Here is a 144,179-nt window from a genome sequence, read left to right as displayed (position 1 = left end):
AGTCAGTGGCGAAGGAGAAAATGGACTGCGCAGGTCAGCGCGAGAGTCTCGAAGGCCTCACCGATTGGACGACTTCGTCACGTGGCTTTCTTGATGGATGGGTCCAACTATGAGGGGAGGGGTGTTGTATCCTGAATGGCTACCTTGTAACGCTGTAAATAGTTTGTTCCTCTTTTCCAGCGCTGTCTGAGCCCAAGCAGGAAGTCGCTCCTGATTGGCTCAGACGCGGCCGGCTCTCGCTTTGGCGGGAACCGCAAAAGTATAAAAGAAGCGGCTTCTCCCTGCAGAGCCAGTCGGTACTCGCTGAATCGTCACTTTACCTTGCTGAGCTGTCACTTATTCTCTGAGCTGAATAAAAGTACCGATTGCTCAAACCCTGTCTCTGGGTCTACTTCAGAACCTATGACACGCGTGTCAGCACTGACACGCGTAGCCATTTTTGGTGACACGCGGCCGCCGGAGAAACGGGGAGCTTTAGGGAGATGCAAATCTCCCCGCTTTCCAATTTCCCACCGACTGCAAGCAGGTACAGCAAGCGCAATTATTATTATTATTTTTCCTCCCCCCTTAATTTTGTTTTGCACCGATTTAAAAAAAATTGCGCCGGTTGCAATTTTAATTTCACTCCCAGGGCTATTTACCCGGGGGTCCTACTTTGCTTACATTAAACTGCTCATCCCGTAAACAAATATCGCTCCACCAGGAAATCTACTCCAACCTCCCCTCCCCTCCTTCGCTTCTTTCCCTCCACGGGCAGCGTGTGGTGTCCCCTCCCCTTGGGTTGATCGCATCGGGGAGGGCGGAATAACTTAATTGCCGTTTCCTCTTATAGCTGTTACAGGAGACGGTGCTAAGGTAAACCCTTACCAGTTTAAACATAAAGTATGAGGGGTTATTAATTTGTAATAAAAAAAATCATGCCAGGCTCGCAAAAAAGAGAGTCCAAAAAAAGAACTGCGTGGACGTCGTGCCGTTTGCTTCCTCCTTTGGTGGCTCGTAACTAGATTTTTACAACCCCCCGCCCCCTTTGATAAGCTTTTTCTTGAATCTGACCAGTTTGGGGGGTCGCCCCCCCTGCCCAGGAAAGAGTTGCAGCAGGAAAGCAGCGCATTTGAAAATCAGCAAAGCCGGCTGCCCGCCGGAGACGTGGAGAGAAAGAAGGGAAAGAGAGGGAGAGAAAGAGGAGAGGAAGGAGAGAGGGAGGGAAGGGAGGGAGAAAAAAGTGAATGAGAGGAAGGAAGGAAGAGATAAATATAAAGGGAGAGAGGGAGAAAGAGGGAGAGGGAGGGGAAGAGGGGAAGGAAGGAAAAGAGAGAGAAAGAAAAAAGTGGAAGGAAGAGAGAAGGAAAGAAAGGAAGGGAGGGAGAGAGAAAGAGAGAGAGAGAAGATAGGAAGGAAGAGAGAGAATGAGAGAGAGCAAGAAAGAAAGAGTGAGAGAGGAGAGAGGAAGGAAGAGAGTGAGAGTGTTTTTTTCTCAAGGTGACACACCACCCGAGTTACGCTCGGTTTTTTGGCGAATTTTGACACACCAAGCTCAAAAGGTTGCCCATCACTGCACTAGACCAAACTCGCTCTCTAATGAAGTTAGACACCCTTAAAAATTTGGTAAATAAATAAATGCCTAAAACCTGTTATGGTTAGCTCGCAGCCAGGCTCTCTGGCCACGGACTTTGAGCGTGATGAGCTGGGGCCCTCTGGGTACAGCCGACCTGTGTGGCTGCTGGAGGAGTCAGAGAGCGAGCCAGAGGAAGAGGGAGAGTCTGTGGGTGAGGAGCCTACAGAGGCTATAGACCCCCCAACTGGGGATGTGCGGCCTCCAACAGGGGCTTTGTAAGGGTCGGAGGACAAGGAAATGAGGGACCCAATCTTGAATGCTTGGGAGAGAAGGATGAGGGACCAGCAGGAGCAGTTGAGAAAGATCAGAAAGAGGAAGTGAGCACAGCTGTACATAATCAGCACTCCCCGAGAGTATTTAAAGGGAGAAGTTTAGAGGGTGCTCTTTGCAAGAAGTCAAGGTTTATGCCTCCGGAGGAGAAAAGGCCTATAAAGAGTGTTTTGCCTGACAAACCTGGATTCACTGTTGGACATTTATAGGGTTAATCTTGTGAGTAGACTTTTGGCTGGGAAATAAGTGGGTGTGTTGTTATCTTATCAATTTGGCCTCATGCCTGGATTTTGCCAAAGGAAGAGACATTGCTTTAATTTGGCTTTTGTGAAGAAACAACGTCTAGTAAAAAGGACTCTTGTTTTATTTTGAAACCTGCATGTGTTTGAGCTTTCATTTGGGGCTAATTACCAGCCAGCTGCTGTGCAAGACAGAACAAAACCTAGTAGTTTTAACCAATAAAGCTGATTGATAAGAGTTTGAAAGGAAAAAAAGGGGGGGAAAGAGGTGCTACATGACATCCAGATTTTAAAAGGAAATTCCATGGGGGAGAAGTCTTCACTATCTTGCTTCTGATCTTGGAGAATAGAAGTATGAGATGATCCTCAACTTACAATTATTTGTTTAGTGACCTATAAAAAGTGACTGATGACCAATGTTCCCTCTAATATTTTTTCGGTGTGGGCGGAAAGGTATAGTGTCTGAGCGGCAGTCCCCTTGGGACTGGGCGGCATAGAAAGAAAGAAAGAAAGAAAGAAAGAAAGAAAGAAAGAAAGAAAGAAACAGGAAAAGGGTGCACGGAGGGGCATTTTGGTGTGCGCTGGCGCAGGCGTGTGCAGCCTACAGGGAACGGTGCTTATGACCATTCTTCACACATATGACCATTTGAAGAATCCTCGTGGTCATGTGATCAAAATTCAGATTTAATTTAATTTAATTTATTGGACTTGTATGCCGCCCCTCTCCAGAGACTCGGGGCGATGCTTGGCAATTGGTTTACCCTGATGAGGGTTGGAGTCTCTCGGGGTCATGCAATGCCCCTTGGTGGCTTCTGACAAGCAAACGTAATACAGGAAGGCCAAAGTAATTCTACAATCCAGTTACTAACGTAAGAACTGCAGTGATTCAACCTAACAACTGCGGCAAGAAAAGGCATGAAATGGGGCAAAACTCACTTAGCACTATCTCACATAGCAACAAAATTTTGGGCTCAACTGTACTGTGTTAATATCTTGCTTCGGATATTAATATATTATATTAATATATTGTTTATTATTATTATAATTTATAATAATAAATTATATTAATATAATATAGTATAGTATAGTATAGTATAGTATAGTATAGTATAGTATAGTATAGTATAGTATAGTATAGTACAGTACAGTACAGTACAATACAATACAATATACAGTGATCCCTCGTTTTTCGCTGGGATGCGTTCCAAGACCACCCGTGAAAAATGAATTTCCGTGAAGTAGAGGAAAGATAGTTTTTTATGTATTTAACGAGAATTTGGACTTTTAAAATCCACTCTTTGCATTAAACAGTCATTCTATAATGTTTCTCAGCTGGAACTACATGTGATATACTACCAGTTTCTTTAATAGAGTACGGTAGTACTGTAGAAGAATTTTATGAATTTTTAATGGATTTAAAATTTTCAATGGATTTAATGGATTTAAGCCCTTTTTGAAAACCCGTGAAGTAGCAAATCCATGAAAGATGAACCATGAAGTAGCGAGGAATTAATATAATGTAATGTAATGTAATGTAATGTAATGTAATGTCATGTAATGTAATGTAATGTAATGTAATAATATATCAATTAAAAATAATAGTAATATATCCAGACATTATATATCAGATATATAATAATTCAGAAGAAATTATTAGATCAAAGAGCTCGGAAGCAAGCAGTGGCAAAGCACATCTGCAAAAACCTTGTCCAAAAAGGTGCAAGGACTCATCCAGCCAATGTCCAAGGATGACCCAAAATTGAATATCTCTTCTATAACCTTCATCATGTATTTTACTATGTGTATATATATATATACACCCACTAAAACCGTCGTTGTATATTGGACAAAATAAATAAATAAAAAATAAATAAATATGATAAATTCAAAGGCGTATTACTTCTGAGCAATGGCGTCAGTTTTATGGAGCTATCAAACTCAATTCTCCATCCTTCTGCATTTTTAGCCCAATAATTTGGTTTGGAATGATGCCTCTGTACCCCAATTCTTTCTGGGGGATCTAAAGTTGAGACAGGACTAAAGAGTTCAGCCGTTCAGCTTCTGTCTGAGCAAAGGGAGCTTTCAGAGGTTGAGGTCAGTCTCCAGGTCACAAAGTGAGCTCAGGCAGATGTGTCCCACAGCTGGATGGCTGTGTTGACTTTGCACATCTCAAGAATTCGTCTGCAAGGCACGAAGGCCAACACACAGGACACACCAAGCTGGGCCATTGACATTTTCATCCAATACCCGTTGGGGGGGAAGAAAAATAGAGTTGGCTTTTCTCACCATCTTCTTGACCCAGATAAACAACATTGTGGTGGTTGAACATGATGTCACGGTGCAGAAACACTGCAGGGGGAAACACCGATTAATTTATGATCTTCAGTTCATTCACCTTCTGCTAATCTGGGGAATGGAGCCACTCAACAAACTGAGGTTAGGAAAAACAACCACGGAGTAGCACAACATCTGAACTCACTCAGGGGAAGAGTTCATTTCTGTCCCTTAAATGGGATTGGAAAGGTGACCTGCCATCGTCCTGGGAAGGGCTTTCTGGCAAGTGAGGACCCCCACCACCCCCGTTTCAGAAAATAACCCCTCCTGCAGGCAGGTCTCAACTGTGACCACAATCGGGTCCCAAATTTCTGTTGTTAACTGAGATGTTTGTTAACTGAGTCTGGCCCCATTTTACAATCTTTCTCCCCACAGTCGTTAAGTGAATCTGGTTTCCCCATTGGCTCTGATTGTCGGTTACAAAAGCTGATCACATGACTGCGAGGCACGACAACCGTCACAAATATGAGTCGGTTCTCAAGGGCCAGAATTTTGATTCTGCTGCTGTGGCCTTGAGGTGGAGCTCTTGCCTCGCAACCAGGAGGTTGTGAGTTCGATCCTAGGTAGAGGCAGATAAAGGGTCTCCTGCTTGGGCAGAGGGGTTGGACTAGATGACCTGCAAGGTCCCAAGTCTGTTAATCTGAATCACGTGATCCTGGGGGTGCTTCCAAGGTCGTAAGTGTAAAAAACGGTCATGTCACTTTTTCCCCCAGTGCTGTTGTAGCTTTCAACGGTCACTAAGCGAAGTGTTGTTAAGTTGAGGACAACCTGTGGATAACAAGCAGCAGAGAAGCCCCACTCTGTGTGAATGTGACTCCACACAATAGATTCCATCCTCAAAGACAGGCAGGGCATTGCAGGTGGAGAAAAGAAAGGGCTGTTGAGACCCTCCGGGGGATTTGAGACCAAGAAGAATAAGATGCTACAAAGAAGAGGAGTCAACCTATTCTCCACAGCACCCAAAGGCAAGACAAGGAGCAATTGGTGGAAACTAAACAAGGAGAGAAGCAACCTAGAACTAAGGAGGAATTTCCTGACAGTGAGAATAATTAACCAGTGGAACAGTTTGCCTCCAGAAGTTGTGAATGCCCCAACACTGGGAGTTTTAAAGAAAATGTATTTATTGTATTTATATGCCGCCCCTCTCCAAGGACTCGGGGTGGCTTACAACATATAATAAGAACAATAAAATGCAATGACTAAATCCAATTAATTAAAACTAGATAATTAACCTAAAATCCCCAATATATTCAAATCAGTCATACTCATTCAGACCTCACTCAGAACTCAACCATAGATAACATTCATCGACCAGGGGACCAAGACCTAATCGCCCCAAGCCTGGCAACATAAGTGAGTCTTGAGACTCTTGCAGAAGGCGAGGTGGGTGGAGGCAGTACAAATCTCTGGGGGGGGGAACTGATTCCAGAGGGCTGGTGCCCCCACAGAGAAGGCTCTTCCCCTAGGCCCTGCCAAGTGACATTGTCTAGTTGACGGAGAAGGCCGACTCTGTGGGACCTGACCGGTCGCTGGGATTCATGCAGCAGAAGGCGGTCCTGCAAGTAAACTGGCCCAATGCCATGTAGGGCTTTATAAGTCATTACCAACACTTTGAATTGTGTCTGGAAACCAATCGGCAGCCGATGCAGTCCGCGGAGTGTTGGAGAAACATGGGCAAATGTTGGATAACCATTTGTCTGAAGTAATTTCCTGCCTGAGCAGGGGATTGAACTAGAAGACTTCCAAAGTCCTTTTCAACTCTGTTGTTGCTGTTGTTGTTGTTGTTGTTATTATTATTATTATTATTATTATTATTATTATTATTATTATTATGTCAATACAACACAGCAAACAAGATCACTATGCTGGATTTCATATTTCATCAGCAGTCGGGCACTTCCCAAGCACCTAGGACTGCGTGATGTAGCAGCGAATTATGTCTGCCGATCCCAGTAAAGCAGCATTTTGCAATTGACAGATGGAGATTTTGTCAATTCCGATGGTTTTCAAATGTCCGCTGAGATCCTTTGGCACTGTGCCCAGTGGGCCAAGGACCACTGGGACCAATAATAATAATAATAATAATAATAATAATAATAATAACAACAACAACAACAACAACAACACTCAAAAAGGAGACAGAAGGTCTAATACTGGCGGCACAAGAACAGGTCTTTAGAACAAATGCTGTCAAAGCCAGAATTGAAAAATCAACAGACGATCCAAAGTGCACACTCTGTAAAGAAACAGATGAAACAATCAATCACATACTCAGCTGCTGCAAAAATATTGCACAGATTGACTACAAGCATAGACATGATGCTATGGCACAGATGATCCACTGGAACTTGTGCTGGAACTACAATTTACCAGTGTCAAAGAACTGGTGGGATCATAAGCCCAAAAAAGTGGTCAAAAATGAGCAAGCAAAACTACTGTGGGACTTCCGACTTCAGACTGACCGAATTCTGAAGCATAGCACACCAGACATTGTGATCGTGGAGAAAAAGAAAGTATGGATCATCGACATCGCAATCCCAGGAGACAGCAGGATTGAGAAGAAGTAGCTAGAGAAATTAGTGAAATACGAAGATCTAAAAATCGAGCTGCAACGACTCTGGCATAAGCTCGTGAAAGTGGTCCCAGTGGTACTTGGCATGCTGGGCGCAGTGCCAAAGGATCTCAGCGGACATTTGAAAACCATTGGAATTAACAAAATCTCCATCTGTCAATTGCAAAAGGCCGCTTTACTGGGATCGGTAAACATAATTCGCCACTACATCACGCAGTCCTAGGTGCTTGGGAAGCGCCCGACTGGTGATGAAATACAAAATCCAGCATAGTGATCTCGTTGGCTATGTTGTACTGACATAATAATAATATATAATATTATATAATATATTATTATTATTATTATATATTATATATATTATTATAATATATTATAATATATTATTATTATTATTATTATTATTATTGTTATTATTATTGTTGTTGTTGTTGTTATTATTATATTCCTCCTTTCTGAGCCCCTTTAGGCTTAAAGCCTCGAGCCACCAAGGAATCCTCTCCATCCTCCTCCATGATGCCCGTCCTTTGTTTTCTAAGCAAAGGCGCAGAACGTGCTCTCTATGCCTCCAAAAGATCAGCTTGTGTTGAAACAGAAATAGCTCTCAGGGACGGGCGGGAGGGGGCCAGAGATGGGCAAAGCACATGTTCCAGGCAAGCGTGGGAACGGCCGGAGGAGCAAAAGCCCCACTCTCTCCCTGAGCAGGAAATGCTTAAACTTTGGACTTCACTCTTCCAGAAGAGCACAATTATTTTATGGGAAGCCGCCATAATAATTTTGTACACATTTTCTTCTGTTGGCATTTGTTTGGAGTTTCTCCTGGCTGCTTTCCCCAATTGGCACTCCTGTGACCCAGCAGCATCTTCTTGCCTTAAAGCTTTCATTCTGGGCTTTGCTGGTCCAGACTAAGGAACCCAAAGGATGCTTCTAGAATTCTTCTTTCCTTCCTCCCCCTCCCCCTCCCCCCATCCAGCATTTCCCAGCATGGTACAGACATGGGTTGTGCATGTCCCCATTTGCACCCAACTTTATACAAAATGTCCCAGCAACTTTTTTTTAAAATTTATTTATTCATTTGTCCAATACACAATACATATGGAAGAGAATAGACATGAAGTAATATATATATAAAGATAATATGTAAAAATAGAGGAGAAGATATATGAAAGGAAGAAAATATATATGATATATGAGATAAAGGAAAGACAATTGGACAGGGGACGAAAGGCACACTAGTGCACTTATGGATGCCCCTTACTGACCTCTTAGGAACCTGGAGAGGTCAATTGTGGAGAGTCTAAGGGAGAAATGTTGGCGGTTAGGGGTTGACACTATTGAGTCCGGTAATGAGTTCCACGCTTCGACAACTCGATTGTTAAAGTCATATATTTTACAGTCAAGTTTGGAGCGGTTAATATTAAGTTTGAATTTGTTGCGTGCTCTTGTGTTGTTGCGGTTGAAGCTGAAGTAGTCATTGACCGGTAGGACGTTGCAGCATAGGATCTTGTGGGCAATACTCAAATCGTGTTTTAGGCGCCGTAGTTCTAGGCTTTCTAGACCCATTGCCCAACCTCTGAGTGAAAGATGGGCTTCAGTCATTTTAGGTTTTTTTTTTAATTGAAAACAGTTTATTATTAAAAAGAAACACAAACATGTACAGTATTGTAACAGTATCATTACAAATATACATATACAACCACATCAAGAGGAAAAGGAAAAACGAAGAAAATGAAAACACAAACAGTTAAAAACAAGAGAGAAATTCTAATTCTCCCTTCACTATCTTATTTCTTACTATATTTTATGCATATTTCTTACTATATTTTATGCAGTTATACATTTCGTATCATATATATATTTACAGTCTCACATGGTATAATGTGATTTTATAATCTTAATAGAATAATGATTCTATTAATCAGAGTAGATGCTTGGAACCAACTTCCAGCAGATGTGGTTGGTCAATCCACAGTCACTGAATGTAAACATGCCTGGGATAAACAGAGATCCATCCTAAGATCAAATACAAGAAATAGTATAAGGGCAAACTAGATGGACCAGGAGGTCTTTTTCTGCCGTCAATCTTCTATGTTTCTAATGATGGAAAGCTTCAATAGATAATGAAAGAGAGGGCAGACAGAAAAGATCAGAATTAAGGTTGACCTAATACATAAAGGTGAAGTATACCAAATATAATATAAATGACTTAAAAGTAAGAACTTCTATTCAGTTGTTTTTAACTGTACTGGTTTTAAAGCAGTGTGTTCATCCTGAAGCCGATATGATTCCAGGCACAGAGATGGGGTCAGAGGCAGCCCCCTCCCCGTTGGCCATTCCAAGCTTATCTGCGCACCTTGCAGACCACTTAGGAGTGGGATGAGCTCCTCAGTAGACAGTCCAAAGGTAAAGTTTTTGGGGTTTAGGGAAGAAATCACAGAGTCAGGTAATGTACTCCAGGCATTGATCACTCTGCTGCTGAAGTCGTATTTTTGCAATGGAGTTTAGAGCACTGTCCCTTGAGTTTGTATCTATTGTGTGCTTGTTTATTGTGGCGGTTGAAGCTGAAGTTGTCGTTGATGGGTAGGACATTGGAGCAGATAGTTTTATGCGCTACACCTAGGTCAACCCTAAGGTGGCATACAGTGATACCTTATCATACAAACTTAATTGGTTCCGGGATGAGGTTCTTAAGGTGAAAAGTTTGTAAGACGAAACAATGCTTCCCATAGGAATCAATGGAAAAGCGATTAATGCGTGCAAGCCCAAAATTCACCCCTTTTGCCAGCTGAAGCGCCCATTTTTGCACTGTTGGGATTCCCCTGAGGCTTCCCTCCATGGGAAACCCCACCTCTGGACCTCTGTGCTTTTGCGATGCTACAATTTCACTGAGGCTCCCCTTGCTGGGAAACCCCACCTCCAAAATTCCATTGCCAGCAAAGCGCCCGTTTTTGCGCTGCTGGGATTCTCCTGCAGCATCACAAAAACATGGAAGTCCGGAGGTGGGGTTTCCCATGGAGGGGAGCCTCACGGAAATCCCAGCAGTGCAAAAACGGGCGCTTCGCTGGCAATGGAAGTCCGGAGGCGGGGCATCCCAGCGGCTGCGGTGGGTTTGTAAGGTGAAAATAGTTTGTAAGAAGAGGCAAAAAAATCTTAAACCCCGGGATTGTATCTCGAAAAGTTTGTATGACGAGGCGTTTGTAAGACGAGGTATCACTGTAGTTCTAAATTGTCTAAGCCCAAAATTTCAAGTCTGGGGCCATAACGTATTCTGTTGCGAACAGAGGAGTGGAGGATTCTTCTCATGAAATGTCTCTGAATACAGAATTAACCGCAAAATAATTCCACGGCTAAAAGATGGGTCAAGATCCGAGGGCTCTGTGCTAGAGATGTCAATTATTGCTTACAACTTGCTTTTTAAAGAATGCAATACTTCTAACTGTGCAGAAGGAAGTGATTTGAGTGACAGGGTCAGAACAACGGAGTTGGGAGGGATCTTGGAGGTCTTCTAGTCCAACCCACTGCTCAAACAAGGGACTCTATACCATTTCAGAAAAGTAGCTGCACAGGTCGGTATTTCCATCTCAAGGTTTTACATGAAGTTACACATTCTCTCCCTCTCTCCCTCCCTCCTCTTCTCTCTCTCTCCCTCTCTTTCTCTCTCCCTCCCTCTCTCTCTCCCTTCTCTCTCCCTCTCTCTCCCCCTCTTCTCTCTCTCTCCCCCTCTCTTTCTCTCTCTCTCCCTCTCTCTCCCCCCTCTCTCCCTCTCTCTCTCCCTCCTCTTCTCTCTCTCTCCCTCTCTCCCTCTCTCCCTCCCTCTCTCTCTCCCTTCTCTCTCCCTCTCTCTCCCCCCTCTTCTCTCTCTCTCCCTCTCTTTCTCTCTCCCTCCCTCTCTCTCTCCCTCTCTGTGTCTCTCTCTCTCCCCCTCTTTCTCTCTCTCCCTCTCTTTCTCCCTCCCTCTCTCCCTTCTCTCTCCCTCTCTCTCCCCTCTTCTCTCTCTCTCCCCCTCTCTTTCTCTCTCTCTCCCTCTCTCTCCCCCCTTTCTCCCTCTCTCTCTCCCTCCTCTTCTCTCTCTCTCCCTCTCTCCCTCCCTCTCTCCCTTCTCTCTCCCTCTCTCTCCCCCTCTTCTCTCTCTCTCCCTCTCTTTCTCTCTCCCTCCCTCTCTCTCTCCCTCTCTCTTTCTCTCTCTCCCTCTCTCTCCCCTCTCTCTCCCTCTCTCTCCCCCTCCCTCTCTCTCTCCCCCTCCCTCTCTCTCCCTCTCTCTGTTCTCTCTCTCTCTTCCCTCTCTCTCTCCCTTTCTCTCTCTCTCTCTTCCTCTCTCTCTCTTTCTCTCTCAAAATTGGAAAGCAACCAGAATGGCAGAATTATTGCAACACCCCAGAAGGACAAATGGAGTGATTTATTTATGGAAACTTAAGTTTTCCCTTCCTATCTAGTAATGTGTGATCTGTGGCTCAAAGGCCGCTTAGTTCCCACTCCAGCTTTTGGAAGGAGGAAGGAGATTGTTCTATGCACAAAGATGGAAAGATTCGACACTCCCTACAATGGAGGAGCAGTTGACGAAGATGGTGGGATACGCTGAGACGCCAAATAGATTTGATCTGAAGGGGAAAAGGGAATATCTGTGTTTATGGCTGACTGGAAAGCCCCTGTAGGTTGTTTTTTTGTGTGTGCATGAAATAGAAAAGAAAATAAACGAATGATTTATTGCTTTGATGATGAGACAAAATAGACTCTAGAAATAAGAAAGCTGTGGTGTAAACATCAAGAAATTAACAGCATCCAACTGTCCCAGGGAACTGGATCTTGGGGTTTTTCAAGCAATGTGACCTCAGCACAAAGGCTGGACGAGGCTTGTTGCCAGAGGGGGGCTGCTAAGGATGGAATGGGGACATGTGCTCGCTCCCGTGGCTCTGAGGGCTAGCGGAGTCTGGTTCTGCTCCTGCACCTGGGCAGGGAGCGAAATCACAGACGGACACCCGCACAGAGCATTTTTGAGGACGTACAAGTGGCTGGGTGGAGCCTCCCACCGCTAGCAGTTCACCTGTTGTTTAAGATTATCTCAGGGGCCGCCTTCTGCCACACGAATCCCAGCGACCAGTTACGTCCCACAGAGTGGGCCTTCTCCGGGTCCCGTCAACTAAACAGTTGGTGGGGCCCAGGGGAAAGAGCCTTCTCTGTGGCGGCCACGACCCTCTGAAACCAACTCCCCCCAGAGATTAGAATAGCCCCCACCCTCCTTGCCTTTCGTAAGCTCCTCAAAACCCACCTCTGCCGTCAGGCATGGGGGAATTAAGATAATCTTTCCCCCTAGGCTTCTACAATTTATGCATGGTATATTTGAATGTATGATTGGTTTTATAACAAGGGTTTTTAGCTGTTGTAGTATTGGATTTTTACATTCTGTTTTTTGTCACTGTTGTTAGCCGCCCCGAGTCCACTGAGAGGGGCGGCATACAAATCCAATAAATAAATAAATAAATAAGTGTTCCCTTTATTTTTTTGAGCAGTGTACATTTAGACCTAAATATTTGGGAAGAGGGCAGCTTTTCACTGCAATTTGTGATACCGGTGGGGAAAAAATAAAGTTAAACAGTGCGTTTTGTCCCTCCATTTATACTTCTTTGCATTTATCCGTGTCATCGTTGGCCTGTATCCAGAAAACCCTCTTCACAGATGTGCCTTCAAACCAGTTGAGATTTTTCTATATGTCTGTCTGAACCTGCAACTGGCAGACCACCTCGAAGAAAAGACACTGCAGAACAGGGCAAAGCTGGCTGGGGAATTCTGGGAGGGGTGTGTGTGTCCACAAGTCTTCAGGTTGCCAAGGATGGAGATCCCTGCTGTAGAAGATGGCCAGCTGGAGCCAGAAGAAACGGTCATAGACCTCATCAGTCATGGGTCCCTGTAGGCCCACAAGATTTGTATGCCTCCCCTCTCCGAAGACTTCATGGTGTTGTTAGTGCCATGTTATGGACATGTTATAGCGGGGGCATCATGGGGAGTTGTGCACATCCATGGGGGTAAGGGGGTGTGGGGGGAGCGCATTGCATTGAATGTTCACCCTTTTGGCACCCAAGCTGAAAAAAAGGTTTACCATCACTGGTATAGAGTCTCCTGCTTGAGCAGTGGGTTGGACAAGAAGACCTCCAGGGTCCCTTCCAGCTCTATAGATTTTGGTTGATCTCAAATAGCCGTTCAGTCCAGACAACGTGGTGCAGTCCTGGCTGAGGGCTGTAGAGAAGTTGGGGAGGTCATAGAATTTGTCACGGAGACACAAGGCTGAAGCATTTCCATGTCAACAAACAAATCCCTAAACAGTCCCTCTCGTTGCTAGGAAAGCAAGATGGACAAGTCCATTAAGTTCAAGCCTTGGAATCGGAGTCAGCTCTGCTTTGCCTCTCAGATACACAAGGAGAAACGAGCGAGTCACCAAGAGCAGCCTCTCTCACCCTTGGCAATGTTAACATGCGTAGACTTCAATTCCCCAGCTGGTTTGCGAATTGGGGGAGTTGAAGTCCACACATCATGAAGTTGCCAAGATTGAGAAAAGCTGTTGATGAGCAAAAATGCCCCCAGGGAAGAGGGGGGGGGTCACCTCACATGCCCCAGTTTCTGATCCACCTTGGAAAAAGTGCTAGGAGTGTCCATGGTTAATTCCCCCCACCCTCCTTTAGTCTTTCCCAAAGCTGCTTTTTCCAAAGGCAACTGGGTTTTTTTCCTTGAAAACATTTTACTTCTCATCCAAGAAACTTCTTTAGTTCTGAAGAATAAAGTCCAGTTGCCTTTTGAAAAGCACCATTGGGAGAACCACAGTATTGGGCAGCCAAAATTTTTACTGCCACACTGTGGGTGTGGCTTGTTTTGTGGGCGTGGCTTAATGTTCATGTGACTGGGTAGGAGTGGCTTGCCGGCCATGTGATCAGGCGGGAGTGGCTTGAACGATCATCATAGTTCAAGTGAACTGTTAAGTCCTTGACTTCCAACCTTACCAGTGTCGCTCGCTGGGGTGACAATTTGCTTTGTGTTTCCCGCGCTCTCCTTCCTCGGTCGCCTCCCCCACATCAGGCTGGGTAGCTAGGCCAACGGGTGCTGCCAGAAGCATAAATGCTGCCAGTGCCACTTGCACCCATACCTTCTGCTTGCACCTCAGGTGGGAGGTGGCCGCATGAGGCCGGAGGGGAGCTGGGCAGGAGAGAGGGAAGCTCGTCCAAGGCCAGGAAGGAGGAAAGAGGGAAAAAGCAAGGAGCGCAGACGCAGCAGCAGCAGGGGGGAAAAGGAGAGCCCAGTCGAGACCAGTAATCCTGGAAGTGACAGCCACCAATCAGCTGGAGCTGTGCATGCATCTTCATTTCTGCCGGTGGAACCGCGTTCCACCCCGTCCTGCCTTCTGCCCACCCCTGGATAACCTGGGTGGTTTCATTTCTTGGAAATGAAAACTACGGATCTGTCAACATCAAAAGAGGAATTTTCCAAGGAGACTCATTATCACCATTGCTTTTCATCATTGCCGTGACCCCATGGTTGACAATCTTACAAAAAACATACCTTGGCTATCAAACATCCAAGAAATCTAATAACATTCCACATCTGCAATACATAAATGACCTGAAGCTGTATGGAAAAACTGAAACTAAGATCCACTCTCTGACCAACACTGTCCGAATCTTTAGCACTGATATCAGCATGGAGTTTGGTTTGGACCAGGGGTAGGCAAAGTTGGCTCTTCTGTGACATGTGGACTTCAACTCCCAGCATTCCTGAGCTAGCATGATTGGCTCAGGGATTCTGGGAGTTGAAGTCCACAAAAGGACAAGACTGTGCTGGGATAAATGGAGAGAGGAGGTATTTTGGCAGTAATTGCAATGAGGGGCTCCTACGGGTATGGTCAGGTATGCAGAACTGGTAGAAAAAAAATTGATTTTTTTCTTTTCTTCCCTTCTGGGCTTTGGGTATGTTTTTCCTATCACAGTAAATGAGGTTGAATGTGCATAGTTTAAGAAGAGCTGCGTGTGTGTGTGTGTGTGTATGTACATACACATACAATTCATATAGCCGATAATGTATATTTTTATGTGCTTGTGTATAATGTGTATGTACACATATGGCATATATACACAGAATTAAAGAGTATGTTTTGGATGTTCAGTAATAGCCAATAGAGAGGGAAATTGAATCTCTTTGAGGGGAGGGGAGGCCAGGCACCCTAACCCAAACCCTTGATGTGAGTGATGTCAAGTTTAAGCCAGCCACCTTTAAGCCAGTCACATGACCTTTAAGCCACCACCCCTGATCACATGATTGTCAAGCCACTCCCACCTGGTCACATGGCTGGCAAGCCACACCTGCAAAATAAGCCATGCCCACAGTGTGGTAGTAAAATTTTTTGCAGCCCTTCACTGAGTAATTGGGATAGTAAATTGTTTAAAAGCTTATAGGCTAGCTCTGGAACCATAACCCTGGTCCGAGACCCACTTGCTGTTCCTTTTTCTTTCTTAGAAACATAGAAACATGGAAGATTGACAGCAGAAAAAGACCTCCTGGTCCATCTAGTCTGCCCTTATACTATTTCCTGTATTTTATCTTCGGATGGATATATGTTTATCCCAGGCATGTTTAAATTCAGTTACTGTGGATTTACCAACCACGTCTGCTGGAAATTACTACTCTTTCAGTAAAATATTTTCTCATGTTCTTTCTTCTTTTTTTACAGATGAACAGAGTTGGAAGGGATCTAGTCCAACCCACCCCCACCACCCGACGCAAGGAGACCCTACTACACCATTTCTGGCAAGTGGCAGTCCAATCTTCTTCTTGAAAGTCTCAAACGTTGACACTCCCCTATGCCATCCACACATAGAACTTGTGAGTCTTGCCTGTTGTGGTTAGCTCTGCCCCAGCTCCTGCCCCAATGACTGTGGATGTGGGGGAGACATTCACATGCTGCAGGCCTGTTTTGCCCCCGGTGGAATCTGCTGATGAAGGCTCCTCTGACCAAGAAGACATGAGTGACAGAGAGGAGGAGAGTGTGGCAGACAGCTCAGAAGGAGATCAATTATCTCTCTCCTCCTTGGATTCAGAACAAGAGTTAATGATACAGCCACACATGCGGAGAGTGGTGCATAGGCAACAACAACTGAGAGATTATTATCAAAGAAAATGAGGCCACCTGTGGTTGGGTGGGGCTGTGGTAATTAGTGAGACTGCTATAAATAGCAGCCTGTGGGTTTGGCCATTGTGGAGGATTATCTGATCCTTGTGTTTCGTGACTGCTTTACTGACTTTGACTTTTTGTGTGCTGATTTTTCCCTGCTTTGAAACTAAACCAGAGCAAAGTGTGTTTCACTTTGTGAAAGAAGAAGGACTGTGAATTGCCTCATAGCTGCAAGCTAAATATCACAGAACTGATAAGGGACTTGTACAAATTACCAGTGCTCTTTGCTATACCAAAAGAGGGCTTAGTTTAAGTGAATTTTCATTATAAAGAACATTGTTTTGAATTTTCAAACGTGTGTGTGTCTGAAATTTGTACCTGTGAATTTTTGGGAGGAGTCTACCAGAGAGCCCGACAGAACATTGCCTAAGTTTGCTTTGAACCTTTTTCTCCTGAGCTACGTCCGCACAACACATGAAGGCAGAAAGTAGCTGATACCGTTTTAGTCTGACCCTTTGAAATCTTTCCATAATGTTCAGAATACTGCGTAAAGTTAGAACCATGAGTTAATTGGGTAAAAAATGGCAAAATTAAATCTATGTATGTTGTGCAAAAACTTTTTGGGGGGCTGCTCCCCAAACGTTTGAACGGAAGTTGGGTCAAGAAACATCTACAAGAAAACCACCAAGCTCAGAGAACCTGAAGAGCCCCAAAGCCCTGGTCAAGAGCTGCTTGATGGGAAACTGGAGGAAATAAGTCATGGCCAGATGTTCTAGGCAGGAGGGAGGAGAAAAGTCCTCAGTGCAGAAGATGGACTGGGTTGAACATCTGGCAGAAAAGGAAGAAGGAGGAGGAGGAGGAGAAGGAGGAAGAAGAAGAAGAGGAGGAGGAGGAGGAAGAAGAAGAGGAGGAGGAGGAAGAAGAAGAAGAGGAGGAGGAGCTTCCTTTGGCTGGACTTCATGGAGAAACTTATCAACAGTTTTTCTTTGTATTTGAAGAAATGGCCCTTTTTGATGCAGTTTTGTGATTCTGTGCAATCCTCTCCTTTGTTTTGTCGATTCCTGAAACTTGCCAAATCTTGGTGTCTCCTTAAAATCCGAATCTCTAAAAAATGATCCCACCTCATTCCACGGGCCCTTCAACCCGGCTGTTTCCCATCCTGTCCATGGAACTTAACGCCTGTGTTTCTCTTATCTCCGTAACCCAAACATTGGCTCTGCAGCTAAAGGGGCAGCTTTGCAAAGATTCTGAACATTTAAAAAACAAACTAACTCGCAGGAAGGGTTGATTTTAAATCCACGTCTTCAATCTTAGCCAAGGAGCTTCCAAGAGGAGCCTCCAGACATCCAACAATGTCCTGTAGATACACTGCAGGCAACCGTTTGCACAGTGAAGTCATTTCTTGCTACAGTGGAGTGAAGTTTCCAAGGCTTTTATGGTTTCATGAGGATCCTTAACAAAACAGTAAAAAGCCAAGCGAGCACCTCTCCGCTAAGCCGGGCGACCCTTAAGATCAGGAGGTTGATATAAGCAGAGCTTAATTGCCGATGAGTCATTCATGCGCTTGCATAAACTCTCAGCAATTCCCTTCCAACTCTTAACCCCTCTAGCAGGCCTAGCCAGGAAGGAGCTTCGGGGTCTCAATGCTCCCAGCAAAACGGGCTGCATCCTTCCTAAAATACAGGCCTGATGGGCAGCCAAGGTCACGGAAAGAGTTGGGAATGGCGGCGGGCCACCATTCCCGGTGCTACTGAAATGGGCTAGGAGTGTGGGAGTGGGGGAGTGCATACAAACCTGGTGCAGAATTTGGCTACCGTGCATGCAAATTTAATGGAGAAGCCATTTAACAACGGTGGTATTAACTAAACTACAGCAGTGATTCACTTAACAACTGTGGCAGGAAAGGTCACAAAATGGGGCAAAACTCACTTAACACATGTTTTTACTTGGGGAACAGAAATTTTGGGGTCAATTGTGGTTGTAAGTTGAGGATACTCGTAGATGTCTAGATTACCTGCTGAAATCCTTGATAGGACTCGGAAAAGTCTAACAAAGGTTGCAAACCTCTCAAGGCGGCACCGAATCCTTGCCAGCATCCTCACTGTCCGACTCGGGTGCCAGTTGCACAGACAACTGGCAGAACATCAACCTCTTCACTGTCGGAATCAGCTACCAGATGCACGGGCTGCTGGTGGGCCATCACACATTCCAAGCTCAGCCTTCCAGTGAAAAGGCTTCCCCCAAAAGCCCAGGCAAGACCCACCCACTATTTTTATTGTTTACCAAGGTTGTTGATGGAAGTGGAACTCCAAGGCATTCTTATTATCGATGGCATTGCTAAAGGCTGGTGAAACGAGGACTCAGATTGTTGGGGGCAAGAGGCTGACTCTGTAAACCAGGGGTCCTCAGCCTATGGAATTCTGGGACTTGAAGTCCACAAATCTTAAAGCAGCCAAGGTTGGAGACCCCTGGTTTACAGAGTCAGCCTCTTGTCCCCAACAATCTGAGTCCTCAATTCACTGACCTTGAAAAGGATTCTGGGACTTCGGAACACAATTGAGACTGGAAAATGGTAACGGTTGTTAAGTGAGACATCACATGACCACACCCAGTTTTATGACTTTTTTCACCATAATTGTTAAACGGATCACCCCGGTCGTTAAGTGAGACATTGTGTAGAACTGAGATTGGCAACCTTCCCTGGTGGCGTCCCCAGTGACTTTGCTTATGGGACGCCATGTAGGAATGTTGCAATAGGAGTCACATGACCCAGATGTTGCAACCGTCATAAATTTTCCCTCGTGGCTGTGGGGACGGTCGTTTGTGCGAGACTGATCTTAAGCCTCTTTTTTCAATGCTGACATAACTTCCAACGGTCACTAAACGAGCAGTCATAAACTGAGGACTATCTTGAGGACTTTCACATGCTCAAACCCGATTCACTCCCCAGTGAATTTCATTCATTCCATGCATGAATCACAAAACAGCATTTGTAACATTTATGAGGTCAACTGTAATGATAAACAAGTCATTCATTTCAAGTGTTTGGACGAGCATAGATAAACTATGGATTAGTCTTCTGAAATAATCCATCATGGAATAAGGCAAAGGAAAGGATCGAGTTGTTTTCTCTTCCACTCTTAAAGAGTTGTGCTGGTTGGTGGCATGGTAGAAACATAGAAACACAGAAGATTGACGGCAGAAAAAGACCTCCTGCTCCACCCAGTCTGCCCTTATACTATTTGCTGTATTTTATCTTAGGATGGATCTATGTTTATCCCAGGCATGTTTCAATTCAGTTCCTGTGGATTTTCCAACCACGTTTGCTGGAAGTTTGTTCCAAGCATCTACTCCTCTTTCAGTCAAATAATATTTTCTCATGTTGCTTCTGATCTTTCCCCCAACTAACCTCAGATTGTGCCCTCATGATGGTGGAACAGGATGGGAGGGAGGGAGTTTTTATTTTAAAAGGCTGTGCTGGTTGTTGGTATAGTGCAGTGCTTCTCAAATAGTGGGGCGGGCCTCGCTGGAGGGTTGCAGAGCGATGCCCTGGGGGGCGTGTGACCCTGAGGAACATGCTTTTTTTTGCCACAGGGAGTAGAGGTTTTTTGCCCCCAACAATAGCACAAAGCAGGAGATATGAAGTGCATATAACAAACCCTTAAGAGACACAATGGAAAAATATTTAACAGGGATGCAAAGAAAGGAGGAGAGAGACGGAGATCATGAGACAAACGTAAGTCTCCCAAAAGCTAAGATGAGGAAATATGATGAAGGAAGCGTGCGTGGCACTTGGCTTCGCTGTGACTATGGTGGGAGACGAGGAAAGACCGGTATGCTTACTGTGAAGCCAAATAAATTAAGGTGTTGCTTAAACACATTACACCCCAATCACGCTGATAAGTCGCTTGGGGTTCTTCAGTGAAAATGTGCCAAATATTGCAAACCATCATCCTGGCAGAGAATTGGGGGAGACATAACATAAAACAATTGAGAAGCCTGGTCTAGTGGGACAGGAAGGCTGAAGGCTCCTCTACAGCAGGAGCTGAGGGTCCTATGGAAAGACCACCACCCATCTCTCTTCTTGTCTTGCCAGCTTCACAGCCGTGTTTAAGACATGTATATGTGCGGTTATTTTTTTTTCCTTTAAAGGCTATACATAAACATACATTTGGCACCTAAACATTAGAGACTACAGTTGCCTGACAGATGGGGAAAGTACCGAGATGGTGACTGAAGCTAAATGAGGGTGGGCAGGTAGAGGAATTCACCTGTTTGTCTCATGCAGGTGAAGAGGCTGGAATTAATCCTGAGAATGAAGACAAACCCCCACCCCATTTCCTCTTGCTTTGGAGCGTAGGTGTCTCCAAACTTGGCAACTTTAAGTCTTGTGGACTTTGATTCCCAGAATTCTCCAGCCAGCATATTGCCAGGTTTGGCCACTCCTGGTCGAGCGAAAGGACTTAAATGTCTCAATTTCCCAGCCACCCTGGTCTCAATTTTGAAAAGGGCTTCTTTACCACCAACGCAGCTGGCAGGCTGACCATCACCAGGCCCACATGGCTATTCTTGGCCTGCTGTGGCCCACCCCGAACCGTCAGAGCATGGTGGCAGTTTTGCCTTTGGACGACAAGGCCTGCTTCAGCCTCCTTTTCAGCTCCTGCATGTTGGGCGATTTGGGCCGGATGAGGTGGAGGCCCCTCCGTTTCTCCCCATTGCAATTCCCGATGATCCGGCTCAGCTCCTGGCACAGCTGCTGGAAGGCCCCATGGACCCCTTCGCAGTTCTCTCGCGCGGAGACCTCCGAGTACGGGCAGCCCAGCTCGTTGGCCAGTTGGTGGCCTTCTTTGGTGGACACCTGCCTGGCTCGGAGCAGGTCCCCCTTGTTAGCCATCAGCAGCAGAGGGATGTTGGCGTTGGGGTGGATCTTCCGGACGTGCTGGTGCAGCGGGCGGATGACGCGGTAGCTCTCGTAGTCCGTGATGGAGTAGACAAAGACGAAGCCGTCGGCCCAATAAATGGAGCGGTTGATCTGCTCCTGGCAACAGATGGTGTCATTCTCGTCCTGCCATAAAAAACCGGGAGGACAAGGATGAAGCATGTAACATAGTTACAGCAGCTAGTATTGCTTATGCTCAGAACTGGAAATTAAATAAGGTACCAACTGAAAGGGAAGTTTTGAGACAAATTATGGACTTTGCAGAGATGAATAATTTGATGTTGAAATTTAAAGATAAGCAAGATTCTGATTATTATAAGATTTGGTGGAAGTTTTATGATTGGATAAAGTGTTAAGAGATATTTTAATTAGCTAATACTGAAAAATTGAAACAAGAGAATTAATTTAAATATTGTTAACCAGATGGCAAAGATAAGAAATGGTGGTAGCACTAAATAATACTTTAACACAATTATTAACTAATGTTATTGGTTTAAATACTGTATATAGAACTTTATATTATGGTGTAAATGATGATGTATATTATGGAGTAAATGAGGTTTTCATTTTAATATACACTGCTCAAAAAAATAAAAGGAACACTTAAACAACACAATACAACTCCAAGTAAATCAAATCTCTGTGAAATCAAACTGTCCACTTTGGAAGCAACACTGATTGACAATCAATTTCACCTGCTGTTCTGCACATTCAACTTTGTACAGAACAAAGTATTCAATGAGAATATTTCATTCATTCAGATCTAGGATGTGTACTTTGAGTATTCCCTTTATTTTTTTGAGCAGTATATATATACATAAAATCCCTATTATTATGTTAGAATGTTTTATTAAGATTTAGATAGAAGAGATTTTGTTAATGCTCATATTGATGTAATGTAAGTTTTCTTATAGTAAGGTGAAGTAAAATATTTTTAGTTAGAGGTTTAATACTTGATGTATGAATTTTACAGGGTTTTTTGTCTAGAAGAGTAATGAGAGATAAGAGCCTCCATTGAAAGTTTAACATGGAAAAGTTTTATACTGTATATGTTTGAGTATAAGTATTGTTTTAGCGTTTGTAATTATGTTTTGTTTTATTTTATGGTGGAGAAAAATAAAAAAAATTATAACCCCCCCCCCCCCCAAAAAAAAACCCAGGTGCAAAAAAGGGCAACAAGAATGATAAAGGAAATGGAGCACCTCCCTTATGAAAACAGGTTGCAATGCTTTGGTCTCTTCAGCCTTGAAAGACAGCGTTTAAAGGGTGACTTGATCAAAGTGTATAAAATCATGCATGGGATAGAAAAGGTGGATAGAGAAAAAATATTTTCTCTATCAAACAATATTGGACAAGGGGGCCCTCCCTAAAGCTCATCAGTAAGAAAGTGAGAACAAATAAAGGGAAATATTTCTTCACCCAGAAGGTCCTTGGTTGATGGAATTCACTTCCAGAAGAGGTCGTGACAGCTGTCAGCCTGGATAGCTTCAAGGCAGGATTAGACAGATTCAGGGATGTCAAGTGTATCATAGGTGGTTATTGAAACGGATGTCCATGTGCCGCCTCTATGTTGGTTGAGGCAGGCAGGGTTCCCTTGAGTACCATTTGTTGGGGGTCAGGGGAAAGGGTGGGTCTTGCCTTCTCTTCCTGCTCAAGATCCCCATGGGCAATTGGTGAGCCACTGTGTGACGCAGAATGCTGGACTCGATGGGCTTTGGCCTGATTCAGCAGGGCTCTTCTTAGGTTCTTAAAGAGCTAAGTGCCAATTGACAAAAGGTCCAAACCAGATCCATAGATTGAGCTTGGCCAGAAATTGTTAAATAAATCAGTTGCTAAATCACTACAGTGCGCATGTGCAGGGGGTGCACGGCATTATGGGTGTAGACACACGAGCACACACTATTGTGCATGCATGCGCCCTTTTAGCACCCAAACCAAAATAGGTTTCCCATCACCAGGCTAGAGATACTTAGTTCCCTTAATTTAGTCTCCAGCCTTTCCATCATCTATGTTGTTCTCCAGGCAGTCCTCAATTTATGACCACAATTGAGCCTCATATTTCTGTTGCTAAGTGAGGCATTTGTTCATTTCCCTTCTTGGACAATGTAGGCAGTGGTGGGCTCCAGCCAGAACGTTAAATTGGGCTTGCCACCACGATTTTGCTTCTGCATCTGTGGAAGTAGCAAAATCGTGCATGGAGCCACAGGTATGCCCATGTTTCGGCATGCGTTGGAGCAAAAAAACCCTGCCGAAACACAGGTGCACCTGCGGCTCTGTGTGTGATTTTGCTACCTCCAATTAAGCCCAATTTAGCATTCTGGCTAGCAGCCCACCCCTGAATGTAGGCATTTCTTCCTTGTGTTTTGTTTTGCTCTTTTTCTTTTATTATTTAAAAACAATGTTTTAAAAAGGCTGGGATGGAACTGCTGCTAAGCAGGCACTGGTTTCTCTATTTATTCCTGGCAAACCAGAGCTGAAACAGGGTTTGCCTGGGACATGCAACTACCTGCTTGTGCAAAACACTTGCCTGGAAATTATAGTTTTGAACAGAGCCCGACAGGTGAGGCTACGTTTCCCTACCGAGGTCTCCTTTTACGAAAGGACAAGACGCCCATTTTCTTAATCCATAAATCCTGGCTCTAAATCTTTATTATCAAGAAAGATGCACAGGGTAAAGGCTTACGGGCCCATCCCACCACCATCTGCCTCTCGCCCTTCCCTGGATTCAGCAATTATGCCAACATCCCTGCAAATTCACCTGGAAATTAACCTTAGGACTGAGCCAATTATGATGTTGGAATTCTAGGGTGGGCTACAAATTTAGAATGAAACAAAGCTTTCATTGCATCTGTTACAGTCCCATGGCCACTTGTGGGAGTAAATGGGAGATAGGAACAATGAGAAGAACTAGTAGTAATAGTAGTGCAGACTTGGTGAATAGTTCGACAGTGGTGAGGTTGTTAAGCGAACCTGGTTTCTGCACTGACTTGGCTGGTCAGATCACAAAAGGGGATCACGTGACCCTGGGACCCTGCAACTGTAATAAATAAGAGGCAGCTGACCAGCAACTGAATTTGGATCCCATGACCATGGGGAAGCTGTAATGGTTGTAAGTAAGAAAAACAATCATGCATCTCTTTTTTCAGTGCCGTTGCCATCGTGGTCACTAAATGAACTATTGTAAGTCAAGGACTACCTGTATTTTGGCCACATTTTATTTATTTATTTGTTTGTTTGTTTGTTTGTTTGATTTCGATTCGAATCGATTAGATTAGATTAGATTAGATTTGTATGCCACCCCTCTTCAAAGTCTCGGAGCGGCTCACAACAATAAAACAGTACAAATCCAATTGATTAAAACAATTTAAAAACCCTTAATATAAAAAGCAATCATACATCTCATATAAACCATACATAAAACAGAAATGGCCCAGGGGAATCAATTTCCCCATGCCTGACAATAGAGGTGGGTTTTAAGGAGTTTACGAGAGGCAAGGAGAGTGGGGGCAATCCAAATCTCCGGGAGAGGAGTTGATTCCAGAGGGTTGGGGCCGCTACAGAGAAGGCTCTTCCCCTGGGTCCCGCCAGACGACATTGTTTTGTGGACACACTTTTGATTGCATCGGTTAAGAGATCAAATGCTATTTGGAATCACGGTCCGAGTCTGCGGAGGGGGGCGGCATACAAATCTAATAAATTATTATTATTAAATTATTCTTCCTACCTCCAGGGAAACAAATGGGGTGTCCTGGACTTGTAAGGAAATCTGTTCTCCATCAATGGTGAATTTCCTGGAGTACAAGGCGCCTAGAGAGGAAGAAAGAAAAATGGGAAGAGAATTAATACATCGTAGATGGCAGGGATTTCTTTGACTTTGCTCCAATGTTGCCCCAGACAGGAAAAGTCCCCTCCCTTTTCTTGCTTCTAAAGCAAGAATGTTGAGAACCAGGAAACACATACATGAAGTTTAATGCATTATTATTATATCAACAATACAACACAGCAAACGAGATCACGATGCTGGGCTTCGTATTTCATCACTAGTCAGGCGCTTCCCACCCAGGACTACGTGATGTAGCAGTTGAATTATGTGTGCCGATCCCAGCAAAGCGGCCTTTTGCAGTTGACAGATGGAGATTTTGTCTATTCCGGTGGTTTTCAAATGTCCGCTGAGACCTTTTGTGACTGCGCCCAGTGTGCGAAAGACACTGGGACCACTTTCACTGGCTTATGCCAGAGTCATTGCAGCTCGATTTTCAGGTCTTCACATTTTGCAGATTTCAATAATTAATAATTAATAATAATAATAACAACAACAACAACAAACAACAAAACAATAATAATAATATATTTAATTATAATAATTATCATTATCATCATTATCATTATTATTACAGGAAGGGAAAAGGAGGCTCCTTGACTTGCAGCCAAAATTGAGCCAAAAATGTATGTTGCTAAGCAAGAGTTTTGCTTCATTTTATGACCTTTCTTGCCATATTTGTTACGTGGATGACTGCTTCCCCATTGACTTTGCTTGTCAGAAAGTTACAGGGGAGGATCACGTGACCTGGGGGTCACTGCAGCCGTCATAAATGTGAATCACTTGCCGAATGTCCGAATTTTGATCACGTGACCACAGAGATGCTGCAATGGTCATAAGTGAGAAAATGGTCATGAGTCACTTTTTTCTGCTCCTTTGTAACTTTGGTTACTAAATGAATGGTTGTAAGTAATGGTTATACTACCAGTGATAGTAATTTTCCCTTCCCTTTCTTCTTCCTTCCTTCCTTTCCCTTCTTCCCTCTTCCTCTTCTCTTCCTCTTCCACTTCTTCTTCCCTCCTCTTCTTCTTCTCTTTCCTTCCTTTCCCTTCCTTTTCCCTTTTTCTTTCTTCCTCTTCCTTTCCCTTCATGTCCTCTTCCTTCCTCTTCTTATTCTCCTTCCCTATATTCCTCTTCCCTTTCCTTCCTTTCCCTTCCTCTTCTTCTTCCCTTCCCATACCTTTTCTCTCTCTTCCTCTTCCTTTTCCTTCCCTTCTTTTCTTCTTCCTTCCTCTTCCTTCTTCTTCCCTTTCCTTCCTTTCCCTTCCTCTTCTTCTTCCCTTCCCATACCTTTTCTCTCTCTTCCTCTTCCGTTTCCTTCCCTTCTTTTCTTCTTCCTTCCTCTTCCCTTCCCTTTCTGTCCCTTCCTCTTCCCTTCTTTTCTTCTTCCTTCCTCTTCCTTCTTCTTCCCTTCCCTTCCTTTCCCTTCCCTTCCCTTTTCTCTCTCTTCCTCTTCCATTTCCTTCCCTTCTTTTCTTCTTCCTTCCTCTTCCCTTCCCTTTCTGTCCCTTCCTCTTCTCTTCTTTTCTTCTTCCTTCCTCTTCCTTCTTCTTCCCTTCCCTTCCTTTCCCTTCCCTTCCCTTTTCTCTCTCTTCCTCTTTGTCTTCCCTTCCCTTCCTCTCCTCCTTCCCTTCCCTCTTCCTCCCCTCCCCATAGTCTCCTCCTATCCCCCACCTGAACCTACTTCCAGGGAATTTCAATCCATAATTCAGGTTCTGCCTTGGGGGGGGATGAAGATCACATCCTGAGAACCTTTTAAACTTCTTTCTTATTTTATTTTTCCTTTTCACAGGACACCACTGATTATTTTTATTTTAACTTGAACTTCTTCCTGCCTGATGGGCAGCCCAAGAGAGCCAACGATCGTTTTTCCTAGCAAAAAGAGCCGAGACTCTGAGGGCCGCTTGGCTCGGTTATCATCAGGGAACATTTGAGGGATGACCCTGCAAAGGTTTCCACTGGCTGCCTTCTCTCTCTGTTGCTAACAATAAAACACACAAAAGAAGAGAGGGGAGGGATGGTTGAATGATTACATTTCAAAAAGCAAAACTGGGTAAAAGGTTTTTTAGAGATTGTTAGAGGCTGTTATGAAACATTAAAGGCTGCATAGCTGGAGGTAGAACAAGCAGGAAGAGGGAGATGGTGATCCCGCTGTATCGAGCGCTGGTGAGATCCCATTTGGAATAATACTATGTCCACTTCTGGAGACCTCACCTACAAAAAGATATGGATCAAATTGAACGGATCCAAAGACGGGCTACAAAAATAGTGAAAGGTCTTCAGCATCAAACTGATCAGGAAAGACTTCATGAACTCAATCTGTATAGTCCGGAGGACAGAAGGGAAAGCAGGGACATGATCGAAACATTTAAATAGGTTAAAGGCTTAAATAAAATTCAGGAGGGAAGTGCTTTTAATAGGAAAGTGAACACAAGAACAAGGGGGCAAAATCTGAGGTTAGCTGGGGGAAAGATCAGAAGCAACGTGAGAAAATATTATTTTACTGAAAGAGTAGTAGATGCTTGGAACAAACGTCCAGCAGACGTGGTTGGTAAATCCACAGGAACTGGATTTAAACATGCCTGAGATAAATTAGATCCATCCTAAAATAAAATACAGGAAATAGTATAAGGGCAGACTAGATGGACCAGGAGGTCTTTTTCTGCTGTCAACCTTCTATGTTTCTAAGCCAGGGTGTAGATTTTTATGCAATGACATTAAAAGTCCATTTCCAGTCTGATTCAGTGATCTGTCTGCAGGAATATGACAGTCTGGGCCTATATCTGACCCATTTGGTCTTTGCGCTCAGCTCCTTCCTCTAAACCAGTCCATCTTGGAGACTTTCAGATGTCTGGACTTCAACTCCCAGAGTTCCTCATCCATCATGGCTGGCTAGGGAATTCTGGGCATTGAAATCCTCACATCTGAAATCCTGGCTGAGGAATTCTGGGAGTTGAAGTCCACACATCTGAAAGTCACCATGGTTGAGAAACACTGATCTAAAATTGAAGTCATTAAAAACTAATTTTAAAAAACTTTGCAAAACTGGCTTGTAGCTTGTTCGAAAACTCTCTGCTCAGCTGGGTGGCCAGGAATGGGAACAAAAGCACCAAAATGTTTACAGGGAGCCAAATTCTCCGGAGCCGACTTTCCATTGTGTCACAAGGCCATGCCAAAAATACTCCTGATAAACTGCATTGCACAAGAGCCTCTGTGTGTAGAACGCACCACCGCCAGTCAAAAGTGCCGCTCGGCTAACTAAACATTGAAAGATCACATTCAGTGGTTCTGCGATCACATCTGCCAGCTCCTTTGGAAAACCCTGGGAAGTCTTCCATCCGGTCTGGGAGATTTGAAGTTTTTTAGAATGGATGTACAAGGGTCGCCCAGAAAGCAATGCACCACGTTTTGTTTCTCAGCTTACAGTAATAGTACCAATGTGAAACTTTAGATATACATTATTTGAATCGTCAGGAGTCCGTGTGTAAATTTTGCGTTTCTTCAGACAGATAGCGTAGTTGCAGCAGTGTTTCGAATTGGCGTCTGTAAGTGATGGATGTTACAAGCAGCATGTTGTCACTTAATTTCTCACTGTGGAGAAAGAAACTGTTGGGAACATTCACAAATTTTGTGTACATTTTATGGAGAATCTGCAGTGGACAGAAGTATGGTTAGTCGCTGGGCACAGAGGGTGAGGCCATTAGAGGTGATTCGCACAGGGCAGAAATGGCTTTGTGACCAGAAAAAGGGGAGGTACTGACAGGGCATACACACCCCTGTGTCTCGCTGGAGGAAGGCCATAGAATGGGACGGAGATTACATGGAATAATAGGGAGTGTAGAAGAAACATCATTCTTTCTTGTGTGTAAGTTTCATTGTGTTCAATAAATAATTGTTGAAGAAAAAAAATTGGTGCATTACTTTCTGGGCGACCCTCGTAGGAAGTCCCCAACTTACAATTATTCATTTGGTGACTGTTCCAAGTTACAACAGCACTGAAAAAAGTGACGTACAACCAGTAGCAGGCGGCTACCGGTATGGACAGGATGCTGCACCGGAAGCAAAAACTGAGCTGTGCACGCAACTTCACATTCCCAGTGTGCTGGTGCATGCGCCCAAGCAAGATTTTGCTTCCGTGCTGGTGCATGAAGCAAAATCTTGCAAGAGGATGCGCATGAGATTTTGGCATGAATTACTTACAGGACCACCTTCTGCCACATAAATCCCTGCAGCCACTTAGGTCCCACAGCGTCGGACTTCTCCAGGTCCTGTCAACCAGACAATATTGTTTGGAGGGGCCAAGGGGAAGAGTCTTCTCTGTGGGGGGCCCGGCCCTCTGGAATCAGCTCTCCCCCGAGATTTGTACTGTACCCTCCTCGCCTTCCACAAGAGTCTTAAGACTCATTTATGCCCCCAGACTTGGGGCGATTAGACCTTGCCCCTCTGACTAATAAACGCGATGCATGGTGTCATTGTACTGTATGATTGTGTATTGCATAGGGCTTTTAGTCGTACTTTTTTAATATGTTAGATTTGTTCTATATGCTTGTTTTATATTTATTCTATGAGCCGCCCCGAATTTTTGGAGAATGGCAGCATACAAATCTAATAAATTGAGTTGAGTTGAATTGAATTGAAAATCTTGTCCGCTCACAAGACGTTGCTTCATGTGCATGCACAGAAGCAAAATCTCCCTCGGATGCATGCGCATGCCGGAGACACAAACCAGTGCATAGCAGGGGGAGCAGCAACCCCCCTCCCATTTGCAACCGTTGCAGCAATTTTCCGACATGTGCACTCAATGGGGGAGTCAGATTCCATTAACGACTGTTTTCCTAAATTAACAACTGCATTGCTTTGCTTAACAACTGTGGCAAGAAGGGTTGTAAAAGGGGGCAAAACTCACTTAACCACTGCCTTGCTGAGCAACAGACATTTTGGGCTTCCTTGTGGCCATAAATCTGAAGACTACCTGAAGGTGCCCCATCCACTCTGCCCTGGCTGTGGAATCCCGAGGGTTGATGTCCATGAGTCTGAAAGTTACCAGCGTTGAGAATCCCTGTTTCTTTCTTTCTTTCTTTCTTTCTTTCTTTCTTTCTTTCTTTCTTTCTTTCATTCATTCATTCATTTTATCAAAACAATATACAGTATTCCTATCTAAAAATCCAAATAATATATCTAAAATGTCTTTAGTTCACAAGAAGTCAGTTGGGGGAAAGATCAGAAGCCACATGAGAAAATATGATTTGACTGAAAGAGTCATAGATGCTTGAAACAAACTTCCAGCAGACATGGTTGGTAAATCCACAGTTACTGAATTTAAACATGCCTGGGATAAACATAGATCCATCCTAAGATAAAATACAGAAAATGGTATAAGGGCAGACTAGATGGACCAGGAGGTATTTTTCTGCCATCAATCTTCTATGTTTCTATGTTTCTATCAATCAATCAATTCAATTTTATTTGATTAGTCAACTGACCATATCAAAGTAGAAATAGTGACCGCATCGATCATCAAAAACGACGACTTATCATAAACACTATACAGTAGTGTGAACTGATTAAAATACAATAAAATTAGATAAAGAGAGTTTAAATGAAATGAGTTAAAATGCGGTGTAATATGCTAAAATTAAGTAGTAAAACATGAAAACATAACTCATGGAAAGGTTTGCATTAAAACAAATGTAAAATACTGATATAAGGTATTCTTAAGTGAGTTCATCTCCTTTGCATACCACCCCAATATGTTCTATAAAACGTGCTCTCAACTGTTTCTATCAGATGCCAATTTGTAGGAGAATTTATTATGTTGCATCCATCCAGTCCGTCTTTCTGCTAATGTAAACCCCCGTCAGCCCCAGGAGACGGATAAGAAGCAGAGCAGGATGCTTGAGTGGGGGCGGGGGTTGGACTAGATGACCTACAACAGGGGTCTCCAACCTTGGCAACTTTAAGGCTGGTGGACTTCAACTCCCAGAATTCCTCAGCCAGCAAAGCTATAGTGTCTGCTGGCTGAGGAATTCTGGGAGTTGAAGTCCACCAGCCTTAAAGTTGCCAAGGTTGGAGAGCCCTGACCTACAAGGTCCCTTCCAACTCTAATAAACAAACTAAACTTAACTAAAGCTGGTGTTCTTAGGGGGGGGTCGTGTTTCCCTTCTTCTAAAGCAGAGGGCTTCCAAGGCAGGGCGGGGGGATCTCCTGGAGACCCACAAGAACCTGATTGTTCCAAAGGGCCTTGGACACATTTGAGTTGCTGAGTGCCAGGAATGTGATTCTCCTTGTAATTTTGTAACTCTGAGTATATACAGTATTGTTGCTCTTTCATTATCTATTATTGTAGACTCTTGTTCCCTTTTTCCCTGCTAAACGGCTTAGGGCTAAAGTTAAGGTTCCCAGTTGTTGGTTTGACAGTTACCACTGCAAATTGATATCATCACAAGAAGGATGTCAAACAAGGACAGATAAAATCTTTTTTTGGACATGAAATTTCAACACAAGTGGCAGGCAAAAAGGGATCCTATCATAGCACAATTAGATCTCAACCCCCTGGTCGACAAATGTTATGTATGGTTGTTATCTGAGTGGGTATGATTTATTTTTAACATAATTGGGAATTTTAGATCAGTTTACCTAGTTTTAATTAATTGGATTTAGCATTGTATTTTATTGTTTCCTTTATATGTTGCAAGTCCTCAGAGAGGGGAAGTCATATAAATCCAATAAATAAATGAATAAATATTATTGCAATGGGCTGCAGCTCTCGCTTTTGTAAATTGCCGAGACTTCCTTTGTCTGAAGCAATTAATAAATTCATTTCAAACAATAAGCAGTTTCTCCAATTTGAAGATCGATCCATTTCATTGCTTCCTTCTTTCCATGGAGTTGATTTGTCAAATTTGCATTTTAGTAGCGATTTTTGCTACTGGCAAAGGTTACACTGGGGTGGTTTTTTCCCCCTACATAATGATCATGAACAAATGCAGACGATTGGGAAGAAGTGTTTTTGCAGCTCACACAAACAAGCAGTGTGTCTTTCACACTTACTTTAAGGTGGTAGTTCTCAACCCTGGAAACTTTAAGACATATGTGAACTTCAATGCCACACACTGGCTGAGGAATTCTGGGAGTTGAAGTCACTGTATCCATTGAAGTTGGTAAGATTGAGAACCATTGCCTTGGACTCGCAGGGGTAGCAAAGTTTGCTCTTCTTTTTTTAAAATTATTTTTTATTGATTTTAAAATATAAAACACACACACAACATACAACAAGTACTCAGTGATTTGTGCCCACCACCAGACAACATTCACACGCCTCCACCAAAATGGGGGCATATATTATATATACCATTTTAACTCAAGAACAATACATATCTATTTACATATTATAAAGTGATTCCAATTTATTACTTGTAGCTTGGTTTCGAATTCTACTAACCATATATCCTCTTACCTTAGAAACATAGAAACACAGAAGACTGGTGGCAGAAAAAGACCTCATGGTCCATCTAGTCTGCCCTTATACTATATTCTGAATTTTATCTTAGGATGGATATATGTTTATCCTAGGCATGTTTACATTCAGTTACTGTGGATTTACCAACCACCTCTGCTGGAAGTTTGTTCCAAGAATTTACTACTCTTTCAGTAAAATAATATTTTCTCATGTTGCTTTTGATCTTTCCCTCAACTAACTTCAGATTGTGCCCCCTTGTTCTTATGTTCACTTTCCTATTACAAACATTTCCCTCCTGAACCTTATTTAATCCTTTAACATATTTAAATGTTTCAATCATGTCCCCCCTTTCCCTTCTGTCCTCCAGACTATACAGATTGAGTTCATTAAGTCTTTCCTGATACATTTTGTGCTTAAGACCTTCCACCATTCTTGTAGCCCATCTTTGGACCCGTTCAATTTTGTCAATATCTTGTCCTAGTCCCATCATCCTTCCAACCCAAGACTATTACCACCTGAGCGCTTTCTAGCGCTGCTTGTTTTATTTCTCTAAATTCTCCCATCGCATTGCTTTTAACTAATACTGCCATTTCCTTTGTAATTGTCCATCATATATTGAACATCCTATTAATATCCTCTTGCACTTTTCCCCAAAAGTTCTGCACTACCGGGCATTCTAAAAGCATATGCATGAACACTCCTTTATCTTGACACACATGCCAACAAGTAATTTTAACATTCTGCTGGAAATGTGCAAGTTGAACGGGTGTGTGATACCACTTATGTAACAAAGTGGGCTCTTCTATGACTTGTGGACTTCAACTCCCAGAATCCCTGAGCCAACCATGCTAGCTCAGGAATGCTGGGAGATGAAGTCCACATGTCATAGAAGAGCCAACTTTGCCTACTCCTGCCTTAGAGTAACCGTGAAAGCAGAGTCACCTTTTTTGAGGTTTACACTGAGGCCTGTACCAGGAGAAGGCCTCTTCCAGCTACTGCAGTCTGCAGAGAGACCTATTGTCTGTGTGAACTGCAAATTGCTTGGTTTCGTCCCAGCCATCTCTGAGTGGTGCATGCCTAAAGTATTTTCCAACTGTGAATAGTTTTACTGTTACTCGGGCCCTCACCACCTCCGTCTTGATTATTGCAATGTGCTCTACGTGGGGCTACCCTTGAAGAGTATGTATGATTGGTTTTAAATTTGGGTTTTTAAAATTAACTTAAATATTAGATTTGTTTTACATTGTATTGTTATTGCTGTGAGCCGCCCCGAGTTTGCGGAGAGGGGCGGCATACAAATCTGATAAATAAATAAATAAATAAATAAATAAAAAATAAATAAATAAATAAATAAATAAATAAATAAATAAATAAATAAGAGTATTCGGAGACTCCAAATGGTCCAGAATGCAGCCACGCAAGCTGTCATGGGGGTACCTCGGTATGCCTATATAACACCTTTGCTCCGCAAGCTGCACTCTGATCACAATTCAAGGTGTTGGTTATCACCTATAAAGCCCTGCGTGGCTTAGGGACAGACTATTTATGTCTCTTGCCACATACCTCCCAGAAGCCTATTAGATCGCACAGAATCAGCCTTCTCCAGGTCCCATCGGCTAAGCAATGTAGGTTGGCGGGACTGCGGGGAAGGGCCTTCTCTGTTGCCGCCCCGGCTCTATGGAACCAGCACCCCCCGCAATGTCCGCACTGCTCCCACCCTACTGGCTTTTCGAAAAGCTGTTAAGACCTGGCTTTGTTGACAGGCCTGGGGGCTATGAAGTTTAACATCAGACCTGCCCGAATTATGTTTGTCTGGTATGTATGTTTGTTAGTTTGGTTTTTTTGGGGGGGGGGCATCAGCCAGACAATGTCCCTTGGTGGGGCCTAGGGGAAGAGCCTTCTCTGTGGGGGCCCTGGTCCTCTGGAATCAGCTCCCCCCGGAGATTCACACCGCCCCCACACTCCTTGCCTTCTATAAAAGTTTAAAGACCTATCTTTGCTGCCAGGCTTAGGGCCATTAGATTCTTGCCCCCTGGCCAACGACTGTAGTATGCCTTGCTGTGTAAATGGGAATGAATGATTTTAAATGTTATTAGAGTTTTTAAAAAGTTTTTTAGCTATATTAATTACACTTTTTAGATATGTATACTGTTTATAGTTTTGATATGTTGTGAGCTACCCCAAGTCCTTGGAGAGGGGCGGCATACAAATTCAATAAATTAATATAATTAATATAATATAATATAATATAATATAATATAATAATAATTTATTAGATTTGTATGCCGCCAAGGACTCGGAGCGGCTCACCGCAAGAATACACCATGTACAAATCTAATGTTAAAAACAATTTAAAACCCTTATTATAAAAAGGAAACAATCACACAACCTAACAGACCATACATAAACCATAATAGCTAGGGGTATATCAGTTTCCCCATGCCTGGCGACAAAGGTGGTTCTTCAGCAGCTTTCGAAAGGCAAGGATAGGGGGCGGTCCTAATCCCTGGGGGAAGTTGATTCCAGAGGGCTGGGGTCGCCACAGAGGAGGTTCTTCCCCTAGGTCCCGCCAGACGGCATTGTTTAGTTGATGGGACACAGAGAAGGTCAACTCTGTGGGACTTAATCGGTCGCTGGGATTCGTGCGGCAGAAGACGGTCCCAAAGATATTCTGATATAATATAATATAAAATTTCTGATCCTCATTTTTACCTTGAATCTGCAAGCATTCCCAAGCAATTCCTTTACTCTTAGGAGAGCTTGACCTTCCATTGTAAGAGGACCAAGCTGTTGCTTGCTGCACAGGAACACACACGGGCTGGATTTGGGGGCAATTCGGGGGATAGAAGCCCCCTCCCGTAAAACCCAACCCCCCTCCTTTCTGCATAGCACTAGAAGCAAACAGAAGCCTCCCTTTGAAGCTGCTCTTTGGGAAAGCCCTCTGCGGCCCCTTTCTTTGGCCAGAGAGAAAAGCAGAAGAGAAAAACAGGGCCTCTGTTTGTTCAGGGGCTGCATGGCCGGATCCTTTGATCCTTTCTTGCTTTTTAATTAAAACTGTGTCGGGAAAAGTCATCTCCCAGCTGCCTCACAATGGAGGCGATGCTGGCTTAAAAAAACCAGGACTGTAAATCACAGAGCTTTGATTTATGACCGTCCTTGCTAGATGTATTTGAAAGTGGGATGATTTGAAAACAAGACATTTATTTGTTTGTTTGTTTTGTCAAGTACGTATTGGTGGTATACAATGATGTAATATTATATTATATTGTTTTATTATATGTTGCAAGCTGCCTCGAGTCCTCGGAGAGGGGCGGCATAAAAGTCCAATAAATAAATAAATAAATAAAATAATAATATTTATATACACGATACCAGTAGGAGAGAAACATGAGGACAGGAGACAGAAGGCACGCTGGTGCACTTATGCACGCCCCTTACTGACCTCTTAGGAATCGGGAGAGGTCAACAGTGGACAGTCTAAGGTTAACGTTTTGGGAGTTAGGTGATAAAACTACACAGTAAGTAGTGAGTTCCATGCATCGACTACTCAGTTACTAAAGTCTTATTTCCTACAGTTGAGTTTTGAATGGTTTACTTTAAGTTTGTATCTGTTGTGTGTTCGTATGTTGTTGTGCTTGAGGCTGAAATAGTCATTGTCAGGAGGGACATTGTAGCAGATGATTTTATGGGCTATGCTTAGGTCGTATTTAAGGTGACGTAGTTCTAAGCTTTCTAAGCTTAGGATTGTAAGTCTAGTTGCGTAGGGTATTGTGTTGCGAGTGGAGGAATGGAGGGGTCTTCTAGTAAAGTATCTCTGGACATTTTCTAGAGTATCCGAAATGCGTTGTGGGTTCCAGACAGATGAGCTATATTCAAGGATTGGTCTGGTGAAAGTTTTGTATGCTCTGGTTAGTAGTGTGATTTTTTTTTATTTTTTTTAATTTATAAAAATTTTATTATTTTAAAAAACAAAACATACATACAAAAAACCGCCCACAAAACATATAACACAGAAGGAGGAGCTCTAATTGCTCCGCTCTTGGTTGAAGTCTTTAGTAAAAAGCTTTTGTTGATTAGATCTAATCAAAGGAAAAGTAAGATACAGTATTTCATATCACTGTTATATACACTTTCAAAATAAAATACTTTGTAATCTTTCAGTTCATTGAGTATTTCTTATATTCAGCCATGTGTAGACCCTATCCAAAGTTTTATAATATTCTGACTCTTATTTATTTATTTATTTATTTATTCATTTATTTATTTATTCATTTATTCATTCATTCATTCAATTTTTATGCTGCCCTTCTCCTTAGACTCAGGACGGCTTACAACATGTTAGCAATAGCATTTTTTCACAGAGCTAGGCTATTGCCCCCACAATCCGGGTCCTCATTTTACCCACCTCAGAAGGATGGAAGGCTGTGTCAACCTTGAGCCGGTGATGAGATTTGAACCGCTGATCTTTAGATCTACAGTCAGCTTCAGTGGCCTGCAGTACAGCACTCCACCTGCTGCGCCACCCTGGCTCTTTCTTCTTGATCTTTCAACCGCCTTGTCATCATGTCCAGCTCTGCGCACTCAATAATTTTCCTAATAATCTCATCTTCTTTTGGAGCTTCTATCTCTTTCCATCTTTGGGCGAAAACTATTCTTGTAGCAACTAAAATATGCGTTGTCAAATATTTTATAGCTTTCTTGTATTTTGGGGGTGACATACCTAGTAGGAAAAATTCTGGGGTCTTTTTGATTTCCTGATTTGTAATCTCTTTTAACCACTTTTCGATAATGTTCCAATATGATTTGGTTTTTGGGCGAAGTCCACCATTGATGATAGTAGGAGCCAATTTCCTATTACAATCCTATGATTAGTTAGTAGTGTGATATTACTGGAGCAGAAGCTATGTAGGATTAAGTTAACTATTCTTGAAGCCTTTTGGGCGATGTTATTGCAGTGGGCTTTGGCACTTAGGTAATTTGATAGGAGTATTCCAAGGACTTTTACGGAGTGATGGTTGTTTGCAAGGTCTTAAGGATTTCTGAATCCTTAAAACAGAACCCACCCATCCTCCTCCAGACTGGCTCGGTTCTGCTTCCTGATGCTGGAAGCTGCCCACCTGCCCTTCCAGACTCTGGAGCCAGATAGACCCAACCCACGTTTGCTTCCATCAAAACCCACAAAGCAGCCGCCAAACGTACCTGTATTGGCTTCGTAGTCCCCAATGAACCTCTTGGTGAGGAACCGCACAATGAGGGCTGCAAGACAAGAGAAAAGACGGGGATGTGTTAATGGATCCAGAAATTGCCATGTTGGGTAAAGAGAGGCAATTAAAGGGACCTCGTCTGTCTCGCTCCCTATGCCATGAATTGCATTAAACTGCAGTTTAATGTTTCCAAATGTAAAATAATGCACTTGGGGAAAAGGAATCCTCAATCTGAGCATTGTATTGGCAGTTCTGTGTTAGCAAAAACTTCAGAAGAGAAGGATTTAGGGGTAGTGATTTCTGACAGTCTCAAAATGGGTGAACAGTGCGGTCAGGCAGTATGGAAAACGAGTAGAATGCTTGGCTGCATAGCTAGAGGTATCACAAGCAGGAAGAGGGAGATTGTGATCCCGCTGTATAGAGCACTGGTGAGACCACATTTGGAATACTGTGTTCAGTTTTGGAGACCTCACCTACAAAAAGATATAGACCAAATTGGACGGGTCCAAAGACTGGCTACAAAAATGGTGGAAGGTATTAAGCATCAAACTGATCAGGAAAGACTTAATGAACTCAATCTGTATAGTCCGGAGGACAGAAGGGAAAGGGGGGAAATGATCGAAACATTTAAATATGTTAAAGGGTTAAATAAGGTCCAGGAGGGAAGTGTTTTTAATAGGAAAGTGAACACAAGAACAAGGGGACCCAATCTGAAGTTAGTTGGGGGAAAGATCAAAAGCAACATGAGAAAATATTATTTTACTGAAAGAATAGTTGATGTTTGGAACAAACTTCCAGCAGACGTGGTAGGTAAATCCACAGTCACTGAATTTAAACATGCCTGGGAAAAACATAGATCCATCCTAAGATAAAATACAGGAAATAGTAGAAGGGCAGACGAGATGAACCAGGAGGTCTTTTTCTGCCGTCAATCTTCTATGTTTCTCCATTTCTATGAATTTCATTATTAACGTGAGAGATGGAAATTCCTCTTGCTGGCTGATTCACTAGATTCACTAGATTCAGTACATTCAGTAACCAGCCGTTTCAGCATTTGTCAAATGGTGGGGTGATTTACTGCAGGGGTCTCCAACCTTGGGCAACTTTAAGACTTATGGACTTCAACTCCCAGAATTCCTCAGCCAGCAAAGTTTAAGTCCACAAGTCTTAAAGTTGCCCAGGGTTGGAGACCCCTGAAGTAGATCGCCCCAGCATTTGACAAGTGCAGAGGTTAAGATGCTTGTTCTTAAACCAGTGTGTGTGTGTGTGTGTGTGTTTGCTTAGCTCTTCTTTCTCCTTCCTCCCCTCCCCTTTCTCCCTTCCCCACTGTTCTGATCTCCGGCTAAGGCCACTGATAATTGGAATAAAGGATTGCTAAATGCATATACAGTATTTGTAAAACACCACATCATCTTTATTTTTATTTCTAATCATCTCCCCACGCAGAGCTCTCTTATCTTAAACTTTGGTAGGCAAGACAACATCAAAATCATTAAAGCATTCCACAAGTCATTCTAAGATTTATGGCTAGTCAGAGTTAGCCCAGAGTAATAAAAACTGCAATTAAAAGCACACAAGGCAAAGCTTACTTTTGGAGCCGCTTTAAGAAACCTCCATATTTCTTAATAGCAGATTGACAACTCAACCCTTCTCTTCCGCTGACACACAGACGTGACGAATTACTGTAATTACTTAATTAATTAACCCATTCCTCTCCTTAATATTTCTTCCCTGACATGTGTTCTCTTCACCTCTGCAAGCGTCTGAAATAAGGATTTACCCATCTAGCATCTGTTTCTCCTTCACTTGAATCTGAACCCATAGAAACATTCTGTGGTTGGTCTCCTCCTCCTCGTGCCAGTAAATCAGGTATTCATAACCACTTTCCGAATCAGAATCTGAAAAATCCTCAAACTGAACACCCACCCCCTCCTTCCCCGTCTTTTATTATTTATTATTATTATTAATTAGATTTATATGCCGCCCTTCTCCAAAGACTTGGGGCGGCTCACAACAATAAAAACAGTACAAATCGAAACAGAATATTATGAGATATGGAACAAAGTGTATATATGGATAAACAAGAAGAAATATTAAAATAATAAATAAATAAATAAGAGAACTGTATTAGCAGTGATATGATTTAAGAGTTATGTTAGAATTAGCATTGATATGATTTAAGAGTTATGTTAGAATTAGTTTATGTATGAAGATTTATTACATAAGGTTAAACAAATTTCTTCTTTTCATTTAAAGCAATAAGTTGAACTTAAGTATTTTTTGAATGTATTCTTTTTTCTGTATTGAAATTTTACTTCTAGAATAAGCGGGGAAGATTCAACCCCATTTTTATGTTAAATGTATGTTTGTCAGTTTTGTCTATTTTAAGAAAATTAATAAAAATATATTGGAAAAAAAACCCCAGTACAAATCCAATAGTTAAAAGAATTTAAAACTCTGAATATAAAAACAATCATACATCTCATACAAACCATGCATAAAACGGAACGGTCCAGGGGAATCAATTTCCCCATGCCTGACGACTGAGATGTGTTTTAAGGAGTTTGCGAAAGGCAAGGAGGGTGGGGGCAATCCTAATTTCTGTGGGGGAGTTGATTCCAGAGGGTTGGGGCTGCCACAGAGAAGGCTCTTCCCCTGGGTCCCACCAGACGACATTGTTTTGTCGATGGGACCTGGAGAAGGCCAACACTGTGGGACCTAACTGGTCGCTGGGATTCATGCAGCAGAAGGCGGTCTCCATCTCCTTCCCCTCCTCTCCCTTCTTTCTCCATCTCCTTCTCCCCCTCTTTCCCCTTCTCTCTCTTCTCCTTCTTCCCCTTCTTCCATCTCTTTCCCCTTTTCATCAAACTGAAGGTCTCCCCAACGTTTCACCTCTGCCTGAAGTTTCTTTCTCTTGAACCCCTGGCCAAAGGCTCTTGTCAGGGAGGAAGCCTTTCCGAGTTCAGCTGCGAGGTCTCTCTTCCCCATCTCCGGCAGCCCAAGCAAACCCACAGTTCCACATGATGGACGGTCCCAGTGGGAGGTGTGTGTTTTGTGTGTGTGTGTGTAGAGACTGGGTGCTACTGGAAGTTAGGCCAGGAGAACTTTTTGCTATAAATTTCCCATTGTGTTTTCACACATTGAAAAAGTTCCTGTTGTGTCGATTTCTCTGCCCCCCCCCCCCGGCTTTCTCGCATTCTTTCACCAGGGGAGGCTGGGAAAAGGTGACCCTTCACCACGGTGTCACCCTTGTCACAACTCATTGTACTTCCTTGACAACATGGAATTCCTCCCAGCAGAGGTGGGGGGAATTTTTCTTCTTCTTCCTGCCCAGCTTTGAGGAAACGGACCACAGGACCGCACGTGAGAACCAGGTGTTTTTTCTCCAGCCCCAGGCAGGCCAGGGAGAAGCGACCGGCCCTGCCTGAGCTCCGCTTTCCTGCCACTTGGACGTGGGTGGCTGGACGAGGAATCATCCCATGGAGGAGGCTGAGCCTGCATGGGAAGATCCGAGCATGCATGCAAAGCCTCAGAAACAGTTTGTTCCCTGGACTTCCCCTGTGTGAAAGATGATGACGTTCCCTGGGAAGAAGGGAGGAAGGAAGGGAGGAAGGAAGGGGGCAGTTAACCCTTGGACTCCCCACTCATTTTCCCATGGAGTGGAGATCCAGCTTGTCTGCATAAACATGCCTCAACTTTGGCCTCTTTAAGATGACAACAACAGAGTTGGAGGTCTTCTAATCCAGTCCCCTGCTTATGCAGGAGACCCTATACTACTTCAGACAAATGGTTATCCAATATCTGCTTAAAAAATTCCAGTGCTGGAGCATTCACAACTTCTGGAGGCAAGCTGTTCCACTGATTAATTATTCTAACTGTCAGGAAATTTCTCCTTAGTTCTAAGTTGCTTCTCTCCTTGTTTAGTTTCCACCCATTGCTTCTTGTTCTACCCTCAGGTGCTTTGGAGAATAGCTTGACTCCTTCTTCTTTGCAACCTCTGAGATATTGGAAGACTGCCATCATGTCTCCCCTGGTCCTTCTTTTCATTAAACTAGACATAAACCCAGTTAAGCACATATATACACAAACACCGGTTTAAGAACAAGCATCTTAACCGCTGCATTTGTCAAATGATGGGATGATCTACTGCAGGGGTCTCCAACCTTGGGCAACTTTAAAACTTGTGGGTTTCAACTTTGCTGGCTGAGGAATTCTGGGAGTTGAAGTCCATAAGTCTTAAAGTTGCCCAAGGTTAGAGACCCCCGCAGTAGATCATCCCATCATTTGACAAACGCTGAAACAGCTGGGTACTGAATCTACTGAATCTAGTGAATCAGCCAGCAAGAGGAATTTCTATATACAGTACCTGGCATATAGAGTCTCTTGCTTGAGCAGGGGGGTGGACTAGAAGACCTCCAAGGTTCCAACCCTTTTCTTCTTAGGACAGGGGAAGACAAAGTTGGCTCTTCTATGACTTGTGGACTTCAACTCCCAGAATTCCTGAGCCGTGCTAGGTCAGGTATTCTGGGAGTTGAAGTCCACATGTCATAGAAGAGCCAACTTTGCCTACCCCTGTTCTAGGAGAAGGCTCATTCAGGTCTCAACACCCTCTGACCAGTGAAGGGCTGCATTTTTTTTTTACTACCATACTGTGGGCATGGCTTAGGGCCATGTGACCAGGTGGGAGTGGCTTGATCATGTGACCAAGAGGAGTGGCTTAAAGGTCACATGACTGGCTTAAAGGTGTTATGCCTGGCCAACGGGCCACCCTACCAAGGCAATTAAACAAACAAACAAACACACACACACACACACACACAAATCTTGAAAAAAGGCAAAAGGTTTCTTTATGTACAAATGGCTGCAAGCGACTGCAAGAGAAATGCTGGTTTATCAGTCCAAGGGTCAGAGTTAATTACTCAAGGCAGCAACAGAAGTCTTTCTGGTTTACGTCAGCCAATTACTCAGTCAGTATCTTCAAAGGTGTCCAAAGGAACAATGAAACCGCAAGCATCAATGTTTCTCTCAAAAATCTGAACGACAAATTCCCACACCGCCTGCTGCATGCCCTTCCCTTTTTAACTCTGTAGCAGCATCTTTGATTCCTGACAGCTGTGACTTAGAATCTCTTTCTGCGTCTGTGCAGCTGCTCCTGGCGTCCCAGCATTCTCCTGACCCGGACATTTAGCATGGGATCATTCATTGCCCCTTCCTTGTCAGACTCAAATGAGACTCTGACTGGAGATCTTACAGTCTCTGCTGGCCTCTGTGCCTCTCCAGCCCTTTCCACACCCCCTTCTCCTTCACTGTCTGGCTCCTCAATAAGCCAGGCAGGTCTTCTTTGATCTGACGGACCCGGCTTCTCTGAAGCAAAATCAGTGGCCGGAGGAGCTGGCCTTGAGCCAATCACAACAAAGGTGGCCAACTTTACATCACTCGTGTCAAGGGTTTAGGCTTAGGGTGCCTGGTCTCTCTTCGCCTCAAAAAGATACGATTTCCCTCTCTGTTTACTATTACTGAACATCCAAAATATACTCTTTAATTCTACGTATATACGCCATGTGTGTACATACATATTACACACAGGCTCACAAAAACATACATTATCTACTATACTGCTCAAAAAAACAAAGGGAACACTGAAAGAACCCATCCTAGATCTGAATGAATGAAATATTCTCATTGAATACTTTAGTTCTGTACAAAGTTGAATGTGCACAACAGCAGGTGAAATGGATGGTCAATCAGTGTTGCTTCCTAAGTGGACAGTTTGATCTCACAGACGTTTGATTGACTTGGAGTTATATTGTGTTGTTTAAGTGTTCCCTTTATTTATTTTTTTAAGCAGTGTATATAAACTGTATGTGTATGTACACACACACACACACCCGCACACCCAGCTCTTCTAAAATTATATACATTCAACCTCATTTACCCAGAGCCCAGAAGGGGAAAAAAAGAAAAAAAAGCAATGTTTTTTTTCTACCAGTTCCAGATTACACCCATAGGAGCCCCTCACTGCCTCTAACCACCCACCCACCCTGCTCGCAGCTTCAGATGGCCTGAGGTCAATGGGGCATTCTTTCATCCGTGGCTGATTTCCACCACCCGGAGTGATTTCTCATTTGAACCAATCCAACACAATGCAAGCGGTGGCGGGCGGGTGGGGGGGGTTGCTTTTAAAATGCCCAGCCTTGGCTTGTTTGCCCTGACTTTTCCTGGCCCAGATCTGGCTCCTTTCCCTGGGAAGGGGGGGGGAGGAAATCTCCTGCGTCCCTCAAAAAGAAGCCGAGCTCCAGACTAGTACCTTCTATCAAACATTAATCCAGCCCTGGCTGAAAGCACAGCAGGGCAGAAGGAGGGGGCGATGGTGGAGGAGGAGGAGGAGCGGGGGTGGGGGGGAGGGAGGGAGCCTGCGGAGGTGGGCTGCTAAGATGGGACTGGGACATGGGCTCAGCCCCCCCCCCTCCGTGGCTCTGAGGGTTAGGGTTAGGGTCAGCCCTCCCTCTTCCTCCAAGAAGAAGTTTTGAAGCTCGCAGTAGCCCTCAATTTGCCACAGTTCATTTACCGAACGTTCAGAGATACAACATCACTGCAAAAAAAGGGACCATTTTCCATGCTGACAACCATTGCAGCCTCCCCCAGGTGCTTGGCAACTGCTTCGTATTTATGACGGTTGCAGCATCCCAGCATCATGTGTTCACTTTTGGAAGCCTTCTGATGAGCAAAGTCAATGGAAAGGTCGGACTCCATGAACGAAGGGATGGTTACTAATTTAATAAATGCAATGATTCACTTAACAACTGTGGCAAAAAAAGGTGTAAAATGGGGCAAAAATCACTTGACACATGTTTCGCTTAGCAACATAAATTTTGGGTTCAATTTTGGACAACTGAGGACCACCTGTACATCTGCTGCAGGCGTAAGGACAACCTGAGTCACTAAGGACGGTCAGCGGTTTAACAGAGACATACGTTTGTTTCAGAGGGGGGCTGCTAAGGTGGGATGGGGTGGTGTGCTCGCCCCCATGGCTCAGAGGGCCAGCAGAGTCCAGCGCAATTCTGCCTCTGCACCTGGGCAGGTGGGGAAACCGCGCGCGGACACGCAGTCAACGATCCACATCAGAGAAGGGAGAAATGAATCGAAAAGTCCTCATTTCAGGTTCACTCTGTCCAGTATTTGGGAGACACACCTTGCTGGGTGTCTGCTGAGATTAAGAATGAACAATAAAATGCATGTTTGAATTGGAGGAAAGCTTAAGCATCATTAAGGCTCAGGTGGGCAGAAGGCAAACAGTCAAAAACACAGGACAAAAATAGAACTCTAACTGTTAAAACATTCTTTTGGAGTATTTTAAAGGTTAATGGCCATTGAATGGCCCAACTGGGCCCCGGTAACCTTTGCAAAATATGCCCATTTACATACATGCGTGCATATTATATGTGGGAATTGGACACCACACAGAATTGTCTGACCAGGACTGAGATTAGGTGACAACAAATCTGATCTGTCAAAGGAATAGAATAGAATAAAATAGAATAGAATTTTTTTGGCCAAGTGTGATTGGCCAAACTACATAAAAGAGAAAGATACATTTGTCAAGAATCATGTGGTACAACACAATGATTGTCATAGAGGTCAAATAAGCAATGAAGAAACAATCAATATTAATACAAATCTTAGGATATAAGCAACAAGTTGCAGCCATACAGTCCTAAGTGGGAGGAAAAGGATGATAGGAATGATGAGAAAAAAACTAGTAGAAATAGAAGTGCAGATTTAGTAAAAAGCCTGACAGTGTTGATGCCTGTGTGGGTGCACTCAATGTGTGGCGTGGGCCTTTTTCTCAATTTCTGACACAGCTGGATGGAAGACCACCTGGTAGGCTCTGGAGATTGCCAGCATCCAAACAGGCTTGAAGAGGAATGGACCGAGAAGACCAAAAACTTTTGGGGTGTTTTCTTTGTGAGGGTCCTAAAATGTAAGCCAACAATCCATGATTGACAGGACTGAGGACTCGACCGCCAAAGCCTCTCCAAATACTGGACGCGTTGAACCTGAAATCAGGACTTTTCAATTCATTTCTCCCTTCTTTGGTGTGGATCTTTTAACTGCGTGTCCACACTGTTTTCCCCACCTGCCCAGGTACAGAAGCAGAATTGCGCTGGACTCCACCGGTACCCAGAGCCCCGGGGGGGGGGCGAGCATCCCTCCCCGCCCCTCCTGAGCAGCCCCTCTCTGGAGGGAGGAAGGGGAGGGAAGCGCGGCTCTTCCTGGGGAGGGCAGAGGGGAGGGAAGGGTTGGGTTTTCAGGGCACTCACCGGTCTTTCCCACGCCGCGGCCCCCGAGGACCACCAGCTTGATGACTTTGGCGGGCGCGCACTCCGGCAGCGGGCCCTCCGGGATGGGCAGCAGGAGGAAGCCGGCGGAGGGTTGGGACATGGTCGCCCGGGCGGGCATGCCAGGGGGGGAGTCCCGCCGGGGGCGCTCCTGCAGAAGAGAGCAGCTTCGGGCATGGTCAGCCGAGCGGCATGGCCGGAGGAGCCCCTTCCCCGCCGCGCCTCCGCTGCAGCCTGCCCGGGAAAGTTCGCCCCGCTGCAAACTCCGAGGCGAAGCGGACGCCTCGGCCAATCAGAGAGGCCGGGCCGGCATTCCAGCGGGAGGGGGGGCGGCAGACGGACCGGGCCTCCCGCTCGCCCCTCCCCGCCTGCCCCCACCCGGCTCGGCTCTGCGGACGGCGCCCTGGAGAGGATGCGGGGTGTGTGGGTGTGTGGCAGCAGCCCTGGAGCTGGAGAGGGGGAGAAGGAGGGGGAGACAGGGCTTGCTCGGGGAGGGGGCCTCTGCAGATGAAAATCCCCCCAGTACCAGCGTGCCTTCGCTCCCCTCTCTTGATATTTCTTTTTCTAGCATCATGTACGTAAGTGCGGTATTAGTATATCTTTGTATACAACCAATACATACTTGACAAAATAAATATAAATACATTAATTAATTAATTAATTAATTAATTAAAGAAAGAAGAAAGAAGAAAGAAAGAAAGAAAAAAGAAGAGAAGAAAGAAAATGAAAGAAAGAAGAAAGGAATAAAGAATGAAAGAAAGAAAGAAAGAAAGAAAGAAAGAAAGAAAGAAAGAAAAAGAAATTCACCCAAACCGAGAGGGGCTGAGAAGTCCAGGTCCCCCTTGCACAAACCCATCCCTCTTTCCCTGTGAGCTAAACGGGGTGGGGGTTCTGGAGTAGAAGGCACCCCCCCACACACACACTTAATTCCTTGTCCCTCCACAGCAGTGTTCCTCAGCAACTGTAAGATGCGTGGACTTCAAGTCCCAGAATTAAGAAGAGCAACAAAGATGATGAGGGGACTGGAGGCTAAAACATATGAAGAACGGTTGCAGGAACTGGGCATGGCTAGCTTGATGAAAAGAAGGGCCAGGAGAGACAGGATAGCAGCCTTCCGATATCTCAGGGGTTGCCACAAAGAAGGAGTCAACTTATTCTCCAAAGCATCTGAGGGCAGGAGAAGAAGCAATGGGTGGAAACAAAACAAGGAGAGAAGCAACTTAGAAGTAAGGAGAAATTTCCTGACAGTTAGAATCCATGGAACAGCTTGCCTCCAGAAGCTGTGAATGCCCCAACACTGGAAGTTTTTAAGCAGAGGTTTTGGATAACCATCTGTCTGAAGTAGTGTCGTTGTTGTTGTTATTATTATTTCCCCAGCCAGCATGGATGACTAGGGAATTCTGGGAATTGCAGTCCAGATGTCTCAATCAAGATGAGAGCTGTCTCAGAAGGGGGTATCTGGACTTCAACTCCCAGAATTCCCCAGCCAGCAAATGCTGGCTGGGGAATTCTGGGAGTTGAAGTCCAGATATCTTCAAGTTGCCAAGGTTGGGAAACACTGCTATATGGGTTACTTTGGTATCAGAACTTAAGCACCTAACGATTAACATATATGCCAGCTATTCGGCTAGACCCTATTCTCTACAGCCTATCTAGGTTTTATTCTATTTCGTTTTCCGATTTTATTGCAAACTACGCTTTATAAATTACCTTGTTCCTATCTGTTTGTGTTTCTTTTTCTGGGTTACATTATTTCTCATTACTATGAATTGGTGTTTCAGTAGAAATCAATGGGTTTAGCAACAGTTTGTCTGTTTGCTTATTATATTTATTTATTAAAGGTGTGTGTTGCCCGTGGGATGATTGGAGGCGGCTCTGGGGGGCTCACATCTCAAATCTCATGGACCGTGGAGAACAGAATAGAAATGAGGCTTTGAAAGAAAAATGATTTGGTGGCTGGAATTGTTTCAGTCCCATTACTTTCACCTCGCTAAACGTTGTTAATGAGAATGTTCTGAAAATCATGGTTGGAAAGGAAGCACTTTCCATTGAAGGTGGCTGCTAAAAAGCCCAGCCACGTGGCATAAAGTGTGTATTGTGAGGAGACAACACAAAGTTACTGTGAGTTAAGTACTTGTGTTTGACATCGCAATGCAAAGCTAGAGTTTGCCTTGTGGTAGGACATTTGTCTCTTCCTATCATCTGCCTGTTCTATTTCTGTGCTCAACTGTCAAGGAATTCTTCAAATAAACACCATAACAAAAGTGGCACAGAGCTTTGCATGGAGCAGGCTACAATTTCATGTCTGTTGACCGGTTTAATCCATTTCTATGGTTGCCTTCTTGTACTTGACCTCAGTTTAAAAAATGATTCCAGACACTGGCTCTGCACAATTAATCTCAGGTTAAAAACAGATACAAAAGAAATAACAGAAGCAAACACAGTCATTGTCTAACTAGTTACTAAGTAGTTCATTTAGTAACCATCCTTGTACAACAAATTCATCGACCCCCTTTATCCAAGGTAACGCCAAGGTTTCAAAACCTTAAAAGAAGGCTAACAAGGTTTTTAATTAATTTCCTAATTAAAATTTAAAGAGTAAAGTTTCAAATATTGTTTGGAATAATGAGTCTGGAGCATACGCAGCGAGACAGTCAGTTTGCTCCAGTGGTTAAAGAGCAGGTGAGAGACTAGGAGTCTGTAGATTCTAGTGAAGCTGGTTAGGGTGTTTTGGGCCAATCACCAGGTGGCAGTGAGTTCTGGTTCTATCTTAGGCATGAAAGGCAGATGCGTTACTTTCAGCCAGTCATCCACTCTCAGCACAACCCACCTCACAGGGCTAATGTTGTGTGAAAAATAGAAGCCATATTATTAGTTATGTTTGTTACCTTGAGTCATTTATAAAGTAGGATAAATAAACACAGGTAATCCTTGACTACTGTAATGCTCTCTACATGGGGCTACCTTTGAAGACTGTTCGGAAACTTCAGATCGTGCAGAATGCAGCTGCGAGAGCAATCATGGGCTTTCCTAAATATGCCCATGTTACACCAACACTCTCAGTCTGCATTGGTTGCCGATCAGTTTCCGGTCACAATTCAAAGTGTTGGTTATGACCTATAAAGCCTGACATGGCATCGGACCAGAATATCTCCGGGACCTCCTTCTGCCGCACGAATCCCAGCGACCGGTTAGGTCCCACAGAGTCGGCCTTCTACGGGTCCCGTCGACTAAACAATGTCATCTGGCGGGACCCAGGGAAAGAGCCTTCTCTGTGGCGGCCCCGATCCTCTGGAACCAGCTCCCCCCAGAGATTAGGATTGCCCCCACCCTCCTTGCCTTTCGTAAACTTCTTAAAACCCACCTCTGCCGTCAGGCATGGGGGAACTGAGACATCTTCCCCAGGCCTATATAGTTTATGTATGGTATGTTGTATGCATGTTTTTTAAATTATGGGTTTTTAACTTTGTAATATTAGATTTGTATTGTATATTGTTTTCTATTGCTGCTGTGAGCCGCCCCGAGTCTGCGGAGAGGGGCGGCATACAAATTTAATAAATAACAATAATAAAAATAATAATTATAATAGTTCATTTAGTAACCATCCAAAGCTACAATGGCACTGAAAAAAGTGGCTTATGACCATTTTTCACACTCACAACTATTGCATCATCCATGGGGTCGCATGATCAAAATCCAGATGTTTGGCAAATGACTCATGTTTATAACAGGTCCCAGGGTCACCAGATGCCTCTTTGCGATTTTCTGGCTGACACACAAACTCAATGGGGGAAGCCAGAGTCACTTAACAACAGGGTCACTAACTGCAGTGATTCACTTAGCAACTGTGGGGAGAAAAGTCATAAATTGAGACAAAACTTTAGCAATGGAATTTTTGGGCTCAATTTTGGGGTTCAAGGACTGCCTGCATATCTAATACATAAATCTACCTCTGAGAACACTGTAGGAGAGGTGCTACTTTATGATGGTAAATAAATAAATAGATAGATAAAATTTATACACACACACACAAACATAAAGAATGGTTGCAGGAACTGGGCATGGCTACTTTGATGAAAAGAAAGACCAGGGGAGACAGGATAGCAGCCTTCCAATATCTCAGGGGTTGCCACAAAGAAGAGGGAGTCAACCTATTCTCCAGAGCATGCAAAGGCAAGACAAGAAGCAATGGGTGGAAACTAATCAAGGAGAGAAACAACTTAGAACTAAGGAGAAATTTCCTGACAGTCAGAACGGTTGATCAGTGGAACTGCCTGCCTCCAGAAGTTGTGAATGCCCCAACAATGGGAGTTTATTAAGCAGATGTTGGATAACCATCTGTCTGAAGTAGTGTAGGGTTTCCTGCCTAAGAAGGGGATTGGACTAGAAGACCTCCAGGGTCCTTTCCAACTCTGTTGTTATTATTATTATTACATATGGGATGTGATGGCTTAGTGGCTAAGATGCTGAGCTTGTTGATCAGAAAGGTCGGCAGTTCAGTGGTTCGAATCCCTAGCACCGCGTAACGGAATGAGTTCGCCTTACTTGTCCCGGCGTCTGCCAACCTAGCAGTTCAAAACTACATAAATAATGCAAGTAGGAAAAATAGGGACCATCTTTGGTGGTAAGGGAACAAAGCTCTGTTCGCCTTCGGCATTGAGTCATGCTGGCCACATGACCACGGAGATATCTTTGGACAGAGCTGGGTCTTTGGCTTTGAAACGGAGATGGACATTGCCGCCTAGAGTCAGGAACGACTAGCACACATGTATGGGGGAACCTTTACCATATGTGTGTGTGTATGTGTGGGTGTGTGTATAGATGGATGGATGGATAGATAGGAAGGTAGGTAGGTAGGTAGGTAGGTAGGTAGGTAGATAGATAGATAGATAGATAGATAGATAGATAGATAGATAGATAGATAGATAGATAGATATCTGATACAGATATAGATCAGAAAATGCTCTATCTGGGGGCTCCTTTTCCAACAAGCACAGCCGAGAGCTTCATAGAAAAGATGGACTTTGGGAAAACTTTGAAATGGAAACTCTTGTGCAGGTGTCTGGAGAGGAATGTCCAAGCGTCAAGGATAACAAAGAAACAAAAATCAGCTTCAAAGTGAACAGGTGGCCCAAGTAGATTAGATATGACACACACCAATCTTTCCCCTTCCCAAGAGATTGTTGACACAATCTGAAGAGTTTGAAGAAGGTCAGGGAGATAAGAGTTGCTAGGTACACATTTCCTTCCTTGTTCCTTCCGAGGCAAGAGAGAGTTCAGGGTCCCTTATCTTGTTTGCTGACATGTTGCAAGACCATCTGGAGGAGACTTTCTGGATTTATCTCACCTTTCCCTTTGACAGCCAGGGGCTAATCTCTCACAGATATTCCCAGAGAGGAAAGGGACTGCCAACCATCCAGAGGTGGGCTGCTAAGGTGGAACGGTGACATGTGCTCGCCTCAGTGGCTCTGAGTGCTAGTGGAATCCAGCGCAACTCTGCTACTGCACCAGGGCAGGGAGCGAAATCGCGTGCGGATACGCAGGGGCTGCCAACCTGCCTTCCATTGAGGACCTGTACACTGCACAAGTCAAAAAGAGGGCGGTGAAAATATTGACTGACCCCTCGCATCCTGGACATAAACTGTTTTAATTCCTACCCTCAAAACGCCGCTAGAGCCCTTCACACCCAGACAAGTAGACACAAGTTTTTCCTCGAACGCCATCACTCTGCTAAATAAATAATCCCTCAACACTGTCAAACTTTTTTACTAAGTCTTCACTACTATTACTACTAGATTTTTCTCATCATTCCTATCACTCATTTCATCCAACTTAGGACTATATGACTGTAACTTGTTGCTTGTATTCTTAAGATTTTTTATTAATATTGTTTCCTGATTGCTTATTTGACCTCTATAACAATCATTAAGTGTTGTATAAGTGTTGTATCTCATGATTTTTGACAAATGTATCTTTTCTTTTACGTACACTGAGAGCATCTGCACCAAAGACAAATTCCTTGTGTGTCCAATCACACTGGGACATTAAATAATTCTATTCTATTCTATATCTGAAACTTGCCAAGGTTGAAAACATCACATTGTCCACTGCAGGATGCTGAGGATGCATCGGGTTTGCTGGGACCTACAGAATGCAGGTAACCCCCATTTTATAGCCTTTCGTTTGGCAATTTCGCTTTTCAACAGTACCACCATTTTTTCACACTTGAGTCTCCCCATGTTACGTGATCCAATGACCTTCCAGAGTCGGGGGGCGGGGAGATCAGAATCAATTTTTAACAACTCAAGTTACAAACTTACCAACAGCCAGTGATTCATTGAACAATTGTGATAAGAAAAGTCGTAAAAGGCGGCATAATTTACTTCACAATGGGCTCCGCAGGGAAAGGCAAGGTTGGCTCTTCTATGACATATGGACTTCAACTCCCAGAATTCCTGAGCCAATCATGTTAGCTCAGGAATTCTGGGTGTTGAAGTCCATATGTCACAGAACTTTGCCTAGCCCAGGACTAACGGAAAATTGGGGCTTTGCTGTGGTCGTAAGTTGAGGACTATCTGCAATCGTGTGACAGAGCGACTCCAAAAGAAACGGCTGGACGGGAAAGGTGCAGCCACCCCCACACCCGCCCCAATTCCCCCGCTCGGACCTTTTGCAACCCCACTACCACCAGGCCCCGCCCCGCTTTCCCGCCCTCGTGGCGTTGGAAAGAGGCACTGCCGGCGCGGCGGCGGAACTGAGGATGGGCGGAACCACCCTTCAGAGGCTGCGCGGACTGGTCGGAGCCCAGTGCTGGGGACGCGCCCCGTCTCCTCCTTCTCCTCCTTCTTCACCCGGAGCGCTTTCCCGGTGGCGCCACCTGCGGCGGCCGGGGCTCCGGCGGCGGCGCTCCCTCGGGCGGCGGGCGGCCAACATGGCGGCGGCGACGGCGGGTTGCAGGTGGCGGCGCGGATGGCAACACTGATGACCGTCCGGAGACTCGCCTCCATCTGTACCATGGTGAGGGGGGGGGGACGCCCCGCAACATTTCCTCCTCCCGCCCCCCAGCTCCGCGGGGCTTCCCTCTTGGGGGAGGGGAGGGGCGGAAGTGAGAAGAAGGGAAGCGCGGGGGGCGGGGCCCGGCAGGAAGCCTCTCCGCGGGGCGGTGCCGGGGACAGCCAGCTCTCTGAGCACGTGCAGAGTGCTTTCTCCCGCGGGAGAAGGGGCGGGGGCGGGGCCATGCGTAGGACCCCCTCCCCAAAGAAGGGCTGACTTTGGCGGGTGGGGCTTTTTCCCCCTCTGGGCCCCTCGCCTATTTTTATTTATGGATGAAATGCATATGTGCCCCCCCCTCCGTGCCTGGGATTCCAAAGACAAATAATAATAATAATTTATTAGATTTGTATGCCCCCCCCCCCTCTCCGTAGATTCGGAGCAGCCATCATCCACAATATTTCGTTTGTTTGTTTGTCAAACAATTATAGGGTTGTAATTAGTACAAATAAAACATTAGATAAGTAATGATAAAACGTAATGAGAGAAGACAATAGGACAGGGCCGGTAGGCACAATGGTGTGCTTATGCACGCCCCTTACAGACTTCTTAGAAAGAGGGAGAGGTCTATTATTTATTATTATTATTATTATTATTATTATTATTATTATTATTATTATTATTAATTAGATTTGTATGCCACTCCTCTCCGAAGACTCGGGGCAGCTCACAGAATAGACAGAAACATAGGCATGTAGCACAAATCTAATAATTTAAAATACAACTAAAAACCCTAATGTAATACGCAATCATACAGGCCAATCACACCATACATTACATTTATTGGTCAGAGGGGCAAAGTGGGGAGCCCTTATTGTAGACAGTCTAAAGTTAAAGGTTTTGGGGTTAGAAGCATAAACCACAGAGTCAGGTAGAGCATTCCAGGTGTTGATTACTCTATTGCTGAAGTCGTATTTTTTGCAGTCCAAAAGCGGATGGAGCGGATGACATTTAGTTTAAATCTATTTCGTGCTTGTGTGTTGTTGCGGCTGAAGGTGAAGTAGTCACTAACGATGGACATCTTGGTATGCTCCGTCCATGCAGGAGAAGCAGCTCAGGAAAAGGCCCGGCCTCGTTCCGAACTCCCAGATTTTCAGGCAGGATTTCTCTTTCCTGCTTCTTTTTTTTTCAGATAAAGGACTCAAAAACATCCTTCCATTTTGGAGCCACCCCGGGCCAGGCCTCTTGTCCTGCTAACTGTAGTAGACAGGGTATCTGTCCATCCATCGCTTTTTATGATAATACACACTGCTCAAAAAATAAAGGGAACACTCAAGTAACACATTCTAGATCTGAATGAATGAAATATTCTCATTGGATATTCCACTTGTACAACTACGGTATTCCATTTTCACAACAGCATGTGAAATCGACTGTCAATCAGTGTTGCTTCCTAAGTGAGCAGTTTGATTTCACAGAGGTTTGACTTACTTGGAGTTATATTCTGTTGTTTAAGTGTTCCCTTTATTTTTTTGAGCAGTGTATATTTTGGATAGATGTTCTTTGCTTAGCTTATTTATTTAGTTCTTTATATTTATGAATTTGTAAATATAAATTTATAAATTTATATTTATAATGGTCGTTATATGAGTCTGACAGCTGCACCTCTGTAATTGTCTGGTTTGGCTCTGCAACCCAACAAGTACAACACAGACTTCAGAGGATAATTAGAATTGCAGAAAAAACATTTGCTGCCAACCTGCCTTCCATTGAGGACCTGCATACTGCACGAGTCAAAAAGAGGGCGGGGAAAATATTTACTGACCCCTCACATCCTGGACATAAACTGCTTCAACTCCTACCCTCAAAATGATGCTATAGAGCATTGATTTTCAACCTTTTTTGAGCCGCGGCACATTATTCACATTTACAAAACCATGGGGCACATTGAGTGGAGAGGGGGGGGCGGCTAAAAAAAGTTTGGACAAAAATTTTTCTCTCTTTTCCTCCCTTTCGCTCTATTTCTCTCTCCCTCCCTCTTTCTCTCCCTTCCTCTTTTTTCTCTCCATCCCTCTTTCTTTCTCTCTTTCTTCCTTCCTCTTTTTTGCTCTCTTTCTCTCTCCCTCCCTACCTCCCTCTGTCTTTCTCTCTCCCACCTTCCCTCCCTCTCTTTCTCTCGTTCTTTCTTTTTCTCTCCCTTTCTTTCTTTCTCTCTCTCTCTTGCTTTCTTTCTCTCCCTCTTTTGCTTTCTTTCTCTCTCTCTCTTGTTTTTTTCTCTCTCTCTTGCTTGCTTTCTCTCTCTCTTGCTCTTTCTTTCTCTCTTGCTCTTTCTCTCTCTCTCTCTTGCTTTCTTTCTCTCTCTCTTTCTCTCTCTCTTGTTTTTTTTCCTCTCTGTGAGCTTTGCGGCACACCTGACCATGTCTCACGGCACACTAGTGTGCCGCGGCACACTGGTTGAAAAACACTGCTATAGAGCACTGCACACCAGAACAACTAGACACAAGAACAGTTTTCCCACTGAATGCCATCATTGCTTAACAACTAATTCCCACAACACTCTCAAAATGTTTACTAAGACTGTTTTACTATTATTTTCATCCCTCCTAGTACCTATTTTTCCTACTTACGGCTATATCCATGTTGCTTGTATCTTAAAACTTATATTTTCTTAATTGTTTCCTAGTATGATTTATTGTTCCTATGACTCACAAAGTGTTGTATCTATGATTCGTGATGAATATATTTTATTTTTTCTTTATGTACACTGAGCGCATATGTACCAAAGACAAATTCCTTGGGTGTCAATCACACTTGGACAATAAATTATTCTAGTCTATTCAGACCGCATACTCAAATGTTTTTTTGTTTTATATAGTGAGAAATGTCTGTAACAGTTCTATTTTAATACATCTTGGCCAATAAACTCTCCGAGTCTACGGAGAGGGGCGGCATACAAATCTAATAAATAAACAAACAAATAAAATTATTCTATTTTATTCTATACAGACCACATACTGTACTCAAATGTTTTTTTTAAATTTTATATAGCGAGAGATGTATGTAACAGTTCTATTTTAATACATCTGGCCTTATCTGTGATTTGATTCTGACATAATTGACATGCAATTTAAACAGTAAAAAAGCTGTCATAACAAAATAAGGGGAGAGTGCATTTTAAGTTTACATACAATTTTTAAAAAGGTTCTCTGTTCCTTGATAAGCTTTTATTTGATTTTTAGTCTGCTTTTTTAGTTTATAAATAATGCAAAGCAGTGACCATATCTAATACACTTCCTCCTCTTACTTTCCCCACAACAACTCTGGGCTGGGCTGAGAGAGAATGACTTGTCTTTTTCCTCAGCTTTCTTGTCCCTCTTTGGTCCCTTCTGGTTCATTATTTTAATTATTTTTCTCCTCAATATGTTTGTCATAGAAAACATGTCATGGGATAGAAACGGCGTGAAATGTGTGAATACATTGGGAGATGCTGTTTGGACTTGAGCTACAACATGTGGCCTGTTGGGAAACGCATGTCACAGGGTAGATTCCATGAGTTTAGTTAATTAAAGTGGGTAGGATTGCATACTTTTAATGTAATTTCATGTCATTTTCTGCATAGAAGTGGAACATATAGGTGGAATGAGAAGCAATACAGGTAATCCTTGACTTATGACAACAATTGAACCCAAAATGAGACATTCGTTGAGTGAGTTTTGCCCCATTTTCCATCTTTTTTTGCCACAATTGTTAAGTGAATCACTGCAGTTGATAAGTTAGTATAACACCGTTGTTGTGAACTTGGCTTCCCCATTCACATGAGGTTGTCAGGAGGTTGCAATGACCACATGATATTGGGACAGAACAAGGGTCATAAGTATGAACCAGTTGCCAAATATCTGAGTTTTGATATTACAGAGGGATACTACAAAGGTCACACATGTGAAAAATGGTCATGTCATTTTTTTTCAGTGCTGAACTTTGAACAGACATTAAATGAACTGTTGCAAGTTGAGGACTATCTGTATATAACAACATGGAGGGATTAAAATGTCTAGAAATAGTAATTTATTAAATGTTTATGGCACCTAACTCTCAGTAACTCTGGGCAGTTGATCATTTGTTGAAACCTTGAGAAGATGTTTTGACCCCCTTTGACACCAATTCATTTTTACTGAGTTAGAAAGTTGAGTTAGATGCTCTTACATCCTTAATGTATCCTTAATGTAGCACAAGTGTGTTGCAGTGCAGGTTTTTTCCAGCCAGCAAATATGAGACTTCTCCTTCTGGTTCCTGAGAGAGAGAATAATTGATTGTCAAGACCAGAAAGAAAGTCAGGCTACTGCAAATGGGGAGATGCCTCCCCCCCTTGCAGTTCTTGCAAGCAATCCCTTCTCTCCTGCAATAATTTGGGCTGAAGGATTGATGCTTGTACAGCATTTCATTCCCAGCAAAGACCATCTGGAATTCTCTATTGGGGAAAATCTCTTGACATTTTGTATGTTTCATCTTTTAGCTTCCTTCCATCATGAAACTCAAGTGTCATGGGATAGTTTTGGCTTGAATGAAGGAATGCGGCCGAAACTTCACCCAGACGAGAACTGTGCATTGTGGGTGAGAATAATCTGTTGATCTGATTGGAAATGCACAACTGAGTGATCTGCATTCTCCTTGGATGCCTCTGTTGTTGATCTGCGTCTCCCAGCACCACAGCTGCTGGAAGTTGTGTTCCAAAATACCTGGAGGGAATGGGTTGCATAACCATGCCCTTAAGACTCAGGGATGGTGGTGAGATGATGTCAGGGATGTGGCATTTTGTTAAACCGCAATTGTGTCAGTGGTTGAGTGTATCACTTAACACTGTGGTCTAAAGAAAACTGATTTTGCCTCCATTAAACAGGACCTGATTACCAAATGTGCTTTATTGCGGCTGATGTTGCTGATGGCTTGGAAACGACATCTGTAGCTCAAACACGTAGAAGCTAGACGTTTGGGGCGTGTAAGGTCTTCTCAGGTGTGTTTTGTTGGCCCTTTATATATTTCCAGTTTGTGAAGTGCCGGTATTCGTGCTGAAGGCACGAATCAGCACCTAGAAAACAATAACTTATTGGACCCAAATCAGCATGGCTTTACTGAAGGCAAATCATGTCAGACTAATCTCATTGATTTCTTTGACTATGTCACAAAGGTGTTGGATGAAGGTGGTGCCGTGGATATTGCCTACCTGGACTTTAGCAAAGCCTTTGATACAGTTCCACATAAAGAGCTGATAGATAAATTAGTGAAGATTGGACTTAATCCCTGGATAGTTCAATGGATTTGCAGCTGGCTGAAGTGTAGACATCAGAGAGTTACTGTTATTGATGTTTGCTTGCCAGAATGCTGGAGATGTCTTTCTAAGGAATAGCTGAAGAATAGCCTGCACTGGAGAGTAGTAGCACATCCATTACTCAACAAGCCACCTTCGCTCTACATCAGGGTTAGGCAAAGTTGGCTCTTCTATGACCTGTGGACTTCAACTCCCAGAATTCCTGAGCTAGCATGATTGGCTTAAGAATTCTGGGAGTTGAAGTCCACAAGTCATAGAAGAGCCAACTTTGCCTATCCCTGCTCTACCTGGTTGCATGGGTGTCACAGGCATCTAGAGAAATATTTGCCAGCCATTTTAAGATTCAATTCCCAGAATACTCCAAGAATTGAAGTCCACAGGAAGCAGCAGGAGAAAGCTGTGCTGGTATGTCCGCCGACTTGAGTTATTTGTAAAAATAAAGGTGGGATTAAATATATACAAATAAAACACTGGTCTGGAATAAAATTTTATCCATAATTATTTTATAATTTAATATTGTATATTTCCATATGTTTTTCAAATTACAGGGTTTGGGCAAAGATTGAAGTCGCAATCTTTACCAGTGAAAGCTGTCAATCCACCTTGCTTTAATTTGTGATTTCCTTGGTTTTGGCTTGTCAGATTGCCAGAACGTTGTGGTTGGATTAAACATTAAAATAGTCACTCGTTCTTCTTTTCAAGCCATTAGATGACTATTCCAGCACTTTGACCTTTTTCATGCTCATTGCCAAAATAAACACACATCCAGTTGTAGTTGAACATTTCTTAGAATTGTTATTTTTACCTGAAGGGAATAATTTTTTGTGTGAGATTTTGTTGCATAAAAGGAGGACATAAATGCCCTGGCTGACACTCCCACAGAGCTCCATAAGCGACTTCAAAATTGACAGAAGGAGAAAAGTGGTAAATAAAATACAAATCTTAACCCAAACTGAAGTTTCTCCTAGTCTATTACACCTCATCTTATGTGCAAGGCTACAGGAGTTACTCAGGCTCTGTCCAGACATCTGCCCAAATAATACTTTGTACTTCTGTTTAAGGATTTTATGGAAGTTTTGACATGAGGGTGGAATGCAAAATACAGCACTGCCACGATTTATGTGCTTGTAAAATGCACTGTGCATTTTACAGTGTCATGCCAAAAAAAATAAATAAATCTTGTTCTTTACCTTTTGTACTTTCCGGCTTTGTATTTCTTATCTCGGAGATCACACTTGGGATATTGTAGTGGTTCTACTAGCTTTATACTTAAGCAGTGTCTCAACCTTGACAAGTTTTAAGAGGAATAGATTTTGACTCTTAGAATTCGCTGGGGAATTCTTGGAGTTAATAATAATTTAATAATAATTTATTAGATTTGTATGCCGCCCTCTGCGAAGACTCGGGGTGACTCAGAGCAACAATAAACAATGTACAACAAATCTAATAATTAAAAACTATAGCTAAAAACCCCTATCATTAAAAAATATCATTAAAAAAACAATACTACTCAGTCATAACCATACATAAATCTTACTAGCCAAGGGATAGATCAATTACCCCATGACTGGCGACATAGATGAGTCTTCAGAGTCTTGCGGAAGGCGAGAAGGGTGGGGGCAGTTCAAATCTCCGGGGGGAGTTGATTCCAGAGAGCCGGGGCCACCATAGAGAAGGCTCTTCCCCTGGGTCCCGCCAGATGACATGGTTTAGTCAACAGGACCCGGAGAAGGCCGACTCTGTGGGACCTAATAGTTGAAGTCCAAATTTTTAAAAGTTGTTCCAGTTGAGAAACACAGCACTATTTATGTGTGTATGTATGTATGTATGTATGTATGTACGTACGTACTTATTTATTTGTTTCTTTGTTTAATTATTTAATTATTTAATTAATTTGGCTTCTATGCTGCCCAGTCCCAAAGGACTCACAACAATATAAAATTACAATAACAATAACAATAAAAAGAAGTCAAGGGGAAAAAACCCAAGCAATTTCTGAAATCTTAATTAAAACTTTAAAAAAAAACAGTTCCAGAACACATGTACTAGTCATACTAGTTCATATATATGGACAGGCTAGTGGTTGATTTAGAGTCTCTAATGACATAGTAGAGGAATGCTTTGAAATTTCTGCAGTGGCGTTCAGGTAAACATTTGGGATTTCAATACTCACTTCAGTTTTCAAGTTCAGAAGTGTGCATGCAAGAATATTGTTTGGATCTGTCATAGAGGAAGCAGTACGTTGTTAACTGTCACATTCTCCCTTTGATTATATCCTGGGTGTGTGCTAATCAGTGTTGGTTTCTGTTTTTTAGTCTTCCTCCCACCTCATAACCTTTCTTACAAGCTTCAGTGATTTTGCTACTCTCTTTGTGGTTGTTTTGTGCTTGTTGTTGGCGGGGCCCAGGGAAAGAGCCTTCTCTGTGGCGGCCCCGGCCCTCTGGAATCAACTCCCTCCAGAGATCTGAACAGCCCCACCCCCCTCGCCTTCCGTAATATCCTGAAGACTCACCTCTGTTGCCAGGTGTGGGGATGATTATCTTCCCCTTCGTTGTCTCTTTGACCTCTGTAGTATGATTAACTGGGTTGAGTGTGTACGAGTGCATAGTTGTGATTTTATGATATGGATTATTTTAAATTAATGTTTTTTAAATTGACTTTTTAAATGTAATATTAGATTTGTAATGTACTGTACTACTGTTATGTTGTGAGCCGCCCCGAGACGGGCGGCATGTAAATCTAATAAATTATTATTGTTGTTGTTGTTGTTGTTGTTGCTGTTGTAGAGACAGTTGACAGGAGTCTCCAGCAATCAAGTGAGTGGATTTGGGTGATAATTAATAGGAATTAATCAAGTGGGAGGTGTTCCTCGTTGAAACGATACATCAGCATCCCTCCAGCTGTACCATCTTTTATCCCAGTGTTTCCCAACCTTGGCAACTTGAAGATATTTGGACTTCAACTCCCAGAATTCCTCAGCCAGCGAATGCTGGCTGGAGAATTCTGGGAGTTGAAGTCCAGATATCTTCAAGTTGCCAAGGTTGGGAAACACTGCTTTATCCAATACTTTTCATGATTTCATATTTTTCCAAGTTTGACATTTGTTGCTTTAATATACCGTATTTTACCGAGTATAAACCTTAGTTTTGGGGGAGGAAAATAGGGGGAAAAAATAATCTGCCTATCAGGTATTCATCTGGTTAGTCTTTGGTCTGGTCAGCTTCAGCGCATTAGTTTGCTGGCTTTGAACCCATGCACTTGCTTTTTATTGGGGATAAAAAACAGTCTCTAAAACACTAAAAAACAGTTTCTTCAGAGAGAAACAAGGAGAAAATCAGGCAAAGCACAGAAGATCACTCATTAGCACCTCATTAAGGCTGAAAAAAGGCTCAGCTGATTTTCTGGAGGGAGCAGCAATGAAAGAAGCAGGCAAAGGGAAGATTGCTTAGCTAGCAAACTACGGAAGATCACTCATTAGGGCTAAAACGAAGCTTAGGAAAAGCTACATCTGCAGTATAAGACCCACACAAATTCTCAGCCTCTTTTAGGGTGGAAAAAGTGCATCTTCTCTGTGGTGGCCCCGACCCTCTGGAACCAACTCCCTCCAGAAATCAGAGTTGCCCCCACCCTCCTTGCCTTTCGTAAGCTCCTTAAAACCCACCTCTGTTGTCAGGCATGGGGGAATTGAGATATTCCCTTCCCCCTAGGCTTATAAAATTTATGCATGGCATGTCTGTATGTATGATTCGTTTCTCAAATTAGGGTTTTTCAGTTTAACTGAAACTTAAATATTAGATTTGTTTATATTGTCTTATTATTGTTAGCCGCCCCGAGTCTACGGAGAGGGGCGGCATACAAATCAATCAATCAATCAATAAATCTTATACTCCAAAAAATACAATAGGTAGTTCTCGGATTACAACAGCTTGTTTAGTGACTGTTTGAAGTTACAAAGGCCCTGAAAAATGTGGCTTCTTACTATTTTTCACATATGACTGTTACAGCATCCCCACGTCATGTGATCAAAATTTGGATGCTTGACAACCGACAACTGTCCCCTATTTATGACCGTTGCAGAGTCCCCTTTTGCGACCTTCCAACAAGCAAAGTCCACAAGGAAGAGCCAGATTCACTTAATGACCATGTTGCTAATTTTAACAACTGCATTGATTCATTTCACAACTCTGGCAACCGAAGTCATAATTTGGGGCAACCACACACTTAGCAATAGAAATATTGGAATCAATTAGGGTTGTAAATTGAAGACTAATTTAAATTAAGGTAAGTATTTGTAATGCATGCATTCCGGTATCAAATTATTAATTGAACTGATTGGTAGCTGAGTTGGCAGAATTTTTTTTATTTTTCTGACTTGTTTGGGCAGCTGGATAAGGGGGGGCTTCTGGGCAGAGGTGGGCTGGTAAGGTGGAACGGTGACGTGTCCTCACCCCTGTGGCTCTGAGTGCTAGTGAAGTCCAGCACAATCCTGCTACTACACCTGGGCCATGGGCGCCCTTGCAAGTCTGTGCGCGATTTCGTTCCCTGCCCAGATCCAGGTGTGCCGGACTCCACTAGCACTCAGAGCCACAGGGGCAAGCACACCTCGCCATTCCACCTGAGCAGCCCACCTCTGCTTCTGGGCTGCTACCCAGCGAGGGGCCATCCTACCTTCCTTCCTGCCTGTGTGTGTCCATCCCTGGGCCAGAAGTCGATAAGGAGATCTGCATTTTCTCCGGGCAACTTCTGCCCTACGTCATGATGATCAGGCCAGGGATAGAAGCTTTTTGCATTGTTGTTAAACTCATCCTGCCTTCCCAGGCATGACAAACTGCCACTGCAATGGGTGAGCTTGGCCAAAGCATTAGTCAGCATCTCCTCTGATTGCAAAGGCAGCTGGATGTAGCACGCTAAGTAGCTGAGCAAAGGTTTGTCCGCGTCAGGTGCAGGCAAAGTACAAATCATGCAAAATGCAGCCACGCAAGCAGTCATGGGCCTCCCGAGACAGGCCCATGTTTCTCCAACATGCTGCGGTCTGCACTGGATGCTGATTGGTTTCTGGACACAATTAAAAGTGTTGGTTATGACCTATAAAGCCCTAAATGGCATTGGACCAGATTACCTACTGTTGTGGTTGGCTCTGGCCCCGCTCCTGCCCCAGGGAATGTGGAGGTGGAGGCAGGGGAAATGTCAACATGTCCTAGGCCTGTTTTGTTGCCGGCAGAGTCAGGGAGTGCAGTTTCCTCAGATGAAGAAGAAGATGGGGGTGACTTGGAAGAGGGGGGCTTGGCACACAGCCCAGGAAGACAATCTCCATTATCTTCGGTCGATTCAAATGAGGAAGTATTAGACCCACACAGGCGCAGAATTATGCATCGAAGAGACCAATTGAAGAAATATTACAGGAGATAAGAGAGGCCACCTGTGTTTGGGTGGGGCTCCAGTAATTGGAGCTGCTGATATAAATAGCAGCGTGCTAGTTTGGCCGTTGTGGAAGAGTACCTGATCACAGTTCTTCAGGATCGTGCCTCACTGTTTCTGAACTTTGTTTGTGGATTTTTCACGCCTTTGACACCAAAGCAGAGTAAAGTGTGTGTGTGTTTCACTTTGTGGGAAGAAGGAGGGCTGAAGGAGGGCTGTGACGTTTCTTCACAGCTACTAGCTAAGTACTTAGGGACTGATTAAGGGACTTGTACAGCCGACAAGGTTGTTTTGGGGAAGAGTGCTCTTTGCAATACAAAAAGGGTGCTTTGTTTCTTTTGAATTTTGTCATAAAGGACATTGTTTTGAATTTTCAAACGTGTGTGTGTCTGAAATTTGTACCCGTGAATTTTCGGGAGGCTTCTACCAGAGACCCCGGCAGAACACCTACGGGGCTGCCTTCTGCTGTATGAGTAGGTTAGGTCTCACAGAGTCGGCATTCTCCAGGTCTCCTCAAACAATGTCACTTGGCCCAGGGAAAGAGCCTTCTCTGTGGGGGCCCTGGCCCTCTGGAATCAGCTCCGCCTCCCGGAGATTCGCACTGCCCCAGCCCCCCACCCTCTTCACCTTTGGCAAGGATCTTAAGACTCATCTATGCCACCAGGCTTGGGGCGATTAGACTTCAACCCCCTGGCCGACGAATGTCATGTGTGATTGTTGCTGGAATGGATATGATTGATTTTAATTAAATGGGGTTTTTTAGATTAGCTTATTTAATTTAATTAATTAGATTTAACTATTGTATATCATTGTTTCTTTTATATGTTGTAAGCCACCGCGAGTCCTTGGAGAGGGGTGGCATATAAATCCAATAAATACAATACAAAGAGCTGTGAGTGGTGATGCCCCCCCCCAACCTTTTGGCACCAGGGACCAGTTTCATGCATGACAATTTTTACACAGACCAGGATGGCAGTGGTTTCGGTTTCACCCTCCCGCCTGCTGCTCACCTCCAGCTCTGCGGCCTGGTTCCTAATAGGCCCCAGACCAACATCAGCCCCTGGCCCTGGAGGAGTTAGTTTGGAGTGGTTTACTTTAAGTTTGAATCTATTACGTGCTCGTGTGTTGTTGCGGTTGAAGGTGAAGTAGCCACTAACAGGAAGGACATTTTGGTATATGATTTTATGAACTCCTTAGATCAGATCGGAGGCGACATAGTTGTAAATTGTCTAATTTCAGAATTTCAAGTCTGGTGGCATAAAGTGTTTTGTTGCGAGCAAGAGGCGTGAAGGACTCTTCTTGTGAAATATTTCTGGACTCTCTCGATTGTATTTATAGTCTGATATGCAATGCAGGTTCCATACAGGTGAGTTGTATTCCAGAATTGGTCTTATGATCACAATTGAGCCCAAAATTTATGTTGCTGAGTGAGACGGTTGTTAAGTGAGTTTTGTTCCCATTTTACGACCCTGATGGCCACAGTTGTTAAATGAATCACTGCAGTTATTATGTTAGTAATGGCTAATGTGAATCTGGTTTCCCCACTGACTTTGCTTGTCAGAAGGTGGCAAAGGGGGATTACTGCAACCATCATAAAATATGAGTCAGCTGCCAAGCATCTGAATTTTGATCGTAAATGTGAAAAATGGGCCTAAATCATTTGTTTCAATGATGTTGTAATTCTGAATGGTCACTAACTGAACTGTTACACGTTGAGAACTATCCGTATTACTTGTCCGGGGCCACATGGACACACGTGATATAAAACGTTCAATTCTGCACGGTAGTTTGTTCATTTGGTGACCTTGTTTTCTGTTCTGTTTGCCTTCAGCATAGCAATAGTATTTAGAACTATTTAATAGTGTATTTAATAGTGCTTTCCACCCCTTTCTAAGTGATTTAGAGAGTCACCATCTTGCTGACAACAATCTGGACTCTCATTTTACTGACCCTGGAAAGATGGAAGGCTGAATCAACCTTGAGCCGGTCAGGATCAAACTCCTGGCAGTGAGTTAGCCCTGCAATCCTGCCTTCTGCCGCACGAATCCCAGCGGCCGATTAGGTCCCACAGAGTTGGCCTTCTCCGGGTCCCGTCAATTAAACAATGTCGGCTGGCGGGGCCCAGGGGAAGAGCCTTCTCTGTGACGGCCCCAGCCCTCTGGAATCAACTCCTTCCAGAGATTCAAACTGCCCCACCATCCTCGCCTTCCGTAAAATGATGAAGACTCACCTTTGTCGCCAGGCATGGGGATAATTACCTCCCCCCTGTGTTTTCCAACCTTTGTTGTATGATGGACTGGGTTGAATGTGTACGATTGTGTAGTTGATGATTTTATAACATTGTTTATGTTTATTAATGTCTTTTAATTGATTTTTAAATTTTATTATTAGATTTGTAATGCATTGTGTTATTGTTGTGTTGTGAGCTGCCCCGAGCCTTCGGAGAGGGGCGGCATACAAATCTAATAAATTATTATTATTATTATTGTTGTTGTTATTGTTGTTGTTGTTGTTGTTGTTGTTGTTATTATTCTGACCCCTGTGCCATCCTTAACTTACTTGCTCTGATCAAACACAAAAGTGCTTAGGGGCAATCTGATTTTTGGCAGCCTTTGGCAAGCTGGCCTACTTTACTATATATCCCAGTTGGAACGAGAACTTCTGTTGCTAAACAAGGTGGTGGTTAAGTGAGGCAGGCCTGATTTTACAGCCTTTTTTTAAATGCAGTGAATCACTGTAGCTGTTAAATGGATCATGCAATTAAACAAAATTGGCTTCCCCCATCCGTTTTTTGGAAGCGAGCTGGAGCAGGTCATAAATGGTAGTCATGAGCCCTTGGTATTCTGCAATTGTTGTATGTGGGTACCAGTTGCCAAACGTCCAAATTTGGATCATGTGGCCTATGGAGATGCTGCAGTACTCAAAAGTGTGAGGACCAGTCATAAGTCACTTTTTTCATTGTCTTTTGTCACTTCAAATGGCATGTTGTGAGTCAGTGACTATTGGGTTGGCCTTCTCCGGGTCCCGTCGACTAAACAATGTCGTTTGGCGGTACCCAGGAGAAGAGCCTTCTCTGTGGTGGCCCCGACCCTCTGGAACCAACTCCCCCCAGAGATTAGAACTGCCCCCAGCCTCCTTGCCTTTCCTAAAGTTTTTAAGACCCATCTCTGCCGTCAGGCATGGGGGAACTGAGACATCTCCCCTGGGCCTATACAGTTTATACATGGTATGTTTGTGTGTATGTTTCCTTTTAATAATGGGGTTTTTAGTGTTTTTTAAATTATTAGATTTGTTATTACATTGTCTTTGTTATTGTTGTGAGCTGCCCCGAGTCTACGGAGAGGGGCGGCATACAAATCTAATAAATAATAATAATAATAATAATAATAATAATTATTATTATTATTATTATTATTATTTGTGGTTACTTTAAATCGGCTATCCACTTTAGCAATCCTCTGATTATCTCTTCTACCTTTGGGTTCTTTCCCAAGACCTTCCTTTTGACTCAGCCTCCTTCACCTCCTGTTTTTATCCCTGCTAAATTGAATGTATGGGACTCTCTTCTTAACCCAATTCCTTACTTATTCCTCCTTGGCTTTTCCTTGACTTCTTCTGCCCTTTGAGTGCAATTGAGGAGATAATTTCACTGTCTTTCCTCTCCTGCTACTTTGATCCCATTAGCCTGGGATTCCTCATTTCTATCATACCATTAATACAAACATAGTGCGTTTTATTGGGATTATAGACCAGCATTGGATGATAGAAAATGACAGATATAAAGATTATAGTCATTTCAGCAGTAAAAGATAGTGTATCACTAACATATTACAGCAATTACTGGAAAGATAAAATACAGACTGTAAAATCCAACATATTATTAACATTTCTCCTGCTCTAGCTGCTTTTATACTGATACCTCTGATACAAAATTCAAAGGGTGCAATTCTCCGAGTCTTCGGAGAGGGGCGGCATACAAATAAATTATTATTAAATTATTAATTCAAAGTGCTGGTTATGACCTACAAAGCTCTACATGGCATAGGACCAGACTACTGTACATTCAGGACCGTCTTCTGCCTCCTGTATCCCAGCGGCCAGTCAGGTCCTTCTCCAGGTTCCGTTGGCCAGACAATGTCGACTGGCGGGGCCTAGGGGAAGAGCCTTCTCTGTGGGGGCCCCGGCCCTCTGGAACGAACTCCTGCCGGAGATACGCACAGCCCTCTCCCTCCTGGTCTTTCGTAAAGCTCTGAAGACCCATCTCTGCTGGTGGGGATGGGGTGCCGTGAGTGACAAGATTGTCTCCGGCCGATATTATGAATGGTTGAATTGGATGAATGTGTATGACTGTATATTTTAACACTTTAGTCATTTGTATAATTCTTTTAAAATAATTTAGATTTCTTTTATATATTGTTGCATTTATAATATTGTACGCCGCCCTGATTCGCCGCGAGAAGAGTGGTATAGAAATCTAATAGATATATAGACAGACAGACAGACAGACAGACAGACAGACAGACAGACAGACAGACAGACAGACAGGATAGATAGATAGATAGATGATAGATAGATAGAATACAGATCTAATCCATCTGCTCCAAAAGAAAAAAAATACTCCATTATCTCTGTAGTATTTTTCCTTCCCAGCTGTGCTGTTGGTCCCTCATCATTCCATGCTGTGTCCTTTACCAAAAACATCCTTTCTGAAACAGTATGTATTTTTGCTGTAGTGGCTGAGGTCTCTGTTGTGTCTTCAAACTCCTTGGCAACTTCTGTGACTTTGATCCAAGTTAAAGTAAGCTTGTTTTCGTCCTGGCCCTCCCACTGTGCCTTCAAATGTTCTTTCCTCCCTCTTTGGTGTCCCTCGGGTTTCCCTTCTTGTTGTCCTCCTCTTTTCACTTCGCTTTATATAATTCGTTTATATATTTGGAATTTATACCAATGGTCCTCGACAACAGTTCATTTAGTTATAAAGGGACTGAGAAAAGTGACATGACCATTTTTCACCCTTGCAACCATTGTAGCATCCCCTGGTCGCGTGATTAAAATTCAGATCCTTTGCAACTGACTCATACTTACAATGGGTTCAATAGAAACATAGAAACATAGAAGTCTGACGGCAGAAAAAGACCTCATGGTCCATCTAGTCTGCCCTTATACTATTTTCTGTATTTTATCTTAGGATGGATGGATGTTTATCCCAGGCATGTTTAAATTCAGTTACTGTGGATTTATCTACCACGTCTGCTGGAATTTTGTTCCAAGGATCTACTATTCTTTCAGTGAAATAATATTTTCTCATGTTGCTTTTGATCTTTCCCCCAACTAACTTCAGATTGTGTCCCCTTGTTCTTGTGTTCACTTTCCTATTAAAAACACTTCCCTCCTGAACCTTATTTAACCCTTTAATATATTTAAATGTTTCAATCATGTCCCCCCTTTTCCTTCTGTCCTCCAGACTATACAGATTGAGTTCATTAAGTCTTTCCTGATACGTTTTATGTTAAGACCTTCCACCATTCTTGTAGCCCGTCTTTGGACCCGTTCAATTTTGTCAATATCTTTTTGTAGGTGAGGTCTCCAGAACTGAACACAGTATTCCAAATGTGGTCTCACCAGCATTCTATATAGCGGGATCATAATCTCCCTCTTCCTGCTTGTTATACCTCTAGCTATGCAGCCAAGCATCCTACTTGCTTTCCCTACCGCCTGACTGCACTGTTCACCCATTTTGAGACTGTCAGAAATCACTACCCCTAAATCCTTTTCTTCTGAAGTTTTTGCTAACACAGAACTGCCAATGCAATACTCAGATTGAGGATTCCTTTTCCCCAAGTGCATTATTTTACATTTGGAAACATTAAACTGCAGTTTCCATTGCTTTGACCATTTATCTAGTAAAGCTAAATCATTTACCATATTACAGACCTGTCCAGGAATATCAACCCTATTGCACACTTTAGAGTTGATCCCCTTTTGCGACTTTCTGACAAGCAAAGTTAATAGGAAAGCGAGATTCACTTTAACATCCACGTTACTAACTTAAGAACTGCATCGATTCACTTAATTCTGGCAAGAATATTGGGAATGTTTTTAACAGGTTTTGTGGTTCGTTGTGTTTTAGCTAAGTGTGTGTATTGCCTACTGTCTGTCTTTGTTAGTTGTATATGGCTTATTATTTATTTATTATTTGGATTTGTATGCCGCCCCTCTCTTTGTTAAAAGGGCATGATAAATAAACTAGGTGGGGGCTGCTAGTCAGTGTATTAGAGCAGAGGGAGCCAATGTAATCCCGTGTCTGCCATGCTCACCATCCACAATGTATTTATAGTTCTACCTTTTTTTCATCTTTTTGTCATCTTTGCCGAGCTCAGGTTCATCCAGTGATAATTTTCCACCTCATCTTTACTCAGAGGTGGGCTGCTAAGGTGGATCAGTGACATTTGCTTGCTCCCGTGGCTCTGAATGCTAGCGGAGTCCAGCGCAATTCTGCTACGGCACCTGGTCAGGTAGCGAAATCGCGTGCGGACACACAGGTGCGCCCGTGTTTTGGAGCAGTCACCTTGGAGTCCAGCGCAATTATGCTATTGCACCTGCGTGTCTATGCGTGATTTCACTACCTACCCAGGCGCAGTAGCACTCAGAGCCACAGGGGCGAGCACACGTCACCTGTCCACCTTAGCAGCCCACCTCTGTCTTTGGTCCATCAGACTTCATCCTTTAGCTTTATATAAAAGTCTCATTAAAATACTTCACCTTTCTGGTGGTTGGCCTCTGACATTATTTCTCAAGTTGCTTAAAGAACATCCTGGCCTTCCAAAATCCCTTGTTATTTCTGGTTGCCGTTTATAGTCCTCCTTTAAATCGGTCGTCTAAAGCAGTGTTTCCCAACCTTGGCAACTTGAAGATATCTGGACTTCAACTCCCAGAATTCCCCAGAAGTCCAGATATCTTCAAGTTGCCAAGATTGGGAAACACTGGTCTAAAGGTCTTCTGGTGTTCTCCCCCCATTCCCTCTTGCTGTACCCACCGATCCTGTCCCGGTATCCGTGATGGCAAACCTGTGGCACAGGTGGCACATAGAGCCCTCTCTGTGGGCACATGAGCCATCGCCCCAACTTAGCTCCATCGCGCTTGCACACACACCTCCCACTGGCCAGCTGATTTTCAGGTCTTTGCCATAGTGGGGCATGGAGGAGATGTGTGTTCATGCGTGGGGGGAGATCACATGGGCAGGCATGGGGGGTCACATGGGCGGTGGAGTGCGGGGGTTGCGTGTGCGTGCACAGGGGGGCAGGGAAGCATGGCAGAGTCATGCGCGCATTGCATTATCCTTCCCTATATCGTCTTCTGCATCTTTTCCTTGTGTCTTGGGGCTCATCCCTTAAACCTCAATCCCTGTTCCACCAAGGTTGCAGATAATTTCCTTTAAAAGTATTTGCCCCTCTATGATTCTGTGTCTGCCTTTCCAGTTGGTAATAAAGAGCCTTTCAAATAGGTGTTGCGGTTGACTCTGGGCCAGCTCCTGCCCCAAGGACTGTGAGGGTGGATGTGGGTGAATCCTCCCAGTGTCAGAGGCCTGTTTTACTGCCGACTGCTTTGGGCAGTGAAGTATCATCGGAAGCAGTTATAGACCCACACATGCGAAGAGCCATGAATAGAAGAGAGCAGCTAGGGAGGTATTACAAGAGATAAGAGAGTTCACCTGTGGTTGGGTGTGGTTCAAGTAATTAGGGCTGCTGTTAAATGGGCAGCGTGCTGGCCTTTCAGTGTGGAAGATTATCTGTTTGTGATTGTGGATTTGCCATGACTCTTCGGATTCTCCAAGGACCCTGTGCTTTGATATCTGGACTCTGAACACAAATCATAGTTAACCGTGTGAGTTAAACAAAGTTAGAAGGAGAGTAGCTGTGACAACATTCACAGCTACTTGTTAATTGCTTTGAGTTTTTGTTTGTTATTTCACTGCCTTCAAGTCTGTTTGTTTTACACCTGAGCCCTTTGACTACAAAAAGAGGGTTTTGCTTCTATTTTTCTGTGGATAAAGAAAGTATTGTTGAGTTTTCCTGTGTGTGTGTCTGTTTTGGCTACTTTTGCATTTAATTAGAGGCTCGTGCCAAGAGCCGGCAGAACAATAGGGAGCCTCCAACATGCTGATGATGTGGTCAGACAAATCATTGTTCCTGCAGCTGCTTGGCATGGATATAATTGTTAGCTATGGATCTGGAGAGTGTCAGGATTAGATCAGATATAATATATTTGTTATACCTTCATTTGCAAAAGCTTCAGAGAAATGTGTCAGTTTATCAAACATGCTAAGCATATTCTATTTCTAATGTTTTTTTACTGCAGGTGGTTATCTGGCATTATCCTGATGCAAAAGATTTCCAAAGAAAGGAGATTGAGCAATTTTGAATAGGAGAGGGTGGAATTTCTAGCCCTTAGAAACATAGAAGACTGGTGGCAGAAAAAGACCTCTTGGTCCATCTAGTCTGCCCTTATACTATTTCCTGTATTTTATCTTACAATGGATATATGTTTATCGCAGGCATGTTTAAATTCAGTTACTGTGGATTTACCAACCACGTTTGCTGGAAGTTTGTTCCAAGGATCTACTACTCTTTCAGTGAAATAATATTTTCTCACGTTGCTTTTGATCTTTCCCCCAACTAACTTCAGATTGTTGATTTACAATTTTAATAATGCTTGCAGATAAATGGGTAATTGTGCCTTTAAACATAATAATACACGTATTTCATTTCGATATAATATCTGTCACACCAATTTTATAATTAAAACAATATAAAACATTTTTTACACTGTAAGTCTCTGAACTAACCCCCAAAATAAACAATTAGCTGCAACCCAGCAGCAGAATTTGGGGGAATCACTGAAACAGTAATAATGTGCTTAGCCATATTAAGCTGTGGGTTGAATGTTGATCCGTGTTCGGGAGAAAAATATATACAGGTGTTGTCAGAACTGCCAAAACCCCCGGACCAGCTGCAACTTCTGAATGCTCTTCAAGGACAGCCCCGTATAGAATACATTAAACTACCGGTAATCCAAACACGAATGATTAAGACATGAGTCGCTGTCAGGAAGCCTTCTGGTCACAGTTGTCTACACAAGACAAACTCTGCAAAGGTCTTCCTAGCCACAGCTGCCACCGTTCATGATTACGCAACCATAAACTCTTGATTATAGAAGAACTAAAGGTGGAAAATCTCCAGATTTGTGAAGGTCTTAAGATCCACAGCCGTCTTGTCATACCAGGGTTGGACCAGGGCTTGTGCTCCTCCATCCAGACCCCACAGCCTCCGGGGTGGTGGTGGTGGTAGTGGTAGTGGGAAGGAACCTTGATAACCTCATCATTGATTCTCCAGGATAGAGATGTATAACTGAGTATCATCAGCATATTGATATAACGTTTTATTTATTTATTTGTTTGTTTGTTTGTTTGTTTGTTTGTTTGTTTGTTTGTTTGACTTTTATGCCACCCCTCTCTGAAGACTCAGGGCGGCTTGCAACATATAATGGAACAATATATAACGTCCTAAATCCAATTAATTAAAATTTATAATCTAAAAAACCCATAAAAAGACATTCCCATTTGGTCAATTTACTCTGAACACATTCATCGACCAGGGGGCAAGGATCTAATGGCCCCAAGCCTCGCGACATAGTTGAGTCTTAAGACTCTTGAGGAAGGCAAGGAGGGTGGGGGCAGTGTGAATCTCCGGGGGGGAGCTGATTCCAGAGGGCTGGGGGCCCCCACAGAGAAGGCCCTTCCCCTAGGCCCAGCCAAGTGAAATTGTCTAGTTCAGTGTTTTTCAACCAGTATGACATGGTCAGGTGTGCCGCGAAGCTCAGCTTCCGAGACTGGAAGCTGAGCTTCCTTCTTCGCACGTTCTTTTTCACGCCTTCCTTCTATGCAGCAGGTGAGTTTTTGGGCCTGGTGGGAGGGCGCTGGCAGCAGCAGCATCGGGCAGTAGCCAAGGGGCAGCGGCTGCAAGTGAGAGCTCCAGGGTGGAGGCACCAGCACCCGCAGCGCCTTGCCCGCCTGGAGCTTCCCTGGTGGTGTCTGCATCAAGTGACCGTTGGGGCCTGGCAGGTGGGCACCGGCAGCAGGAGGGCGCTGGCAGCAGTGGCAATAGGCAGTAGCCAGGGGCGGTGGCTGCGAGTGGGAGCTCCAGGGCGGAGGTACCAGCGGTGCCCCGCCCGGCTGGAGCTTCCCTAGCATTTTCGGCATCAAGTGACCGTTGGGGCCTGGCAGGAGGGCACCGGCAGCAGGAGGGCGCTGGCAGCAGTGGCAATGGGCAGTAGTTGGGGGTGGCGTCTGTGAGCAGAAGCTCCAGGGCGGAGGCACCGTCCAGCAACATGTCCAGCTACCGCCGTCAGGGCTCCCGCTCACAGTCAATCGCTCTGCCGTTGCGCCACGGCTATTGTCCGATGCTGTTGTTGCCGGCATGGTGTATGAGAGAGAAAGAGAGAGAAAGCAAAAGAGACAGAGAAAGAAAGAGAGAGACAGAGAAAGAAAGAGAGAGAAAGAGAGAAAGAAAGAGCAAGAGAGAAAGAAAGCAAGAGAGAAAGAGACAGAGAAAGAAAGCAAGAGAGAGAAAGAGAGGGAGGGAAGGAAGGAGGGAGAGACAGAAAGAGAGCAAAAAAGAGAGGAAGGAAAGAAGAGAGAAAGAAAGAGGGATGGAGAGAGGGAGAGAGAGAGAGAATTTTTTGTCCAAACTTTTTGTAGCCCCCCCCCCCCCCCCCGCTCAATGTGCCCCAGGATTTTGTATATTTAAAAAATGTGCCGCGGCTCAAAAAAGGTTGAAAATCACTGACGGGACCTGGAGAAGGTCGACTTTGTGAGACCTGACTGGTTGCTGGGATTAATGCGGCAGAAGGGCGGTCCTTGACCTCATAACAATAGATTACTTCACCCAGCGCAGGGGTCGGCAATCTTAAATACTCAGAGAGCCTTTGACCTGGAAGATGCTCAATTGGTCAATTGAGGTTTCTGTGAATAGAAGGAACAGCTTCTGGTAGAGAATTTTGCTGATTTTGCTTGGCCCTAAGAGATTTTTTTTAACCCAATGAATTAGTGAGCAGTATATGTTCAACTAATGTATCTACTCTTCTATGTATTGTATTCTGTTCTTTTAATCAACTTTTTTTTTTTAAAGTTCTCTAGGACTGTTTTTACAAAAATGTCTCGGGTGTTAGTGCATCAAAGCTATTACTATATATTAAGTTTACATGCATCACCTAGAATGGTACTTTGGGGGAAGAAGATTAAGAAATCAAGGCTTGTAGAGTCCAAAACTGGCATGCAAATAGATGATGTGTCTTAAGCATCTTTATTTGGAAACTTTGTAAGGAAATAAATCTGTTCTTATTTTGTCCATGAATGCATTTCATTGCCCAATAAAAGAATTGTTGCAATAAACAGGCCATAAAAGATGGAGGAATACAATATGTTTTTGACAAATCAAATATATAAAAACAGCCTATATGTAGCCAGATGTACTTTTATTACAATATTGTAATTTGTAATGAAATATAGGAGTAACAAGCGAGATAACATATCTACCCAATTTAATTGAGTTGTTTACCCATAATTTTTTTTTACTGGCCTGGCAAAGAAGGTCCCCAGTTTATACTTTTTTGATGATCCATATGAAGTATCTGTTTTAAATCTTCTCCCTGGACCGTCAACACAGATATTGTCAAATAAACTGGTAACCCACATTCTTCCATGGCAACTAGGTTTAGCATTGCTGTTTGCTATATTAACAGGCTTGTAGTCTTGGATTGTGTTTTCATAGCTCCAAGGGACCTTAGTTGAGGTTCTTCTCAAAGGGATTGGGGGGTGCTCATATAATAATCGGGTCCTTTTGAATCTCTGTAAACCTCGACTCCACTTTTTTGCAGAGATATTTTCTCCCTTCCAACTTAGAAACATAGAAACATAGAAGATTGACACCAGAAAAAGACCTCCTGGTCCATCTAGTCTGCCCTTATACTATTTCTTGTATTTTATCTTCGGATGGATCTATGTTTATCCCAGGCATGTTTAAATTCAATTACTGTGGATTTACCAACCATGTCTGCTGGAAGTTTGTTCCAAGCATCTACTACTCTTTCAGTAAAATAATATTCAGTACTCCAACTGTGGTCTCACCAGTGCTCTATACAGCGGGATCACAATCTCCCTCTTTCTGCTTGTTGTACCTTTAGCTGTGCAGCCAAGCATTCTACTCGCTTTCCCTACCCGCCTGACTGCACTGTTCACCCATTTTGAGACTGTCAGCAATCACTACCCCCAAACCCTTCTCTTCTGAAGTTTTTGCTAACACAGAAACTGCCAATATAATACTCATATTAAGGATTCCTTTCCCCCAAGTGCATTATTTTACATTTGGAAACATTAAACTGCAGTTTCCATTGCTTTGACCACTTATCTAGTAAAGCTAAATCATTTGCCATATTGCATACGCCTCCTCCAGGAATATCAACCCTATTGCACACTTTAAAGTCATTGGCAAATAGGCAAACCTTCTCTACCAAACCTTCCTCTATATCACCCACAAACATATTAAAGAGAATAGGACCCAGAACAGACCCTTGTGGCACACCGCTCATCAGGCAGCAGTAGAGAGGAGTTGTTTTTCTCAAGGGCAAGGAGGCTGTGATGCTCAGAAAATAAGTTCAGTTGGAAGAAAGAATGGGGTTACCATGAGGACAAGTGTTGACTTAACTATCAAGACTTCCCAGCATGTTGAGACTGCTAATTCTGGCAGAGGAGACTGATCACGTTGGCAGAGCTAAGACAAAATAATGTTAAATTATTGCGGTAAAATAGCTAGCCTTTCCTTCAGGTAAATATTTATTTCCATCGCAGTAATTATGTTTCTTGTGACAGCTGTCAGCCTGGATACCTTCAAGGCAGGATTAGACAGATTCATGGATGCCAAGTGTATGAGTGGTTATTGAAACGGATGATCAAGTGTCGCCTCTGTTGGTTGAGGCAGGCAGGGTTCCCTTGGGTACTGTTTGTTGGGGGTCAAGTGAAAGGGAAGATTTTGCCTTCTCTTTCTGCTCAAGATCCCCAAGGACAATTGGGGGGGGGGCACTGTGGGACACAGAATGCTGGACTCGGTGGGCTTTGGCCCGATTCAGCAGGGCTCTTCTTAGGTTCTGATGTTCTTATGACACAATTGAAATTCATGTACCCCAGTTTGTGCATCTCTTTATTGGTTCTCATTTATAAGTCTGCCTGTCTAACTATTGTATTTCACCGTTAGCTACTGTACACCATGAACCACAATTGCTGAAAAGTGACACTGCAGAGTGTACTCTTGAAATTAGAAATAGGGGCTGGCACACCCCCATAGCCCAGGACACAATCTTTTCTCTATTAAAAAATGCTCCCATTCCCTGGTACCAACTTCTCAAGCTGAGAGGGCTCCTTTCTGAAGTTGAGATACACCTTCATCTTGTATTCCGAAGTGTCACCAGTCAACTACAGGTCCATCCCTTCCAGCCCAGGGGAACATTCCCAAAGCCCCAAAGATCCTTGCTAAGTTTCTGTTTCATTTGTTTTAGCATCAATTTAATTCTTTGGGCGCTTTCTGAATCAGGGAGCTAAGCCCTACTTTTCACTCCTTGGAAGTTGTGCTGATAATGGCGGTCAGCTCTCCTTTGCAGAGGTAGAGGTATAACAAGCAGGAAGAGGGAGATTATGATCCCGCTATATAGAATGCTGGTGAGACCACATTTGGAATACTGTGTTCAGTTCTGGAGACCTCACCTACAAAAAGATATTGACAAAATTGAACGGGTCCAAAGACGGGCTACAAGAATGGTGGAAGGTCTTAAGCATAAAACGTATCAGGAAAGACTTAATGAACTCAATCTGTATAGTCTGGAGGACAGAAGGAAAAGGGGGGACATGATCGAAACATTCAAATATATTAAAGGGTTAAATAAGGTCCAGGAGGGAAGTGTTTTTAATAGGAAAGTGAACACAAGAACAAGGGGACACAATCTGAAGTTAGTTGGGGGAAAGATCAAAAGCAACATGAGAAAATATTATTTTACTGAAAGAGTAGTAGATCCTTGGAACAAACTTCCAGCAGACGTGGTAGATAAATCCACAGTAACTGAATTTAAACATGCCTGGGATAAACATAGATCCATCCTAAGATAAAATACAGAAAATAGTATAAGGGCAGACTAGATGGACCATGAGGTCTTTTTCTGCCGTCAGACTTCTATGTTTCTATGTTTCTACTATTGATGGCATTCTGAAAGCAGTTTCTTCTTATTTTCTTAAGAGATGGATGCACTTAAATGGAAATAGGAGAAACCTTCCTCATCAGTGGTCAATGGCTGAGGCTCTAAATATTGTTGGCAGGCTTGTTGAAAACTCCCTGGTTTATATACTTGGACTTGAAGAGACATCTCTCTGCTTGAAAGCCCTTTTATTTGGAGAAGAAGCTGACTTTTTTATTATTGTTCTGGCCAAAGAGAAGAGACCCACAAAGGTTCTGGATTGTATAAGAGGTAAAAATGGGTTTCTAAAGAGAGAGATGCATTGGCAGTCCTTGCAAAACCCAGTTACAAAATGTTCTCCAGGGTGCAGCTCTTGCCTCTCAATCAGGAGGTTGTGAATTCAATCCTAGGTAGAGGCAGATGTATCTTCTATCTCTGTTAAACTGTTAATGTTACAATTTAGCAAGTTTTGCTTGTTTGTTGTCTAGCTGAAAGGGTTGCATGTTGCATCTATCAGATCATTCATGGTTTTGAAAGGGAGCCTTCAGATCTGTAAGTTTATTAAACTTACAGATCCAAAGACTCCCTTTCAAAACTATGGCAAGACATGGATTTTGCCTTATTAAAAGCCAGTTTCAATGGGTTCCCTGTGAAATAGGCGTTGATTGCTTACCTGAACGCCTCTTCTCGTACGGTGAGCGGGTACAGCAGTCACATGGGTTGCTCATGTCCAATCCGGTGGAACTGAGCCTAGTGTTAAAAAAGCTTGCCGGATCCGCCCCTTCCCCAGAATTCGCGAATCCATAGACTAGGCTCAGCTGTGAAGCTCTGTAGTGTTCAACTCTTATTGTTAGAGGAAAAAAGGATTATAGAAAGGTAAGGAAGACACATACAAGGGCGGGAAGTGACTGCTGTACCCGCTCACCGTACGAGAAGAGGCGTTCAGGTAAGCAATCAACGCCTATTCTCCGTACTGAAGGAGCGGGTCCAGCAGTCACATGGGACATACCCAATAGATGGTCCCTAGGGTGGGATTAGATTGCTATCGTGTGAGATAACGGATTGGAGTACCCTTCTGCCGAAGGCAGCGTCCGCTGAAGCGTAAGCATCAATCTTGTAGTGCCTGATGAAAGAATTTGGCGAGGCCCAAGTGGCTGCTTTGCAGACCTCCTCCAACGGGGCTTGCGTCGCCCAAGCGGCCGAGGTGGCTGCGCTTCTGGTGGAATGCGCTGTGATGTTCCTTGGAACTGAGAGGGAGGCCGATTCATAGGCCTTAGATATAGTCCCTCTGATCCAACGGCCTATTACTGTTGAAGACACTTTGGTCCCCATGACTCTGGGGTGATAGGCTATAAACAGTGCTTCTGACCTCCGAAAGGGTCCTGTGCGTTGGATATAGATTCTCAGCGCTCTAATAAGATCCAGAGTGTGCCATCTAATTGCCAAGGGATGGTCTCGTTGGAGGCAGAAGGAAGGTAGGACAATATCCTGAGTTCTGTGGAACATGGAACTGACCTTGGGTAAGAAGGTAGGGTCCAGTCGCAAGACTACCTTGTCCTGATGGAACTGACAAAGGTCCTGCCTGATTGAGAGGGCAGCCAGCTCCGAAATGCGTCGAGCAGAGGTAATAGCCACCAGGAATGCTACCTTAAAAGATAAGTACCTTAGGGACGCTGATTTTAGGGGTTCGTATGGTGCCTGCGTGAGGGAATGGAGAACCCGAGGCAAATCCCAAGATGGATACCTGTGGACCTTGGAAGGTCTGAGGTTGGCTATGCCCTTGAGAAATTCCTGAACCTCTGGAAAGGATCGGAGAGGCTGTCTGCGGGGGCCCCCTAGGACAGATGAAATGGCTGCCAGATGACGCCGGAGGGTGCTGGTAGAAAGTCCTTTATGGAAGCCTTGCATAAGGAAGGAGATGATTCTGTGTATGGGAATGCACAGAGGGGAGAGGCCTTCCTGTAGGCACCACTGGTGAAACTTGGACCACGTGTGGTCGTAGATTCGATTGGTCGAACTCCTTCTGGCCTTTAAAATGACCTCCGCTGTATCGGGGTCATGACCACGCAGTTCTAAGTCTCTCCTGATAACAGCCAGGCGGTGAGGTGGAACCACTCCGGGTCTGGATGGAATGAGGCCCCCTGCCGCAGCATATCCCCCGAAACGGGGAGTCGCCAGGGGTCCTGAACGGACAGCTGTTGGAGATCCGCGAACCAGGGTCGGCGGGGCCAATGAGGGGCGATTAGGATCACTCGGGCCCTCTCGGTGAGGACCTTGTGGATCACGTCCGGGAGAATTGGAATTGGAGGAAAGGCGTAAAGTAGGCCTGGCGGCCATGGGCTCCGGAGGGCATTGATTGCTTCCGCTCCCGGGGATGGAAATCTGGAAAAGAAGCGAGGGAGTTGGGCGTTCGCATTGGTCGCGAAGAGATCCAGAATAGGTAGGCCGAATCTGAGGCCGATCTGATGGAACAGGTCCTGATGGAGGTTCCACTCTCCTGGGTCTATCGTTGCTCGAGATAGCCAATCCGCCTGGACGTTGAGGCTCCCCGAGATGTGGTCGGCTAGGAGCGACCGAAGATGTTTTTCCGCCCAAAGGCCTAACTTGAGGGCCTCCCTCATGAGAGCCTTGGATCTCGTGCCCCCCTGTCTGCAGATATGGCTTTTTGTGGCAATGTTGTCGGTGAGAATGAGAACGTGCCGGTTGGGAATGCGAGGAGAGAAATGTTTCAGAGCCAGAGAAACGGCTCTTAATTCTAGCCAATTGATTGGCCTGGAAGCTTCCTCCGGGGACCACGTGCCCTGGGCTATCATCCCCTGGGCGTGGGCGCCCCCTCCCGATAGACTGGCGTCTGTGGTGATGACAAATTGATCCGGGCACCTGAACGGGGATCCTTTGTCCATGGCCGGAGACTTCCACCACTTGAAGGATCTGCGAACACTTGGTGGAATGACAATGCGACGATTTGAGTTGCTGTGCCCCGATCTCTGAAAGGGTAATAGGAGCCACTGAAGTTCCCTAGCATGAAGGCGAGCCCAGGGAATGATGCCTATGCATGACACCATCTTCCCCAAAAGGGAAGACAGAGTTACTATGGATACTGAAGGTTTGGATAAAATGTTGGAAATTAACTCCCCTATACTGAATTTTCTCTCGGGAGAGAGAAAAACCTGGGAGGATTCTGAATTAATAATGGAACCCAGGTGTAAAATGGATGTGGAAGGTTGGAGATGACTTTTATCAAAGTTGATGGAAAATCCATGGTCCTGAAGGACTGACATGGTGACAGACAGGTCTGAAATCACTTTCTCTAGGGAGTTCCCATGAATCAAAATATCATCAAGATAACATAAAATGTGGATGGGAGACGCCCGGATATAGGCCGCCAGGGACCCCAAGAGCTTTGTAAAGACCCGAGGGGCCGAGGAAAGGCCAAATGGCATCGCCCTATATTGGAAATGCCTGCCTTGAAAGGAAAAACGTAAAAATTTCCTGTGGCATTTGGCTATAGGAATGTGGAGGTAGGCCTCAGTGAGGTCTAAGGAGACCATGAAATCTCCCGTGTGGATGGCGGCCAAAATAGAAGATAAGGAGTGCATCTTAAACTTCCTATATTTGATGAATAGGTTCAGCTTCTTTAAATCCAAAATAGCTCTCCAACCTCCGGAGGACTTTGGCACCATAAATAGGATGGAGTAAAATCCTAGGCCCTTCTGACCGGAAGGGACCGGTTGAATGGCTCTGATTGACAATAAATGAGAAATGGCCTCCTCCATACGGTTACAATCTGAGGATGACCTGGGAGAAGGGCAGGCAATAAAACGTTTCGGGGGAGGAGAAAAAAATTCTAACAGAAGGCCTGTTTGAACGGTGTCAATGACCCAGGGGTCCTTGGAGGTGAGACGCCAATTAGAGGCGAAATGGGCTAGGCGACCCCCTATGGGAATTGAGGAAAAATTACCATCTAGGTTTTTTTGAAGCCCTGTTAGAGGACGCTCCCCTTTGGAAGCGAAACCCTCTGCCCCTGGAGTTCCTACCTTGGGAACGAAAGCGGGGGGAATACTGACCTGGAGATCTCTGATAGGAAGCCGCTTGATCTGGCTGGCGCCCTGGGCGACGAAAGGACTGCGTTTTGGTAGCCTTTTTGGTGGTTGGGCCCAAGACTTTCTTCTTGTCCGTGGTTTCCGTGAGGAGTGGATCCAGAAGATCACCGAAAAGAAGGTCGCGCTTTAAGGGACCCTGGGATAACTGCCACTTCTGGCGTACTCCCGCTTGCCAAGGGCGAATCCATAGGAGTCTTCTTGCCGTTGTAGAAGCTGCAATAGACTTAGCAGAAAATCTAGTAGATTGCAAGGTGGCATCAGCCACATACTGGGCAGCTGCAAAGACCTTGTTGAAGTCTTGTTGACCTCTCAAGTCATCGGGAGGAATATGCTGTTGTAGTTGGCGAAGCCACAGAAGCATGGCTCTGGAGAAAAAGGAAGCTGCTGCAGAACTTTTAATGGCCCAGGAATCTGCGGTGAATCCTCTTTTGAGCATTTGTTCAATCCGCTTGTCCTCTGGGCGGAGGACTTCCTCTGCTTCGCCTGGCACAGCCGCTGCCGAGTGAAGGATCTTGACAGGTTCATCCGGTTTAGGAAAGGAGAGGAGCTCTTCATAGGAAGAGGAAAGTTTGTACAATTTTCTGTCCTTGGTGGAGGGATTAAGGCCAGAGGCTGGGAAATCCCACTGTTTAAGTAAGGCATCTTTAAACAATTTAGGCATAGAAATTACCTCGTTATCCTCCTGTTCCTCTGTGAAGTAAGGTAAGTTCTCCTCCGGGGGATCAGTGGAAGTGGAGGCTTGTTTCTCCTGGGCCGCTAATCCCGTAGAAATTCTAGCTTTGAGAAGGAGAGATTTGAACAATTGAGAAGGAAAAATAGTAATTGGAGAAGGAATCTTTATTTGGGATTCCTCATCATCTGAGAGGCCTTGAAAGGGATCCTCATCATCCTCCAAATCTTCATATTCGTCCTGAGAGGAATCTGAATCCTCCTGAATAGGAGCTCTAACCGCTGGGGAGGAACCCAAGGGGCGGGAGGGACGAGGAGGAGGAGGAGGTACGGAAAGCTCATTGATGGTGGAGAGTTTGGCATCAATGGCCTTGGACAACACAGAAAAAATAGATTGGAACTCAGGAGGTAAACTAGAAATATCAGCAGGAATGGCAGAAGAATCCCTAAAGGCCTGGGAGGATCCTGGCTGGGGGGAATCTTCAATCATATCTGGTTCCTCTGGACCTATGCCCCATAGAATAGGTTGGGGTCTGTCTAGGTTAGGCTCATCCAGAGATAACACAGGGACCCCAGAAGGAGGTAGACTAGAAGCCTCTGGGGGGTCTTGGCTACTGAGTACTTGGGCCTGTACTTTCAAACGCTTGGCTGATTTATCATGGATTCTTTGTAGGGCTAGGTCCCTTCTCTTCTCGGCCCTGGTGACCTTGGTCGAGGGGCGGGCCCCTGGAGAAGAGGAGGAAGAGGCCTGGGGGATACTAGTAATTTCATCGCCTGTAGGCCTGGCCTCTCTGGGACCTTTAGTTGTGCCTCTCTTGGGAAAAGTAGCCATAGTCTGACAATTAACAGAAGACAAGGCTGAGCCAATAACTGAATAATTAAGGAGAAGAATTTCAAGTACTTCCCAAGAGGAATGGATCCTGCTTCGAGGCCTCGAAGCTGCTGAGACTTGAGGGCAATCTGGGCAAACCCAGAGTTCGTGTCCCCAGATCCAGCGGGGCCCAGCCTCCCTAAACTTTGTAATTAAGTAAACCAAGGCACTCTGGTTGGAGGCTTAGCCGGTGGAGAATTAAGCCTGGGCGTCCCAAGGCCCGCTCCGGGATCCACGCGGTGGACTGAGGCCTACGCGGCTGGCAGAAGGCCAACACAAGAGGCCTAAATTTAAAAATGGGCGCGAAGGCCTTCGCGCCGAAAAATCGCTCCGAGATAGGATTTTTAAAGGGGAAGCGATCGACTAAGTCCAGGAGACTAGAAAGGCGTCTCACTCCGCAGGAGGTATATTAAAGCCCTTTAATCATATTACAATAATGAATCAATAAATCAATACTTGCACCGAAACCTCCAGGCCAAAGGATTAAAGGAATCCACAAGCGGCAGCGGGAATCGTACACGGCAAAACCGCCGGGGGAAAACGAAACCGCAACTTCTCCAAAGGAAAAAAGCCGAGCCTCAAACGGCTGGCGCTATCCGTGCAAGTAAATAATAATGGTAAAACAATTCTTACTACTTTTGAAGGAAAAGATCGAAGGGAAGGTGTTAGAATGTTGAACGAGCTATCACAATACAACCGCAGGATATGCGAACTGAGCGAATTCTGGGGAAGGGGCGGATCCGGCAAGCTTTTTTAACACTAGGCTCAGTTCCACCGGATTGGACATGAGCAACCCATGTGACTGCTGGACCCGCTCCTTCAGTACGGAGAATTAGGAATTGCAGATGCTCTATAATTACAGCGAAGAATATTCCCTCTATGCTACTTTATTTTACTCTTTAATTTTACTACCTCTCTTTCTCTCTTCCTTTGCAGGTTAGCTCATAGTCAACTCAACCTCCCTCAAAATAGAAGCAATACAAGTAAATTTAAAGGGGGATGTGGTGTAGCACTAGAAAATCTGAGATATACTTCAATGGGGGAGTGTTTGTTGATTTTTCTAAGGAAATTTCATTTTGTGTTGTCTGTGAAGTTTCAAACTATGTTTATATACTAATAGAATATAATTTTTATTGGCCAAATGTGATTGGACACACAAGGAATTTGTCTTGGTGCATATGCTCTCAACGTACATAAAATAAAATATACATTTGTCAAGAATCATGTGGTACAACACTTAATGATTGTCATAGGGGTCAAATAAGCAATGAAGAAGCAATATTAATAAAAATCTTAGGATATACGCAACAAGTTACAGTCATACAGTCAACATGGGAGGAAATGGGTGAAAGGAATGATGAGAAAAACTAGTAGAATAGAAGTGCAGATTTAGTAGAAAGTCTGATAGTGTTGAGGGAATTATTTGTTTAGTAGAGTGATGGCGTTGGGAAAAAAACTGTTCTTGTGTCTAGTTGTCTTGGTGTGCAGTGCTCTGTAGCGACGTTTTGAGGGTAGGAGTTGAAACAAGCAGCATTTTATTTTTTTATTTTCCTTCTATTAATGTAGTCAAAACAATGTACCAAATAGTCCAAGTGACTGTTGAAATATATTTCCTGGCATTTTATATGATTTACAAAAATCATCCCAATGATGTTTAGTGCTAATTCTTCAATATTTGTTGATTTGCAGGCAACTTATAGGCAGAGCCTGAGTGGAAATGAAGGTTGTGATTGAATGAAACTCTAAGCTCTGCCTCCCTTCTATCGTTAAGTTTTTGATCGTCCATTTGTGTCGGGAAAAGTGCCGTTGTAACTTTGAACGGTCACTAAATGACCTGTTGTAAGTCGAGAACTGCCTGTCTTCATTTTACATGTCTTTCCTTCCTTCTGTTTTGTCTTCCAGGGCGCCAATGCCTCTGCTTTGGAGAAAGAGATTGGTCCGGATCAATTTCCTATAAATGAACATTACTTCGGCTTGGTTAATGTGAGTGTATCCTTTTGTGCTTCTTGTGTCTTCTTTTGTTCATCCCTGGATTTGGAACCAAACATCCTGAGTACCTTCTTGTGTTCAATGCTCCTGGAGTCAGTTTGTATCCTGCGCCTTGGAAATTCTCCTTAAAAATCGACCTTTACAAAGCAAGGCAAGAGTTAAAATATCGGCCATTTGTTTGCTTGAGAAAGTTGGGTCAATTTGTTAGGAAGAAGCCGCAGAAGTGTGTTTCCAGTCAGAATGTGTGTTTGCAGTCAGAGACAGGTTACAAGCGGTGTGCCACAAGGGTCTGTTCTGGGTCCTATTCTTTTTAATATGTTTGTGAGTGACATAGGGGAAGGTTTGGTAGGGAAGGTTTGCCTATTTGCCGATGACTCTAAAGTGTGCAATAGGGTTGATATTCCTGGAGGGGTCTGTAATATGGTAAATGATTTAGCTTTACTAGATAAATGGTCAAAGCAATGGAAACTGCAATTTAATGTTTCCAAATGTAAAATAATGCACTTGGGGAAAAGGAATCCTCAATCTGAGTATTGCATTGGCAGTTCTGTGTTAGCAAAAACTTCAGAAGAGAAGGATTTAGGGGTAGTGATTTCTGACAGTCTCAAAATGGGTGAGCAGTGTGGTCAGGCAGTAGGGAAAGCGAGTAGGATGCTTGGCTGCATAGCTAGAAGTATAACAAGCAGGAAGAGGGAGATTATGATCCCTTTATATAGAGCGCTGGTGAGACCACATTTGGAATACTGTGTTCAGTTCTGGGGACCTCACCTACAAAACGATATTGACAAAATTGTACGGGTCCAAAGACGGGCTACAAGAATGGTGGAAGGTCTTAAGCATAAAATGTATCTGGAAATACTTAATGAGCTCAATCTGTATAGTCTGGAGGACAGAAGGAAAAGGGGGTGACATGATCGAAACATTTAAATATGTTAAAGGGTTAAATAAGGTTCAGAAGTGTTTTTAATAGGAAAGTGAACGCAAGAACAAGGAGACACAATCTGAAGTTAGTTGGGGGAAAGATCAAAAGCAACATGAGAAAATATTTTACTGAAAGAATAGTAGATCCTTGGAACAAACTTCCAGCAGACGTGGTTGGTAAATCCACAGTAACTGAATTTAAACATGCCTGGGATAAACATATATCCATTGTAAGATAAAATACAGGAAATAGTATAAGGGCAGACTAGATGGACCATGAGGTCTTTTTCTGCCGTCAGTCTTCTATGTTTCTAATGTGATACAAAATTTGTAAATTGGAGATGTCTAGATTTTCATATTATCATAGAATAAAAACTGTATATAAAATGGAGATGTATATTTAGGAAGAGAATTAACTCGATGAAAAAATGTAAACTGGACTTTCACGTCATGTCCCGGTCTCTATGTTTTTTATGTTTGTTTGCTTTTTAATTGTATTATCAATTTAATTTTTTTTAAAAAAGAAATAGAAAACTCCTGAGACAGGTGGGCCACAGAGTTACCTTCCTGCCCTGCAGCCCTCATTTAAAACAAAAAACAAAAAAACCCACGTAAACCAGAACTTGCAAAGTATTTGCTCATTGTGAGAGCTTAAGCCTCCCCAAATCCTGTGGAAGTAAACACAAGGCCTGACCCAGGAAAGGTCAGCTTTGAGCTCGTATCCGAAAGCTGAATTGGACTTCCAGATGTGCTGATGGGAGGATCCCAGAAGAGTAGAATTCCATTGGACGGAGCCCAGAGGGAATCGTAACAGGCTCAGAGGCCATGAGATGCTGAAACCCATCGGTCATGTCAAAGTCCGTGGCATTTCTCCTTGCAGGGAAGTGGAATTACACAGAAGGGTCTGCGATGACCCCGGCAAAGCTATAATAGAAGGCATTTCATTCTTGATTCAGTTTTCTGCTTTGAGGCAAAAGAGATTCACAAAACTGCTTCAGGACTGACTTGATTGAAAATTAATTGAATCAACGCTTTCCACAGCCTGGGGTTGAATAATAGCACACAGCTCCCAATACATCGTTTTCAATGGGCAAATGTTAATTTTGTTTATACCAACCTTGACAACTTTGTGGACTTCAACTCCCAGAAAGCTGTCTGAGGAACTTTGAGAGTTGAAAGAATAATAATAATAATAATGATAATGATAATAATAATGATGATGATAATAATAATAATAATAATAATAATAATAATAATAAAAACAATAAAATGCTATCAAAGACAGAATTAAAAAATCAACAAATGATCCGAAGTACAGACTCTAGAGAAACAGACGAAACAATCGATCACATACTCAGCTGCTGCAAAAACTGACTATAAGCATAGACACGATGCTGGTGGGAGCATAAGCCTGAAAAAGTGGTCGGAAATGAGCAAGCAAACTACTGTGGGACTTCTGACTTCTGACTGACCGAATTTTGAAACATAACACACCAGACATGTATGGATCATCGACATCGCAATCCCAGGAGACAGAAGAATTGAGGAGAAACAGCTAGAGAAATTGGCGAAATACGAAGATCTGAAAATTGAGCTGCAGCGACTCTGGCATAACCCAATGAAGGTGGTCCCAGTGGTCCTTGGCACACTGGGCGCAGTGCCAAAGGATCTCGGCGGACATTTGAAAACCATCGGAATGGACAGAATCTCCATCTGTCAATTGCAAAAGGCCACTTTACTGGGATCGGTACACATAGTTTACGGCTACATCATGCAGTCCTAGGTGTTTGGGAAGCGCCCGACTGGTGATGAAATACGAAGTCCAGCATAGTGATTTCGTTTGCTGTGTTGTATTGATGATGATGATGATGATGATGATGTTTATTTGTAGTGCCTTTTTACCAAAGGGCATAACAACAAGCCATATACAGTTTGTTCTGCCGGGCTCTCTGGTATGAGCCTCCCAAAAATTCAAGGCTACAAATTTCAGACACACACACATTTGAAAATTCAAAACAATGTTCTTTATCACAGAATTCAAAATAAACTAAGCACCCTTTTTGTATTGCAAAGAGCACTCGTCCCAAAACAACCTGGTAGTCTGTACAATTCCCTTAATCAGTCCTTAAGTTCTTAGCTTGCAGCTGTGAAGAAACGTCACAGCCCTTCTTCCACGGTGAAACACACACACACTTTGCTCTGCTTTGGTGTCAAAGTCGTGAAAAATCAACAAAGTCCAGAAACAGCAAGGCAATCCTGAAGAACAATGATCAGATAATCTTCCACAACAGCCAAACCCACACGCTGCTGTTTTTATCAGCAGCACTAATTACTGGAGCTCCACCCAAACACAGGTGGCGTCTCTTATCTCCTGTATTATGTCCTCAATTGGTCTCTTCTACGCATAACTCTGCGCCTGTGTGGGTCCAAGACTTCCGCATCCGAATCGACCTAAGATAATGGAGATTGGCTTCCTGGGCTGTGTGCCAAGCCCCCCTCTTTTAAGTCACTCCCACCTTCTTCTTCGTCAGAGGAAACTGAACTACCTGACTCTGTCGGCAATAAAACAGGCCTATGACATGATGAAGTTTCCCCTGCATCCACCTCCACATTCCCTGGGGCAGGAGCTGGGCCAGAGCCAACCACAACACAGTTTATGAGGACAGACAATAATATTTATTAGGTTAACAAATGTCCCCTCCCTCCCCCACATCCCGCAATTCCCACAATATAGCAAAGGTTTCCGTTCAAAAATTCATGTAAGGCATAACATCAGAGGGGCCCTTCACTGAAGGGAAAAGTCTAGATAGGATCACAGGACCCGAGGAGATGGAAATACACAGTTTCACAAGAAGGGAGAGCAGAACAACTGACATGATAGGTTCCAGTTACAGGCTTAATATAAAGATGGAAACCACAGATAAATGTCCATGCAAGATGTTACAAGCCAAATCCTTAGTCTTAAACCCCTGGACATTGTTCTTAAAGTTCTTGTAATTTTATTCTCTGAGTTCGGAAAACCACAAGTCTTGAAAGTTGCCAAGGTTGGAGACCTTTGTTTTTTTTACTGAGAGTCTTGATTGTGGATGGAGAGAGCGGTTGCAGAGATAATGATGAAGATGCATTCTGAAGGTCATATGATTTCTCCCAGGCGTGAACATCCCCCTCAGATCCTCTTCTCTTTCTCTGAGATGAAGCAACCTTCAGATGTGACAGATGCAAACATCTGCTTTCAGCTTTGTAAACAGGAAGCAATTCGACACTGTCTAAATCTTCCCAGGGGCATTTTTGTCCTACGAGTGCTGGTCCCTTCTCTAAATATTCTTGATCTGACTCTGGAAAGAACCTCCTCTAACTCTCCTTGGTATCCCATCAGAGTTCTGTCTGCTGCCGGGATGCCCACCCAAATCCTGGTCTGGTCACAAAGGCTACCCTTGCACTGAGCATCACCCATGGCTGACGGTCAGTCGTACCAGCATAGCAACCGATTCCTCTGGAGTGGCACGCAACAGGACGTGGTTCTCTCCCACCCCCCCTAATTAATTAGCCTTGCCGGGTTTGTGAAACGAGTGGGAGGCCAGTCCAAATGGCATTGCAAAGCTTTTAAAAAGTTGGGGTCAGCTCCCTTCACTCTGAGGGTCAACAAAGGAAATACTTCAGGCATGTTGTGGTGACGGGCAGCTGTGGAACAGTTCCTAGTTGAGGATGTCCAGATATATGCAGAGTAACGCAGGAGGACAAGATAAGATACCAGAATATATTGTGGCAATTACTGAACAGGATAAATGAAGAAGACACATCTTCTTCTCTTCTCTTCTCTTCTCTTCTTATTCTCCTCTATTCTATTCTCTATTCTATTCTCCTATTCTATTCTATTATTCTATTCTATTCTAAGTCTTAAAGTTGCCAAGGTTAGATAGCCCTGCCCTATACTCTTGGTTTCCTTAGTTCTCTATGCACTTGAATAACCATTTTGCCGACAGACAGAGAGACACACACTCTTTGTTGGTTTTTCTTTTTCTATTCTTTCAGTTCGGAAATACCTGCTACTGTAACTCGGTCCTCCAGGCCCTTTACTTCTGCCGTCCATTTCGGGAAAAGGTCTTGGCCTACAAAGTCCAGGCCCGCAAAAAGGAGACCCTCCTGACGTGCTTGTCGGACCTCTTCAACAGCATTGCCACCCAGAAGAAGAAAGTGGGGGTCATCCCCCCCAAGAAGTTCATTTCCCGGCTGAGGAAAGAAAACGGTAAGGAGGCTCCTGGCCCCGTGGGCAATGCCTTGGGACAAGCAAGGCGCCATGTTTCGTTGGATGTGTGGATTGGGAGCAGGTGGGCTCGGAGGCCCTTGGAAGCGTGGAGCCAGGGTGGCGCAGCAGGTAGAGTGCTGTACTGCAGGTCACTGAAGCTGACTGTAGATCTGTAGGTCAGCGGTTCATATCCCATCACGGGCTCAAGGTTGACTCAGCCTTCCATCCTTCCGAGGTGGGTAAAATGAGGACCCGGATTGTGGGGGCAATAGGCTGGCTCTGTTAAAAAGTGCTATTGCTAACATGTTGTAAGCCGCGCTGAGTCTAAGGAGAAGGGCGGCATAAAAAAATCAAATAAATAAATAAAGCATCTCAGGCAGAACTTTGGATTTGTGGGGACAGAAGAAGCTTCCTCATCCCGGTAGACCTCGACTTGCAACCACTGGTTTAGTGACTGTTCGCAGGTACAACAGCACTGGAAAAGTGTCTTATGACTGTTTTCCATACTTATGACCATAGCAGCGATGGTCATACGTCCAGACATCCAGCGATGGTCATAAGTCCATAATCAGGCTGAAGACACTTCAGGCAACTGACATTTAGGACTGGGGTCATGTGATCCCCTTTTGTGATTAGAGATTGTTGCATAAAAAATCAAAACCAGAAGCACACACAGGTGACTGACTCAACTCAGAGGTGGGCTGCTGAGGCGGAACGGTGACGTGTGCTCACCTCCGTGGCTCTGAGTGCTAGCGGAGTCCAGCACAATTCCGCTACTGCACCTGGGCAGGTAGTGAAATCGCACCTGAAAATGCAGGTGCGCCCATGTTTCGTACACGCGGAAGCAAAAAACTGCCGAAATACGGACGCATTTGCATCTCTGCCCGCGATTCTGCTACCTGCCCAGCTGCAGTAGCAGAATTGCGCTGGACTCCGCTCGCACTCAGAGCCACGGGGGTGAGCACACGTCCCCATTCCACCTCGGCAGCCCACTTCTGATTCAGCTGAACTCATTCACTTCTTTATAAACATAATAATGTACTGCTCAAAAAAATAAAGGGAACACTCAAAGAACCCATCCTAGATCTGAATGAATGAAATATTCTCCTTGAATACTTTGTTCTGTACAAAGTTGAATGTGCACAACAGCAGGTGAAATGGATTGTCAATCAGTGTTGCTTCCTAAGTGGACAGTTTATTATTTTATTAGTTTTTATTTATTTATTGGATTTGTATGCCGCCCCTCTCCGTAGACTCGGGGCGGCTAACAACAATGATAAAAACAGCATGTAACAATCCAATCCAATACTAAAATAACCAAAAAAAACTTATTATAAAAACCAAACATACATACAGACATCCCACTCTGTGGGACCTAACTGGTCGCTGGGATTCGTGCAGCAGAAGGCGGTCCCTGAGATAATCTGGTCCGGTGCCATGAAGGGCTTTATAGGTCATAACCAACACTTTGTATTCACAGAAGTTTGATTGACATGGAGTGATATTGCATTGTTTAAGTGTTCCCTTTATTTTTTTGAGCAGTGTGGTATATATACAATACCACAAATAGATTATTTCTTCAATGTAGCAACAGTTACAGTTTGATTTCCAGCAACTGACAACTTTTGAGGCCAGAGTTCAGAGTGGGCTGAGAGCACAGCATGGACTGAGTCACTCCCAGCCTTAAGCTTCAGTTTTCAGTTTCGATTCTCTGCACAGACTCAGAAGTGTTTAGCTCTCATTAGCTGACTTAGTTGCTGTGTCTATTCATTGCCTGACCTTGTTACTCTTAGCTCTCCTGGTTCATGAATATCTTAACAGACTTTCTGATAAACAAAGTCAACGGGGAATGCAGATTCACTTTAACAACCGTGTTACTAATTTAACAAACTATTCACTTGACAACTGTGGCAAGAAAGGTCGTAAAATGGGGTAAAACTCACTTAACAATTGTCTTGTGGTCGTAAGTGGAAGACTGCCTGTGCGGGGGTGACCAACACAGCCAACATATTAAGCTCCCTGTCCAGCTTAATCTTTAAAAAAAGTTCAAGAATCAAGCTACTTGCAAATAGCAAATCACCATATTGACCCATAGCAAAAATCCCCTCCCCCGGGACACGGATTATAGACAGCTTCTGGGTTCAATGTTTAAAGAATGTCTTTTAACTGACTAGGCCAGGGGTAAGCAAAGGTTGGCTCTTGTATGACTTGCGGACTTCAACTCCCAGAATTCCTCAGCCAATCATGCTAGCTCAGATATTCTGGGAGTTGAAGTCCACATGTCATACATAGAAGAGCCAACTTTGCCTACCCCTGGACTAGGCCAACTTTGATAGCTTTGATAACTAGTAAGTAAATCACACTCATATAGTAATCATTTTGTAACGGTGCCCATCATTTGTTGTCCTTTGCCCTTAACTACAGGTAGTTCTCCACTGAACAGCCATTCATTTAGTGGCCATTCAAAGTTACAACGGCACTGAAAAAAGTGGACTTATGATCGTTGGAGTATCCTCAAGGTCATATGAGTCCTTCAGGATTGGGAGGCATAGAAGCCGAATGAAATAAATAAATAACAAATAAATAAACTGGCATGTATAATAATTGCAATGCCCCAGAGTGATGTGCTCATTTGACTGATAGTGGTAATATATTCATGCTGTGAATATGTTCACATCTCCTTTTAAAAAAACCTATTTTGGCTAAGCACTTTTGCTCATTTTGGATAAAAGCATATTGCCCTGTTGCTTTCTACCCTGTCTTGTTATCTGAAATTCTGTGATGACTTCAACCATACTAGGCTGGCAGTCTAATGTCCTAATTCCTCTGCCCTTTTTGTTGTTGTTGTTGTGTGCCTTTTTGTTACCAGAGCTGTTTGACAACTATATGCAGCAGGACGCACACGAATTCCTGAACTATCTATTGAACACAATTGCGGACTTGTTGCAAGAAGAAAAAAAGCAGGAAAAACAGAATGGCAAACTCCAGAACGGAAGCATTGAGAGCGATGAAGGGGAGAAGGCAGAGCTGACGTGGGTCCATGAAATCTTCCAGGGGACACTAACAAACGAAACTCGCTGTTTAAACTGTGAAGTTGTAGGTGACTCTTTACTTTCCCTTAAATTCCTACTTAGTGTTGGTGCTCTTTCTCAAGGGGCGTTGCCTGTGTTTTTTCATCTCCTAGTTACTAAACCTGCATTTAGCTAGAACAGGGCTCTCCAAAGTTGGCAACTTTTAAGACTTGTGGACCTCTACTCCCAGAATTTGGGGAGTTGAAAGTCCCCAAGTCTTATTGAAGATGCCAAGTTTGGAGACCACAGTTTCGGCAACAAAGATGGGTGGACTTCAACACCTGCCATAACTGGCTTGGTCTGCTTTCAAGATGCTTGTAGGAGGGCATTAAGTTCATAAGTCTACCCCGCTCTTATCTCAATTCTTGTTCTGGCATCTTGTGATCCCACTATATAGAGCGCTGGTAAGACCACATTTGGAATACTGTGTTCAGTTCTGGAGACCTCACCTACAAAAAGATATTGACAAAATTGAACGGGTCCAAAGATGGGCTACAAGAATGGTGGAAGGTCTTAAGCATAAAACGTATCAGGAAAGACTTAATGAACTCAATCTGTATAGTCTGGAGGACAGAAGGAAAAGGGGGGACATGATCGAAACATTTAAATATGTCGAAGGGTTAAATAAGTTTCAGGAGGGAAGTGTTTTTAATAGGAAAGTGAATACAAGAACAAGGGGACAAAATCTGAAGTTAGTTGGGGGAAAGATCAAAAGCAACATGAGAAAATATTATTTTACTGAAAGAGTAGTACAGTGTTCCCTCGCTTTTCACGGGGGATGCGTTCTGAGACTGCCCGCGAAAGTTGAATTTCCACGAAGTAGAGATGCAGAAGTAAATACACTATTTTTGGCTATGAAGAGTATCACAAGCCTTCCCTTAACACTTTAAATCCCTAAATTGCAATTTTCCATTCCCTTAGCAACCATTCAGATTATTACTCACCATGTTTATTTATTAAAGTTTATTAAAAAATATTTATTAAAGGCAGACGAAAGTTTGGCGATGACATATGATGTTATCGGGTGGGAAAAACCGTGGTATAGGGAAAAACCCACAAAGTATTTTTTAATTAATATTTTTGAAAAACCGTGGTATAGACTTTCCGCGAAGTTCGAACCCGCGAAAATTAAGGGAACACTGTAGATCCTTGGAACAAACTTCCAGCAGACGTGGTTGGTAAATCCACAGTAACTGAATTTAAACATGTCTGGGATAAACATATATCCATCCTAAGATAAAATACAAAAAATAGTATAAGGGCAGACTAGATGGATCATGAGGTCTTTTTCTGCCGTCAGACTTCTATGTTTCTATGTTTCTATCATGGATGCTCTCTGATGTTAGTTGTTCATTTGCTGATGTTTCACTGCCCAAGTAGGTAACGGCATCACCGCAAGAGAGTTGGGGTGTGCTTCTCTTTATATGCAGTAGCTTGCACTGCCAATGATGGGAGAGATGTGGTTTTCTCCTCCGTAGTTCCTTGATTAGGGTAGTTTTTGTCTCCTTGAAGTACCGTATTTTTCGGAGTATAAGACGCACCTTAAAAATCTGATTAACTAATAAATGCCATATTTTTTGGAGTATAAGATGGCCCTTAGTATTTGGGGATGAAAATAGAGAAAATAATCTGCTTACCAGGTATTCATCTGGCTAGCTTCCTTAGTCTGGTCAGCTTCAGCACATTATTTTATCCCCTGGTCAAGGGCTTTTAAAAAAACTTTATTTGGAGAGAATAACAATGAAAGAGCTTGCAAGCAAGTGAGAGCTGGGATCATCATTAGCACCTGGAAAGAAACATTCAGAGCAAGTTAGAGCAATGAAAAAACCCCTGCAAAGACTTAGGGCTTGGAAAACATTCTTCGCAGAGAGTAACAATGAAAGAGCTTGCAAGCAGGTAAGAACTGGGAACATTGTTAGTACCTGTTTAGGGCTGGAAAGAAACTTATTCGGAGCAAGTTAGAGCAATGGAACAACCCTGCAAAGACTTAGGGCTTGGAAAACATTATTTGCAGAGAGAAACAATGAAAGATTATTAGCAGCTAGTTATGGTTCGAGGGGGGGGGGAAGCTAGATTCAGAGTATGAGAGGCACCCAAATTATCAGCCTCTTTTAGGGAGAAAAACGGTGCCTCTTATACTCCGAAAAATACGGTAACTGCAACCCTGTTACATTCTTCAGTCTAAAGCTCCCAATTTGAGCCACATTAACAGCTTTGGAGTGAAGCTTTGGAGTGGACACAAGACGGTTTGCATCTTCTGAAAGAAACCATTTTCTCCTGATCTTGCATCGTCAACTAACTAAACGAAGACGTGCCCACAGTGTGCCCATCCCTCCCCAAAGAGCTTTTTCATCTGCGGATTTGACTTACGAACACAACTGAGCCCAAAATTTATGTGGCTAAGTGAGAAATTTGTTGTGAGTTTGGCCCGGTTTTACCACTTTTCTTGCCACGTTTATTAAGTGAATCACCGCCGTTGTTAAATTAATAACCCGGTTGGTAAGTGAACGTGGTTTCCTCATTGACTTTGCTTGTCAGAATGTGGTTAAAGATGGCCACATGACCCTGGGACACTTCAGCCGTCATAAATGTGAGTCAATTGTCAATCATCCAAATGTAAATTGAATTCTGCCATGTCATAAGTCACTTTTTTTTCAATGCTGTTGTAACTTTGAAGGTTACCTTTGCCTCCATAAAGTAATAGTTGCCACTGATTTTTTGGAACTGTAGCGGTGGTCCTGTCAGTGCTGAAGTCATTTACAACAGTTTGTTTAGTGACCGTTCAAAATTACAATGGCACTAAAAAAAGTGACTTACTATCATTTTTCTACACTTTATGATTGTTGTAGCATCTCTATCATGTGTCCAAAATTCAGATGAGTGGCAACATTTGTGACCTTCTGAAAAGTCAAAAATCAGTTGGGGAAACCAGATTCACTTAACAATTGTGTTGCTAACAGGGTGTCCAGCAAATCTGGAAAACAGGGAAATCAGGGAAAACGGCAGTTCAGGAAATTTCAGGGAATTATCAGGGAATTTGTGAAAAAATAAACCAATAAATTGGGAAAAAACAAACTATTAAAATGTTTAAAAGTCAGGAAAAAATCAAATTTAAAAAAAACGGATCGCGCTGCCTGGCGGAGTCAAGCAAAAATGAGCATCTCTATGGCAACCACTTGCTTTTTCAGCTCTTGATATTTCTCCACGGCTTAGCCGTTTGGTATGACGTCATCTACGACCGTGCCTTAACTGGATCGCAAGTTACAGAGAAATGTCAGGGAAATATCTGGGAATTTCAAAATTCTTTCCCTCTGGACACAACTGCAGTGTTTCAGTTAACATCTGTGGCAAGAAAGGCTGTAAAATGGGACAAAATAGAATAGAATAGAATTCTTTATTGGCCAAGTGTGATTGGACACACAAGGAATTTGTCTTGGTGCATATTATCTCAGTGTACATAAAAGAAGATACATTTGTCAAGAATCAGGTGGTACAACACTTAATGATTGTCAAAGGGGTCAAATAAGCAATGAAGAAACAATACGTATTAATAAAAATCTTAGGATACAAGCAACAAGTTACTGTCATACAGTCCTAAGTGGGAGGAGATGGGTGATAGGAATGATGAGAAAAAACCAGTAGAAATAGAAGTGCAGACTTAGAAAAAGTTTGTCAGTGTTGAGGGAGTTATTTGTTTAGCAGAGTGATGGCGTTCGGGAAAAAACTGTTCTTATGTCTGGTTGTCTTGGTGTGCAGTGCTCTGTAGCGACGTTTTGAGGATAGGCATTGAAACAGTTTGTGTCCAGGATGCGAGGGGTCACCCTCTTTTTGCCTTGTGCAGTATGCAGGTTAATAATTCACTTAATAACCGCCTTCTACCGCACGAATCCCAGCGGCCGATAAGGTCCCACAGAGTTGGCCTTCTCCAGGTCCCGTCAACCAAATAATGTCATTTGGCGGGCCCCAGGGGAAGGACCTTCTCTGTGGCGGCCCCGGCCCTCTGGAATCAACTCCCCCCAGAGATTAGAACGGCCCCCACCCTCCTTGTCTTTCGCGAATTACTCAAGACTCATCTATACCGCCAGGCATGGGGCAGTTGAGACACCTTTCCCCCAGGCTTTTTTATATTTATGTTTCATATGTATGTGTTGTATGGTTTTAAATTGTTGGGGTTTTAGATATGTTTTATTTTACAATTAGATTCATCTCACTTATATTGTTTTTGTATTACTGTTGTGAGCCGCCCCGAGTCTTCGGAGAGGGGCGGCATACAAATCTAAATAATAATAATAATAATAATAATAATAACAACAACAACAACTATCTCACTTAGCAAAAGAAATGGTTATGAGTCGAGGACTACTTGTAATGATGGTAAGCCTAGAACCCACAATCCTAGCACGTAGGCACCGAGATGAAAGATTTAGCCAAGAACATTGCTAGGAATTAGATGCTGTACAGTTGCACATTCTTCATTCTGTCTCTTAAAAGATTGTAAAATCTGCATTGTTGCCTCTTCAAGGTGAGCAGCAAAGATGAAGATTTTCTGGACCTGTCGGTTGACGTGGAGCAAAATACATCAATCACAAACTGCCTGAGGTAAAAATGAGAAAATGCAGCCAGATAAAACAAGGATGCTTTATTTAATCCCAGGACACCGAAGCCAACACTAATAGATTAAATAGCTTCCTAGAGTGTTATTTATTTTCATTTAACTGTGCGTTTTCTGCCTTTTATAAGGCTTCTAATAGAGTTTCAGGGAGGGTTATTTGCTTGCTTTGGCCATCGTACAACTGCAAACCCCTGAATGACTGGACCGCTGTAGATCCAGTTGTTTGATGTGATAATGATGCTATCAAGGGATCTCGCAGGCCCAAACTCACACACAATAAATTAGCAGCAGCAATTACTCGATTGGAATTTATGTCAGCCCCAAAAGGGTCCCAGCGTAATAAAATATTCATAAGTGGCTTTTCCTCACTGTTCCTTCTCTGAGTCATTTAGGGATGGGGCCTAAAGGAGACAAGGGGGGGGGAATGGAAGAGGGATTAGCTTCCACCATTGTTGTGGTTAGCTCTGGCCTAGCTCCTGCCCCAAGGACTGGATGTGGGGGAGACATCCACATGCTGCAGGCCTGTTTTGCTCCCGGTAGAATCTGCTGATGAAGGCTCCTCTGACCAAGAAGACATGAGTGATAGGGAGGAGGAGAGTGTGGCAGACAGCTCAGAAGGAGATCAATTATCTAGCTCCTCCTTGGATTCAGAACAAGAGTTAATGCATAGGCAACAACAACTGAGAGATTATTATCAAAGAAAATGAGGCCACCTGTGGTTGGGTGGGGCTGTGGTAATTAGTGAGGCTGCTATAAAGAGCAGCCTGTGGGTTTGGCCATTGTGGAGGATTATCTGATCGTTGTGTTTCATGCCTGCCTTGCTGACTTTGACCTTTGTGTGCTGATTTTCCCCCGCTTTGAAACTAAACCAGGGCAAAGTGTGTTTCACTTTGTGAAAGAAGAAGGACTGTGAAATGCCTCACAGCTGCAAGATAAGTATGTCAGAACTGATAAGGGACTTGTACAAATTACCAGTTTGTTTGGAGGCGAGTGCTCTTTGCTATACAAAAAGAGGGCTTAGTTTATTTGCGTTTTCGGTATAAAGAACATTGTTTTGAATTTTCAAACGTGTGTCTGAAATTGTATCTGTGCATTTTCGGGAGGATTCTACCAGAGAGCTCGACAGAACAACTATTAAACTGCCCTTTTCTTGTGGTGCTGTGTGACATTTGCATTTCCAACAGGCAAACACAGGCATCTTTGTCCTGTGTGGGAGCTCTCTACAAATGACCCTGAGAAAATCGGTTCAGTGAAGGAAAACCTGATAAATTACAATTTCTGTTCCAACCTTCCATTTTGCAGAGGCTTCAGTAACACTGAAACGCTGTGCAGTGAATACAAGTACTACTGTGAGCAGTGCCGCAGTAAACAGGAAGCACAAAAGAGGTGAGGCCAAGATGCATTTTGATGACGTACCGGGGTCCCACCAAGGACTTCAGTTCCTGATGCATTTACAACAGACCTGCAAGGCAGGTAGACTACGCTGAGAAAGAGGCTGTGGGCTCTAATAAACTCCCCCACGTGATAGTTGGAAAGGATTTTTCTGTTGTTGATGAAAGAAACATTTCAAACAACTCTTGTGAAGAATTTTAGAAGCCCTTTCTCTGTGTTTTTCTTTCTTTCTATGTTTTCTTCAGCTTTTTTTTGTACCTTGTAATTTATGCTCTTTCTTTAGAATAGAATAGAATTCTTTATTGGCTAAGTGTGATTGGAAACACAAGGAATTTGTCTTTGGTGCCGATGCTCTCAGTGTACATAAAAGAAAATATACAATAAATGCTGTATTTTTTGGAGTATAAGATGGCCCTTAGTTTTTGGGGGACGAAAATAGGGAAAAGAATCTGCTTACCAGGTATTCATCTGGTCAGCTTCAGCACATTATTTTATCCCCTAGTTAAGGGCTTAAGAAAAGCTTATTCAGAGAGAGTAACAATGAGCACCTGATTAGAGCTGGAAAGAAACATTTAGAGCAAGTTAAACCAATGGGGGGGGGGGGAACCTACAAAGACTTAGGGCTTGGAAACATTCTTAGTAGCCAGTAACAATGAAAGAGCTTGGGAACATTAATAGCACCTGGTTAGGGCTGGAAAGAAACTTATTTGGAGCAAGTTAGAGCAATGAAAAAAACCCTGCAAAGACTTAGGGCTTGGAAAACATTCTTTGCAAGGAGTAATAATGTAAGAGCCTTCAAGATAAGAGCTGGGAAGTTCATTAGCACCTAGTTATGACTGGAGGGGGGAAAGCTACATTCAGACTATAAGACAGCACCCAAATTATCAGCCTCTTTTAGGGAGGAAAAAGGTGCGTCTTATATTCCGAAAAATACAGCACATTTTTCTAATTTCTTCGTCAACAGCCAATTATTTGTTGGTGGTTTGGGTCCAAATTAATAGCTGCCTTGCATCCAATTGTTGCTAAGTGCTCAAGTCTCCCCGTTGCCCTTCGTTCAGAAAATCTGCTTCAAATCATTTAGTGGGGGGCAAACTTTTTATCAAGCATTATCGAGGTAGTCCTCGATTTACAACGGTTCATTTCGTAACTGGTCAAATTATATAACGGCACTGGAAAAAGTGACTTATGGCTGTTTTTCATGCTTACGACCGTTGCAACACTGCCGGGGTCATATGCTCAGAATTCGGATACTTGGCAACTGCTTCATATTTGTGACATGTCCTAGAATCACCTGAACAGCTTTTGCGACCTTCTGTTAAGATTCACTTAACAACCATGTTACTGATTTGTCAACTGCAGTGATTCACTGAACAATTGTGGCAAGAAAGGTTGCAAAATGGGGCACAGTTCACTTAACAAGTGTCTCACTTAACATAAGAATTGTTGGCCTCAATTCTGTTCATAAATCGAGGACTAGCTGTATTTTATTCACTAGGGTTATTTTTAAAAACCTTTAATAATATGCTCGGTGGAGTTGAGCGTGATTGTGTAAGAACTGCTTTTGTTTTTTCTTTCTCTTTTGATCTTGCGCTGCCAATCAAGGATGTGCGTGAAGAAGCTGCCCATGATTCTCGCTCTGCACTTGAAAAGGTTCAAATACATGGACCAGCTACACCGATACACCAAGCTTTCCTATCGGGTGGTCTTTCCTCTGGAGCTTCGGCTCTTCAACACCTCCGGAGACGCTACAAACCCAGACCGAATGTATGATCTGGTGGCTGTGGTGGTGCACTGTGGCAGGTAAATACATCCCCCGCCCCCCCCCAAAATCCTACTGCTGCACGAATCCCAGCGACCAGTTAGGTCCCACAGAGTTGGCCTTCTCCGGGTCCCGTCAACAAAACAATGTCGTTTGGCGGGGCCCAGGGGAAGAGCCTTCTCTGTGGTGGCCCCGGCTCTCTGGAACCAACTCCCCTCGGAGATTAGAATTGCCCCCACCCTCCTCGCCTTTTGTAAGCTCCTTAAAACCCACCTCTGCCATCAGGCATGGGGGAACTGAGATATTCTTTCCCCCTAGGCCTTTACAATTTATGCATGGTATGTTTGTTTGTTTGTATGTATGTTTGGTTTTACAATAAGGGTTTTTTAGTTGTTTTAGTATTGGATTTACATGCTGTTTTTTATTACTGTTGTTAGCCGTCCCGAGTCTACAGAGAGGGGCGGCATACAAATCCAATAAATAAATAAATAATAAATAAATAAATACTGAATCATGCTGAATTGGGCCAAAGGCCATCGAGTCCAGCATTCTGTGTCCCACAGTGGCCCACCAATTGTCCATGGGGATATTGTGCAGAAAGAGAAGGCAAGACCCTCCCTTTCCCTTGATCCACAACAAAGGGTCCCCAAGGGAACCCTGCCTGCCTCAACCAACCTAGAGGCGGCACTTGGACCTCTGTTTCAATAACCACCGATACACTTGGCATCCATGAATCTGTCTGATCCTGCCTTTAAGCTATCAAGGTTGACAACTGTCACGACCTCTTCTGGTGGTTTAACAGGAAGGATGTTGTAGGAGATGATTTTATGGGCTATGCTTAGGTTGTGTCAAAGGCGACATAGTTCTAAGCTGTCTAAACCCGGGATTGTGAGTCTGGTTGCGTAGGGTATTCTGTTGCGAGTAGAGGACTGGAGGGCTCTTCTCATAAAGTATGTCTGGACACTTTCTAATGTATTTATATCTGATATGCCAGTGTTTCCCAACCTTGGCAACTTGAAGATATCTGGACTTCAACTCCCAGAATTCCCCAGCCAGCATTCGCTGGCTGGTGAATTCTGGGAGTTGAAGTCCAAATATCTTCAAGTTGCCAAGGTTGGGAAACACTGCGATGTGCAATGTGGGTTCAAGACAGATGAGCTGCATTCAAGGATTGAATTCTGTATTCAAATTCTGTATTCCAAGATAGGATTGTGTTCAAGAGGGTCGATATGCATATTTTGAAATACGTGTATCAGTTCAACAGATCGATAGACGGTGTTGCTTTATTTATGGGAACTTCCATCTCCTGCAAAGGAAAATTGAAACCAGCTATTATTGGAGCAAAGAAGCTATTAAAGCAGCTTAGCCAAATGATTTAAGATTGTTTCCTAGCAGCACCCCCAGGTGGTTAAGCTGCATAGTTTGCAAATGTTTATTGAATCCATTAATTTGGGCTTTGTTGTCAGTGCCGAGTTGCAAGCCTCCCTAATTAGCCTTTGTAGAAGAGGTGTGTAAAGCAGAGTCATTCTTCCCTTCTCGAGGGTCCGATCCCAACCATCCACTGAACGCCCACATCACACCCACTGCATGATTTGTGCAACCACGGTTTGCTCACCGAACCGTGATTGGTGCTGTTCTGTCAGTCGTGCATTTGCATATGATAGCCTTGCATGACTCTGTCCGTGCAAACAACGCTTTGGTGGGCACATACATTTTAGGATTAAATTCCAAAATGCAAGTGAGATCTGCAAAACACATTTTACCTTGGCTGGAGACAAGTCGTCCATTCGTGGGCAGCTTTGGCTTATATTTATGTTATTTATTCAATTTCTGTGGCAGACCTTTTAAATTCATGATGCAGGGGGCCAGCAATGCTTAAAGTACAACGTAAAAAATCTGTACCAAACCTACAGTATGCAGGTAAGTCCTCAACTTACTATAACTGGTTGAGCCCAAAATTTCTGTTGCCAAGCAAGACAGTTATTATATTTTTCAGACTATAAGACACACCTCCCCCTCTCCCAAAAAAAAAAAAAAAGGAAATGTCACTGCATCTTATACACTGAATACATCCATCCATCCATGGCTAGAGTGCCGTATTGCAAGCTAACTCTACCAATTGCCAGAGGTTCGATCCTGACCAGCTCAAAGTTGACTCATCCTTCCAACCTTCTGAGGTGGGTCAAATGAGGACCCAGATTGTGGGGGGCAAGAGGCTGACTCTCTGTAAACCTCTTTAGAGAAGGCTGTAAAAGCTTTGTGAAGCAGTATATGTCTAAGTTCTATTGCTAATGCCCTCCCTTCCTTCCCTCTTCCTTTCTTCCTCCCTCCCTCCCTTCCTTCCTTCCCTCTTCCTTCCTTCCTTCCCTCTTCCTTCCTCCCTTCCTCCCTTCCCTCTTCCTTCCCTCTTCCTCCCTCCCTCCCTTCCTTCCTTCCTTCCTTCCTTCCTTCCTTCCTTCCATCCATCTGTGGTTAGAATGCCGTATTGCAGACCAGCTCAAGGTTGACTCAGCCTTCCATCCTTCCCAGGTGGGTCAAATGAAGACCCAGATTATTGGGGGCAAGAGGCTGATTCTGTAAACCGCTTAGAGAAGGCTGTAAAAGCACTAGGAAGCGGTATATAAGTCTAAGTGCTAGTATTAGTGCTATTTTTCTCACAACCATTGCTATGTCGCTGTAGTGACATGATCAAAATTCAGACCCTTGGTCGCTGGTTCATGTTTGTGACAGTCACAGCATCGTGTGGCCATGCGGTCCCCTTTTGCCAACTCCTGACAAGCTAAGTTAATAGGGAAGCGGGATTCTCCGTACTGAAGGAGCGGGTCCAGCAGTCACATGGGTTGCTCATGTCCAATCCGGTGGAACTGAGCCTAGTGTTAAAAAAGCTTGCCGGATCCGCCCCTTCCCCAGAATTCGCTCAGTTCGCATATCCTGCGGTTGTATTGTGATAGCTCGTTCAACATTCTAACACCTTCCCTTCGATCTTTCCCTTCAAAAGTAGTAAGAATTGTTTTATCCTTATTATTTACTTGCACTAATAGCGCCAGCCGTTTGTGGCTCGGCTTTTTTCCTTGGAGAAGTTGCGGTTTCGTTTTCCCCCGGCGGTCTTGCCGGTTACGATTCCCGCTGCCGCTTGTGGATTCTTTTAATCCTTTGGCCTGGAGGTCTTGGTGCAAGTATTGATTTATTGATTTATTGATTCATTATTGTATAATATTAAAGGGCTTAAGAAATACCTCCTGCGGAGTGAGACGTCTTTCTAGTCTCCTGGACTTAGTCGATCGCTTTCCCTTTAAGAATATTACGGAGCGATTTTTCGGCGCGAAGGCCTTCGCGCCCTTTTTAAATTTAGGCCTCTCGTGTTGGCCCCTTGCCAGCCGCGTAGGCCTCAGTCCACCGCGTGGATCCCGGAGCGGGTCTTGGGACGCCCAGGCTTAATTCTCCACCGGCTAAGCCTCCAACCAGAGTGCCTTGGTTTACTTAATTAAAAAGTTTAGGGAGGCTGGCCCCGCTGGATTTGGGGACACGAACTCTGGGTTTGCCCAGATTGCCCTCAAGTCTCAGCAGCTTCGAGGCCTCGAAGCAGGATCCATTCCTCTTGGGAAGTCCTTGAAATTCTTCTCCTTAATTATTCAGTTATTGGCTCAGCCTTGTCTTCTGTTAATTGTCAGACTATGGCTACTTTTCCCAAGAGAGGCACAACTAAAGGTCCCAGAGAGGCCAGGCCTACAGGCGATGAGATTACTAGTATCCCCCAGGCCTCTTCCTCCTCTTCTCCAGGGGCCCGCCCCTCGACCAAGGTCACCAGGGCCGAGAAGAGAAGGGACCTAGCCCTACAAAGAATCCATGACAAATCAGCAAAACGTTTGAAAGTACAGGCCCAAGTACTCAGTAGTCAAGACCCCCCAGAGGCTTCTAATCTACCTCCTTCTGGGGTCCCTGTGTTATCTCTGGATGAGCCTAACCTAGACAGACCCCAACCTAACCTATGGGGCATAGGTCCAGAGGAACCAGATATTATTGAAGATTCCCCCCAGCCAGGATCCTCCCAGGCCTTTAGGGATTCTTCTGCCTTTCCTGCTGATATTTCTAGTTTACCTCCTGAGTTCCAATCTATTTTTGCTGTGTTGTCCAAGGCCATTGATGCCAAACTCTCCACCATCAATGAGCTTCCCTTACCTCCTCCTCCTCCTCGTCCCTCCCGCCCCTTGGGTTCTTCCCCAGCGGTTAGAGCTCCTATTCAGGATGACTCAGATTCCTCTCAGGACGAATATGAGGATATGGAGGATGATGAGGATCCCTTTCAAGGCCTCTCAGATGATGAGGAATCCCAAATAAAGGTTCCTTCTCCAATTACTATTTTTCCTTCTCAATTATTCAAATCTCTCCTCCTCAAAGCTAGAATTTCTACGGGATTAGCGGCCCAGGAGAAACAAGCCTCCACTACCACTGATCCCCCGGAGGAGAATTTACCTTACTTCACAGAGGAACAGGAGGATAACGAGGTAATTCCTATGCCTAAATTGTTTAAAGATGCTTTACTCAAACAGTGGGATTTCCCAGCCTCTGGCCTTAATCCCTCCACCAAGGACAGAAAGTTGTACAAACTTTCCTCTTCCTATGAAGAGCTTCTATCCTTTCCCAAACCGGATGAACCTGTCAAGATCCTTCACTCGGCAGCGGCTGTGCCAGGCGAAGCGGAGGAAGTCCTCCGCCCAGAGGACAAGCGGATTGAACAAATGCTCAAAAGAGGATTCACCGCAGATTCCTGGGCCATTAAAAGTTCTGCAGCAGCTTCCTTTTTCTCCAGAGCCATGCTTCTGTGGCTTCGCCAACTTCAACAGCATATTCCTCCCGATGACTTGAGAGGTCAGCAAGACTTCAACAAGGTCTTTGCAGCTGCCCAGTACGTGGCTGATGCCACCTTGCAATCTACTAGATTTTCTGCTAAGTCTATTGCAGCTTCTACAACGGCAAGAAGACTCCTATGGATTCGCCCTTGGCAAGCGGGAGTACGCCAGAAGTGGCAGTTATCCCAGGGACCCTTAAAGCGCGACCTTCTTTTCGGTGATCTTCTGGATCCACTCCTCACGGAAACCACGGACAAGAAGAAAGTTTTGGGTCCAACCACAAAAAAGGCTACCAAAACGCAGTCCTTTCGTCGCCCAGGGCGCCAGCAAGATCAAGCGGCGTCCTATCAGAGATCTCCAGGTCAGTATTCCCCCCGCTTTCGTTCCCAAGGTAGGAACTCCAGGGGCAGAGGTTTTCGCTTCCAAAGGGGAGCGTCCTCTAACAGGGCTTCAAAAAAACCTAGATGGTAATCTTTCCTCAATTCCCATAGGGGGTCGCCTAGCCCATTTCGCCTCTAATTGGCGTCTCACCTCCAAGGACCCCTGGGTCATTGACACTGTTCAAACAGGTCTTCTTTTGGCTTCCGGTTTGGTGGAGATCGCGGCGAGACGTGTCTGGCAGGGCTCTGCCAGGCGAATCTCTTCTACCCCCTCCGAAGGTCGCAATTGCGATCGGATCGGGCCCGGATGGCCCGATCCATGAACAGGGGGCTCTCCTCTGCCCGAGGACCCATCGCCAGGACTCCAGAGGCAGCGGTTCGCCCCGCAGCTTCGGAGACGGGAGAACCGCTCCTCTTTGTTTAAGAGGACCGGCCAGCGCTTTCTCCCCTCACTCAGCGGGAAGAATAAAAGCAAAGAAGCGAAAGTAAAAATATCTACATCTACATAGAAAAAGAATATAGCAGAGAAAGGACTTAAGGTAAAAATCTCCATTCTGTTTCGTTTTTAAGTCAGAAGATCGTAAAACTTTTAAGTAAAAGTTTTTTTTTCCAGGGCGAAAGTGAAAGTTTTTTCTTGTTTAAACCCATCCGCAAATAACAGCCGGACCTAATTTTTTTTTTTCTTCACTTTTACTTTTCCATTTTGAACGTGAGCTTGGGAATCTACAAAATAATTTTCTGACTTTATGCTTTAACAAAATAGTTTAAATTTGATATGACTATTTAGAAAATTTTAACTGCTAAAGAAAATTTCTAGTGATGAACAGAATCTGTTCTTGATAGACTTTTAAAATCATAATCTTCTGGACTTAATTTCTGAAGCGGAGGAACACAGTCTTGCTGCCTTTTTTTTTCTTTCTTGCTGCCTATTTTCACAATATGAATAACTTAATAATCATGAATTAAATGGAACCTAGAAGAGATTGAAATTACTTTTTTCTTGGATTACTTATTGTTGGATTAACCTATTTGGAATACTTGCTGAGCCTTTTGGACTATTTGCTGACACCTTTTGGATTATTGCTGACACCTTTTGGATTATTTGCTGAGAACTCTTTGGTTTAACATCTGCCTGCTGCACGAAAATTAACTTGACTCCATCTTGGGATCTCTTTCTTTGTTCTTTGCTCCTGTCTTGAATTTGGAAAATAAACTGACTCCATCTTGAACACAAGCAAGCTTTGGAATTGCTTTACTCCTTGAACTTTGAATTGAAATCAAATATAACTTTACCCTTTGAGATTTGGATCTTCATTTCTACTTCCTAGCAAAATTACAGGATTTATAAGAAGAACTAAAGTATACAATACTGTTATTGTGTCTTTGAATAATTATCTGGTTTTTCCCCTGATTTTTCTTTGACTTTCTTCCTTACATTTTTATTACTAGAAGAAGTTTGGTTTGAACTATATGCATTGTTAAAACCTTGGGTTCCTGCTCTATTCTAAATAGTTGAACTAAAATACCACCCTCCTTCTTTTTCTTTTTGAACAATTCTTTTTACTTCACTTTTTCCCCTTTTCTTTTTTTCTTCCCTCCTCCTAAAGTCTTTTCTTCCAAAAAACTTTTTTTTTCTTCTCTTTCTTTTGTCTTCTATATACAGTTGATATTCCTTCTCTTCTTTCATTTTCTGTCCTCCTTTTACTTGAAAAGGCTAATACTTGTTTTTTCTTCCCTGTGGCACTAAACAATAATATTTCTTTTTTCTCTTCTTCTTTTGAACTTTGTTATGAATTGAATTGTTATTGAATTGGTATAGTCATATTATAAGGGAAACAAAATATATTGAATAGATTTGGAATTTATAGTAATTTCTTTTCCTTTTCACTATATATAAAATTGAAACTAACCTTAAAATTTGAAATAGTGGATTCTAATTTGATAATGTCCCACACCTCAACTTTTGTTAAAACAACAAAGAAACAAACAACACCAACTACTCTATCTCCACAAGTGTCACCGCATTCTTCTCCTTCGCATCAAGTGCTAACCATGTCTACCAAAGACAAAGACAAAGACAAAACAATGCAGTCCAATATTGCAACTATTCATGAGACTTTGAATGCTTTGAAGGACTTTATGGTCAAATCACAAGAAGATGCCACTCAACAAAGAGAGGCCATAAAGGAGGAGGCAACACAACAAAGAGAAGCCATAAAGGAGGAGGCAACACAACAAAGAGAAGCCATAAAAGCTGACTTGGCAGAATTTAAAGTGGAGATGGCTCAAATGAAAGCTGATATGGGCGAGATGAAAGATCAGATAAAGCAGATTCAACAAACTCTTCAAGAAAGTGATGACCGAGTTAAAAAAGTTGAAGAGCAAGCTGACAAAAATGAGAAAAGAATGGAGTATCTTGAAGGGAGAGCTGATGAAAGATACAAAAGATATGATGAATCTATCATCCAGCTGGAGATGCAACGAGCTTCGTACGGACTTCGATTTCAGAATATAAAAGAGGAAAAAGATGAAGACTTAAAAACGACTATGGCGGAAATCATTGGAGGTATACTTCAAGAGGACCCCATGGCTTTACAGAAAGAAATCGATGAAGTATACCGAATTTCGAATAGCTATATCCGTCGACACAACCTCCCAAGAGAGATACATATTAAATTCACAAGAAAGGCGTTGCGAGATGAGATACTTCATTATTCAAGAAACTCCCCGCCTCAACGACATGGAGTAGAAATAAAGATATTAAAACAAGTTCCAAGAAGTGTCAGAGAAAACAGAAGAGATTACCACTTTTTAACCAAAATCTTGATTAAAGAAAATATCACTTACCGTTGGCTTATTCCACAAGGACTTTCTCTGACATGGCGCTCTACAAGGTACAAACTGGAAAACGTAGATCAAGCTATGTTCTTTCTTGAACAGAGTGGTTTGGGCCACTCCGACCATGCAAGTAAGCAACTAGTGGTCCAATTACAACCAGCTCAATAGCAACCAGGGGAAAAATCACTAATTCAGCAAGAAGAAAACCTGGGGGCAACTGCCCAAGTAATAGAGCAGGACCAAGGCTCTAGAAGAGTTCAACCTCAGCGAGAAACCAAAAAACCTATTAAATGACAACGAATAAAGACTTGAAAATCTTTTCCGTAAATGTTAATGGACTTAACGAACCAAGAAAAAGGAAGCAAATTTTTTCCAAAATCAGAAACCAAAATGTTCAGATTGCAATACTACAAGAAGTTCATATTAAAAAAGATAACCAAAAATTACTGTTGAATCCCAAAATTGGAAAAATGTATGCTGCATTAGCAGACCAAAAAAAAAGAGGTGTAGTGATGTATGTCAAGAATTCTATAAATTCCAAACAAATATATAAGGATAAAGAGGGTAGGATATTGATTGTACAAGTAGACATTGAACCCAGACCTCTAGTGGTTGTTTCTATTTATGCCCCCAATGAAGACCAAATGACATTCTATAAAAATTTACACCAAATAATAACAGATTTAGCTATTGATAATCTATTGATAATAGGTGATTTTAATGCTATCGCGAATAGACAATTAGACCACTCAGGAGGGGGAGGTAATAAAAAAAGGGGAAAAGGCAAAAAAACAAGAAGAAACTTGCTACCCAGTACTTTTCAAAAAATGAAAGCGGAACTATTATTAAGCGATATTTGGAGGGAAAGACACCCTCTCAAAAGGCAATTTACCTTTTATTCCAATCCTCACAAAATTTGGACGAGAATTGACATGTTATGGGCACCAAAAACAGTGGCAGAACAAATAAGAGAAGTCGAGATAGACGTTAATACATGGGCCGATCATAATCCAATAGTGGTCTATATGACGATGAATAATAAACAGAACAATTGGCGGATGAACAGGTATATATTAAACGACAAGAAATATAAGGATTGGATTGAAAAGGAATTAAAAATATTTTTTGAAATTAATAAAACATCAGATACTACTCCACAGAACTTATGGGATACAGTTAAAGCGTACATAAGAGGTTTAACAATATCTTATACAGCAAAATACAATAAGGAAAAGAAATTAGAGTATTTACAATTAACAAACGAATTAAAACAATTAGAATCCTTATCGCAGCAACATACTAAGAATAGAGATCTAAAGACAGAAATAAACGTAATTAAACATAAAATTAGAGTTATAGAACAAAACCAACTAACTGAAAAGATTAAAAGAGCAAAGCAACAATACTTTGAATATGCAAATAAACCTGGCAGATGGCTAGCGTATAAACTTAGAAAACAGAGTCAATCAAAATTAATCCAAAAATTAGAAGATAAAGATGGTAAAATAAAATTCGATACAGAAGGTAAGGCAGACATTGTGTATAATTTTTACAAGGAATTATATGCTAAAGATCATGTCATTGAAGATGAAGTTTTTAATTATTTAGAGGCTTCAAATTTACCACAAATAACAGAAGATCAACAGGCTACCATGGATGGACCAATAACAATGGAGGAACTCCTAATAACAATTAAAAAACAGAAAAGCAACAAGGCCACAGGCCCAGATGCCATACCTGCAGAATGGTACAAGATAGATAATGAAACAATAAGAAATCATATGTTAGAAACTTTTAATTTCTGTAGACTTGATGGAAAAATTCCTAAATCTTGGTCAGAATCACTGACAACCTTAATACATAAACAGGGTACAGAACCAGAAAAAATTAAAAATTATAGGCCTATATCACTATTAAATGTAGACTATAAGATTTTTATTGCCATTTATGCAGAGAGACTCAAAGGAGTTATAAATGGAATAATACACCAAGACCAAAATGGATTTCTTCCAGGGAGACAAATTAAAAATAATATTAGAACTGTAATAAATATACTAGAGTACTATGAACAACACCCAGATAAGATGGCATCTTTAATGTTTTTGGATGCTCAAAAAGCCTTCGACAACGTTAATTGGATATTTATAAAAATGCAATTAAATAAAATGAGATTTGGCCCAAAATTTGTTAATCTAATAGATACCATATATTCAAAACAAACAACGAATATAATATTGAATAACAGTCAATTACCAATACTTGATATAAATAAGGGAGTTCGCCAAGGATGTCCTATATCACCATTGTTATTTATTATGACCCTTGAAACCTTATTAATTAAAATAAGAGCGGACCCCAGAATAAAAGGTTTAACCGTAGGAGATGAAATCTATAAACTCCAGGCCTTTGCAGATGATCTAATGTTTATAATTGAAGAACCGACTACAACAGTTCCTACTTTATTACAAACCATTGAACAATATGGAAACGTAGCAGGTTTAAAGATAAACAAAAACAAAACACATTACTTGACTAAAAATATGAACAAAACACTAGAAACTAAATTAGAAACTATTTCGGGAATAAAGACTGTAAAAAAGGTAAAATATTTAGGAATAAATTTAACAGCGAAAACAATAACATTAAAAAATGATAATTATATGAAATTGTTAGCAGAAATTAAAAAAGACTTAGCAACCTGGAACAATTTGAAAATATCTTTCTTAGGAAGAATTGCAACAATTAAGATGAATATTTTACCCAAGGTCTTATTTCTTTTTCAGACAATACCAATAAACCCAGGGGGTATCTTTTTAAAAACTTTAACCAACTTAGTTAAAAAATTTATATGGCAAGGTAAAAAAGCAAGGATAAAAATGAATTGCTTAGAAGATATCAAAGAAAGAGGAGGATTTGGCCTTCCAAATTGGAAATTATACTATCAGGCCGCCGCACTAACATGGCTTAGAGATTGGATAATCTTAGATAATAAAAGAACACTCGAACTAGAAGGACATGATTTAATGCTTGGATGGCACGCATTTTTATGGTATGATAAGGACAAAAACCATTCATACTTTAAAAGGCATACATTAAGGAAATACTTACTAGAAGTATGGAAAGATATAAAGAAGAATCATTTCTTAAGCATCCCAGATTGGTTAGCCCCCTTAGAAGCAATAACGCATCCAAAGTCTATAAAGGACAAGAAAATGACTCATAGATATAAAGAACTATTAAATGATCAGATGAAGCTTAAATCTAGAATTGAACTACAAGAAGAAGGGATAATAATAGATTGGTGGCACTATGCCCAGATCCGATCTAGATATCAGAAGGATAAAACTCTTTACATTTTTAATAAAAGTAAGAATTCTTTAACTACCTTAATAACCACTAACTCTACAAAAATGATAGGGAAAATATATAAACTACTTATTGCTCATAAAAATATAGAGTTGACTTTAAAAGATACTATGATAAGATGGTGTAGAAATATTGGTAAGGAAATAGATATAGACACATGGGAGAAAGTCTGGATTAATAATTGGAAAATGACTAAATCAGTTTCCTTAAAAGAAAACCAAATCAAAATGTTCTATAGATGGCATCTTCCACCAAATAGGATAGCAAAAATGTTTCCTAAAACATCCCCAATATGTTGGAAATGTAAGAAGGATATAGGAACTTACTATCATCAATGGTGGACATGTAGCAAAGCAAAACTATATTGGAAGATGATTGAAAAAATATTAAAAGAAATAATAAAACAAGATATAGATAATACCCCGGAATTTTATCTATTAGGTGTCACAACCCAGATCTATAAGAAAGAAATTTTTTATTTAATCATACATATATTAACCGCGGCTAGAATAATATATGCGCAAAACTGGAAAGGGGAGGAAATCCCCAAGGAAGAAGAGGTTATAGCTAAGATATTAGATTGCGCTGAAATGGATATGATGACAAGAAGATTAAACGATCAAGAGGATACTAAATTTTATGAAACATGGAATAACGTTTACAAATGGATAGATAAGAAAAAATAAGATATATTTTTAGTGGTTGTTTTTTCTTTCTCTTTATTCTGTATTAGTTTTTATCTAGATGATAACAATAGTAATATTAGTTTAAAAGGATTTTTTGATGATTATGATATAGCTATGTATGTATAAGTATAAACAATATATTAAGATTTTTGAAGTATAATAGTTGAATTTAGTCTTACTGTTTAGATTGAAGGTTTAACACTATTTTATTATAGTAATTAGGATTATATTAAAGGTATCTTTCCTTTCTGGTAACTATGTTATACTAACCTTAATACCCACATTAAGATTTGTAAACTTCAACCCAAATTTATTAATCTTTTCTTTTTTTTTTATAATAGTTAACACATATGTATTCTTTTTCTATATTTGAATTTATACTTTCATAAGAAGCGGGGGAAATACACCCCCACTTTATGTTCATTGTTTGTTTGTATTTGTTTGTCTTTTTATGAAAAATAATAAAAAAATTGAAAAAAAAAAAAACAAAAAAAACAAACAGGTCTTCTTTTAGAATTTATTTCTCCTCCCCCGAAACGTTTTATTTCCTGCCCTTCTCCCAGGTCCTCCTCAGATTGTAACCGTATGGAGGAGGCCATTTCTCATTTATTGTCCATCAGAGCCATTCAACCGGTTCCTTCCGGTCAGAAGGGCCTAGGTTTTTACTCCATCCTATTTATGGTTCCAAAGTCCTCCGGGGGTTGGAGAGCTATTTTGGATTTAAAGAAGCTAAACCTATTCATCAAATATAGGAAGTTTAAGATGCACTCCTTATCTTCTATTTTGGCCGCCATCCACACGGGAGATTTCATGGTCTCCTTAGACCTCACTGAGGCCTACCTCCACATTCCTATAGCAAAATGCCACAGAAAATTTTTACGTTTTTCCTTTCAAGGCAGGCATTTCCAATATAGGGCGATGCCATTTGGCCTTTCCTCGGCCCCTCGGGTCTTTACAAAGCTCTTGGGGTCTCTGGCGGCCTATATCCGGGCGTCTCCCATCCACATTTTATGTTATCTTGATGATATTTTGATTCATGGGAACTCCCTAGAGAAAGTGAAAACAGACCTTTCTGTCACCATGTCAGTCCTTCAGGACCATGGATTTTCCATCAACTTTGATAAAAGTCACCTCCAACCTTCCACATCCATCTTACACCTGGGATCCATTATTAATTCAGAATCCTCCCAGGTTTTTCTCTCTCCCGAGAGAAAACTCAGTATAGGGGAGTTAATTTCTAACATCTTATCTAATTCTTCAGTATCCATAGTAACTCTGTCATCCCTTTTGGGGAAGATGGTGTCATGCATAGGCATCATTCCCTGGGCTCGCCTTCATGCTAGGGAACTCCAGTGGCTCCTATTACCCTTTCAGAGATCGGGGCACAGCAACTCAAATCGTCGCATTGTCATCCCACCAAGTGTTCGCAGATCCTTCAAGTGGTGGAAGTCTCCGGCCATGGACAAAGGATCCCCGTTCAGGTGCCCGGATCAATTTGTCATCACCACAGATGCCAGTCTATCGGGATGGGGCGCCCACGCCCAGGGGATGATAGCCCAGGGCACGTGGTCCCCGGAGGAAGCTTCCAGGCCAATCAATTGGCTAGAGTTAAGAGCCGTTTCCCTGGCTCTGAAGCATTTCTCTCCTCGCATTCCCAACCGGCACGTTCTCATTCTCACCGACAACATTGCCACAAAAAGCCATATCTGCAGACAGGGGGGCACGAGATCCAAGGCCCTCATGAGGGAGGCCCTCAAGTTAGGCCTTTGGGCGGAAAAACATCTTCGGTCGCTCCTAGCAGACCACATCTCGGGGAGCCTCAACGTCCAGGCGGATTGGCTATCTCGAGCAACGATAGACCCAGGAGAGTGGAATCTCCATCAAGACCTGTTCCATCAAATCAGCCTCAGATTCGGCCTACCAATCCTGGATCTCTTCGCGACCAATGCGAACGCCCAACTCCCTCGCTTCTTTTCCAGATTTCCATCCCCGGGAGCGGAAGCAATCAATGCCCTCCGGAGTCCATGGCCTCCAGGCCTACTCTACGCATTTCCTCCAATTCCAATTCTCCCGGACGTGATTCACAAGGTCCTCACCGAGAGGGCCCGAGTAATCTTAATCGCCCCTCATTGGCCCCGCCGGCCCTGGTTCGCGGATCTCCAACATCTGTCCGTCCAGGACCCTTGGCGACTCCCCGTTTCGGGGGATATGCTGCGGCAGGGGGCTTCATTTCATCCAGACCCGGAGTGGTTCCACCTCACCGCCTGGCTGTTATCAGGAGAGACTTAGAACTGCGTGGTCATGACCCCGATTCAGTGGAGGTCATTTTAAAGGCCAGAAGGGGTTCGACCAATCGAATCTACGACCACACGTGGTCCAAGTTTCACCAGTGGTGTCTACAGGAAGGTCTCTCCCCTCTGTGCATCCCCATACACAGAATCATTTCCTTCCTTATGCAAGGCTTCCATAAAGGACTTTCCACCAGCACCCTCCGGCGTCATCTGGCAGCCATTTCATCTGTCCTAGGGGGTCCCCGCAGACAGCCTCTCCGATCCTTCCCTGAAGTTCAGGAATTCCTCAAGGGCATAGCCAACCTCAGACCTTCCAAGGTCCACAGGTACCCATCCTGGGATTTGCCACGGGTTCTCCATTCCCTCACGCAGGCACCATACGAACCCTTAAAATCGGCGTCCCTCAGGTACCTATCCTTTAAGGTAGCATTCCTGGTGGCTATTACCTCTGCACGACGCATTTCGGAGTTGGCTGCCCTCTCGATCAGGCAGGACCTTTGTCAATTTCATCAGGACAAGGTAGTCTTGCGACTGGACCCCACCTTCTTACCCAAGGTCAGTTCCATGTTCCACAGAACTCAGGATATTGTCCTACCATCCTTCTGCCTCCAACGGGATCATCCCTTGGCAATTAGATGGCACACCCTGGATCTTATTAGAGCGCTGAGAATCTATATCCAACGCACTGGACCCTTTCGGAGGTCAGAAGCACTGTTTATAGCCTATCACCCCAGAGTCATGGGTACCAAAGTGTCTTCAACAGTAATAGGCCGTTGGATCAGAGGGACTATATCTAAGGCCTACGAATCGGCCTCCCTCTCAGTCCCAAGGAACATCACAGCGCATTCCACCAGGAGCGCAGCCACCTCGGCCGCTTGGGCGACTCAAGCCCCGTTGGAGGAGGTCTGCAAAGCAGCCACTTGGGCCTCGCCAAATTCCTTCATCAGGCACTACAAGATTGATGCTTACGCTTCAGCGGACGCTGCCTTCGGCAGAAGGGTACTCCAATCCGTTATCTCACACGATAGCAATCTAATCCCTCCCTAGGGACCATCTCTTGGGTATGTCCCATGTGACTGCTGGACCCGCTCCTTCAGTACGGAGAATAGGCGTTGATTGCTTACCTGAACGCCTCTTCTCGTACGGTGAGCGGGTACAGCAGTCACTTCCCGCCCTTGTATGTGTCTTCTTTACCTTCTATAATCCTTTTTCCTCTAACAATAAGAGTTGAACACTACAGAGCTTCACAGCTGAGCCTAGTCTATGGATTCGCGAATTCTGGGGAAGGGGCGGATCCGGCAAGCTTTTTTAACACTAGGCTCAGTTCCACCGGATTGGACATGAGCAACCCATGTGACTGCTGTACCCGCTCACCGTACGAGAAGAGGCGTTCAGGTAAGCAATCAACGCCTATTCTCTTAACAATGGGATTTCTATGACGCCCCGAGTCTGCTGAGAGGGGCAACATAAAAATACAATAAATTATTATTATAATTATTAATTATTATTACTAACTTTTAACAGCTGCAGGGATTCACTGAACAGCCGTGGCTAGAATAGTTATAACATGGGGCAAAGCTCACTTATTTATTTATTTTATTTATTTATATATTTATTGGATTTGTATGCCGCCCCTCTCCGTAGACTTGGAGCGGCTAACAACACTAACAAAAACAGCATATAACAATCCAATATTAAAACAGTTAAAAACCCTTATTATAAAACCAAACATACATACAGACATACCATGCATAAAATTGTAGAGGCCTAGGGGGAAAGAGTATTTCAATTCCCCCATGCTTGGCGGCAGAGGTGGGTTTTAAGAAGCTTACGAAAGGCAAGGAGGATGGGGGCAATTCTAATCTCTGGGGGGAGTTGGTTCCAGAGAGCCGGGGCCGCCACAGAGAAGGCTCTTCCCCTGGGTCCCGCCAAGCAACATTGTTTAGTTGACGGGACCCGGAGAAGACCCACTCTGTGGGACCTAACCGGTTGCTGGGATTCGTGCAGCAGAAGGCGGTCCCTGAGATAATCTGGTCTGGTGCCATGAAGGGCTTTATAGGTCATAAGCAACACTTTGAACTGTGACCGGAAACTGATCAGCAACCAATGCAGACTGCGGAGTGTTGGTGTAACATGGGCATATTTGGGGAAGCCCATGATTGCTCTCGCAGCTGCATTCTGCACGACCTGAAGTTTCCGAACACTTTTCAAAGGTCTCCCTTAACAAATGTCTCCCAACATACATTTTGGGCTCAATTATAGTCATAAGTCCAGGACCATCTGTACTTGGTTGCTTTACCACTCAGTGGCGACACTCTCTTGGGATTGGGATCAGAAGTCGGAACCGAGCGGCTCTTGCCTTCAATCAAGCGGAGTCGCCTTCTCTCTAGTCCTCATCCTCCCTTCCATCTGGACTCAGATCGGGGATTCCTCAGAGAGTGAATCAGGAAACCAGCCACAGCTTCCCTTGAAATAGATAGATAGATACGAGGGTCGCCCAGAACGTAATGCACCACATTTTTTTTATTCAACAATTATTTATTGAACACAATGAAACTTACACACAAGACAGAAGGATGTTTCTTCTACACTCCCTATGTTTCCATGTAATCTCCGTCTCATTCCATGGCCTTCCTCCAGCGAGACACAAGGGTGTATATGACCTGTCGGTACCACTCCTGGTTCTGGCCACGAAGCCCTGGAGCTCTGCCGAACCATCTTCTAATGGCCTCCCCTCTGTGCCCAGCGACTAACCATACTTCTCTCGACTGCAGATTCTCCATCAACTCTACACAAACATTTGTGAATGCTCCCAACAGTTTCGTTCTCTGCAGTGAGAAATTCAATGACAACACGCTGCTTGTAACGTACATCACTTACAGACGCCATTTTGAAACACGGCTGCAGCTACACTATCTGTCTGAAGAAATGCAAAATTTACACACACACTCCTGACAATTCAAATAATGTATATCTCAAGTTTCGCATTCCTACCATTACTGTAGGCTGAGGAAAAAATGTGGTGCATTGCTTTCTGGATGACCCTCATAGGTAGGTAGGTAGGTCTGTCTGTCTGTCTTTCTGTCAATCTAATCTATCTATCTCTATCTACTATCTATCATCTATCTTCTATCTATCTCTACTATCTATCATCTATCTATCTATCATCTATCTTATCTATCTATCATCTATCTATCTATCATCTATCTATCTCTACTATCTATCATCTATCTATCTTCTATCTATCTCTACTATCTATCATCTATCTATCTATCTATCTATCTTCTATCTATCTCTACTATCTATCATCTATCTATCTATCTATCTATCTTCTATCTATCTATTTATCTTCTATCTATCATCTATCTATTATCCATCCATCCATCCATCCATCTATCATCTATCTATCTATCTATCTATCTATCTATCTATCTATCTTGTATCTATCTATCTATCTTCTATCAATCTATCTATTCATCCATCCATCTATCTATTCTTCTAAGGCTGCCTTGCTTCTTTTAGGGAAATTCATAAACCTGTAACTTATTTTCTTTCACCGCAGAAATCTATTTAGTTCCAGTGCTTTTAATGACTTGTCATTCACAATTCTATCTATCTTATAAGCCGACCAACTCCTTTCAGACTCTGGGTGGCATATAAACAATATAAAATAATATAAAACCGCTCAGACATTCATTCAACGCAATCATTGTTGGAGCACAATCATTGTTCCTTCCACTCATATCAAAGTGTGTCAGCCTCCACTTCACCTACTTGCCTCGGCTGTCATAATAGGAGATTAGTTAAATGAGATCGGGGGGGAGGGGGGAGTGTGCTGGTGGTTTCCCTGTTCGTAGTTCCAATTAAATTGCTGGGGAGGAATGTTCTCCTCACTGCCCGGTACAGCCAGGCTTCGTGGACTTGTTTACAGCCTGCTCAAGCTCAACGCCTTCAGCAGCCCAGATGTGGAAGACCAAACGCTTGTTGCACCCACCTGACCCCAGTTGGGACATTGGGATTGGGTGGATGATCCAAGGGGCTTTACCTGGGAGGGGTTTGGGGTTTGTTTATTGATTTATTGATTGATTGATTGATTGATTGATTGATTGATTGATGTATGTATTTATTTATCTATCTATCTATCTATCTATCTATCTATCTATCTATCTATCTATCTATTTATTGGATTTGTATGCCGCCCCTCTCCAGAGACTCGGAGCGGCTAACAGCGACAATAACACAGTGTACAATAGTAATTTGGTATTGATGATTAAAAATCAATTAATATAAAAACCAAACATACATACATACATACCATGCATACAATTGTAAAGGCCTAGGGGGAAAGAGGATCTCAATTCCCCCATGCCTGGCGGCAGAGGTGGGTTTTAAGTTGTTTACGAAAGGCAAGGAGGGTTGGGGCAGTTCTAATCTCTGGGGGGAGTTGGTTCCAGAGGGCTGGGGCCGCCACAGAGAAGGCTCTTCCCCTGGGTCCCGCCAGGCGACATTGCTTAGTTGACGGGACCCGGAGAAGATCCACTCTGTGGGACCTAACTGGTCGCTGGGATTCATGCAGCAGAAGGCGGTCCCTGAGGTAATCTGGTCCGGTGCCATGAAGGGCTTTATAGGTCATAACCAACACTTTGAATTGTGACCGGAAACTGATCGGCAACCAATGCAGACTGCGGAGTGTTGGTGTAACATGGGCATATTTGGGAAAGCCCATGATTGCTCTCGCAGCTGCATTCTGCACGATCTGAAGTTTCTGAACATTTTTCAAAGGTAGCCCCATGTAGAGAGCGTTACAGTAGTCAAGCCTCGAGGTGATGAGGGCATGAGTGACTGTGAGCAGTGACTCCCGGTCCAAGTAGGGTCGCAACTGGTGCACAAGGCAAACCTGGGCAAACATCCCCCTCGCCACAGCTGAAAGATGTTTCTCTAATGTCAGCTGTGGATCGAGGAGGACGCCCAAGTTGCGAACCTTCTCTGAGGGGGCCAGTGATTCTCCCCCCCAGGGTAATGGATGGACAGATGGAGTTGTCCTTGGGAGGTAAGATCCACAGCCACTCCGTCTTGTCTGGGTTGAGTTTGAGCTTGTTGACACTCATCCAGGCCCTAACATCCCCCAGGCACCGGCCCATCACTTCCACTGCTTCGTTGGCTGGACATGGGGTGGAGATGTATAACTGGGTATCATCGGCGTATTGATGATACCTCACCCCATGCCCTTGGATGATCTCACCTAGCGGTTTCATGTAGATATTAAATAGCAGGGGGGAGAGGACCGACCCCTGAGGCACCCCACAAGGGAGAGACCTAGAGGTCGACCTCTGATCCCCTACTAACACCGACTGCGACCGACCAGAGAGGTATGAGGAGAACCACTGAAGAACAGTGCCTCCCACTCCCAACCCCTCTAGTCGGTGCAGAAGGATACCATGGTCGATGGTATCGAAAGCCGCTGAGAGGTCAAGAAGCACCAGGACAGAGGACAAGCCCCTGTCCTGGGCCCGCCAGAGATCATCCATCAACGCGACCAAAGCAGTTTCCGTTCCTTTGTAGATGCATCTTAATTTAATATAATTCATTTGACTTCTATGCTGCCCAATCCCATGGGGCCCAGGGCAGCTTACAACAATATAAAATACAATACAGTGATTTTAAAAAGTCAAATATTATGTAAAACCTCATTATAAAACCCAATGAAACTGTCCAATCCGAACAAACATACTATACCAAATCGATCACGCTTTGGCTGTTTTAGAACATCAACACCCTTCAATTTTTCCATTAATATTTCTGTTCCTTCCACTTCCAAACTTCTGCCGCACGAATCCCAGCGACCAATTAGGTCCCACACAGTTGGCCTTCTCCGGGTCCCATCTACTAAACAATGTCATTTGGCGGGATCCAGGAGAAGAGCCTTCTCTGTGGCGGCCCCGGCCCTCTGGAACTAACTCCCCCCAAAGATTAGAATTGCCCCCACCCTCCTCGCCTTTCGTAAGCTCCTTAAAACCCACCTCTGCCGTCAGGCATGGGGGAACTGAGATATTCTTTCCCCATAGGCCTTTACAATTTATGCATGGTATGTTTGTATGTATGTTTGGTTTTATAAATAAGGGTTTTTTAGTTGTTTTAGTATTGGATTGTTACATGCTGTTTTTATCACTGTTGTTAGCCGCCCCGAGTCCATGGAGAGGGGCGGCATACAAATCCAATCAATCAATCAATAAACTAACTAACTAACTAACTAACTAACTAACTAACTAACTAACTAACTAACTAACTAACTTGCCACCAAGGCATCCAAAAAACCCCTTAGTGTGTGCCTTCCATTTTTCATCTTCACCCCAGCAATTCTACCATCCCGTCTTTTATGTCCATCCAATAGTTGACTATTGGATAAGCTCACGAGTGCCGGATGGGAGACCACCAGGAGCTCTAAGATGGGCCGTGAAAGTAAATGGGTGGCGCAGCAGGTAGAGTGCTGTACCGCAGGCCACTGAAGCTGACTGCTAGATCTGCAGGTCAGCGGTTCAGATCTCATCACCGGCTCAAGGCCTCCCATCCTTCCGAGGTGGGTAAAATGAGGACCCGGATTGTTGGGGGCAATAGACTGGCTCTGTTAAAAAAGTGCTATTGCTAACATGTTTTAAGCCACCCTGAGTCTAAGGAGAAGGGTGGCATAAAAATTGAATAAATAAATAAATACAATAAAAAAAATATGTATCCAAGAGGACCTTTCTGTTTAATGGCCCAGAAATCACACGACGGTCTTTTACTTGCGGTGATTAAACCGGGTTTCTTTCGTTTCTTCTGGGCAAGGTGCTCTTGAGGGTGCTCCCTTGTGTGACTGTGAGAGTACAAATGAGGGCAGGTAGAGGTTGCAATGAAGACATTTACACTTATCAGTTTAAAATAATCTTGCGCGCCTTTTGCCCCAGAACTTGCTTCCCTTTCATTGCTCTCCCTTCTGGTCTAGTAAAAGTCCTCCTCCCTATCAAAGGGAGTTGGGGGTCTTTCTTTCCTGGACTTTGAATGGAAGCACACCTGACAAAAGGGGCTCTTGGAGATATTTTGAAGTCGTAAGAGAGCCGTAGTTCGAGGCTATGTGTCCATATCCAGCACTAACCTTTACCTCTCTCCTTTGTTGCAGTGGTCCAAATCGTGGACATTATATCACCATTGTGAAGAGCCATGGTTTTTGGTTGCTCTTCGATGATGACATCGTAGAGGTATGTTTGGCTCATGTTCCAGTGCTTTGTATAACTTTATTTATTTATTTTTGATTTGATTTGTATACTTTACGGGTTTTCAAATGTGGCTTAAATCCATTAAATCCATTGAACATTTTAAATCCATTAAAAATTCATAAAATTCTTCTACAGTACTACTGTACTCTGTTAAAGAAACTGGTAGGATATCACACGTAGTTCCAGCTGAGAAACATTATAGAATGGCTGTTGAATGCAAAGGGTGGGTTTTAAAAGTCCAAACACTCCTTAAATACATAAAAAAACCTATCTTACCTCTACTTCACGGAAATTTGTTTTTCATGGGTGGTCTTGGAACGCATCCCCTGCGAAAAACGAGGGATCACTGTATTTGTCCTCACTTTCTTACCTGTGAGCTTTAGGGAGTGGCCCCTTGTCCTCGTATTGTGTGAGAGAAAAAATAATTTTTCTCTATCCACCTTTTCTATCCCATGCATGATTTTATACACTTCAATCAAGTCACCCCTTCAACGCCGTGTGTACATGCGCTTGGGGTGTGTGTTATCTTTCTCCTCCGTTTCTGCTACCTGAGCCTCCCCAGATCTCCAGAGATTCCACATACACACACCCAGCACCGTTTGGGGACTGGAGGCTTCCCCCACCCCTAGCACTGTTTTGGGGTGTGGAGCAAAAACAGGGGTGGGGGTGGGGAATCACACCTGTGTGGTGGCTTTGAGCGCACATGTGCAAGGGGATGGGCGCACAGGAAAGGCACTGCATTATGGGTATGGGCACACGCGACAATACGCACACAGGTGCTTTTGGCCAGCCGAGAGAAAAAAGGTTTGCCATCACTGCCCTGCACCTTCCCAGTCAAGGGGGCTGTCTGGATTCTTCTTAAAAGCTTCCCGTCCTGACGCAACCACAGCTTCTGGAGGCAAGCTGTTCCCCTGGTTAATTGTTCCCAACTCTCAGGAGTTTTCTCCCTAGTTCTAGGTTGCGTCTCCCCTTGATTCGTTCCCATCCATTGTGTTTTGTTGTGCCTTCTACTAAATTGGAAAATAGGTGGAATGCCCCCCCTTTCTTTGTAGCATCCCCTCAAATATAGAATAGAATAGAATTTTATTGGCCAAGTGTGATTGGACACACAAGGAATTTGTCTTGGTGCAGATGATCTCAGCGTACATAAAAGAAAAAGAGACATTTGTCAAGAATCATGTGGTACAACACTTCATGATTGTCATAGGGGTCAAATAAGCAATGAAGAAACAATCAATATTAATAAAAATCTTAGTATACAAGCAACAAGTTACAGTCATACACTCATATGTGGGAGGAACACTGCTAACGGGTCACCCCAATCCATAGGCAGCAGGGCCCCAGAGTGCCCAAGACTGGAGCGAAAATGCTTAAGTGAGAGCTCCTTTGGTGCTGTCTTGAGTTTGGTTGTCTCCTTGAAGACGTTTCATTAGCCAAACTAGGCAACGTCATCAGGGCTAGTTCTGATTTCAACCCTGAGCTACAAATATTCTCCTCTATCTGCTCAAAACTGTTGGGTATTTTGATTATTATTATTATTATTTGTATTAGCAGAGTTCAGCTGGCTTAAATTGCAGCAGATTTAGCATGGCAAGAAATAACACGTGGTTCAGAATCCCATTCGTTAGCAATGAATGATCATTCCTTCATAAAGATGAAAAATACAATCTTTAATTATGTTGATTCATGCAATTACAAATTGCAGGTAGATAAGTTTATATTCCAGTCCATATTAATAACTTCTGGATGGTCCCCTGTGTGAGGATGGCTTTGGATTTCATCTCACACATGTGTCCTCAGCCGAGGACAATGGAGCACACAGGAGGTGGACAAGGAATGGTCATCAAGGTGAAAAGAGGATCAGAAGAGGGGGAGCATATACTCTGCAGAAGTTTATATAGTCTGCAGAGTACCTGCCCCTTTTGGTCATCAGCTAATAATAATAACACTGGTCAGTTAATTGCGACCTGACCATAGAGATGTGTTTACAAGACAGTGCAAGCATGTAGTAGAGTGGTTAAAGCCAACAAAAATCAGGGTGTGAGAACATGCTAGACCAGATGAAATGGACAGTGATTGCAATTCCCTCTCGCCATTAACCTCTCCGTTGTCTTAAATTGTAGAAAATCGACGCTCAAGCAATTGAAGAATTCTACGGCTTGACCTCAGACATTTCCAAAAATTCCGAATCTGGATATATCCTTTTCTACCAATCGAGAGACTGAGATGGCACGTTTTGGGGACCTCTTGTGCACAAAAGAAGGGATCAAGGCTTGGCCCAGGAAGGACATCCGAGCGATGGCAGATTCCTCCCGGGTCTGGTGGGCAACCAAGTGGTGCATTTCCTTCCGGGGAGCAGTTCTGAGCACGGATACATTTTGCTTTGATTTCCTTCTAGGCTATTTTATACTTGCTAACTTCCAAAATCTTTTACCTCTACTTGAAACCTGGCTGCTTAACTTTTCAAGAACCAAGAAAGTGACTTTTAAAGTAACATTGTAAAATCCGTTCACTGTTCAGTCGTGGCTTAAAACTCTTCTTTGGTTTCCGTTATTGCCATTTTTCTGTTTTCTAACAAAACTATTTCCCCTCTGGTATTTGTTGAATTCCTGTCCTGGTTTGGGAATCAGGCGGAAGAAAGCTGATGAAAGTTGCAGTTTTGGTCATTCAAGACCACAACCGGCTTAAATCATCCTGAAAGCATCATGGTTTAATTTTTACATATTTTTTTTCCTATGGGAAAAGGACACTAGCCGTTTCTACAGGATTGAAGATTTTGTTAAAGATGTCGCTTTTATTTCCGATAACACTATTTATGCTACATTCGTTCCGCTTTGTCTCTTTCTTAAAATTTCCCTTGGGAAGTCATTTTTTATACGCTTTATAAACCTGTTAATCCTTTGTAAAAAGAGATTTTGACTCTCAACCACAACACTGTAGAAGTCAGAAAAGAAATAGACGTAAGTGTCGGAGGTCCCATCTAGCACGAAAGCTAAAAGAACACTTTCTCAGAGCTCTTCTCTAAGCCAAAAGTGCCCTCTGTGGAAACGGGAATCTCTTAAGGGTTCAGTTTCCCATGTAAGAAGCAATTCTCGGCGTGGATCGACATGCCGTATAAATGGACATCGCCGCTCTCAAGGTTTAAATAATGATTACGATTTTGGCCTTGAAAACAGTTCAGGGGTGGGACGTAAACTAAGGTCTACCGATGCCTTGAAAAGAGTTTCTCTTCATCCCCTCCTGCTCTGCAGCTCTCGTTTTCCAGTCCACATTTATGCTGCTCTTGCTGCTTCAACAGAGGGAGGGGGGATTTTTTTTATATTTCAGATTTAATTGGATTTGTATGCCGCCCCTCTCCGAGGACTCAGGGCGGCTCACAGCATGTACAAAAAACAGAAAAACAGTAATAACAATCCAATTAATAGTACAGTACATTAAAAACAACCTTTAGAATTCTAATTAAAAACTATCATTACAATTCATTCAACAATCATGCTAAACATTCATTGGTCAGGGGGAAGACCTAAAAACCCCAGGCCTGGAGGCAAAGATGAGTTGTTAAATAAGGCAGCATTAGGGAGACTAAATCAAACTTGCCATCTATTTCCCAACGTTAGGCATCATAACTAAGCCTTTTTAAGAGGGGGGAAATAGTGCAGTGGAGAAGAGTCTGCCGGAATTATTCAGGCTGGCAAGAACCGTAGTTGGCTAGGGCCAATTTGGGCGGTGGGAACCATTGGTGCCTCTCCCCTTCCACAACAGCCTCCCAGAAGGCCTGGTGCCCTCACAACAAACGGCAGCGGATCCCAGCAGCCCTCGGAGCGCCTTGACCAATGCCTGGATTTCTTGGTTGGCCCAGATAAGCAGGAATAAGAACGGGCTTCCTGTTTGGGAGAACTCTGAAATGATCTCTGCTCCTCCCAAAGCTTTCCTTCTGCCAGGAATCGCCCAGAAGAGAATCGACTCAGAAAACGGCAATGGCTGAACTCGAATCTTGGATTTGGAAAGTCGGGCAAACTTTTGCTAACTTCTAAAGATTTGCCCGTCCTGCGCCGGTAACAAAAAGCTGAGTTTTCCTTGCTTCCTTGGCTCCATATCTGCTGGTGTAATTTTTCCATTGGGAAGCTTCCCTTCGCATTGCAAGGGGGTCCCATCTCTGCCACAGCATCCCAACCTCCGCAGGCAAGGGGGAGACTGGCTGGCCTTTGCCTTAGGCTGCTTCGGAGCATCCCTGTTTTCAGAGGTTTCCACGGGGGCCTGGGAGAAGTCGGAGATTTCCAAGGATACCAAACTGAGTATCTCGGACCTCCGGGCAGGTTATAAGGTTGCAGCCATTGTCTTAACCAGAGGTCCCCAAACTTGGCAACTTGAAGATAATTCTGGGAGTTTAAGTCCACAAGTCTTAAAGTTGCCAGTTTTGGGGACCCGGGGTCTTAACAGTAGCTGCTTCCTTTTGGTTAGCAGTGACATTCCATTAGCAACACACAATGTCACGTAATGTGTCTTCGGATAATTCCGATTTCAACAGTCTCCCTACTTCAGGCGGGCAACTGGGGTGGATAGGTTCAGTCCAGTATGCCAGAGTCCAATTTTCTTCAGAGGTTGTCATCTCTAACACAAATAGCTGTTGACAACTAATGGGCAGTTTATGTATTATTTTCTGCACTGGGTATGAACTTTTGGTTAGAAAACGTCTCCAAGCAAAACTACAAAAAATCCTTGAGCCGCTTCACCCTGGAGACACCCCCCCTCTCTCTTTGGCGGGTGAAGCGTATAGCTCCATAGGCAAAGCCCCCACCCCATCAGAAGGCAGGGGCGACCGCCCAGCGTAGGAAAAGGCTAAGCTTGTATTTTGTATATTTGGTGATAATGTTTTTACGAATAATACCTGACTTGAAAGAGGGAGAGAATATTGAAAAATATATATATATGTTATAGATTAAAAGTGCACTTTTGCTACAGATTTATAAGGGGATTAAATTGGAAGAGAATGGTGTGATGTGACTTCTGTATAATTAATGACGCCCTGATATCGCCAATAAAGGTTGCATACGGTGAAATTGCCTCAGTCGCGTGTGTGTGTTTTTAAATGTCATTGAAATGCCACAAAAAAACATCTCGGCACATTTTTTAACCTGCTTCTTTCCAACATTGTCAAAGTAACAACCACTTCCAGACAGTGTATTAGATGTGGTTTTGGTTTGCTGACCAAACTAGAATGTTGAGTTCACATGTCACGTAAGCCATAAGCCATGATCCCCAAACTGGGTTATTCAGCCAAATTGAAGCCAATGCCAAACGAGTTAGGTTGTGCAGCTAAATTTTTTTTTAACGTTTATTAGTTTTTACACAGACAAAAGAAAAAATATTGTTCACATTTGTCATTTACAGATCATAAGGCATTCTATTACATTCCTTATTAACTTATCTGTATATAATATATTTTATTCAAAGGGATAGGATAAGTGTGGTAAGTAAAATAGATCAGTAGTAGTTAATTATAAGTGTATAAAAAGATCACTTAGCCTTAGAAACATAGAATATTGACGGCAGAAAAAGACGTCCTGGTCCATCTAGTCTGCCCTTGTACTATTTCCTGTATTTTATCCCAGGCATGTTTAAATCCAGTTACTGTGGATTTACCAACCATGTCTGCTGGAAGTTTGTTCCAAGGATCTACTACTCTTTCAGTAAAATAATATTTTCTCACGTTGCTTCTCATCTTTCCCCCAACTAACCTCAGATTGTGTCCCCTTGTTCTTGTGTTCACTTTCCTATTAAAAACACTTCCCTCCTGAACCTTATTTAACCCTTTAACATATTTAAATGTTTCTATCATGTCCCCCTTTGATAGAAACATTTAAATATGTTAAATATGCCTTGAGATAGATACAGAAGTTAATATATCGAAAGCTATTACTGCTTACCCATTTGTATTTATGTTCCCTTACGCGTTGCCTGAATCAAGTGTATGTAATTATCTATTTAATCAGTACAACTACATTGTGTCATATCACCCTTTTTCTTTCCATCCAATTATACCAGTTTTTCCCTATCTCGCCAAATTATTTGCTATTTGTACCCTTGATTTTCATGGCCATTTTGTCCATTTCTGCACATTTGAAAATCTTGTCTATAATGTTGTTTTCTGATGAGATCTTTTCGTTTTTCCATAGTTGGGCATATGATATTCTGGCCGCGGTTATTATATGCGTCATTAGGTATCGGGGTTTTTGAGTATTTTTTCTTCCATATTCCTAATAGCATGCCTTCAGGGGTGAATTCAGTTTTTTCCTTTGTAATTTCTAGGCGCCACCTATGTATCATGTTCCAAAATCTTGTTGGAAGATATACGTGGGCAGTGTAATTTAAATTTGAATTCCGTCACTTATATTATTATTATTATTATTATTATTATTATTATTATTATTATTATTATTATTTAGATTTGTATGCCGCCCCTCTCCGTAGACTCGGGGCAACTCACAGCAATGATAAAAACAATATATAATGACAAATCTAATAGTTAAACTCTAAAATAACAATAATACATTTAAAAAGTCTAAAAAACAAGAAACCCCAATATATAAAAAACATACATACAGTCATATCATACACAGAAAACTACATAGGTAGGGGGAGATGTTTCAGTTCCCCCACGCTTGACGACAGAGGTGGGTTTTAAGGAGTTTACGAAAGGCCCGGAGGGTGGGGGCAGTTCTAATCTCTGGAGGGAGCTGATTCCAGAGGGCCAGGGCCGCCACAGAGAAGGCTCTTCCCCTGGGTCCCGCCAAACGACATTGTTTAGTCGACGGGACCCGGAGAAGACCAACTCTGTGGGACCTAACTGGTCGCTGGGATTCGTGCGGCAGAAGGCGGTCCTGAAGGTACATCTGGATTAGTGACTTTGGTCATTAAATGAACTGTAGTAAGTCGAGGACTGTGTATTGTCAAAATCTCCCGGGGGTGTGGATTTTTTCTGAGGGGTGCACATGAGCCAACTGGCAAACAAGGGGTGCTGGCCATGGCAGAAGGCGGTCCCAGAGATAATTTACACTTAGTCCTCGACTTATGACCACAATTGAGCCCCAAATCTCTGTGTCTCAGTAAAACATTTGCTTTGTGAATTTTGTGCCATTTTAAGACCTTTCTTGCCACAACTGAATCGCTGCAGTTAAGGGCTAACTTGCACTCACATGTTTGTGGAGTGAATCTGGATTCCCCATTGACTTTGCTTGGCAGAAGGACCTTGGGACACTGCAACGGTCGTAAATACGAATCAGTTGCTAACGGTCTGAGTTTGATCCTGTGACCCTGGGGATGCTGCAACGATCATGGCTCACTTTTTTCAGTGTCGTTGTAACTTTGAATGGTCACTGAATGAACTGCAAGATGTCCTTAAATAATGGAGTAATACGGGCATACCGTGGTAGACCTGTTATTGCACATGCTGCTGCATTTTACACCAGCTGAAGTCTCCGAACTCTCTTCAAGGGTAGCCCCATGTAGAGCGCATTGCAATAGTCAAGACGAGAGGTGATGAGGGCGTGGGTGACTGTGCGATTGGGTTAACAACTCCCAAGACTGGGGCGGCTCACAACACAATGTACAAATCCAATATTAAAAAAACAGATTAAAACCCTTATCATGAAAAAATAATCACACAACCCAAGCAAACCATGCATAAATTGTAGTAGCTAGGGGGCATATCAACTTCCCCAAGCCTGGTGACAGGTGAGTTTTTAGGAGCTTGCAAAAGGCAAGGAGGGTGGGGGCAGTTCTAATCTTGGGTGGGGGAGTTGGATTCCACAGGGACGGGGCCACAACAGAGAAGGCTCTTCCTGTTGGCCCTGCCAGACGGCATTGCTTAGTCGACAGGACCTGGAGAAGGCCAACTTTGTGGGACCTAACCAGTCGCTGGGATTCGTGCAGCAGAAGGCGGTCCTGAAGGTACATTATTATTATTATTATTATTATTATTATTATTATTATTATTATTATTAATTAGATTTGTATGCTGCCCCTCTCCGTAGACTCGGGGCGGTTTACAGCATCTGGATTAGTGACTTTGGTCATTAAATGAACTGTAGTAAGTCGAGGACTGTGTATTGTCAAAATCTCCCAGGGGTGTGGATTTTTTCTGAGCACTGCAGGTGAGCCAACTAGCAAGCAAGGGGAGCTGACCATGGCCTCTGAGCGTTTAGCTCTCCTTGTTCTAGAAACAAGGAGTTTCAGTTTCTCTTGCTTGGAAGGCAGACTTCAATTGCATCTCTGCAATTCTAATGTGAATGTCAGCTTGCGTGGCCGATCAGCTTCGGTAATAAACGTTCAGAGCACACTGCAGATGTCCTTAAATAATCCTTAGATGTGCCCTAAACGTTGGGTTAACAACTCCCAGAATGTAAAGCCAGGATGGCCAACCCTTCTGGAAGGCATGGCTTGTTATGCCCAGATTTCTTTTTTATTATTATTATTATTATTATTATTATTATTATTATTATTATTATAAAGTTTATTTGACAAACCAACATACAAACAACATACAAACAACATTAAACATTTACATTTCCCTATATGCATAAAGATTAATCTTTTACAATTCTATTTACTATACATCATATTCCTTTACTGCTAGTTTCCCTTTTTTTCACTTTTCGATCCCGTGGTACAATTTCTCCCACACTGTAGTAGTCCTTATTTTGTTGATTTTGTATTTCATACATTAATTTACTTAATTTGGCGCAGTCTAACATTTTTTAAATCACCATCTCTTCATTTGGAGTCTTTTCTTGCTTCCAGACTTGTGCGAATGCCAATCTTGCCGATGTAAGTATATGATTTATTAAATAATAGTTTTCTTTACTGTGTTGGCCTCTAATTATTCCTAATAAATACATTTCTGGTTTCATCTCTAATTTGTAATCCGATATTTCTTCCAGCCAGGTCTGAATTTTGATCCAAAATTTTCTTGGCTCCGGACATAGCCACCAGATATGATAATATGTTTTCTTATAGGACAAGTTCTGCTACGAAACCTCTGGACCACAGTGGGAATGATGTGCAGAGGTTTAATGCTGTCACTCAGAACAGGGTGGCCTCTTGTAGGTTACAGCACTGGGGCTGAAGGGAGACACAGAAGTAACTAATGTTGGATTGAAGTATTGCATTAGGAGTCTCACCTGGATGGGAGTGAGAAGTACGATGGTGCCAATTATTTTTATGATGTGACACTCAGAAATACCCATTTCAGAAAGGCTAATAGAAGAAAGGTTTCCCCATCTACTCTTCTAGAACATAGAATAGGACTGGGAGAAACCTCAGAGGTCTTCTAGTCCAGTGTTTCCCAACCTTGGCAACTTGAATATATTTGGACTGCAACTCCCAGAATTCCCCAGCCAGCTAATGCTGTTCAATCTCTTCCTAAAAATCTCCAGTGTTGGAGATCATAACATCTGGAGGAAAACTCTTTAATTTTTTTTAAAATTTATTTATTTATTTTGTCCAATGCACAACAATACACAATGTGGGTATTGGGAATGTAATCAGGTAGAATGTATTAAAGGGAGAATAGAGGAGAAAATAAAGGAGTAAAATATAACTGTTAGAGAATAGCAGAAAAAGATATAGGGATAGAAGAAAATATTGGGGGGAAAATAAATAATAGGTTGTGTCAAATAACAAATACAAAAATGGAATATACACCAGAGTTTTTTCTACTGGGTATTATGAGAGGGACTTATCCTAAAAATGTAAAACATTTAAGCTTGCATATAATAACAGCGGCAAGGATTGTATTTGCACAGAACTGGAAAAACCCGCAAATACCTGAAGACAACGAGATCATTAAGAAAATATACGACTGTGCAGAGATGGACAGATTGACAATGGAACTCAATAATCGAAAAGAATCGGACTACCATGAAATCTGGACAAAATGGTACCAATGGACAAAAAGAAAAAAGAAATTCAAACTAAACATTGAAACAAAACATCAAGAAATCTAAAAGCAATCCAAAGATAATGTTGATAGGAATGTATATATGATGTAGATTCATCTGTAAATACGATCATGTATTGTTTTTTTTAAAAAACAGAAAAATTTAATAAATACATTGAATTAAAAAAAAAAGAGAGAAGATATATGAGATATGGGAGAGACTATAGAACGGGGGATGGTGCACTTATCTACACCCCTTACTGACCGAACTTTGTGAGGTCAACCGTGGATAGTCTAAGGGTAAAGTGTTGGGGGTTAGGGGATGATACACAGAGTCTGGTAGTGAATTTCACGCTTTGACAACTTCGTATTTTTTACAGTCAAGTTTGGAGTGGTTAAATCTGTTGTGGGCTCTTGTGTTGTTGTGGCTGAAGCTGAAGTAGTCTTTGACAGGCAGAACGTTGCAGCATATGATCTTGTAGGCAATACTTAGATCATGTTTGAGGCGTCGTAGTTCTAAGTTTTCTAGACCCAGAATTGTAAGTCTAGTTTCGTAGGAGGTTCTGTTACGGGTAGAGGAGTGAAGGGCTCTTCTGTTGAAGTATCTCTGGACATTTTCGAGGGTATTAATTTCAGAAATGCGGTATGGATTCCAAACAGATGAACTATATTCTAGGATGGGTCTGGCAAAAGTTTTATAAGCTCTGGTAAGTAGTGTGAGATTGCCAGAGAGGAAACTGCATAGGATTAGATTAACAACTCTTAAAGCCTTCTTGGCGATGTTGTTGCAATGGACTTTGGCACTTAAGTCTTTAGTTATTAGTACTCCGAGGTCCTTTTACCGAGTGGGGATTATCTGTTATAATTTGTTTATTACTTCTACTGACTTTAATTGTTCTCAGTGTCAGAAAAGTTCTTACTTCTAGGCTGGATCTCTCTTTAAGAACCTTCCACCTATTCCTTCTTGTCTTGCTGCTTTAATGCCCCTGAGGTCTTCTACTGTCCTAATTTATTGTCTTCTTTGGGATTTTACAAACAAGCTGTCACTTGCCTTTTATTTGAATTTTTTCTTTTTGCAAGCTGAAGTGACACCCAGAGGCATTTTCTCAAATCAAGTTGACCTTGTAGACAAGACATTTTGTAATACATTCCCACATATGGAATCAAAGAAGACTGTCAAGCACATCGGCCACTGTGCATCTCATGCTGCAGTCTGCAGGGCTGCTGCAACTTCCTGAGGTTGCTCTGTTACTCTTTGCACTAATTTTTTAATGCAACGCTTATGCTAGCCTAGGCTGATCTGAAAAATGCTAAGCAGAATCCACCTGCATTAGCACTTGACTTGAACAAATAACCCACCAAAATTTTAAATCCTGTAAAATGGGCTATAGTCAATGAAGAAAAGGCTGCCTATAGGAGGTATAAAGAGTCTGGAAGTATAGCTGATAGAGAGGTGTATAAAATGAGACAGAAGCAGGGGAAAGAGATAATATATGCTGTTAAAGCCTCAAAAGAGGAAGAAATTGCCAAATCTGTAAAGAAGGGGGATAAAACCTTCTTCAGATATATTAGTGATAGGAAGAAGAAAAACTGCAGCATCACGAAGCTTAGTACCGGGAATAATACATGCATTGATGAGAATAAGGAGATCGCTGACCATTTCAATAGCTACTTCTGTTCAGTTTTCTCAAAAGACACCTTACAATATACTATAGAGGGATATAGCATTGCTTCCAGCTGTACGGATTCAGCTCCAGTGATCTTAGAAGCCGATGTCTTAGAAGAACTTGAACAATTAAAGATAAATAAGGCAATGGGTGTAGATGGCATCCACCCCAGAAGTTAGTTGGGGGAAATTTTCAAATTCAGCAAAAAGCATGTGACATATGTATGTATGTATGTATGTATGTATGTATGTATGTATGTATGTATACGCATACACATACACACACACACACATATATATATATGTCACATGTTTTTTGCTGAATTTGAAAATTAAGGGAGACTAGGATAGATCTATTTCAGCCTTATTTTGGCCTCATCAGCTAGCCATACCCTCACTGGGACTTGAACCTGCAACCTTTGCCTTGTATGGCAGAGAATTAACCTCTAAGCTACAGTATCCAATCCATATTTTTGTGTCGAATCACCCTGGTGTATTGAAGGAACATCACAGCTTCTTATTTGCCTCTCGGCCCAACCCAGGGCCATTTCCAAGGCAGTTAATTTTATTGATAGACGACAATTCTATCTGTATGTGTCACATGTTTTTTGGTGAATTTGAAAATTAATATATATAAATTAATTATTAGATTTGTATGCCGCCCCTCTCCAAGGACTCGGGGCGGCTCACAATATAACAAATCCAATACATTAAAACAACATCTAAAAACCATAACATTCAAACCATACAGCTCAGTTATACCATACACAAAACTATAATAGCCTAGGGGTAGCTCGGTTACCTCATGCCTGGTGACAAAAATGGCTTTTGAGTAACTTACAAAAGGCGGGGGGGGTGTTTCTGATCTCTGGGGGGAGTTGATTCCAGAGGGCCGGGGCCGCCACAGAGAAAGCTCTTCCCCTGAGGCCCATCAGACGACATTGTTTAGTCGACGGGACCTGGAGTAGGCTGACTCTGGGACCTTATCGGCCGCTGGGCTTCATGGAGCAGAAGACGATCCCGAAGTTTTGGTCATCACACTACAAAAAAGATATTGAAACTCTAGAAAGAGTGCAGAAGAGAGCAACCAGGATGATTAAGGGACCGGAGACTAAAACATATGATGAACAGATGCAGGAACTGGGCCTGGCTAGTCTAGGGAAGAGAAGGACCACCAGGGGAGACAGGAAAGCAGTCTTCCAATACCTGAGGGGCTGCCACAGAGAGGAGAGGGTCAAGCTATTCTCCAGAGCACCTGAAGGCCAAACAAGGAACAATGGATAGAAACTGATCAAGGAGAGATTCAACCTGGAAATAAGGAGGAACTTTCTGACAGTGAGAACCATCAACCAATGGAACAGAAGTTGCCTTTGGACGTTGTGGGAGCTTCATCACTTGAGACTTTCAAGAAGAGAATGGACTGCCATTTGTCAGAAATGGGATGGGGTCTCCTGCTTGAGCAGGGGGCTTGGACTAGATGACCTATGAGGTGCCTTCCAACTGTATTAATCTGTAAAGCTGCCACTTCAAGCAACACTGAAACAAATGCCTGAAACTCCATTGCACAAACAGCTTAGGTGGGGGATAAATGACCTTTCTTCTGGGTTTGTCTTGGAATAGAAACATAGAAACATAGAAACATAGAAGTCTGACGGCAGAAAAAGACCTCATGGTCCATCTAGTCTGCCCTTATACTATTTCCTGTATTTTATCTTAGGATGGATATATGTTTATCCCAGGCATGTTTAAATTCAGTTACTGTGGATTTACCAACCACGTCTGCTGGAAGTTTGTTCCAAGGATCTACTACTCTTTCAGTAAAATAATATTTTCTCATGTTGCCTTTGATTTTTCCCCCAACTAACTTCAGATTGGGTCCCCTTGTTCTTGTGTTCACTTTCCTGTTAAAAACACTTCCCTCCTGAACCCTATTTAACCCTTTAACATATTTAAATGTTTCGATCGAATTGTGTGAAAAAATGGTGATAACAATTTGTTACTTTATTTTATTGCAGGAAACGAGGCTCTCCTCCTTCCTTTCCCAAGAGCAGGGCTCCCCAAACTTGGCGACTTTAAGACTTGTGGACTTCAACTCCCAGAATTCTCCAGCCAGCATAGCTGACTGGAGAATTCTGGGAGTTGAAGTCCACAAGTCTTAAAATTGCCAAGTTTGAAGACCTCTGCCCAAGAGGCTTAAACCTGTATCAAAGATGCTCACTTCCTACTCTCCATCATTACATTTCTGTTCAAAACGTGCAGGGGAGGCATCACCCTCTCAAAAACATTATATCTAACGTGGGGGATTTTTTTGTTAAAAACATCTAATGTGGGGTTATTTGTTATGCATTTTGAGTAGGCAAGGAAGCAAAGAAGAACCAACTTCGGGGTCTGATTTAAAAATGCTGACAAGTTTATGGAATGCAGAAGGTTTTCTAGTGGGTTATGAGGGAGAGCTAAAAATACCAATAACTGATCGTCTATTTTTATGGATTCTGTTCCCCAAAGCTCTGAGAGCTGTCATGCGCAATTACTCTAAATTAAAACTGGAAAACTGACTCCACTCATAAACACAAAAGATTAATCTGAGAGATTTTTTAAAAAAGCTTTAATAACATGCTTTCCTTAAATTTCTGGGGGCTGTGAAAAGAAAGAGTGGAGTGGAGTAGAGTTGAGTATAATAGGAGGGAGGGGAAGGGAAAGGAGAGGGGGAGGAGAGAAGAGAAGAGAAGATTCTATAGAGGAATCATTGAGTCTGTCATTTGCACCTCCATAACTGTCTGGTTTGGTTCTGCAACCCAACAGGACCGACACAGACTTCAGAGGAGAATCAGAACTGCAGAAAAAACAATTGCTGCCAACCTGCTTTCCATTGAGGACCTGTAGACTGCATGAGTCAAAAAGAGGGCGGGGAAAATATTTACTGACCCCTCGCATCCTGGACACAGACTGTTTCAACTCCGACCCTCAAAATGTTGCTACAGAGCACTGCACACCAAGACAACTAGACACAAGAACAGTTTTTCCCCTGAACACCATCACTTTGCTAAACAAATAATTCCCTCAACACTGTCAAAATATTTACTAAATATTAATAAATTAATAAATATTAATAAATATTAACTACTATTACTGCTAGTTTTTTTCCTTCATTCCTATCACCCATTTCCCCCCCACTTAAGACAGTGTGGCTGTAACTTGTTGCTTGTATCCTTAGGATTTTTATTAATATTGATTGTTTCCTCATTGCTTATTTGACCCCTATGACAATCATTAAGTGTTGTCCTTCATGATTCTTGACAAATGTATATTTTATTTTATGTACACTGAGATCGTCTGCACCAAAGACAAATTCCTTGTGTGTCCAATCACACTTGGCCAATAAGGAATTCTATTGATCTTATTGGCTGAGTGTGATTGGACACATAAGGAATTTATTTATTTATTTATTTATTTATTTTATTTTATTTGTTTTGTCATGAACGTATTGCTGGTATACAAAGATATAATATATACATGATGCTAGTAAAAGAGAAACATTAGGACAGGAGACAGTAGGCACGCTGGTGCACTTATGCACGCCCCTTACTGACCTCTTAGGAATTGGGAGAGGTCAACAGTGGATGGTCTGTAATTTTCTTTTCACGTTCAGGTTTTCATCTTTTTGTGTAGCTTTCCACTATTCCCTGATTTCCTTTCTTAGTTTTTGCTTTGCAGTTATGCATTTACTATTACCTTTTTTTTTTACAAACTCTTACTCATTATGAGTTCCTTTCTTCATTACCTTCACTGTCATGGATCCCATTGTTTTTTTTATTGCTCTGAGTTTAAATTTTATTTCTTGAAATTCACGGCAGGTAAGTATTCCAATCTTACCTAATTGCTTTTGTCTCAAATGTTTCAAGGTTTCTACTAAGACTTAAAGTTCTCTGTGTGTCTGTATGAAATTCATTACTAGAACTTGTGGAAAGCTCATTTCATCTTCTCAACCCGCCCCCCTTCCTATTTTTAAAAAAAGCATCGTGTAATCACTGTTGAGTCAGACATAAAAAGAAGAGGAAAAAATAGCAAGAATCGTGAATGATAAGTCATTAAAAGCACTGGAACTAAATATATTTCTGCGGTGAAAGAAAATAAGTTACAGGCTTATGAAGTTCCCTAAAAGAAGCAAGGCAGCCTTAGAAGAATGGATGGATGGATGGATAAATGGATGGATAAATGGATGGATGGATGGATGGATGGATGGATGGATTAGATAGAGTTGTGAGTGGTCCACATCCGGCTCAGCTGGTCACAGATTTCAAGGACCAGGAGGAATACTGGCATCACAGGCCAGTGTTCTTGCCATCTGAGTCTAAGAACGAGAGTGAAGGAGAATTGGAGAGTGAGGAACCACCAGAGACTGTAGCAGCACCAGTTATGGGATTGAGTGAGTCAGAGGACAATGGGGAATTATAGGAGGAAGACCCCCTGTTAGATGCAAGAGTGAGGAGAATGTGGTCTAGACAGGAATATCTGAAAAGAAGGGGTTCTTGGCATTAATAGATCTATGGGGCACTTGGCTACGGCTTACTATATATAAGGGACTTTCTAAGGGAAGGTGGGCATGGCAGACATCAGGGATGCCAGGGAATCAGAGCTGAGAGGACTTTCGGAGTTCCAATCCTTTCCCTTCATAACTGTGTGATGCTTTGCACCTTTTTGCTCAACTGTGAGTCTGTTCAAGATGCCAGAGACCTTTCAAGAGCTAAGATTGCAGCCCAGATGTTCTTATCTCCAGCTCATTAGAGAGAAAGCGGCCAGTTCCTTAGAAATTAACCGGTGGATTGCATGATTTGCTTTACTAAGCAAATTTTACCAAAGATTTTGCCTATGATCAGCTTCCTGCTTGGGCAGGGGGTTGAACTTGATGGCTGTCATGGTCCCTTTCAACTCAAACAAATAAACAAACAAACAAACAACGAACGAATGAACAAATAAACAAACAAATATACAAACAAACAAACAAATAAATAAATAAATAAATAAATAAATGTTTTGGGGGTTCGGAGATGAAATCACAGAGTCAGCTAGTGCTTTCCAGGCATTGACCACTCTGTTGCTGAAGTCGTATTTTCTGCACTTGAGTTTGGAACAGTTTACCTTTAACTTAACCAAGATTGACAGCAGAACTTGAAGGCTCCAGACTGAGAAGGAGAAACAGGAAGGTCAGGACGGGGCAGCTTTTGAAAGGGACTGCAGCTGATTTTCAAGGGTCGAAGGAGAGAGGCACAGCTGGTGATGAAGCCCAGAGGTTGGCTTTGAATAGCAGCTTGTCAGAGATGGGCCTTGTCATTCCATACAGAAGCATTGTTTCTGCTCTTTTCACCTTCCCCCCTTTTTTCAGAGAGCAATAAAAATATCCCGCAGCCTCTAGAAATGTGTAGGAACATGACACAACTTTGATTTTGAATGCTATTGTAAGTGCCCAGGAACATTACATGGAATGTCATAGTTGTTTTCCACATATGAAAGAGGAAACAGGGTGATTTAATAACTAAAGAAGGAGAACATAAAGAAAAACAAAATTGCAGGACACTCTTCAAAAGGCAGGCTACAGTGATACCTCTACCTAAGAACACCTCTATTTACAAACTTTTCTAGATAAGAACCGGGTGTTCAAGATTTTTTTGCCTCTTCTTAACAACTATTTTCTTCTTAAGAACCCGAGCTCGGAAAAATTTCCCAGGAAATTTGAGAGCATCACAAAGGCCTGGCCAGTTTCCTGCCATTCCCCCTTTAATCCCGGCCATCTCGGGCTTTGTTGGGCTGCCAGAGGAGCCTTTCGGTGGCACTTAAGGAAGATTTGACAGTCCAGAGCGAACAAAGCTTTTTCCTTTCTCTGGGCGCTTGGAGTGGGAATAAACCTCTGCCAGTGCCCAGAGAAAAGAAACACTCCCTTCGCTCTGGGCAGCCCAGAGTGAATGGAGTGTTTTCCTTTCTCTGGATGCTTGGAGAGGGAATAAACCTCTGCCAGTGCCCAGAGAAAAGAAACACTCCCTTCGCTCTGGGCAGCCCAGAGTGAATGGAGTGTTTTCCTTTCTCTGGATGCTTGGAGTGGGAATAAACCTCTGCCAGTGCCCCAGAGAAAAGAAACACTCCCTTCGCTCTGGGCAGCCCAGAGTGAATGGAGTGTTTTCCTTTCTCTGGATGCTTGGAGTGGGAATAAACCTCTGCCAGTGCCCAGAGAAAAGAAACACTCCCTTCGCTCTGGGCAGCCCAGAGTGAATGGAGTGTTTTCCTTTCTCTGGATGCTTGGAGAGGGAATAAACCACTTTGCTGTGGTGACTCCCTTGTGCTGCCTCCCACACACCCAGCACGAGGTTGCTTTCTGGAGTGTCTGGGCATGGAAAGGCAAAAAGGGGCACTTCACCCCGGCTGGATAAACTCAGCTTCAGCCAAACTTAGGAGTCACCACAGTGAAGGAAAGGCGCCAGCTACAAAGTAAGAGGAGAGGGGAGCTCTTCAGCATGGGAAGGAAGAGGCAGCAGGTAGCAGCAGCCGCCGCCTTTTGGTCAAAGGAGCGGGAGGTTCCCCCCTCTCGCCCGCCTGGGTTTCTCCCTCTGGCGCAGTGTATGGGGGGCGCATTGAAACTCTGGAGAAGGTGCAAAAAAGAGCAACCAAGATGATTAAGGGACTGGAAACCAAGACTTACGAAGAGAGACTGAGGGAACTGGGCATAGATAGCCTAGAGAAAAAGAGGGCCAGAGCGGACATGATAGCAGTCTACAAGTATAGGAGGGGGTGTCACAGAGAGGAAGGGATCACTTTATTCTCCAGGGCACCAGAGGGCCGGACGAGGAACAATGGCTGGAAGCTGACCAAGGACAGATTCAACATGGAGATAAGGAGGAACTTCCTGACGGTCAGAGCGATCAACCAATGAAACAACCTACCAGCGGACATTGTGAACTCCAACACTCTGGACATTTTTAAGAGACGATTGAACTGCCACTTGACTGGTGTGCTATAGGTCTCTTTATTCCTATCCAGGGCTGGGTCGAGACAGAACAGATAGATAGATAGATAGATAGATAGATAGATAGATAGATAGATAGATAGATGGATGGATGGATGGATGGATGGATGGATGGATGGATAATAGATAGATGATAGATAGAGGTACCACTGTACTCATAATCCTGTTTAACCCTATATTTGTTATATATATTGGCTGCTAAGGTGGAACGGTGATGCTGGAAAATTGCCACCGTGGTTCTGAGTGCTAGCAGAGTCCAGCACCAGAGTTCAGCTACAGCACCTGGGCAGGTACTTAAATTGCGCACAGACACGTAGGTGCGCCCGTGGTGCAGTACCATAATTGCGCTGGACTCCATGGTTAATGCGCCAAAACACGGGCGCCCCCATATGTCCATGCATGATTTTGCTCCCTGCTCAGGTGCAGTAGCAGAATTGCACTGGACTCCGCTAGCACTCAGAGCCCCGGGGGCAAGCCCACCTCCCCGTTCCACCTTAGCAGCCCCTCTCTGATTTATTTAACTGAATAAGCCATCTGTTCCCCAATGAAATTAGCATAATCATAATCACCAAACTATTATCGCCATCCACTTAATATCCTCGTAAAATACAATCGGATTCATGACGATAATTTATTCATAATAAATTCCTTTTCCAAGCACAAAGGCGGTTGTTAAATTGTCGGCATTATTATAAAATACAGTCGCAAAGACCTAACAATGTTTGATCATCGTCAATAGAAAAAGCAGCAAGGGTGAGGAAGACCATTTTTTGGCAAGTAGAGCATGAACCACAGCTAAGCAATGGACCATTTCTCCTATGCATGTCTATTATGCAACCTGGGTCATCCAAAAGGTCCCAAAAATCCAAACAGTGACCAAGCATGCATGCACACATGACACACCCACCCAGGGATGGACAGCAGACAGGATGGGGTAGAACGCAGTTCCACTGGCAGAAATGAAGCTGTGTGTCCAGCTTTAGCTGACCATCACCACCCCCCATCCTCCTCCTCCTCCTCGGAAAGCAGCAGGGAGACCAGCACCAACAGGTGTTGCAGGGGGTCTATTTCCTCCCCCCACTTTTCTCAACAGCTGATTGGCACCTGTTTGCCTACCTACCCAGGCTGAGGCGGGGGGAGGCAACCCAGGAAGGAGAGTGTGGGAAACGCGAAGCAAATTGCCACCCCAGCGAGCGACACTGGTGAGGTTGTGAGGACTTAACAGTTCACTTGAAGGATGGTGATTGTTCAAGCCACTCCCACCTGGCCACATGGCCGGCAAGCCACTCCTACCCAGTCACATGACCATCAAGCCACACCCACAAAATAAGCCACACCCACAGTGTGGCAGTAAATATTTTGGCTGCCCATTACTGCACAGACCCCATTTTGGCCTCACATCCCAAAACAGCGGTAGGAGAGGGGGAAAGCCTTGCATGGCCCAACAGTCCTGGAGTGGAATCCCTAGAGATCTGGGAAGGCCTGGCCTGCAGAAAGTGAGAAGAAAGCATGAGCTTCTCTGCTGGAAAATCAGCCAGCCGCCAACTGTTCATATGACATTGAGTTACAGTTTTTCTGTACTGGTCCTTAGTTTGCTTCACCTTGAGAAGCTTCCAATTGTTGACCTCCATCAACGCTGACTCTTTGCTCTCCTTCACATAGGCAGCTAATGCATGCTTCTCTTCTACCACTGTCTGCTTCACTTGCAAAAGTCCTCTGCCACCTATTTTCATTGGTAAATACAGCCTGTCAACATCACTACGGGGGTGTAGTGCATGATGGATTGCCATTAATTTTCTGGTTTTCCTGTCCAAGTTGTCCAGCTCTGCTTGAGTCCAGTTCACTATGCCAGCTGTATATCTAATGACAGGTATGGCCCAAGTATTTATAGCCTTGATAGTTTTGCCACCATTCAGTTTGCTCTTCAAAGTTTTTCTGGTCCTCTGGGTGTACTCTTCGCTGATCATAGTTTTCACATGACCATGCTTGATATTATCCAGTTGCAAGATGCCCAAGTATCTGTAGGCTTCTGGCTGGTGGCACTTATTATTATTATTATTATTATTATTATTATTATTATTATTATTATTATTATTATTATTATGTCAATACAACACAGCCAACGAGATCACTATGCTGGATTTCGTATTTCATCACCAGTCGGGCACTTCCCAAGCACCTAGGACTGCGTGATGTAGCAGCAAATTATATTTGCCGATCCCAGTAAAGTGGCCTTTTGCAATTGACAGATGGGGATTTTGTCAATTCCGATGGTTTTCAAATGTCCGCTGAGATCCTTTGGCACTGCGCCCAGCGT

The 144,179-nt window shown here is 43.2% G+C and overlaps 2 protein-coding genes across 3 annotated transcripts; one reads left to right on the top strand and one right to left on the bottom strand.

The window, feature by feature from the left end:
* Positions 1-19,164: 19,164 nt before the first annotated feature.
* Positions 19,165-46,200, bottom strand: LOC139170786 (ras-like protein family member 11A-like). The gene is made up of 4 exons (XM_070758294.1): positions 45,922-46,200; positions 37,596-37,652; positions 24,842-24,924; positions 19,165-21,243 (listed from the first exon to the last, which is right to left on the bottom strand). Exons 1-4 carry the CDS (start codon positions 46,058-46,060, stop codon positions 20,776-20,778), a joined length of 747 nt encoding a protein of 248 aa, XP_070614395.1. The 5' UTR covers positions 46,061-46,200; the 3' UTR covers positions 19,165-20,775.
* Positions 46,201-52,801: 6,601 nt separating this feature from the next.
* Positions 52,802-128,308, top strand: LOC139171428 (ubiquitin carboxyl-terminal hydrolase 12-like). 2 transcript variants are annotated; one of them, XR_011559742.1, is made up of 10 exons: positions 52,815-52,956; positions 85,493-85,573; positions 90,533-90,746; positions 93,616-93,842; positions 98,340-98,416; positions 99,732-99,815; positions 101,424-101,621; positions 123,148-123,226; positions 125,368-126,466; positions 126,949-128,308. XR_011559742.1 is itself a non-coding variant. In XM_070759657.1 (9 exons), the coding sequence occupies exons 1-9, from the start codon at positions 52,909-52,911 to the stop codon at positions 125,467-125,469; spliced, it is 1,110 nt and encodes a 369-aa protein (XP_070615758.1). In that variant the 5' UTR covers positions 52,802-52,908; the 3' UTR covers positions 125,470-128,308. The 2 variants fall into 2 exon arrangements, 1 of the variants encoding a protein (XP_070615758.1); XM_070759657.1 differs by having other exon boundaries at positions 52,802-52,956; positions 125,368-128,308.
* The last annotated feature ends 15,871 nt before the right edge of the window (positions 128,309-144,179 follow it).

This window comes from Erythrolamprus reginae, chromosome 8 (genome assembly GCF_031021105.1).
Source record: "Erythrolamprus reginae isolate rEryReg1 chromosome 8, rEryReg1.hap1, whole genome shotgun sequence".
NCBI classification, from domain to species: domain Eukaryota; kingdom Metazoa; phylum Chordata; class Lepidosauria; order Squamata; family Dipsadidae; genus Erythrolamprus; species Erythrolamprus reginae.
This window is presented reverse-complemented; position numbering and strand designations above follow the sequence as displayed.

Coding starts and splice junctions, on each gene's coding strand:
- LOC139171428 (XM_070759657.1), top strand. CDS start 52,909: ATGGCAACACTGATGACCGTCCGGAGACTCGCCTCCATCTGTACCATG. Junction 85,574..90,532: donor ATTACTTCGGCTTGGTTAAT/GTGAGTGTATCC, acceptor CTATTCTTTCAG/TTCGGAAATACCTGCTACTG. Junction 101,622..123,147: donor GTGGTGGTGCACTGTGGCAG/GTAAATACATCC, acceptor CCTTTGTTGCAG/TGGTCCAAATCGTGGACATT.
- LOC139170786 (XM_070758294.1), bottom strand. CDS start 46,060: ATGCCCGCCCGGGCGACCATGTCCCAACCCTCCGCCGGCTTCCTCCTG. Junction 37,653..45,921: donor CCGCGGCGTGGGAAAGACCG/GTGAGTGCCCTG, acceptor CTTGTCTTGCAG/CCCTCATTGTGCGGTTCCTC. Junction 24,925..37,595: donor GGACTACGAAGCCAATACAG/GTACGTTTGGCG, acceptor CTTCCTCTCTAG/GCGCCTTGTACTCCAGGAAA.